Raw genomic sequence first — 144,179 nt, forward strand, 5'->3', positions numbered from 1 at the left:
TCGGATTTTTGTGTTCTTAGTATTTCTGTAAACCTTGACACAATATCTAGCATAGTAGGTAACCCAATAGAGACTTTTGTACATTTTATTTTCGAAGTTAATTTCATTAATTCAAAAGTGGTTACAATACTTGACTTTTTAGGTCATTACATAGAGTCGAAATATCGAGTTGTCACATCATCACCGCGTTAGAGGGAATTTCGTCCTGAAATTTAATGTAAGAAAAACACCTATGGATTATGGAAAAACATGTGGGTACTTGTGTTTCATCTGATCTTCGCGTTCCCATGTGTATTCAGGTCCTCGCTTTGCATTCAAGCGGACCTTCACGATGGGTATGCGACTTTGTTTTGTTCTTTTAATTTCCCTATATATGATTTCAATCGGTTCTTCTATAAAGTGGAGACTCTTTTTGATTTCGTTTCGTCTAAAGGGACGACGAGGGTCTCATCATACAAACATTTATTCAAGTTTGACACATAAAAAGTAGGATGTACGTTATTGAGTTCCTGCGGTAGTCGGAGTTTGTATGCTACCAGACCGATCCTTGCAAGGATATCGAAGGGTCTGATATACCTTGGGTTTAGGTTCCTATGTTTTCCGAAACGTATTAACCCTTTCCAGGGCAAGACCTTTAATAGCACTCGGTCCCCGACCTGAAATTCAAAAAGCTTCCGTCTTTTGTCCGCATAACTTTTTTATCTGTCTCTTGAAGCCTTTAGTCGTTCCCGAATTTGTACAATCTTCTCGGTTGTCTCTCTTATGATTTCCGAGCCAGTGAGAGTGTTTTCGGGTACTTTTCCCTTGGCTAGTGGTGTGTCACCCACTTCAGCCCAGCACAGTGATGATCAGCACTTCCGGCCATAGAGGGCTTCGAATGGAGCAACTTTAATGCTGGAGTGATAGCTATTGTTGTATGAAAATTCGACTAGTGGTAAATGGGTATCCCACGCTTTACCAAAATCGATTACACAAGCTCTTAGCATATCTTCCAAGGTCTGTATGGTCCTCTCACTTTGACCGTCGGTTTGTGGATGGTAAGCAGTACTCATGTCTAGTTTCCTTCTAAGAGATTTTTGTAGCGACTGCCAGAATCGCAAGGTGAATCTACTATCTCTGTCAGAGATAATGGATATTGGTACACCGTGTAGTCGTACAATCTCTAGGATGTATGTTCGAGCTAGCTTCTCCATCTTGTCAGTTTCCTTTTTGGGTAGGAAGTGTGCGGATTTTGTTAATCTATCTACGATTAGCCATATGGTGTCTAGCCCACCTGCTATCTTAGGTAATTTTGTTATGAAATCCATGGTTATCCGCTCCCACTTCCATTCATGTATTTCAGGTTGTTGTAGTAATCTTGAAGGTTTTTGGTACTCTATCTTGACTTTGGCGCAAGTCAGACACTTGCCTACATAAGTAGCGATCTCTGCTTTCATGTTTGGCCACCAATACAGTTTCTTGAGGTCCAGATACATCTTGTCCAAACCTGGATGCACGGAGTATCGAGTCTTATGAGCCTCATTCATGACCACGTCTCTGAATCCACCAAACTTCGGTGTCCAAATACGATCCATGAAGTAACGAACTCCGTCAACCTTGATTTCAATATTCTTATCCATCCCCCTTAAGGTTTCACCCGTCACATTCTCTGATTTCAAGGCTTCCCTCTGAGCTTCCTTGATTTGCATGGATAGGTGTGAATGGATCGTCATGGTTAAGGATTTCACTCGGCGCCCGAGTCTTCCTTTCGACTAAGAGCATCAGCTACCACATTCGCTTTTCCTGGGTGATAACGAATTTCACATTCGTAGTCATTCAATAGTTCAACCCATCGTCTTTGCCTCATGTTGAGTTCCGTTTGATTAAGGATGTGTTGAAGGCTCTTGTGATCGGTAAAGATTGTGCATTTAGTGCCGTAGAGATAGTCTCTCTAGATCTTTAGCGCGAAAACCACTACTCCTAGTTCAAGATCGTGTGTAGTGTAGTTGACCTCGTGCGTCTTGAGTTGTCTTGAGGCGTAGGCGATGACCTTTCCTCATTGCATTAGAACACATCCAAGACCTTGGTTAGATGCATCACAATAGACAATGAAGTCTTTTGTTCCTTCTAGAAAGGACAATATAGGAGCATTGCATAGTGCTTGCTTCAGGGTTTGGAAATCAACGTCTTGTTTTTCTTCCCAATTGAAAGTAACACCCTTTTGGGTCAAGGTGGTAAGTGGTTTCGCAATCTTCGAGAAGTTCTGTATAAACCTTCGATAGTAGCCAGCAAGGCCCAAGAATTTTCGAATTTCCGTTGGGGTTTTGGGAGCTGACCAGTTCTCGATTGCCTTGATTTTGGAGGGGTCCACGTGTATCCCATCTTTGCTAACCACGTGACCTAGGAAATCTACTTTCTGAATCCAAAATTCTCACTTTGAGAATTTTGCATATAGCTTCTCTCTTCTTAGAGTTTCCATGATTTGTCGGAGGTGTTGACCATGTTCTTCTTTATTCTTTGAATAAATGAGTATATCGTCTATGAACGCGATCCCAAATTTGTCCAAGGATGAATGACACACTCGGTTCATTAAGTCCATGAACACCGTCGGTGCGTTTGTTAATCCAAAGGGCATCACTACAAACTCGTAGTGACCATAACGAGTTCGAAAAGTTGTTTTGGGAACATCTCCTTCCAAGACTCATAGTTGGTGATACCCGAATCTTAATTCGATCTTTGAGAAATAACTCGCTCCTTGGAGTTGGTCGAATAAGCCATCGATGCATGGTAGTGGGTATCGGTTCTTGATAGTAAGCTTGTTAAGTTCTCGATAGTCGATGCACATGCGGAAAGATCCATCCTTCTTCTTTACGAACACGACTAGAGCTCCCCAAGGTGAGAAGCTCGGTCTGATGAACCTTTTGTTGAGTAGTTCGTTTAACTGGCTGGATAATTCTTGCATCTCCGCTGGCGCTAAACGGTACGACAACTTAGCTACTGGGGTAGCTCCGTGAATTAAATTGATCCTAAACTCGACTTGTCGTTCCGGTGGGACACCAGGGAGATCTTCAGTGAAAACATCAGGAAAATCGTAGACTTCTGGAATGTATTTGAGGTCTTTCCCTTCTTTTTCCTTATCTACCACGTAGGCTAAGAAGGCATGGTACTCCTTACGCAGGTATTTTTGGGCTTTGGCACAAGAGATGATATGTAAATGGGTACCGGGTTTGTCACCATAAATGACAAGAGTTTCGCCGCTTGGCAGGTTTAGGCGAACGGCCCTTTCGTGACAAAGAATATCGGTGTAATGTAGGCTTAACCAATCCATACCGATGATGACATCAAATTTTTTTATAGTGATCAGCATTAGATCGATTTGAAATGAATGTTCGTTTAGAGATAGTGTGCATCCTATGTACATATCATTTGTGCTTTCTGTTCTACCGTTTTCCATTTCTACTGTGAATATCTTATTGAGTGATTGAGGGATCTGTTTTAGTATGTGCTAGAATTTATGACTCACGAAACTCCTCTCCGCACCACAATCAAAGAGTATGCATGAATAAGCGTTATTGAGGAGAAACGTACACATAACCACCGTGGGATCAACTATTGCTTCGTTCTGCCCTATTGCCAGCACTCTTCCTATACCACCAGCGTTCCTTGCCTTAGGGCAGTCTCTCTTGTAGTGTCCAGCTTCACCGCATCCATAACATGCCTGGACCACACCGACTCCTTGGACTTGGGTGATCAGTTGTGCTGGTGCTCTACAGAAACGGGTTGTATGCCCTTTCTTGTTGGAATTGTTACAGTGCATCTCCCGGCAATTTCCATTGTGGTGGAAATTGCATTTGGCACACTTCGGCAGGTTTCCAGCATATGGCTTTGCTGGTGTAGTGGTAATTGGAGCAGTAATGGGGGCAGTAGCGGCATGGAATGCCACAATATGTTTCTTCTTGGAAGGTTCCTATGAAGGCTGACTCTTCCTTTTGTTCCAGAACTTCTTCTTCTTGTTGTTATTGGTATTGTTGTTGTTGTTGTTGCTTCCTATGGTTTGCTCTGGGACAACAGTTGCAAAGCCTTGACAGATTCTATGGTCTACGAGAGCTTGTGCCAACTGTTTGGCACTATCGAAAGTGATTGGTTTGGAAGCTAGAACACTTCCTCGAATCTGGGGTGATAGTCCCCAGATGCATCTTTTGATATTCTTGCTCTCTAGAGCAACCATCCCTGGGAAAAGGATTGCCAAGTCACTAAACCTATTGGTATAGGTCGTGATGTTCGAGCCTACCATAGTAAGGCCCCAAAGTTCTTATTCGACCTTTTGTAATTCGCCCTGTGAACAGTACTCTTGCAGTAATATTTGTTTTAGATTCTCCCAGCCCATAGAGTTAGCCACTACTAGCGTTAGTGACTTGACATGGCGATTCCACCATGTCAGAGCTCTCTCAGAGAAAATACAGGCATCGAACTTCACTTTGTTCCCTTCCGAACAAGAACAAATCTCAAAAACCGCTTCATTTTCTCTATCCACTGTGATAGAGCCATTATCCCTCCGGCCCCATTAAAAGTAATGGGTTTGTTATTCATGAAATCCTTGTATGTACAATCCACTGAACAACCTGGACATTGGCCATTTGTAGAACTATTTACTCCCCCACCAGAACCATTGTTACTCATTTGGGCCATTGCCGCTGTTATTGCAGCTGTTATAGCAGCTATCAATGCGACATTTTCCGTTGATGGAGGTGGTGGTGGTGGAGGTATCGTTCCCGGCCTGGGTCTTAAGTTTGGACGAGGAGGCATCGCGCTACCAAGAAATAAATATAAAAGATTATAAGTTTTGGTGGTTGAGAGTTGAATGATAACGAGTTAACTATCTTTAATAGTTCAAGGATTTGGTTTGACCAACACAGGACTTTGAGTTTGATTCACCAATGGAGTTTGAATAACAATAAACAAACTCATGAACTCGAATGAAATGCACAGATTTAACACACGAAAGAGGTATGCCCTATATATATTAAACATATGGTTGCGTTACATCTGAAGTTAGAAAATTTTGACCATTCTAAAGGTCTCTGATTACAGAAAGTTAAAGAAGGTAAGACTTTTAGTCGATGGTCCTATTCTATATCAAAATTTGGGAGTTAGGCAAGCACTACTTGCTGCGTGGATTACGCTTGGAGCTTGACTCAACATCCAATTGTTTAGCTCCCATGGGACGCCTGTCAAAGGCAGCTTGTTGCTCCTTCAAATCTCTCATTCCAAAGAGAGATGCAGTCATTTGTTCCTGGAGGTATTTGGTGTGGAGTTGAGAATTCCCTTGTAGCATGTCTAGGCCACGGATAACAGCTGCATTCTCTTCCATCCTCATGTCAACCTCACGAATCCGGTTTGCTTGGACTCCGGATTGATAAGCCTGATTGGCATGTTTGCCTACCACAACTGGGAGTGCTCGATTAGCTGAACTTCCTCCGCTAACATCGTAGAAGTCCCGACACATACCGTAAGGAGGACGCAGTCCCTGCTGCTGGCTCCAATGGTGGATGTGGCTTCCCTAGACAGGAGTTGGTCCTTGAAATCCCATCCTGAAGGGAGGTCGAACCGATGGAGGTTGGACGGCTGGTGGATTGATTACCTCGGGCTCTGAAGCTAAGCTATCTGGATCTTCTTCTTCCTCGTCTTCCATGGGTTCCTCCTCGGGGTCATCTACAATCCATCCTTCATTACTTTGGTTGGGGTAGTAGGGGTCGCCGAGGTGATGAAATCCAGCCATTGAGACTATACGTGAATAGGGTTAAGAATTGACTATAAGCTAAAGCACGTAAAATTTACCCCTGAGTTTGACGGTTGACAATACCCAAATACTCCCATAGTATTTAAATTTGTATGTTTGATACTAGTTTTTATTTTGGTAAGTTTTAACTTGTTGCTCACTACGACCATTCCTCAACATCCGTTAGTCCAATCTCAGATAAATATAGTTGATCAGGCTATATTCATCCCAAATCCGATTACATATTTCGAGGCCTAATCTTAGTGTCCAACTTGTCTTAATACTTCTTGTATAGTTCTAACCATGAAAATATATTGTTGTATGCATGTATTTGTACTTTTACGACCCAAAATAATCTAAATTAAATGAAACGAGGTTTTAGGTGTAAAACATTTTGTCAGAGAGTTTTAGTCCCTTATGCATTTATAGTTTGTGTATCTTATGTGGTTCGATATACTTAGTTCACTATAAACAATGCTCTGCTACCAATCTGTCACACCCCAAAACCAGAACGGCGGAATCGTTTGAGGGCGGATGACTTCATGTAGTATTGAAACAGTTGAATACATAGTAAAGAAAGTAACACAACCATCATATATATAATTTGAAATTTCACATTGTATAAAAGTACTTGTTTCAAAAGAAAGTACAATATGATGTCAACATGAAATTAAACTAACGCCGCAGCGTCCATTCTTCAAAAGTTGTAGTTTACATGTATTACTGAATCCCTGAGAAATACAAGTGGTTTTGAAAGAGTAGGTCAACATTTAAGCTGGTGAGCTCATAAGTATTTAGTGACAATGTTTGTATGAAATAGAATGAAAATGGTTTGTACATGTTTAAATGCTCCTAGAAAATCCCATATTTTCTACTGTAGTAGATGGTAGTTTAATTGTTCCAAAACTGTAATGCAATAGTGCTTTTCATGCCTAAAATAGTAGGTTTATGTATAAATCATTAAGGCATTTGAAAAAACCCCATAAATCAATGTGTTTTTAATACTCCATGTGAGTCTTATAACCATACTATTTGACCAGGATGCCTATAACAACGTTCTTTAGGCGTTGGAAAGTTATGACGTTTGTCACCCCAGGCCTGCCGACCTAGCTGTAGCTAACAGCTTAGGTGCGGGATTGTCAATCCCGTATAGATCTATACACAAGTATCATGCTCCCCCTACAAGGGATTTTGGTATATAATACATGACTTAAAATGCATACTCGAAAGTACGTGAAATGTCTCACAAAACTTAGTATAAAACATATTTACGTATGAAAATGTCCATTTCTTCTTGTGTATGAAAATATCTCTTTGATATAGTGTTTCTAGTATGTAAATGTTCATGATTTTCTCGTAAACTATACCTATTATAGTTTTTCAAAGTGTGTGTTTCGTTCATATAGTAAACCTTAGTGTAATACTCACTTGTTATGTAAAGTATAATATTTATAGTGACATAAATGATCACGTATACTTAAAGTATAAATAAAGTGTTTGATTCGTGTATATGTATATAAACATGTTTTATTCCCAAAAGACAAGATGTTATCAAGAATATATTTTGCATACGAAAGTTCCCATGTAGTAGTTATGAATCACATATGATTTACTTGATAAAAAGAGTATATAGTGAAACTTTATGTTACATATGATAATAACTGTGTGTTTACTTGTATCCCCCCCCCCCTTAAAAGTGCATAAAAAGCATTGATAAACATTTGAAAGTGTAGTTTATATGGGTATGAACTCACTTGATTGATAGGAGAAAGCGAGATGATAATCGAGCAGAACTTCGTCTTGGAAGAGTTGATTTTCTCGGGAATCTCGGGAGTCTCGGGAGTGTAGAACCTTCCTTCGGAACATGAGTGTGAAAACCGGGGCTTCGGGAGGGCTTCGGGAGCTTAACCACATAGTTTCGGAACGAGAGATAGAAGAATGGAGCACCTAAACCCGACACCCCAAGAGTTCTATTTATAGGGGTAGATTTTGGTTGCCACATCATGGAAAAGGATGGCCACGTCGTGGGGAGCAATCTTATCCTCTTCCATTGACAAGACGCCATCAGTCATGTTGCCATGTCGCGGCCAACTGTGCCACGTCGTGGCAAGCCTGACAGCCTCGGATTTCGGGTCTCGAACTTGTAAAATCCGTAACTTTCGCGTACGAGCTCCGTTTTCGACATTCTTTATATGCACCCGTAGGTGAGAATATACTATACAACTCTCGTTTAGACTTCGTTGGCTAATTTTGATTTTATTTTTAATTATTTATTTTTAATAGGTCGGACCTGGAAAAGTCCGTTTAAATTCCATAACTCCTTCATCCGATGACCATATTCATCATACTTTTTACCGTTGCGCTACTTTGGTTGAGACCTTCGATTCTTATTTAGGTTATTTAGGTCAAAAGTCTCTCGATCTCTATTTCGAGTTTTTAGCTGTCTACTGCTATATCCGAATCTTGGAAAAATCATAACTTCCTCATACGAAGTCAGATTTGGACGTTCTTTTTATGTATGCTCACGGTTTAATGATATCTACAACTTTAATTTAGATACTTAAAGCTAAAAACTATTGTATTGAAACTTCATGTTTTTCGTTAATCGGTGTTGCCGGTTTTGTCGGAAATCTTAGAATGGTCATAACTTCTTCGTTATAACTTAGATTTTTGTGTTCTTAGTATTTTTGTAAACCTTGACACAATATCTAGCATAGTAGGTAACCCAATAGAGACCTGCTTACATTTTATTTTCGAAGTTAATTTCATTAATTCAAAAGTGATTACAATACTTGACTTTTTAGGTCATTACATAGAGTCGAAATATCGGGTTGTCACACAGCATATGTCATGATTTGAACTCTGAACCATTTTCTATTTGTATTTGTTTTACCATTTTGTTGAATTGGGTTTTTTTCTCATGTTGTAAGATAATGTGAGATAATAGAATGCTTCATATTTGGTTTTCATTAGATAAACCCATACAACTCTACTATAGTCATCGATAATTGATAAGAAGTAACAAGCTCTATTTAGCATAACATATTTGTAATAACCCCATATATGAACATGATCAATAAGTTAAAAGCACTAAAGTGTTTTATAAAAACTAATAGGAAAAGGCAACCAACTTTGTGTTGCCCTAATACAAGAATCGCAAAATGACTACTATTATCTACATCTATTTGTTGAATTTTCTTTAAAACATATCCCAAAGTGTGTCCTAATATTCTGTTTAATGCAAATTACTTGCTCAAAACAACCATTTCCACTTTATTTCTTTTGAACATCTCTAAGTAATATAAGTTATCACATTCCTTACGCATCGGTGTCCAGAAGGAAAGTTAGTGAACATTGTAAATATCATGTTGATAGACAAATAGACATAAAATTCTTTATGAAGTTGGGAACGTTAAGGACATGTTTTAATTTGAAACCATCTGAAAGTTGAATATCACCAATCCCTTCTACAAGGATGTTTTCACCATACAAAATGGTAACGATGGTGACATCTTTGTTTTTTTTATTTCTTTTAACCAATTTTTATGTGCAATTATATGCTCACTAGCCCTCTGATTCTATCACCCCAAGAGTTTTTAGAGGTATTTATCATTTTTCTATTTGGAGTACGGGAAGTCTTACCATCTATGTGTCCTTTTGGTGTGTATGCTTGGGCTTTCATGGTTCGCAACATTTGCATCAGTTCATTGTATTCATTTTTCTAGATGTTTATCTCTTCAACGGTAGTGGTGTTGGCATCACAAGGTTGTGGTTTTGATATTTGGTGTTTTTTGATTTAATGTTCCACCAATTCGGGTATCCTATCAACTCGAAATAACATCCAGTGGTGTGTTCAACCTTTTGAAAATTATTACACCATTTGTCGTCGTTTCTCTTGCCACAACCGTCTCATTTTTTAATGTTAAATTTTATTAGAGGCTGCCTCTTTTTGTTTCTCCTCGTCCTTTGTGTAACGCCCTGTTTCTGGTACGCTTTTGAGTTGTTAAATGTTCATTTTATAAAAGCTACTCGACGAGTAGAATCCCTAACTCGTCGAGTAGATGCCAGATTTGGATGTGGGCCTTAAGTGATCTACTCGGTGAGTCAAAGCCTTGACTCGATGAGTAGGCCAGTCAGGGACAAACCCAAACCATTAGGGTTTGCACCCTATTTAAGCATCATTATGGGCCTCCACCCCAGCCGCCATCACCTCCTCAACTCACTCTCGAAACCCTACTTAGTCTTGTGTAATATTGAGCAAGTGCTTACCATTTTTGTGATCTAAAGCTTGAAGAAGGAAGCAAAAGCTTGGAGTTTCAAAAGGAAGGTTGGAGATCCAGAGATAAGGGCTCAGTTCTATCTTCTTAAAGATATAAAGCTCATACATTGACTGTTATTCATTTAGATCTCCTTCCAAGCTTGAATGTTGTGATCTTTGGGGCATTTCTAAGCCATTTCTGGGTTTTGGAGTGTAATGTAGAGTAAGGGCTTCATATCTTGAACCTTGGAGTGTTCTCATGGCATAAAGGTGCCAATTTTATTTCCATGAGAGCCCCATGCATCTTGTAGACCTCATTTTTGCGTCTTTTGTGCTTAAAGACCCATGCATGTACGTAAATTTCATGACTTTACGTGTTATATCAACACTAAGAGGTCAGATCTACCCTTTGGATGAGATGAGCTCAACAAAAGTCGAGTTTATGGACATGAACATTAGGGGATTCGGTGAGTCGTTCCTAGGACTTGGTGAGTCGGGTATTGGTTCCTCAACCTTTTCTATTTCTGAGGAATCTGGTTAAGTCTAGAAAGGGAATCAACAAGATGGACGTGATTATGGACCTGAAAATCATGGGACTCGGCGAGTGTATGAACAGACTCGGCGAGTCCAAGGCAAGATCCCAACCCATAAAGACAGACTTGATGAGTTGTTCATATAACTCGGCGATTCATAGACTGGACACATTCATATGATGAAGATGAACTCGAAGAGTCGGTTAAAGATAGTCCCGATGTTATGGTTGAAGGAGAACTCGTCGAGTTCTTGCTAGACTCGACGAGTATAGTCGGGGGTTGTATGCCTTATTTTCCTGTTATTTGTGTCTCAACTCTATGAATTGCATGCTAGTACAGATTAGTTAGTAAGATATCCAGAGTAGTATATGTTAGATTATATGTGCTCAATGCCCGAATGTTGCTTGCTTTGTTCTTTTAGGAGTTCTAGTTGTCTTTCACTAACTAGTAAACGCACATGTTAAGTTTCATATTGTGAGGACTAAATAATTTCAGAATGTTAGGTCTAGCTCTTTTTTGAGTTTAACCTTTGTAGGGTAGGATCTCTCATTCGAAGAATTATCTAGTCTAAGTGATATGTATTAGTATTTGCAAGCTAGTTAAGGGAAGAACACAGAGACTTCTTATGTAGCTGATGGCGGAGAGTAGGATGGTGATTAACCTAGGGAAACCCTAGGATGAGAGTAGCTGAGAGCTATAGTAGCATAAGGGACTTGGTGGAGTCAAGGCAGTCCTTGAGGAAAGTGTGGATAGATGTGGAAGGTAGTATGGGCCTGTACTACTGAAAGCAGAGGATCCGCACTCGAATCAAGGAAGGATGTGATAAGACCAGGGAACTTGTAGCGTAACTGAACCCTTGAGTTATGTTAAGTAATCTGACATTTGTTGTAATGTGTTTTTCAGAATGGTGGTTTTACGCCCTAGACCAGCAGTTAGCAGTTTAGGTGAGGGATCAAGTTCAGGCTCGAGAGCCGAGCACCTAGATGAGCAGACTAGGGATTTTCTCTCCTTAGAGATCACTCGCAGTATACTTGAGAAGAGCCCGGTGATCTTTGGTTCGATCAAGGAGGGTATTCTGGAGCTTATGGATGAGAGATTGAGTGAGTTCCACACAGAGGTGGCGGCCAAGATGGGGTCGCGCATGCTCACTTTCAGGGAGTTCAGAGCATGTGGAGCTCCCGATTACCATGGGGCTCGAGACCCCATTACTAGTACCAGATGGTTGGCAGATGTTGCCAACGCATTTCGCACCAGCAGGTATCCCGAAGGGGACAAGGTTAGGCTTGTGTCCTGTCTTCTAAAGGATAGGGCACGTGACTAGTGGGAGGAGGTTGGGAGAGCCATTGGTTATGACATGGTTTTGGATACGATGACTTAGGGTAATTTCATGACTAGCTTCAGGGTCGAGTTCACACCTATCATTGAGGTACAACAGCTTGCCAGGGAGTTCCAGGATCTCCACCAAACGACTGAGATAGTGGCAGAGATTACCGCCAAGTTTAGAGAGAGGGCCCTTCTCGTTCTGCAGTATGCAACAGACGAGGATATGAAGAAGGCCAAATACCATGAGATGTTGAGGAGTGACATTAGACAGTTTGTGAGCCGCTCCAGCTGCAAGACGCTGGAGGACATGATTGACAGGGCGAGAGAGAGAGAGAGAGTGTATGTGTGTGTGTGAGTAAGAGAGAGAGAGAGAGAGAGAGAGAGAGAGAGAGTTGAATTTAGAGACGGAGAGGAAGAGGAAGCCTTAGTATTGTTCCTAGTGAACGATATATCAGCCTTAGTACTGTTCAATTCGGGAGCTACTCGATCATTTGTGTCGCTTGCACTTAGCAAGTGATTTAGTAGAGCTCCGGGGGAACTGGATTGCCCACTCGACGTCGAGATAGCCGATGACAGGACCGTCAGAGTCGCGAGAGCTCATAGAGGATGTACACTGTGGTTGTTTGATGAGCAGTTCTCAGTGGATTTGGTTCCTACTCCCCTGCGAGGGAATAAGTTCATCGTGGTTATGATTGGTTGAGCCCCAACGGGGCAGTGATTGATTACGAGCTACAGCTAGTGAGGGTTCGCACTCTTAGCAGAGGAGAGCTAGGATCTAGGGTGAGAGGCCACAACGTGAACCGATTATTGGCTCAGCAGCGAGAGTTATGCGCTACTTTCAGCAGGGTTGCGCGGGATATGTCACCTATGTCATGCATACCCGGGATAAGGGTAAGACAACGATTGATGATGTACCGTTATTGCAAGAGTACTAGGATATATTCTCGGAGGATTTTCCTAGGAATCCTCCTGAGAGACAGATTGAGTTCTGGATCGACTTGGTCCCTAGTGCGGCTCCGATAGCCAAGGCACCACATCGGTTGGCTCCTCCAGAGATGCAGGAGTTGTCTACGTAGTTGCAGAAGCTTCTAGGCAAAGGTTTTATCAGGCTAAGTAGTTCACCATGGGGAGCCCCGATCCTGTTTGCAAAGAAGAAGGACAGGTCGCATCGCATGTGTATAGATTACCAGGAGCTGAATAAGGTAACGGTGAAGAACCGTTACCCACTCCCGAGGATAGATGACTTGTTCGACCAGCTACAGGGAGCATCTTGGTTCTCCAAGATTGACCTATGGTCCGGATACCACCAGATGCGGGTCAGAGATGATGATGTGCAAAAGACCGCTTTTAGGAACCGCTATGGTCATTATGAGTTTGTGGTGATGCCATTTGGGCTCACCAATGCTCCATCCGCGTTCATGGACCTCATGAACCGCGTGTGTAGACTGATGTTGGATCGGTCTGTGATAGTATTCATCGATGACATCTTGGTTTACTCCAAGACTCAGGAGCAGCATAAGGAGCACCTGAGGGAGGTGCTAGAGACACTGAGGAGAGAGAGAATTTACGCAAAGTTCTCCAAGTGTAACTTCTGGTTGCGCGAGGTGCGGTTCCTTGGGAACCTTGTCAACCAAAAGGGTATTCTGGTAGATCCCGCTAAGATAGGGGCTATGAAGCAGTGGGAGACTCCGAGGCCTCTATCTAAGATTCAGAGTTTCCTAGGCTTGCCATGGTATTACATGAGATTTATCTAGGACTTCTCCAAGATAGCAGTTCTGTTGACACAACTAACTAAGAAGTCGATGATGTTTCATTGGGGTCTTGAGCAGCAGACAGCCTTTGCGACGCTCAGACATCGATTGTGCGAAGCACCGATTCTCACCCTGCCAGAGGGAGTAGATGACTTCGTAGTCTACTGTGACACCTTGATCACAGGTATGGGAGTAGTGTTGATGTAGCGGGGGCATGTGATAGCTTATGCCTCGCGGCAGTTGAAGTCTCATGAGGCTAACTACCCGATGCATGATTTGGAGCTGGGGGCGGTGGTGTTCGCCCTCAAGATTAGGCGACATTACCTCTACGGGGTCCGGTGTACTATTTACACATATCATAAGAGTTTGAGGTACCTCATAGATCAGCCGAAGTTGAACATGAGGCAATGTCGGTGGTTAGACGTAGTTAAGGATTACAATTGTGAGATCCTTTACCACCCGGGAAAGGCCAACGTAGTGGAAGACACCCTGAACCGCAAGGCGGTAGTGACTCCAATCAGAGATATCTGTTTGAGAATGACAGTGATTACCCCACTGGTGGAGCAAATCCATGAGGCGCATGTTGAGGGCCTGAAGGAGGAGCACCGGAAGTGCGAGAGGATTACAGGCCAGGTGGCCTCCTTCGATTACGCCAGTAAGAGATTGTTGACCATGCACGGGAGAGTGTGGGTGCCATATTGGGGCAGAGTACGACATATGTTGGTGGATGAGGCCCACAAGTTTAGGTTCTTTATCCATCCGGGAGCGACAAAGATGTACAAAGATCTTCGCCCAGACTACTGGTGGCCCTGCATGAAGCGGGACGTTGTGTGTTACGTAGAGAGGTTCCTGACCTACAGGAAGGTCAAGGCGGAGCACAAGAGACCTCATGGCAAGATGCAACCATTGGATATCCCTATCTGGAAGTGGGAGGATATTACTATGGATTTTATCACTAAGCTTCCCAAGACCGCACATGGGGTCGATTCGATATATGGGGCATCGTAGATCGGTTGACCAAGAGCGCCCATTTCATACCGATCCAGGAGAGCATCTCAGCCGAGAAGTTGTCTGAGATTTATCTGCGAGAGGTAGTGACATGTCATGGATTGCTTGTATCGGTGGTGTTAAACCGAGATATCCGTTTTACTTCTAGATTTTGGAAGCGGTTTCATGACGAGATGGGTACTCGTCTCCTCTTCAGCACCGCTTTCCACCCCCAGACGAACGGACAGAGCAAGAGGACGATTCAGACTCTCGAGGACATGCTCCGGGCATGCGTGCTAGATTTCAGGGGCAGTTGGGATACGTATCTTTCGTTAGCCGAATTTTCGTATAACAACAGCTACCACTCCACATTGACCAGACTCCCTTTGAGATGCTTTACGGGAGGAAGTGTAGGACCCCAATCTGTTAGGGCAAAGTCGTTCAGAGGTTCATGGGGAGTACAGCGGTGGTACTCAAGACCACAGAGTGGATCCGGCAAGTTTAGAGCAGGCTCCAGACTACTCAGAACCGACAAAAGAGTTACGCCGACAAGCGGCATTCGGATTTAGAGTTTCGGGTGGGCGATTTGGTCCTCCTAAAAGTTTCCCCCTGGAAGAGTGTTATCAGGTTTTGGAAGCGGGAAAAGTTGGGCCCTAGATTCATTGGTCCGGTCAGAGTTTTGGCCCGGGTGGGTCGGGTTGCTTATCGGTTAGACCTCCCAGCAGAGCTCAGCCAGATCCACAGCACGCTCCACGTCTCCCAGCTGCAGAAGTATTTGGTGGATGATTTAGCCATTGTGCCCTTTGAGGACATCCAGGTTGATGACAGTCTGAACTATATTGAGAGACCAGTGGCGATCCTGGATCGTAAATTGAAGGAGTCGAGGAACAAGAAAGTTGAGTTAGTGAAGGTGTAGTGACAACCATGGAAGGGTTCGGAGTGGACGTGGGATCCCGAAGAGGAAATGAGGGAGCACTACCCATAGTTGTTTTTAGATTCAGCAGACTTCGAGGACGAAGTCTAAGACAAGTGGGAGAGAGTTGTAATTCCCCGTTTCCAGTACGCTTTTGAGTTGCTAAATGTTCATTTTATAAAAACTACTCGATGAGTAGAAGCCCTAACTCGTCGAGTAGATGCCAGATTTGGATGTGGGCCTTAAGTGATCTACTCGGCGAGTCAAATACTTGACTCGACGAGTAGGCCAGTCAGGGGAAAACCCTAACCTTTAGGTTTTGCACCCTATTTAAGCATCATTATGGGCCTCCACCCCAGCCCCTATCACCTCCTCAGCTCATTCTCGAAACCCTACTTAGTCTTGTGTAATATTGAGCAAGTTCTTTCCATTTTTATGATCTAAAGCTTGAAGAAGGAAGCAAAAGCTTGGAGTTTCAGAAGGAAGGTTGGAGATCCAGATATAAGGGCTCAGTTCTATCTTCTTAAAGGTATAAAGCTCATACATTGATTGTTATTCATTTAGATCTCCTTCCTAACTTGAATGTTGTGATATGTGGGGCATTTCTAAGCCATTTCTGGGTTCTGTAGTGTAATGTAGAGTAAAGGCTTCAGATCTTGAACCTTCGAGGGTTCTCACGGCATAAAGGTGCCAATTTTATGGCCATGAGAGCCCCATTCATCTTGTAGACCTCATTTTTGGGTCTTTTGAGCTTAAAGACCCACGCATGGACGTAAAGTTCGTAACTTTACGTGTTATATCAACCCTATGATGTCAGATCTACCCTTTGGATGAAATGAGCTCAACAGAATTCGAGTTTATGGATATGGACGTTAGGGGACTCGACGAGTCGTTCTTGGGACTCGGCGAGTCGGGTATTGATTCCTCAACTGTTTTTGTTTCTGAGGAATCTGGTTGAGTCTAGAAGGGGACTCAACAAGATAGACATGATTATAGACCTGGAAATCATGGGACTCGATGAGTATATGAATAGACTCAGCGAGTCCAAGGCAATCACCCAACCCATGAAGACGGACTCGACGAGTTGTTCATATAACTCGGTGAGTTATAGACTGGACACATTCATATGATGAAGATGAACTCGACGAGTTCAATGATGAACTCGGCTAGTCGGTTGAAGATAGTCCCGATGTTATGGTTGAAGGAGAACTCGTCGAGTTGGTGGACCAACTCTACGAGTCAAGTCAACTGGAGGTTGAATTTGACCAGGATGTTGACTTTGGTCAGGGGTAAAATGGTCACTTTATCCTAAGAATAGTTATCAGTTTTTGACTAAGTGTCCTTATGGAATTTATAGCCGGAGAGTCATCGGGGCAGCAGACAGAGATTCCTCACTCAGAGTTTCAGCAGTCAGTCACACGAGGTGAGTTTTCCTTCAGTAGGAATGGGTTTAAGGCACCAATGTTGGCCCATTTAAGTAGTATAGTATGTCGGGGATAGCCGATGCAGTTTATATGTTTCCAGACCTTGGGCCGATGTCGGGGCGGTTCCGAGAAGTAGTTATGTTAGCTTGATGTCTTTGTGATTCATGAATGTTATTTGCAGTGTGTTATGTGTTCCGGGCTTTAGTTTGATGTCGGGGTAAGTCCGATGTATGCTAGTTTATATGTTGTATGTTATATGTTCCGGGCTTAGGGAGCAAAATAATACTTTGTAAATATGGAAACTAAAAGAAGAAGAAATCGGAAGTATCTCAACAAACATCATCATATTGGAGTAGTAGATGTCTTGGTATGACGCTAACCAAAAATAAAAACTAACAAATTGAGCATATTTCAACTAAAATGATCATCTTTCTCACAATTTTTCAGAAGAGAGGCTACAAAAAAACTTTAAAAAAAAAACATTTTGCAATTTTTATGAAACTAGTATTTAGTCATCTCACGTGTTGTAGTGGGGAAATCTTTTACAAAATAGAAGATGAGGCACACAAAAATAAAGTTTGAAAGTGTATATTGTGTTGTAGTGGGGAAATCTTTTACAAAATAGAAGATGAGGCACACAAAAATAAAGTTTGAAAGTGTATATTGATCGGTACAATACACAAATGACAATTAATCAAAAAAATAATAATAATAAAATTAATATCAATAAAAACAAAAACTTTAAAACAAATTGTGTAAAAGACCTAAAGCACAACTTCAAACTATAGTAAAATCACAACTTATAAAATATTAATAACTGAACTTTAAAATTATGAGAGATAAAAATTGTAAAAACATGGTGCATTGCAACGGAAAACTCATTTGCAATTAATAAAAAGAAAAAGCATAAAAGAATTTATGTAAGTGACTCAAAACGGTAACTTTAATGCATGGGTTACTCATTGTGATTTACAAATGTCATAGCAGAGTAACTATAGCACAAAAATATTAAAATATAGTTTCGATCGAAAAGAGACGGATAAAAATAAAACTAGAAAGTATATGATACAATATAAAAATACATCATATTATATAAAAATACATCATATTATATCACTTCAACAACGTAATTATCTTATATTTTCTATTTATAGCCATATTAAAAATTTATAAACAAGTTTATGCAATGTATTTATTTTTTAACTTGTATCTATTTTTCTATATGAAATCATAAAACAAAAATAAAATATTTTATGCGGATGATTTTAAATTAAAAAGCATTATCTTTGAATAATATTGTATTAATGATGTGATTTATAACCGACCTTTCCATTATGACAAAATATTTCATGGATCCTTTTAAGAATTCTTTTGAACCGAAGTTGAACCTTGATATATAATTAAGGGGTCGTTTCTATAACTTACGAGACATGTTTTCTTTCTAATCCGAAACTACCCTTCATTCTCTCGTTTCTTACATTGAATGCCACTGAAATGAACAGGACAATCGTCTCACATAACCAAACATTGAAAACTAAACCACTACAACTATTATCGATTGCACAGCCTTTCAATTTGAACATGAAACATCTATCTAATTTTAAAGTAAGGAATGAGGAAATAAATTAAAGATAAATTCAATGAATGTCCATCGATTCATAAGCAACTGAAACTCTGAGCGAGGGAGAGAACATACTCTGCGTCGATGGGGTTCTTGGAGAATTTTGCACCGATGCAAAAAAAATAAAATAAATTATGATAAAAAATTAGCTCGATGTTAGCCCAGCTCATATTAGACAACTTGCCAAACATGAATAATGTACAAGTTCATATGAACATACATGAACCAGTTAGCATCAGTTTTTTGTGTCTAATCATGTAAAACACAGATATAGCTCAACTCAAACACACCAAATACTTATCTTTTCACAATTATTTCCAAACTCAGTTAATATCACCAAATAACGAGAAACAGTTCATAGTATATTTTTGGTTATAAACTAGGATGATGATCATGGTAATTGGTATAAACTAAGTATTTATTATAATAATCTTTTAATATTTCCCCTTGTACATTCTAATATCACCAAAAAACGAGAAACAGTTCATGGTATATATTTGGTTATTTCCTAGGGTAATGATCATTGCAATGTATACAAACTAAGTGTTTATTCTAATAATCGTTTAACATTTTCCCCATGTACGTTCTTGATCCAACTTCTATAAGTACTTGCCCTCTTCATTCATCAACCACCCAAATAAACATGGCCACATCATTAACAATTCAAAAACTCATGCTATTGCTCGAAATATGCCTAGTCCTTTTCAGTGTGACAACAATAGCCACAAAGGATGCATCGAGTGAAACCGTGGGACCCATATTCATATTGGGGGATTCAATAGTAGATGTTGGCACAAACAACTACCTCAAAAACTGCAAAGCACAAGTCAATCGCCCATATTACGGAGTCGATTATCCAGGGTCAATAGCAACCGGAAGGTTCAGCAATGGCTTCAACCCTGCCGATACTATCGGTAAGTTATTCATTTACATATACAACACAAAATCTCACATCGACCCCAAAAAGGGAACTAGACATTCCTTATAAGGATGTAGATCATCCCCTATTAAGATGCGTTTTAAATTTGTGAGAGCAACACATTCCATGATATTTCCAATACCATAATGGGTGACCCCTAGGAAGTCCATGTGTACTGTTGTTGGGTTTTCCAAAGCGGACAATATTTTGGTATGTGTATCTGATGTTAAAGATGTGTTAAAGAAGGAAATTCCTAGGGCCCAATTTTTTTTTGTTTGTGCTCCACAATTTAACTCCATGTGATGAGCCTTGGGGTAGGTTCGGCATGGGTTGTCTAGAGAGTTTGGTTAACCCTTATTTTTATAAATTTATAAATAAACAAGATTAAGATAATTATTATGTGTATGTGCAGTGCAACTTTTGGGTGGCTACGAAGAAAGTCCACCGCCATTTCTTGCACTCCTTGCACATAGTTCCAACCTTACGGGCGACTTACTTAAGGGGGTGAACTTCGCTTCCGGGGGTGCGGCTATTATTACAGGAATTGGGACAGATCTTGTGGTAAATGTCTTCTATATAAAATTGGAATACAATACAAGGGTTCTAAAAATATAGCAATTTTTTTCTTATTTACATATGTCCGGTTAAACCCAATTCATGTCAAATATAGTACAAGGTCGTTTTGTTATGACTTATAAGTTATATCCTCTCATGTCATGTCATGCGCTATGCATAACAAAGTACAATGCTAATACAGGGGAATGTGATATTTATGGATGAACAAATTCAACAATTTGCAACGGTTCAAGGAAACATAACCACATTACTAGGCGCGTCAAAAGGTCAACTTCTGATTCAAAATTCAATGTACATCATTTGTGTTGGAAGCAACGACATCATGAACTACGTATTATATCATCCTACAACTCCCGAGGTTTTCATCGCCAACATAACAGCCACCTTCGGCATTCAACTAGAGGTTCACTAATATTTGTCACTACTCACTACCATCTCCAAATAGACTCCAAATTTTCTACTCATATTATACTGTTTTATTTTTTAAATTGGCAGAACTTATATAAGCTAGGAGCAAGAAAGTTTGGAATAATGGGTGTTCCACCAGTTGGATGTTGTCCAGTTTCCCGTGCATATACCGGTAGTGGTGATTGTGGACCGATATCTAACGGTTTGTCTGCAACGTTCTACACAGCATTAAAATCCCTTTTGAAAAATTTGAGCTCTACACTCGAAGGATTCAAGTACTCACTAGCAAACTCATACAATATGACTATGAGTGTCATTGAAAACCCCCCACCTGGTAAATCGAAACCATTAGTTTTTTTTTTTTCCCACATGCATATTTCTGACTCTAAAGTGGCATGTTTTCACAGAGTTTAAAGATGTTAAAACAGCATGTTGTGGGAATCACTCAATAGACGGAATAAAGGATTGCAAGGAAGGAGGGTATCTTTGCGGAAATAGGGATAATCACTTGTTTTGGGATGCATTTCATCCTTCTCAGGCAGCCTCCAAACTGTCAGCTAAAGAGATGGTTTTTGGTGAAGATCCGAATTTTGTGACTCCAATCAATTTTAGCACTTTGAGAAAGGCTTGATCTTTAGAATCTTAACTAAGGAGATGAAAAGATCATTAATTTGTATTGTGTGTCGCATCTTCTACTCTATTTATATCGTTCATGAATAAACTACAGCGGATATGAGCTGTCAACCTTTTAGCATTTATATCTATTTTTGTTTTTACGATGACCTCATATAGATAAACCATTATATGATGTGACATTTAAAAGATTGTCCACCTTTTTTACTAATAACACAAAGACCACCAATTTCACAATTGGTCAAATAGTCAATTGCATTTTACCGACAAAAATACTTACAATTTCACAGTTTTACCCTTCATAAAGTAATTTCGTAATGAACTATTGATCAATTGCGAAATTGGTTAAGTATGTTATATGGTAGTCATTTATGTGTTTACCCGTTTTCAACTGTATCTTTTTTGCAATCGTCTCCTTCTTCTATTGGGTATTGGTGTTGTATCTGTTTTTACTTCATGAGTTCTCAATAGAAAGTTTAAACCCCTCAAGGACACAAGTCAATAACAAATTGTGAACATACAATTGGGGGATTCTATTCATTTCTTGTAAACATAAAAGAGAACAGAAACATGGATGAAAGATTGTGAATTCATAATAGCAGAATGTTGTAGAGTTTACTTTGAGGATACAAATTTTCTGACTGCATCACTAGATTGTTGAGCAAAATACTTTTGTCTAAGAAATACATATGGGTACCCAATCACAGAGAGAGGATGTGCTGGTTTTGAGAAGGAAAGTATTTCATACCAAACTTGTTTCTCTTCATCCATCTCAACTGAAAACCGCTCTTCACCAGACTGGTTTAAACAAAATTTCAATGAGAAACTTGATATAGAGTTTAGAAAAATGCTTCTAAAAAGGTTTCTATGGATTTACACAAATAAATATAAGGTTTTTGATAGGATAAGTACACACACCAGTAAGTGTCCTCTGAGAGTGCCTCCACCAAAACCAAAAGAAGAAACAGCCAATTTAGGGTTTCTAGTTTCATTAACATAAACAACCTGCAATGGCATCCTGAGCCATGGAAAGAACTCCTTCACACAAGCACAAAACTTCACCCCATTTTCAATTGGTGTCTTTGGATCAACAAATGCCCAACTCAATCCGAAATGCCTAAAATTTCCCAAAATAGAACCATCAATTGTGTGTATCTTAATAAAATCACAATCAGATTCTCTTCATTTTCAAATTCATTTGGAAGATAGTAAAGATGTAAACAAACCTCCAAGTTTGCAGAGCAGTCTTGCCCTTTTCGTATGCGTCAGAGCCTGATCCCACTAAAGTTTTTGAATGATTGATTAAAAATCCATCTTTTGAAAGCTCTTTATCTTCTTTAAGAACAGACAATGGTTTTACAGTAGCTCCTCTGTATTTACTGTCATAGTTGAAGGTACCTGACCTGATGGATATCGTCCAACATATTAGACGCAAACATATTAGTGAAATTAGGGTTTTATAAAACGAATCATACTGGTCTACTATTACAGTCCAACAAGGAAAAAGAAGTCCACAATATCTCAAATTCTTAGAACTGATATCGAATCACAAAATAAAGCAAATAATTGCTTAAATCTTACTTGCTAATGCAATCCTTCTGCTCTTTGGGAGAAGGGCGAGTCCAAGACAAGAACACCATAATCTATTTCTCGATAATTTCAAATTTTTATTACGTTAATAAGCATCAAAACACGACTATTTCACGAAAGCTAACGAAGAAAGTGATTTGATGAAATTGGCAAACGGGGGGTTTAATCTTGATGTGGTGTTGCAGGGTTTTTGATTGATGATAGGAAGTTAAATTCTGTTGCCAGGTGCAGCTAAATGGATCATATATATCAAAGGGTAGCAGCGGTCGGGATGGTAGGTGTGATGTTTTTTTTTTTCAATGGTAAAAAGGTTTTATTTAGTTGCGACGTGAGTTTTTGTTATATAAATTTTATAGAAAAATGATTTGTAAGGATAATAAAGTATTATACTTATACAAAAAATACCATTTAATTTTTTTTTTACACATATCACCAATCAGCTATAGCTTTTCTACACATATGACCATTAAACTTCACTTTTCTTCAAAAAATACCATTATATTACCGATAATAATAGGTCATTAGCCACGTAACATGGCTGCTGATATGGATTTTACTATTTATTATGTACACATTATACCATTAAACTATTTTTTGTACACATTATACCATTAAACTTTTTTTTTGTACACATTTTACCATTAAACTTTTTTTTGTACACATTTTACCATTAATATTATATAATTTATTGAAAAAATATCATTTCAAAAAATACATATCATTACATAAAAGTAGGTTTCCCATCATCTGATGTGGATTTTACTGATTTTCTAAATTTTAGTAAACGTATCATTATAAGTTATTTTCCTATCGGTAAACAACGACATAATTTCAATGCACTTTTTTAATCATCAACCATAATCACGAAGAGGGGGATTATAATAAGGTAACATGTACAAAATGTTTCATGAGTTTATAAGTGTGCCTCAAACATAGTTTCCTTATAAAATGACTTATAAGAATATGTTTACTAGACATTAGCTAAAATAATGAACAATTGAGTATTTCTTCGCCGCTCCAGATAAAAGTTTCAAGTTCAAACCTTGTGGGTTTCAATTAATGTATGACCAACATAAATTCACAATGTAGTTGTAAAAGAAAGTCCTTAGTATCATTGTAAAAAACAAACCGTTTCCCCCAAACCTTACAAAATCAGGGAGTCACAATAGGTGATGGAAAACCCATTTTATGTAAAAATATGTATTTTTTGAAATGATATTTTTTGAATAAATTATATAATATTAATGGTAAAATGTGTACAAAAAGTTTAATGGTAAAATGTACACGAAAAAAAGTTTAATGGTATGATGTGTATAAAAAATAGTTTAATGGTATAATGTGTACATAATATACAATAAAATCCACGTCAGCAGCCACATGGCATGTTACGTGACTGGTGACCTATTATTACCGGTAACATAATGGTATTTTTTGAACAAATGTGAAGTTTAATGGTCATACGTGTACAAAAACTATAGTTGATTGGTGATATGTGTACAAAAAAAAGTTCAATGGTATTTTTTGTACAAATTTAATACTTCGTTACCCTTACAAGTCATTTTCCCAATTTTATATACGGGTGTGGTAATTGTTTTCGTATAAACTTTTTTTTTTAATTTTAAATTTTTAATAAAAACCGTACTAAAATTTAAAATAACATAAAATTAAAAATTACATTTTAGAAATCCTAAAATTAAAAAATAATATGAAATTAAAAATTACATTAAAAATCTAAAAAAATAAATAAATAAATAAATAAAAACATAAAGTGAAAATTTAAATAATAATAATAATAATAATAATAAAACTAGAAAAAAAAAACATAATATCCAAATTTCAATTGTGTTTTAGCTTATATTTTTCAGGAATTGATGGTTTCACTAATTTAGTCGTCTCCTGATCTTCGGGGTCGAAGTGTCTCACATCTTGCATCAACAACGAAAATTTTGTGAGTCGAACGATTTCAGTCATATGTTTCTTAAAAGTTGTATTCAATTGTGTCATTTATGTCATCATTTCTTTCGATCTAGTTGACCGTTCTGTTCCGACTAACAAATTTGACGATGTCACGTTTTCTTTTTCTTTTTGGTAAATTACATCAATCATCCTCGTGTATATACTAGAAAGCGTGTTTAGTCCCTATTTTCAAAAATTAACTCGGACCGTCTTTGGGTTTTTTTTTTCTTGCACACTTAGTCCCGATGGACATGAAATGACTATCTTACCCTTAATAATTTCTTTTTTTCATTTTCTTTTATTTCTTTGTAATTAAATTAAAAAAATAAATACATAAAACAAATATCCCCACCCTTCCCCTAGCAGCCACAACCTCCATTAGCCACCACCACTACCTTCAAGATCGACACCATATTTAGCAACAAGCATCACCGGAAACCACCAACGCCCTCTTTCTATCAATCTTAGATCACAGTACACCACTTCTCTTCTCCCCCGTTCTCACCTCCTTCACAGACCTACGTCATTGAACCATAAATAAGATATCTTATGGTGTTGTTATTGGTCAAACTTATAAATTATAAAAATGGAGTTGTTGCATATATTTAAAATACGGGAAAACCCTAGCATTTTCAAATAAATTTAAGATAATAGGACTCTTGCAAAAGAAATGGCTCAAGAATGTAGCTTCAAAAATTGTAAATTTATCTCATATGTATCTAAAAGTTACTTTATGATATAGTAATAGTTGACTTATTATGTGATTTTATCAAACATCATGTATATGAATTATTATATGATCATAAACTTAAAATATTATTTCTTTGGTATTCACATAACGCCTACGTATTCTATTATATTTTTTTCTATCTGTTTAACTGTGTTATATGTAGCAATAAACACATATTTCTAATATATAATTCTGTTAAAAAATAGTTTTATTAGAAAATATAATCATGTTTTCAATGATAGGAAATACAAGTTCTTCTAAATAACAAATATTTAATTTTGTTTATATATGGTTACTAACGGCAAGGCTATTTACACATAAGAGCTTCTGGAGTGCTCGATCCTTCCTCAACAAAAAAGGTTGAGAATCCTCAATGTCATCGTATTGTTTTCATGCCATATTTTTACATCATTGTTTTACTTTTAATAGTAAGTACATATGCGTATATTCTTAAGGTTTCATTCATTTTTGGTTGTGTGAAGAATGAATGTTTTGCATATCCTCAACGCCATTCAGGTAGTTTGGGTCATGTCTTTTTTATTTGAATACATTCTTTTTGATTCGAATACATTTGAAAGAATGCATTTGTGAATATTGTTCGTGTACCATGTGATTTGGACATTCGGTACTAAATAGACTTGAAATGTAGATGTAAAACTATTGGTGCTCCATGTAATTCAACATCAATTATATAGATGTGATTTGGACATTCGGTACTAAATAGACTTGAAATGTAGATGTAAAACTATTGGTGCTCCATGTAATTCAACATCAATTATATAGACAGTAAGATTATATAAACAATGAATGATGATTTATTTATCGGCCTATTCGTTCACTAAACGGGTATTACACTAGTTGTTTTTACCGACAAAAAGCTACAAAAAATAAAGATAAAAATAAAAATAAAAAATTGCGAAAAATATGAATAATTATTTTGGAAGTTTTTGCAGCAGATACCATTCATAAAACAATTTGGCAATTAACTAATCAATTGTAAAATTGGTAGTCAATTTGTTAAATGTCAAGATCATATGGTTATTTTGGCTGTAGATTCGTTAAATGTGTAGTGGAGGAAAGGAGATAGTAGATGTAGATTACATTTTCCATCCTGCTATAGAAATGTGATTAAATTCATATATTTTTTGTTTCTAAACATTGATTGTAGACGAACCTTTTTTTCCCTTGATTACTTGGAATATATGTTTCAAAACATTGTTTGTAGACGAAAACACCATCATTTCGTAATAAATTCTATTATATCTTGTAATAAAAAAGTATACATTGTTCCAAATCTTCAAATTCAGCTGTCAAAATGTGTTTCTAAATCAAGCATGAACAATTTCAAATCAAGACAAAGTGTCATATAAAAGTAATTGAGCACTTTTAATTGCAATTGTCACGTCTAAAATAAATTGTGATGGCAAATTAGCTCGATGTTAGTCGAGCTTAAATTTGATAACATACCAAATATAAGTAATGTACATGTTAGCATCAGTTTTTTGTTTTTAACCATGTAAAACACACACAAATAGCTCAATTTAAACACACCAAAAAACTAGAAACAGTTCATGGTATATTTTTGGTTATAAACTAGGATAATGATCAAGGTAATTGATATAAACAACGTATTTAATCTTCATTGCCAATACTCTTTTAACCTTTTCCCCTTGTACATTCTAGATCCAGAAGGCTCCATCTTCTACAAGTACTTGCCCTCTTCATTCACAAACTAACCAAATAAATATGGCCACGCCATTAACAATTCAAAAACCCATGCTGTTCAAAATATGCCTACTCCTTTTGAGTGTGACAACAATAGCCACAAAGGATGCAGCGAGTGGAACCGTGGGACCCATATTCATATTCGGGGATTCAATAGTAGATGTTGGCACAAACAACTATCTCAAAAACTGCACCGCACAAGTCAATCACCCATATTACGGGGTCGATTATCCACATTCAATAGCAACCGGAAGGTTCAGCAATGGCTTAAACCCTGCTGATTGTGTCGGTAAGATATTCATTTTCACATACATTACAAAACCTTAATGGGTGACCCCTCAGGAAGTCTAGGTGTCCCAATGTTGTGTTTCTTAAAACGGATAATATCTAGGTACGTGCATTTGGGATATTACATATGTGTTGGGAGCAAATTCCTAGGGTTCAAAACCTGGAAAGCCAAAAAATATTTTTGGTACTTCACAATTTACCCCCATGTTATGAATAAACAAGTTTAAGATAATTATTACGTTTATGTGCAGTTGCACTTTTGGGTGGCTACAAAGAAAGTCCGCCACCATTTCTTGCACTCCTTGTACATAGTTCCAACCTTACGGGAGACTTACTTCACGGGGTGAACTTTGCTTCCGGAGGTGCTGCCCTTGTTAAAGGAGTTAGGAAACAAGTTGTGGTAAGTGTCTCCTCCATAAAATTGGAATACAATTTGAGGGTTCTTAAAATATTGAAATTTTTGTCTTATTTACACAAATCTCGGTTAAGTCCAATTGATGCCAAATATAGTTCAAGGCTGTCTAGTTTTGTCGGCTCATGTTATGTTTTGTTATATTATGTCATGTCATGCATCATGAATAACAAAGTACGATACTAATATAGGGGAATGTGGTATCGTACGAAGAGCAAATTCAACAATTTGCAACCGTTCATGGAAACATAACCGCATTACTAGGGAAGTCAAAAGGTCAACTTCTAATTCAAGGTTCAATGTACATCATTTGTGTTGGAAGCAACGACATCGTGAACTATGTATTCTCCCATCCTACAACTCCTGAAGTCTTCATTGCTAATATTACAGCCATCTACGCTATTCATCTAAAGGTTTGCTAAATTTTGTCACTACCATCTCTAAATTTTGATTTTCAACTTTCTACTCATATTATATTGTTTTATTTTTTTTTAAATTGGAAGAACTTATATAACCTAGGAGCAAGAAAGTTTGGAATAATGGGTGTTCCACCACTTGGATGTTGTCCAATTTCTCGTGCAATTTCTGGTGGTGCTTGTACAAAGGAAATTAACGATGTGGCTAGTGCGTTCTACACATCATTAAAATCCCTTTTGAAAAACTTGAGCTCTACACTTGAAGGATTCAAGTACTCACTTGGTAACTCATACAATATGACTATGAGTGTCATCGAAAACCCCCCAACTGGTAAATGGAAACCATAAGTTTTTTATTCACTTGCAAATGCATACATTCTGCTTCTAAAGTTGCACGTTTTCACAGGGTTTAAAGATGTTAAAACACCATGTTGTGGGAATCACCCATTAGCAGGAATAAATGATTGCATGGACGGAGGGTATCTTTGCCCAAAAAGGGATAATCACTTGTTTTGGGATGCGTTTCATCCATCTGAGGCAGCCTCCAAACTGGCGGCTCGAGTGTTAGTTTTTGGTGAAGATCCGAATTTTGTGACTCCAATCAATTTTAGCACTTTGAGAAAAGCTTGATCTTTTGAATCTTAACTAAGGAGATGAAAAGATCATTAATTTGTATCGTGTGTCGCGTCTTCTACTCTATTTATATTGTTCATGAATAAGCTACAGCAAAACGAAGTTGTCACCCTTTTCGTATTTGTATCTAGTTTTACTTCTTTCCGGGGACTTGGTTTGAGGAGGGTGTGAAAGCTTATAATCAAGGTAATTAATATTTATTCTACTTTGAGAGAGAATCACAAAAATAAGCGAGATTTAACATTTTGACCATTTTTTACTAATAAAACAAACGACAACCAATTTCCGAATTGATAATTTCAAAATTACTTTTTAATAACAAAAGGATGCAAAAATAATTATTAAAAATTGGAAAAAAATTTGCAATTTTAATACGAATAGCTTTTATTATTTTTAAAGGTTTTATGTGGTTGATACCCTTCATAAATAATATTGTAACGTACGATCGACCAATTGCGAAATTGGTGGTCATTTTGTGTTATGTGACAAAAGGTGATAAATATGTTAGAACATATGGTGGTCATTTATGTGATTATCCCTTTTGTACTTTATCTATTTATGCCTTTCATACAGTATTTAGCTTCTTACTTTTGATCCCTTTTTTCCATGGGATTTGGTATTGTTGTTGTATTTGTTTTCACTTCATGAGTTCTGAATAGGCTGTTTAAACCCAGTCAAAAGCACAAGTCAGCCACAGATTGTGAACATACAATTCGGGATTCTATTTGTTTCACTTAAACATAAAAGAGAACAGAAACATGGATGAAAGATTGTAAATTCATAATATACAAATTTTATGACTGCATCACTAGATTGGTGAGCAATACGAGTACCCAATAACAGAGAGAGGATGTGCTGGTTTTGAGAAGGAAAGTATTTCATACCAAACTTGTTTCTCTTCATCCATTTCAACTGAAAATCTCTCTTTACTAGACTGCTTTAAACAAAATTTCAACGAAAAACTTGACATAGAGTTTAGAAAATGGATTTACACAAATAAATATAAGGTTTTGAAAGGATAAGTTCAAAACTATCTCAACATATCAAATGAAAACATTACATATACAAAAAGAGGAAATCAAGTACACACACCAGTAAATGTCCTCTGAGAGTGCCTTCACCAAAACCAAAAGAAGCAACAACAAATTTACGGTTTCTAGTTTTATTAACGTAAACAACCTGCAAAGGCATCCTGGGCCATGGAAAGAACTGATGGTTTTAAAGCAATAGAACATCCTATGTGCTCATGCAAAACCCTAAAGCTTGGATCTAGGCTTCTCTATTATACATGTAATTCATCCAAGACTTGTAACCCTAGATCTAGAACGTATAATTCGAAATTAACACTATAAGAACAGATCTAAGTGATTAGCTCTTTCAATTGGCTTGAAATCCTTTGATTCTTCTTGATCTTGAGCTTAAAGTCACAATTGTAACTCCTCATATCCTCTACATTCTTTTACGGTCTCACACTGCTCATCGAGTTAACCTCCCTACTCGACGGGTTACCACTGGGTCACGAATCATGGGGCACCCGATCTGACTCGTCGAGTCATCTCATAGACTCGACGATTTGACTCATCTGGATGTCTCATATGGACGTTTAAGGTTAGATATGCAAATTCAACCTCTAGATCTATCCTCCTAATACCCAAAAGTCACGTAAAGGTAGCGTGCTGGACTAATCTAATAGAAAGTCAAGGGTCTTCTCCTGTTCTACGAATCTACAACTCTCTTTACTGAGCGAGACTCCATCTATATCCCTACTAGTGGTTATTCTTTCCAGGCCATTTGTTTGACAACTTAAACTAGACCCCACTTTCGATTAGATGGTTTCGGTCTTAATCAAGATAGGTCAAGAGCGCGTCGGAACGGTCGGTAGCTACTTAGTCTCATCCGAGAGTCGTTAGCTAGGCTTCAATAAGGATGTTTAGGCTTTACTAATAAGATAGAAAATAAAGGGCTTTTTCATCAGGGTGCGAAGGTTTGGAACCTTATAAAAACTAAGCATTTATGCTCCATAATGTCATCACAAGTTTCTAGAAAGGTCACAAGCATGGGGATCTGCCTCTAACTCGATAAAGCTCAAAACTTTGGACCCTCAAGGTCCTCTCTAGTCCAGATCTGAGGTTCTAACCTCAAACCATGCCCAAAAAGATCAAGAACACAACATGTTTGAGGGAAAACCCTAAAAGCTCCCCAAAAATGATATCTAAGGAACAAGAGGCCAAGATAAGAGCTTTTTACCTGTAAATAGCAGCAAATAACAGAAGAATGCAAGATCCATAGCCTCCTCTTGGATGGATCCACCAAACTCCTCCAATATCTCCTCCAAAATGCTCAAGAGTGCTCAAGATTCTCTCTCTCTCTCTCTCTCTCTCTTTCTCTCTCTTTCTCTCTCTCTCTCTCTCCCTCTCTCTCCAACGAAAAGGGCAGGTTAGGGTTTCTCTATGGGGAAGGTGGCCGCAAAGTGAGGCCATAAGGGCCTTTAAATAGCCCACAAGCCCGAGAAATTAGGGTTTCCTTCAACAGCGCTGACTCGGCGAGTCAGCTCACGGACTCGTCGAGTCCGCTCATTATTCCGCGTCACCAGTCGCGACTCTACTCGACAAGTTGAGGAACCAATTCGTCGAGTCACTCCTTATATCTCAAAAATAAATACTCAAAATATTATACCTGGAAATCCAGATGTTACATATACAAATGTATATATCATTAGAAAGGTATAGACGATGCGGTAGATCCTTAAGAGTGAGGAAGATAATGGGGATGGGTAGTTGGGTTGATTGTTGATGTTTAAACATAATAATTATATTATTGTGGGTTGAAAACTCTATGTACTCACCAGGTTTCCCAATCTAACCCACTCAAGCTTATTTATATCACAGGTGTCGATATGAAGCTACTTTACCCTGAGGGATTTAAAAGAGATGTAGATCACTAGTGTAAATGAATGTAAGATCTGTTTATGCTTAAGTTTCTGTATTGATGATGACATCCCAAATGTTTTAAAATGGATAAAAATACATTTCTTCGAAAATGCTTTGATAACGTATTTATCATGTTTTTTTGGGAACAAATTATGCAGCGTTTTTATTAAAATAGGTACTATGATTTTTATAAAGCATAAACAAAATCGGTTTTTTCTGGTCGTGAAAATTATGTCACAAAAAATTTCTGGCAGGGTAGGTCAGGCACCCCAGAATTGTCTGACAGTATGTATGTTGTATTGTATGTGGTATAATGTGGGAACTCACTAAGCTTCTTGCTTATGGTTTTCAGTTTTAATTTCAGGTACCTCGTTTTCAAAGGAAAGGGTCGGCTCGATCATAGCGCATCACACAATGTTTTCCGCACATGAGATCCTTGGGATTACACTTTGATATTGTTTATGATAATATGTTTTGATTATTGACACTTTGGTTTTAACATGGGATGTTTTTATAGATGTTTTTATACTGTTGATTTTTATGAATTAATTAAAATAAAAATGAAATTTGTGGTCTTAAATTTTGGGATGTATTTTCATCATTTGTATCAATTATATTAAACATCTCATTAGTTGTTGGAATGTTTATTGGAGTCGAATTGTATCCCAAATCCAAAACAGGACGTTTCTCACCGTGATGATGCCATATAGTGTATGATTTTAGAAACCTATGGTCATGTATGTGAGCATAAACCGTACTCAACTACTGTCGATACATATTCACACACTGTATGCACGGACAATGCACTTTGTCTTCAGAGTCAACATGTTTCCTAGAAATCTCTATAAAGTTTTTAAGACCTTCCAAGAATTTTGGGAACATTCGGTTTTCACGAATCCAACTATTATCGATCGTCGTTACTGTTTCATTATTAAAAATTACATTGTATACATAGTTAAATTGTATTTTGGCTATATATGAATGTTTATTGCATGACTTTTTGTTTGAGAAAAAACCGGACGGAATTGATAGAGTATTCACAAGTATATAAAGAAATATATACCTTGGAAGTAAAAATCAGACGAAATTGATAGAGTATTCACAAGGGTAAGCTTCTAAACTCACGTTTTAAATACCTTATCTCATATGTGAATGTCAAGGCCGGCTCAGAGATTTTAAGGGCCCTGTGCTAAGAAGAAAAATGAGACCCTAAATATAATTTTTTAATATATAAGATAAGCAAACTTAAGACGGTGAATTGTCATTATGAAAACTTAAAAGTAAATAAATTAATTAAAAATAAATATATGGAATTTTATAAAAAGCTCAAGGGTTAATTGTGTAACTTTTGAAAACTTATTTGTTAAAGGAAGGGTTGATTATGAATTATATATTATAAAATAAGGGCCAAAACTGTAAATTGAATTAAAAATGGCAAAATGATGAATGTGAATCGAACCTGTACGCCTGTTTGAAATGAAGAGGATGCGGACGTGCTTATGCCAATCGAGCTAAACAGGATTTATGCAAAAACTTGAAAAAACTAATATATATTTAGTTATTAAATATATAATTTAATGAAAAATCGGGCCCTATTTTTTTTGGGGTCCTGTGCGGCTGCACCTATTCCCCCCCCCCCCCCCCCCCCCCCCCTTAAAACCGGGCCTGGTGAATGTGTATTGCATGACTGATTGTTTGAGAAAAAATCGGCAACTTTTCCCCTTGGCTCCCAAGTATATAAAGAAATATATACCCGAGGAGCAAGGAGAAAATGACAATCAAATTTTTCTTAAAATCATGCAATACACATTCACATCCTAAATGAGATAAGGTATTCAAAAGGCAGTCCTAAAATAGGGACAACCCGAAATTAATTTCTAAATCAATTTCAGGCGGGTATTTCTAGGCTCTTGATGATTATAAAGAAGAGGCGTAAACTAAAAATCAATGAGTCAATGTACTTTTATGGCAATGTATTTTTATTAGTTTGTTTAAAGCATTCTATTTTCCTTTCTCTTTTATATTTATAGTATATATAGCATCTTAATTTTTCAATTATAGCATTGTACTTTCAATATAATTTTTTTTGTTTTATTATAGCATCATACTTTTAATAGCAACGTAGTTTTGTTATTTTGTTTTATGTTATAACTATCAAATAGAAATGAAAATAAAATGTTTTAATAAACAAGCTAAAAAAAGTATGTTGCTCTTAATAACCTTTGTAGTTTAAATATTTTTTTCTTAATAAACTTTGTTCTTAATAAACGTACTTTTATTAGTTTAAATATTGTTATATTTTGTTTTATGTTGCTATTAATAACCTTTGTTCTCTATTTATTAGTTTGTTTAAAGCATTATATTTTGACTTCTCTTTCATATTTATAGTTATATAGCATCTTATTTTTTTCAATTATAGCATTTTATTTTTAATATTATTTTGTTTTATTATAACATCATACTTTTAATAGCAACATAGTTTATTATTTTGTTTTCTGTTATAACTATCAAATAGAAATGAAAATAAAATGTTTTGATAAACAACGTAGTTCCAACCAAAAAGAGCTAAGAAATATTGGGTCTCGATCCGAGACGATGCTTCGAGGAATTCAATATAAATGGTAGATGTTTTGGAGGAACAAGGTTGCCAATGAGACTTCACCAAATGTAGAGAAAGTAAAGCTAGAAAATGTGTAAATTTGGAAAAGTGGTCGACAATTAACAATATGGCGGTTTTTCCATTTGAGCTTGGAAGATGTGTGATGAAGTCATCATTCCAGACTGTGTCAGGAATGAGAATGGGTTGAAGTAACCCGAATGGTTTATGGGTCGGATAGTTTACCTGTTGACAGATTGCACATTGTCGGACATAGTTGATAACATCAGTTTTGAGGTGTGGCGAAAGAAATGTTGCTGATAAACATCTTGTTATCGGTAATATCCTGGAATGGCCACCTAGCTAATAGTGTGGAGTGATACTTGTACAAGAGTATTTGTCAGACCAGGGAGCCGGCTGCATGGAATAAACAGTCGATTTTAACCATACAACAGGCCCTCATGAAGTTGAAAGGTTGTGTTGTTGTGTCCACTTGTCAACCTTCACGGGAGTTGTAGAGAATAGTCGTAAGTCTTTGACCCAAGATAGGGTTTAAAGATGTTAAAACAACATGTTTTACAGGGTATAAAGATGAATACTTGTTTTGGGATGCATATCATCCTTCTCGGCAACCACCAAACTAGCTATTCGTACGTTGGTTTTTGGTGAAGATCAGGAATTTGTGACGCCAATCAATTTTAGCATTTTGAGAAGGCTTGATCTTTAGAATTTTGACCAAATTAATTAGATGAAAAGATCATTAATATGTATCATGTGTCACATCTTGTACTCAAAGTATCGTTCATGAATAAAATTCAGCAGATCTGAGTTGTTGCGCTTTTTGCATTTGTATCTAGATTTACTTTTTTTTCCCGATGACGTAATCTCAGAGAAGTATGGAAGCTTTAATATCAGCGCTTGGAGTACTATAGGTCCTAGTTTGAGAGATAATAATAAAAAATAAAAAAAAAACAATTTCAACATATTTTGAACTAAAATGACTGCTTTTTTTCACAATTGGTTAATTGCGGAATTCCAAAAAAATGTGAAATTGCTTTTTACCGACAAAAAGATACCAAAAAAAACTTTAAAAATTGCGAAAAATGTGATTTTTTTTTCTTTTTTGAAAATTTTTGTGGCAGATGCCATGCCATACATAAAATAATTTGGCAATTCACTAATGATCAATTGCAAAATTGGTAGTCAATTTGTTAAATGTCAGATCATATGGTGGTTATTTTGGCTATAGATTCGTTAAATGTGTGGTGGAGGAAAGGAGATAGTAGATGTAGATTACATTTTCCATCCTGCTATAGAAATGTGATTAAATTTATATAGTGTTGTTTCTAAACATTGATTGTAGACGAACCTTTTTTTCCTTGATTACTTGCAATATACGTTTCTAAACATTGTTTGTAGACGAAAACACCATCTTTTCGTAATAATTTCTAATATATCTTGTATATACATTATTCCAAAATCTTCAAATTCAGCTGTCAAAATGTGTTTCTAAATCAAGCATGAACAATTTCAAATCAAAACAAAGTGTCACATAAAAGTAATTGAGCACTTTGACTTGCAATTGTCACATCTAACATAAATTGTGATGGCAAATTAGCTCGATGTTAGTCCAGCTCAAATTAGATAACTTACCAAATGTAAGTAATGTACAAGTTAGCATCAGTTTTTTGCTTTTAACCATGTAAAACACACACATAGCTCAACTCAAACACACCAAATACTTATCTTTTCACAATTTATTCCAAACTCAATTAATATTACCAAAAAACGAGGAACAGTTCATGGTATATTTTTGGTTATAAACTAGGATAATGATCATGGTAATTGATATAAACAATGTATTTACTCTTCATTGCCAATAATCTTTTAACCTTTTCCTCATGTACATTCTAGATCCAAAAGGCTCCATCTTCTACAAGTACTTGCCCTCTTCATTCACAAACTAACCAAATAAATATGGCCACGCCATTAACAATTCAAAAAACCATGCTGCTCAAAATATGCCTACTCCTCTTCAGCGTGACAACAATAGCCACAAAGGATGCAGCGAGTGAAACCGTGGGACCCATATTCATATTTGGGGATTCAATATTAGATGTTGGCACAAACAATTACGTCAAAAACTGCAAAGCACAAGTCAATCGCCCATATTACGGGGTTGATTATCCACATTCAATAGCAACCGGAAGATTTAGCAATGGATTAAACCCTGCCGATACTATCGGTAAGTTGTTCATTTTCATATACAATACAAAACGTTAATGGGTGACCCCCCTAGGAAGTCGAGGTGTCCTAGCATGGGCGGATCCAATGTAGAGCTCGGGGTAACCCGGGATACCCTTCAAATTTTTTTTCGGTAGTGTAATTCTTTTTAGCAAAATTTCGTTTTACATAGTGTATATATATGTTTCCCTTCACTTATAAACCTAAACAAAGATGTGGTCTGCTGGATAAGGCACTAGCATATTGAAGTAGAGGTCTATGGATCAAATCTCCCTCCTTACATTTTCTTTGTTTACCTTTAGGGGTGTAAGTGAGCCGAGCTACTCGTGAGCTACTCGGGATCGACTCGTTAAAAGCTCGACTCGAGATCGAATTAAACGAGCCTGAGCCGAGCTCGAGCCAAAATATGAGGCTCGTTTACTAAACGAGCTTGAGCCGAGCTTCAATTAGTGGGCTCGCGAGCCTAAATGAGCTTAAACGAGCCTAATATATATATATATATATATATATATATATATATATATATATATATATACACATACACACACTAAAACACACACACACACACACACACACACATATATATATATATATATACATGGAGGCTCGTTTAGGCTCGATTAGGCTCGCGAGCCCACTGAATTGTTCACGAGCCGAGCTCGAGCTTCATTTTAAGGCTCGAATCGAGCTCGAGCTTCCTCAAAATTAAATGAGCCGAGCTCGAGCTTGGTCAAGCTCGGGCTCGGTTCGGCTTGTTTACACCCCTATTTACCTTTTATTTTTATTTTCCCAGCTAATCTATCCCACATCGCCAAACACATGTAAATTTAGCCAATTTCGTCTATTATATTAACTTGTTATCTTGATTCTTCATTTGATATCTACTGTTATTCCCACATCGCTTCAAGTATCAAAAGATACTTCGACTTCATGTTTATATAATATGACTTTAGGTTATCTAAGGATTCGATCAAGGTTTAGGTTTAAAACTGAAACCGAAGTACCTCGAAAAAAAATTAGGCCATCCGAAATTTTTTTGGGATACCCCTTTACTTAGAACCTGGCTCCGCCACTATGTCCTAGTGTTGGGTTTCCTAAAATGGACAATATGTTTGTATGTGTGTCTGGGATATTACATGTGTTAGGGAGCAAATCCCTAGGGTTTGGAACGCCAAAAATATTGTTGGTGCTCCACAATTTACCCACACGCGATGAATAAACAAGTTTAAGATAACTATTACGTGTATTTGCAGTCGCACTTTTGGGTGGCTATGAAGAAAGTCCGCCGCCATTTCTTGCACTCCTTGCACACAGTTCCAACCTTACTCGAGACTTACTTCACGGGGTGAACTTTGCTTCCGGAGGTGCTGCCCTTGTTAAAGGAATTGGGAAACAAGTTTTGGTAAGTGTCTCTATAAAATTGGAATACAATTTGAGGGTTCTTAAAATATTGTAATTTTTGTCTTATTTACATAAATCATGATTAAGCCTGATGCATGTCAAATACAGTTCAAGATCGTCTTGTTTTGTTGGCTCGTCTTATGTTATGTTATGTCATGAAATATGAATAACAAAGTATGATGTTGATATAGGGGGATGTGATATCGTTGGAAGAGCAAATTCAGCAATTTGCAACAGTTCAAGGAAACATAACCACATTACTAGGCGAGTCAAAAGGTCAACTTCTAATTCAAGGTTCGATGTACATCATTTGTGTTGGAAGCAACGACATCATGAACTATGTGTTCACCCATCCTACAACTCTCGAGGTTTTCATCGCCAACATTACAGCCATCTATGCTATTCATCTAAAGGTTCACTAACATTTGTCACTATCATCTCTAAATTTTGATTTTCAACTTTCTGCTCATATTATATTGTTTTATTTTTATAAATTGGCAGAACTTATATGACTTAGGAGCAAGAAAGTTTGGATTAATGAGTATTCCACCAATTGGATGTTGTCCGATTGCTCGTGCATTTTCTGGTGGTGAATGTGCAAAGGAACTTAACGATGTGGTTAGTGCATTTTACACACCATTAGAATCCCTTTTGAAAAACTTGAGCTCTACACTTGAAGGATTCAAGTACTCACTTGGGAACTCATACAATATGAGTATGAGTGTCATTGAAAACCCCCCACCTGGTAAATGGAAACCATAAGTTTTTTATTCAGTTGCAAATGCATACATTCGGCTTCTAAAGTGGCACGTTTTCACAGGGTTTAAAGATGTCAAAACAGCATGTTGTGGGAATAACCCGTTAGCAGGAATAGATGACTGCAAGGCACAACGGTATCTTTGCCCAAAAAGGGATGATCACTTGTTTTGGGATGCATTTCATCCATCTGAGGCAGCCTCCAAACTGGCAGCTCGAGTATTGGTTTTTGGTGAAGATCCGGATTTTGTGACTCCAATCAATTTTAGCACTTTGAGAAAGGCTTGATCTTTTAAATCTTGATAAAGGAGAAGAAAAGATCATTCATTTATATCGTGTGTTACGTTTTGTACTCAAAATATCATTCACGAATAAACTTCAGCAAATCGAAGTTGTCATCCTTTTCGTATTTGTATATGTTTTTACTTCTTTCCGGGGACTTTTCAGGAGGGTGTGAAGGCTTATAATCAGGGTAATTAATATATGTTCTAGTTTGAGAGAGAATCACAAAAATAAGTGACATTTAACAAATTGACCATTTTTTTACTAATAACACAAATGACAACCAATTTCACAATTGATAATTTCATAATTACTTTTTGCTAACAAAAGGATGCAAAAATACTTATAAAAAATTGGCGAACAAATTCGTAAATTTACTACGAATTGTTTTTTATTATTTTTAAAAGTTTTATGTGGTTGATACCCTTCATAAATAATTTTGTAATGTATGATTGATCGATTGCAAAATTGGTGGTCATTTTGTGCTATGTGACAAAGGTGATCAATTTGTTAGAACATATATGGTGGTCATTTATGTGATTATCCTTTTTGTACTATATATGTTTATGATTTTCATTTGTATTTTTCTTCTTACTTTTGATCCCTTTTTTCGATGGGACTGGGTATTGTTGTTGTATCTTTTTTTACTTCATGAATTCCAATAGGCACTTTAGAGTTTAAACCCCCTCAAGGGCAAACGTCAACGACAGACTGTGAACATACAACTGGGGGATTCTATTCATTTATTTTGAACATAAGGTCAGATGGTATCGTATGCGGGGAAGGCGCGGGAAGAGTCCCACACGGCGGAAGACCGCACCGTCAGTGCGGGGAAGGTCGCGGGGAGGAGGGTGGGGGTGGAGATATCGCGTTCTCACTCCTCATTCTATTGGCTGATTATTTTTTTTATTCTTTTTTTTATTAATTCAACGGATACATAACAGTTATTGTTGGATTAGTGTCTAAGACTATAACTATATTTGGTAAGTACTTGACCCGGTTGTGCATGGTCCTTTTGGGTTGCCTTCACCATAACAACTTGACAGGATGATTTGTTAAAAGAGAAGAAATATTATTGTTAATATATTATGAGAATAATATATTAAAGGATTGATAATTTTATTTGATTATTATAAGTCATATATTAATTAAGAATTAATTTGGTGACTTAAAGTGGTTAATTGAATAAAGGGGCATAAACTGTCAAATGTGTGATAGTTGTGTTTTGGGCTATGTATCCTTATAGATAATGGGGTGGACGAAATTTAGGGTTAAGGAAACTTAAATTCGTCCAAGCCTAATATCTAGGAGGATCTTGGATTGCTTAGGGCCTAAGTTATTCAATTAGGGTTAAAGGTGAAACCCTAGTATCCCATAGTATAAATAGACTCCTAAGGTGAGGGAAATCGGCACTCATGCAAGGCAAGAAACCCTAGGGCCGATTTCTCACCCTCCTTCCTCTCTCTCAAATCATCTTCTTGCTAGTTGGTGTTTGTAAGCCATTAGAGGAGTGACAATTGTGACTCTAAGCTCCAAGAAAAAGAAGTATCAAACAAGCAATTCAAGGTATTCTTCTAGATCTGTTTTTCATATGCTATGAATTGTTTGTTTACACTATATCTATGAATGAAAGTCATGGATACATGCATGTTCAATTAGAGAAACCTAGATCCAAGCAATTAGGGTTTGCATGTGCACATAGGAAAGTTCTTATGGCTCAAACCCATCAGTTATATATATATATATATATATATATATATATATATATATATATATACATATATATATTCTTTTATCACACTATAAATACAGCAACATCCAACCATTTTTTTAAACTAATACCTTCTTATTCTCTCCAAAAAATATTAATCAAAATGTCATCATCTTCATCATCCGATTCGACGGCTCTATAGGAGGCTAAGTTTATCTGTTCTGTCATGGAAAAAGCGATTGCATACTTTCAAAACCGACTAGGCGAAACATCACATGCACGATCCAAACCAAGAAAGTCACGGTTATGTAGAAATCGTGAAGCCGGATGCGATCGTCTTATAGAAGATTACTTTGCAAATGATGTCATCTACATTGTAAAGTTTCGACGTCGGTTCCGGATGAGGAATGAACTATTCTTACGTATTGTTGGCGATTTAGAATGCCGCTTTCCATATTTCCAATGGAAAATGGAGGTGAGACGAATAAAATGTTTCTCTCCAATTCAAAAATGCACGGTTGCAATTCGTCAGTTAGCATACGGCATGAGCGCAAACAAATGGGACGAGTATTTTAGGATGTCAGACCGTTCCATGAAAGAGTGTGTGTACAAGTTTTGCAAAGCGATCTGTTTGGTTTATGGGTAACGATATTTGCGCAAATGAACTATGAACGATATCCACCAATTGTACACGGTGCATGAAGGCAAGCGTGGATTCCCTGGAATGCTTGGTAGTATCGATTGCATGCATTGGGGTTGATCATTATTCCCCAACGAATGGCGTGGTCGGTACATGATAGGCGACCACAAAGAGCCGACAATTGTTCTAGAGGCTATCGCATCACATGATCTTTGGATATGGCATGCATTCTTTGGTCCAAATGGTGTAAATAATGACATCAATGTGCTAGACCAGTCGTCGGTATTCAACGATATCTACCTTGGAAAGTTGCACGATGTACCTTTTCAAGCAAATGAGGTATCATATAAGCGTGGATACTATCTTACTGACAGTATATATCCTCCCTTGTCTGTTTTTGTGAAATTGTTTACATGTCCTAACGAACTGAAAATGAAAAAGTTTAAAGAGGCGCAAGAGTCAGCTGGGAAGGATGTTGAGCGAACATTTGGTGTACTTAAGAGACGTTGGCAAGTACTAGCAGTCGGGACAAGGTCATATGAAGTGAAAAAGTTACATCACGTAATGTATGCATGTATCATATTGCATAATATGATTCTTGAAGACGAAGGAAGAGTGATATTTCGATACAACGAAAATGAAGTTTTGCCAAATGTTGAAGGAGTAGTCGTTGGTACACAAGAGTATAGGGCAAATAGAAGAGAAGTACACAATCTTGACATTCATCACGCCCTTCGTGCTGATTTGGTGGAGCACATTTATAGGACTCATATTCACCCGCCGATAGAGTTTTCTCACAATAATTTGTTTGATGAATCAGACGAGGATTCTGATATATTCGTCGAGAGCGAAGATTCCGATGATGAGAGTGACGTTCAGGAGAATGATCAAGACGATGAGGTTAATGACGAGGACGATGATTCCGAGTGACGTATTTTGGTTTTTTTTCAAATTAGGATATTAATTATGTTTTCTATGTTGTGGTTTGTTTGATTTTTTGTTTGCGCTTTTTTTTTAAAAATTTTCTACTTACTTAAATATTTGGTTTAATGTAATTTTTATTTTAATTAATGAAATGATTTTTATTTTTAATTAATTTATTTAAAAAAAAAAAACAAAACAAAACAAAATAGTGAGGGAAACTTCCTACCCATTACTTGAGTTTAGGTAAAGGAAAGGGTGATATAGCCCACAAAAAGTGAGGAAAGTTTCTCTCCCACTTCCTCCGGTCTAAAAGAGAACGGAAAATAGCAGAATGTTGTAGAGTTTATTTTGAGGATATAAATTTTCTGACTGCATCACTAGATTGATGAGCAAAATATTTTTGTCTAAGAAATACATACGGGTACCCAATAATAGAGAGAGGATGTGCTAGTTTTGAGAAGGGAAAGTATTTCATATCAAATGAAAATTTTACACATACAAAAAGATGAAAGAAAGTACACACACCAGTAAGTGTCCTCTGAGAGTGCCTCCACCAAAACCAAAAGAAGAAACACCCAATTTAGGGTTTCTAGTTTCATTAACATAAGCAACCTGCAAAAGTATCCCGAGCCATGGAATGAACTCCTTCACACAAGCACAAAACTTCACCCCATTCTCAATTGGTGTCTTTGGATCAACAAATGCCCAACTCAATCCGAAATGCCTAAAACTTCCCAAAATAGAACCCTCGATTGTATGTATTTTAATAAAAATCACAATCAAATTCTCTTCATTTCAATTTCATTTGGAAGATAGTAAAGATGTAATGTAAATAAGCATCCAAGTTTGCAGAGCAGTCTTGCCTTTTTCATATGCATCAGAGCCTGCTCCCACTAAAGTTTTTGAATGATTGATTAAAAATCCATCTTTTGAAAGTTCTTTATCTTCTTTAAGAATAGACAATGGTTTTACAGTAGTTCCTCCGTATTTAATATCATAGTTAAAGGTACCTGAACTCATGCATATCATCCAACATATTAGACGCAAACAACCCAGTGAAATTAGGGTTTTTTCAGAACGAATCATATCGGTCTACTATCACAGTATAACAAGAAAAAAGAAGTTCATAATATCTCAAATTCTTAGAACTAATTTCAAATTACAAAATAAAGCAAATAATTGCTTGAATCTTACTTGCTAATGCAATCTTTCTGCTCTTTGGGAGAAGGGCGAGTCGAAGACAATAACACCATAATCTATATCGATGATTTCAATTTTTGGCTTTAGACGTGAAAGTTGTTGACTTGCAACACGTCTTCAATAACTTTTGACTAAGAAATACACATGAAGTAACAGTCCGATGAAGAGGACAAAATGCTTCTTTATTTGATTTATGGTTTTCCTAATTTATAGGAGTCTATGGTCTTGTTAGAAATTAGTCGTCCTAGTATGTTTTAGATTGAATTGAATTTTGATAACTTCTATGAAATAGAAAAAAAATGTTAGCTTAATTTTTAAAAGGAAAATATATGTTATGAGTATCGACATTGTTTCTAGCTATTTCATGCACTAGTTATTTCCACTTGGCTGTCGTATGGAATGATGCATAATTACTAGGGAATGAAAATAGTCTAACAAATTTATAATGGGGTTTTCTATAAGTATCTCCTTTCTTTCTCAATTCCACCCTTTAATGACTTTTTGTCTTTGGTTTTTTTTTTTTTTAATTCTTTTTTAATTTATTATTATTATTATTATTATTATTATTATTATTATTATTATTATTATATTTTAATATTATTATTATTGTTGTTATAAATTTTGCACAAAATTTTAACATTTGGACGGCATTATAAATTCGAACGGTTATATAAAATCGGTTTTTAAATATTTTTTTATATTTTAATATTAATATTAATATTGTGAATAACATTTTATAAATCGAACATTATAAATTTGAACGACTATATAGTCGTTCGAATTTATATTGTTGTCTGAATGTTAAAATTTTAGGCGAAATTTATAATAATAATAATAATAATTAAAAATAACTAAAATTAACAAAAACAAAACAAAATTGAAAAAAAAAAAAACAATAAAAAACAAAAACAAAAATAATATCAAATGAAATATCAAAATTTTGATTTGATTGGTTGTAGGGGATAAAAATGGTTAAGAGGATACTACAACACTTTATAATTTAAGAGCGGCAACTCTAAAGAACGGAGTATTTGTTAGTTAGAAAACGGAAAGAATTACAAACCTAGTCTCTATCTATAAATGATCTATAAATCGGTCCATGGCTGCCCTTTTTGCAAGGATACGAGAGATAGGGTTTGCCTTTTGAATATTATAATCTTCTCACCATCTCCTAATTGAAACCACCAAGATTACTCAAACTCTAACCTCTTATATGGATAGTAAATGTTTCTAGTCTCTATGCATAATCACAGGTGCTATTAATGCAATTAACTATGAAACAACTTGAAAAAAGCCTCATACATCAAGAATTCATAGCAAATATGAAGCTCAAACTAAAGAATCAAAACCACCCATGGTATTTCATTTTTGCCCTCCAACAGCTCAAAAAAAATCAATTAATTAATTAAGAAACAACTCTTTGTTTGCTCATCAAACCCCTCCGAAGGCTTAACTGATCGATGCACGTCTACCTTTCCGTTTCTTCCTCACTAGACTTCACATAACTGGACAAACAATCCAATATAATTTGCATCCGTATGATTCGCCACTTATGTTAATGCAATAAAAAAATATACTTTTTGTCCCATCTTAAAAAGCCATGGACTCAGTTCTTGATCTTCCATCGTACAATGACTAGACAAATACATTGAATCAGTTGATTGTTTAGTTAGACATGTTTATCACAAATTAATCATGTACATCAATCACATCGAAAACCAAAACCAGATAACATTAGTAAGCGGATATTAAATATCTCGCTCTAATTTTCATTCCTATTATATCAACCCAATTTACAAACAGAACGCTTAGCAAGCAAAAACAAAAAGAAAAACTCGCACTCGCACTCCCAAATTTTACTAAAAACACATTCATTGTATTTTTTTTCTTAATCTTAATACACTATCGTTTTGATTCTATGAAATACACCTCATGGAATACGACGCCACAGAGGAATCAACCGCGGGCGCACCGAAAGCTCTTGGGTGGTCACTCTCTAAACCATAATCCATCATCGGACGGAACTCCAGATCCTCATCGTGATCATACACGAACTCCGGGATCTCGATATCGTTTCTTCTCACATGCTCCCACAGATACCCTAATCTGCTAACGTATTTCAGCTTCGCATACAGCCTGCACCATAACACATGATCAATACAGTTCATATTGTAATTGATGCAAAGAAGCTATTAACCCTAACTCTGGTTCCCAAAATTTGGGGGTTATCAAGTTAAGTCGTTTTTTCCATGCGGAATTTGCCAAAAACAGGATTTGTAACAACTTGTTAGGCGTATCGTACAATTTATTGTTGCATGAGGGTATTGGATTTTGACAATTTTGGTACTGGGAAGAGGACAATTTTGAATTTATCGACGGAGAGAATATGACTTACCCTCCGGTGAAGATGAATCGGCCGAATGTGGCGAGAAAAAGTCTGGATTGTAGATCCGGGTGAACAAAGTAAACCGCCTCCAGATATTGTTTGACGTTGATCGGAATTGCTTCGTAAGCAGATCGGAGAGCAGATATTCCGGGGAAATTCTCGCTCTTATCAACATCGGTGTGGATGTAAACCACGACAAAAGGCCTCTCGAGTTTGGGGAAAACCTTCACTTCCAGATACTTTTTCAACAGGTCAACGTTCAAACTCTTCGCTGTAGAACAAATCAGCAAACTATTATTCAAAAAAACGTTAATCGGCGTTCAATCAACAAACAATAGGCATCAAAAGTAACGAAAAGCTTACCAGGAAAGTTTTTCCCTATAATTCTCAAGATCTTGCGACCGCGCTTGTCTCTGCCTTTGATCTTGAACACGTTAAGTTTGTGGATGAGTTTAATTTGCTCAGGCGCCAGTTCTTCGGACATGGTGATCTGAGATTTGGGGGAAAATCGATTCCGATAAAACAATGATCGATGAAGAAGAAGATGAAGATAGGGTTGATTGATTGATTCTTTATATATTTGGAATAAAGAATGGACGCTATCGAAAGGGATAAGTGCATCGAGAAGATGAGAGGGAATCTGATCTGACGGCGGATATGCGAATGGAATATTCGAAAGTCTGGCCGAAATTGATGGGCAACGGCACGATGCGGCGTCGAGTATCAACCGTTCCCATACGTCCCGAGATGTGTGCCAATCTTGAGAAATCTTGACCGTTGATTTTAGGGTCCGAAATGTATGGTTTAATGGACTTTATGGCCCATGGTTTTATCAATAAGAACATATCACTTTCGTCTCTTAAAATGGACCACTAAATTATTTATTCGTGCATAGTTGAAAATAAATGTGTACGCTAATTATAAAATGTAAGATATGTTAAGCCATTAACTCATGTAACATACTTTTTGACTATTAATATGATAAAGGCATCGCTTTATCTAAATATTACATAAAATAGATAAAGATGGTAACGTTTTTAGATTTAAATAGTCATATCATCCATTAAGTTAAAAAAATTACATCAAATCAACAAATTGAACAATATATTACATTGATATATGGCAAAAGTACATTGCATTAACATAAAGGTTTATATAAATACTAAGAAAGTTATAGAAAATTTATGAAAACTGTACGATGTTTTAACCCAATAACTCATGTAACATACTTTTTGACTATTAGTGTGATAAAGACATCACTTTTATCTAAATATTACATATAAAAAATAAAGATGATAAGCTTTTAGATTAAAATAGTTATATTATCCACTAAGTTTAAAAAAATTATATCAAATCAAATGATTGAGCAATATACAGCGATATACATAAATACGGTAAAAGTATCATTTCGTTGCTAACTTAAAGTGTCATGCAGCTATGACGGAAATTATATGCAAACTTATGACATATCAAATCAAATGATTGAGCAATATAACGCGATATACATAAATATGGCAAAAGTACCTTGCATCATTTCAATGTCATGCAGCTATTAAGGAAATTATATGCAAACTTGTGATCAAAAATCATTATTACAAGTATTTTATAATCACAGTTTAACAAAATAATAAACATAAATGTGATATCGGTCCAAAAAAATGTTAGGTTTTTTTAAACAACCCCAAATTTATCATACAAAAAGGATTTATTTAGAATCTGAAAAATGTATTATAGTCGTTACCAACTGAGTAGGAAAATATATCCTCAAGAACCCTGGATCATCTTTTAGTTTAACTTATATTGTTCCATACCCCATTTCATAATCATTTGGCTTACCATCCAAATTATAGATGACACGAACCACCTTAGCATAAAGAATCTTTTATTTACATATATGGACACCACCATTTGGCAAGAAGAGCAATGTTTAGAGCACAAAGACTACCTTAATCGAGATCTCCTTTTTCCTTAGGAGCAAGGAGCTTTGGCCGAGCAATCCAACTAAATTTTCTTTTATCCACGTTACATCCCCATATAAAACACCTATAGATGCAGCTCTTCTAAAATGCAAATATGAGTCTTAAACATTGAGTAGTAATAAATAAGGAGGGTGTCGAGAACTGTTTTAGCAAGGGGTGAAACGATCCTCAAACGAAAGGTTTTTTCCTGTCCAATAAGATAGTTTAGAGTGAAACCGATCAATAAACAGCTTCCAATTCTTCTTTAGGGACATGTTGGCACCAATAAGACACCCACGTAGTTGAACGGCAGAGAGGCGACTTCAAGGTCCCCTAGGCCAACTATTTAGTGGTAGGTTTTATAGGTTACAAAACAATATGTGGCGGAAAAACTTAACCTAAGTTCACATACAACTTATTGGGTCTAAGTTTTCTATATTGATTGCAACAAACAATTCAACATTAAGAACCCAAAGAATACCCTACTATTTTCGAAATTAATAAAGGGTTTTAGGGTTTATATACAATTTGATTATTGTAGTACATAATCAACAATTCCTTCTTGACTAAGCTTTAGAAAGCAAAAACCAAAAATCGCATGCCTCTAATGGTTGTACCCAAACCCTAGCAATAGAAAAGTTGAGAGGATATATGAGGGATGTAACGCCAGTTTTGAGGTATTTCATTATTGAATTTGCTCTGTATTAACCTTGCATTTTGGTCCCAACTATCAAGCGTTGGAAATGGAACGTCAAGCGTAAGTGTCACAACTAGTATTTTTGCTAGGAAATTCTACTCTCATGTAATCATTCACCTAGTATAATAACTTGTACTCTAAGCAAATATCATACTCCATGCTCATTCAAATACATCTCATATGTTCAACTAAGGGCTGGAAACCTTAGAAATCCCAGTTCAAGTTCATTATGGACTAGGATTTTCTTATTGGGCCTAACGGACCAATAAGCATTCAATTCGACTATTTTTGGCTTCGAAACCCTATTTGGATTCTAAATGGACCCAATTCATAAATCTATAACATTTTGGACCATTTGGGCATATAATGATTCATTCTAACCCTAATGGACCTTGTTGGGTCATAAATGAATTAATTAGCCCTAATGGACCTTGTTGGGTCATAAATTAATTAATTATCCCTAATGGGCCATAAACCCACTCCTTTATACCATATTGTGCCGTGAACCACCTTAAGAGCCCAATGGACCGAAATGATATTATTAAGCTTCATACATTTAAACAATTCAAGTAAAGGCCCAACTTCTCTCTTTTCCCTTTTCATTACTCTACTCTCAGCCTACAAAAAAAAACATTAACCAACTAAATGCATGACACGTCATAAATATTTGTTGGATATCCATGCAAGAGTGCATGTATCCAAGCAACTCTCACATCACTCCCCTTAAAGAGTCAACTTATCTCCCTCCTATCTCTCACTCTATCTCTCTCTCTCTCTCTCTCTCTCTTTCTCTCTCTCTCTCTTTCTCTTTCTCCAACCTCTCTCTTTTCAAACTTAACCATACTTCTCTAAATCATCTAACACCCCTCCACGCATTTTCCTTAAGAAAATCGTGAGTATAAGGAAGATCTTTAAGAGAATCACTTCAAGCTTCACTTTGTGGTAAAATCTTGCAAATCCAAGTGATATACTTCATCTTTAAACTCAACCACTCCTTTTACACCCATGTTTTCGTGAATCATGCTCTTAGAACACCTTAAAGCTCGAAAATCACCTCACTAACACATCTAGGGCCGAGATCTCTTCACTTCTTCATCAAAAACCGAAACATCAAAGCAAAGGTGAGTTCATACCCCCCTTGTTTTTGGTTTTATCTTGTTTTTGGAGGAGAATACAAGCCACTGTGTGTTATATCTATGTATTTGTGCATGCTTATGTGTGTTTTCTTGATTTAAGTTGTGATTATGTGATGAAACACTATAGATCTCGAAAATCTCTAACCAAAAGTAGTGGTTTTTGTAAACTAAAACACTTCATATAACTTACTATAGAGATGAATGTGATATACATGTAAAGATCCTTAAGGAACTTAACAAATCTTGAAAAAGGGGCCATTTTTGGCACATAGACAAAAAGTTTAGGTTTTTAGTTTATTTTTGGTTTTTATAAGGGTCACAAGAGTCATTTTCTTTTAAAAATGAGTCTTTATGATATTTATGACTTCAAAGGAGTTAAAAGTAAAATTTCCGCATAATGGGCCATATTATGGACCATTACGGTTTCATTGGGGCTAGAATGTAAAAATCTTGATTTTTATGGATAAAAATTATCATTTGATACAAATTTGAACAAAAAATGTAAATTTGTGGAATTAGGGGCTAAAAATGACACTTTAATAGAAATTGGGCCAAAAATGTTATTTTTATTAAATTGGGCCGAAACTGTCATTTTTATCAAAAATGGGCTGAAAATGTAATTTTTGTAGAAATTGGTTGAAAACAACAAAATTTATATATTTGGGCCAAAAATATTCATTTAGATGTATTTGGGTTTAAAATGTTAAATTGTATTTAGTCGGGCCGAAATTGTAAATATTTATGAATTTTGGGCCGAAAGTAAATTTTAACCAAAAAGGGCCACAGATGGTCATTATATTTGAATTAAGCCCATAACTTGAAGACCTTTAGTATTATGGAATCTAAAGTGTCAAAATTTTAAAAAATGTGACTAAAATGTATATTTTCGGTCTAGTTGACCAAAAGTGTCACTATTACAAAAATTAGATATTTTTATAACCTCGAGCTAAAACAAACAACGAAATAATAATGAATAGACGAAATACATTGATAACAATTTTTATTGGGCCTAATACTCCTGTTACATGGCCAGTGTGTCTTAAGGGTCCATTTAAGTGTATATTGGGCCTAATATTTTCCATTTACATGCTAATTGGGTTTGGACTAAAAATCACCTGCTTAGTGGATCTTAGTTATACCTTTACATAATTGTTGAACTTCATATATTCATATACATACCTTTGGATTTGAAAACTTACAACATACACGTAAACATTAAACATGGTGAAAAACATAACAATTGTGAAAAAGTTGAGGATCTAGTGAGACTTGTCGGTTGGCACCTTTGAGTGTACGATCGTAGCCTATAGTTATAACCAGAGTTTCCTGGAGAGAGAGCAGGAATTTGTATATAGATCTATATGGGGTGAACCCCCACGCCTTAGCTGTTCGCTACAGCTAGACTAGGCTAGTCTTGGGCGACAAACCTTACCTAAATCAAAACCGGCGTCTGAAAACGCCAAGACATGTGAATTAGTCATTATCAAGCATAGTTGTAACGGCTCACTTAGAGACTAACTTCATCTTAAGGGTCCATTTAAGTGTATATTGGGCCTAATATTTTCCATTTACATGCTAATTGGGTTTGGACTAAAACTCATTTGCTTAGTGGATCTTAGTTATACCTCTACATAATTGTTGAACTTCATATATTCATATACATACCTTTAGATTTGAAAACTTACAACATACACGTAAAACATTAAACATGGTGAAAAACATAACAATTGTGAAAAGTTGAGGATCTAGTGAGACTTGTCGGTTGGCACCTTTGAGTGTACGATTGTAGCTTGTAGTTATAACCAGAGTTTCCTGGAGGGAGAGCAGGAATTTGTATATAGATCTATATTGGGTGAACCCCCACGCCTTAGCTGTTCGCTACAGCTAGACTAGGCTAGTCTAGGGCGATAAACCTTACCTAAATCAAAATCGGCGCCTGAAAACGCCAAGACATGCGAATTAGTCATTATCAAGCATGGTTGTAACGGCTCACTTAGAGACTAACTTCATCAAAGATTTCAGTATATTTATACAAATCTAGACGATACTAAAAACATACATACAACGATACTCAGTCTTGTAAATTTTATGATTACGATACTTTTATAAGCAGAAAATATCGGATTTTCTGGGATAAATACATGTATACATTACCTTTTACTTACAACATAAAATATAGGGTTCTTATCTGGATTACAGTTTTGTTTATTTATACATTCCAAAAGCAACAAACACGCATGCATTAATACTTGATTATGACACATTATTTTCAAACTACTTTACAAAAAATATCGGATCTTCTAGTGTTTGACGAACTATACAAAACTTTTCAATCAAACATGCTTATGAACTCACCAACATTATATATGTTGACGTTTTCAAAATAACTTGTATTCTTAGGGACTCGTTAAGCGGAAGAATCAACAAGAATATGAGATTTTGTTTTGTGTACTGTTAAACATCACACATTGAATGTTTTGGTCATGAAATTTACTCCAAGGCTTCAAAGCACTCACATACACTTAGGGTATGTTGCACATATACTCCAAGACCATAAAATGAGGTTCTGGCCAGCTGCAGTATACGTTGGGCGTACCTTAGGGTACGTTGCACATATGTGTCTGAAGTGGGGATGATGCGAGGGCTATGAGTACGTTGGGCGTACTGGTTGGTACGCTAAGTGTACTCATCAGAGTGAGCTTTGGGCTTATTTGGGGTCATGCATGGAACTTAGGGACTTTGGGCCCTTTTTGGGCCATAAGCTTATATGTGATGGGCATTATCATTTGGGCTTTATGGATACTAGCATTTGGGCCTTGATGGGCTAGGTCCAATAAGGCAAGGAACAAGTAACTTTTCCCTTAAGCCCAAGATTTAGGATCTAGACTCATCAATGTCTACTAAGTCATTATATCGCACTTCGCCTTTAACATATTTCGTGTTTGGAAGCTTGGTAAAATTTCCACCATGTTGTAGCTTTATGGTGAACATTGTTGGTACACGCTCTACAAGATACAAAAAAACATTAAGTAAAAACTTGTCAGATGTTTGTATTTTTTTACTCTGTTCTTCAAATTAGCAAGAAACCAAAGAAAATTGCGTAAACAGAGGATAATTGAAACTAACCATTTTCATTTGTGATGTCATATGTCTCGCCTTTTGGCCTAATCGTCCACATTACGAACACCATTTACAGCTGAAAAAGAAACAACAAGTAAACACCTTGGACCAAATCTCAATTAGGGTTTTTGCGTTCAAATTGAATAACGAAGAAGATGGAAGTGGAAGAGGTAACTAAAATATTTTTTTGTGTAATATGACACTAAGACGATAACAACTGGGTTTAGTTCAAGAATTGCAAAAATGGTCCCTCAAGTAAAAAGACATTTATTCCCTTGTGTGCAACGCATGTGAGGGGTTTAACAGCCACAAGCAAGCAAAAGTTAACTCATGGGACTTGTTCCACACACAAACCTCTCAATAAGGACCAAAAATCCAATTGTTAAAAGGTTAAGACCATATCCACAAAAAAATGACAAACCACATGGACCATTTTTGCATTTTGGTCTTGTAAGTGCTTTGTAGTGTTCTTGGTGCACCTTAGATAAGAAGGAACTCATTGAAGAGGCATTGGTTGCTTAAGAGCTTGTAGATCCAGACCTTGTTCGCCTTGATCTTTCTTCTAGAGATATAACGTTTGAATATTGATGATGAAATTGTTAGATGTAGCTAGTTTTGGGTGTTATGAGCTTTTGGTCACTTTAAGTGCATAAAGTTTAGATCTTGAAAGTTTGTGAACTTGTTATGGATGAAGTTAGAAACTTTATCCATCTAAACATCATTTTGATTCAAATCTGAAGGTTAGAGACTTGGACTTAATGGATTAAGTTGAAAAAGATGCACCTTTGGGTCCCTTTGAGACTTAAAGACTAAATCTTCTTTGTTGGGACCATTCTAATTGATAAAGTTGGAAACTTTATCCACTATGGAGCTATTAGGACCATAAAACTATGATCTTGCTCCTTCTCTCCCTTCATGCAAAAGTTATGATGTCTTAATGGATTAATAAGTTAGAGTTTTAGCTTTTGGACATTCCCTAGCCATGGAAAGTCATACATGTGGAAACTTTATGACTTAAGGCAATGTTTTGAGGCTATATTTGAGCTTAGGTGAAAAACAATCAAGGTATTAAGTGCTTAATGGAAAGGATGGAACCAGATCGAGTACATTGGGCGTAATGTTCATACGTTGGTCATACTAAACAATTTCGGTAAATTGGGTACGTTGGGCATAAGTTGAGTACACAGTACGTACTCAACCAACCTTGGACTTTGACTTTTGTTGACTCTGTTGACCGTTAAATTTTTGACCGGGTCAAACTTGAGGATTTTGGGCTATTTGATTAAGATGTTATATGGTTATGGTGTTAGTGGATTCGTGGGAGCAAGCAGTGCAAAAGGGAGCATATCGTAGTCTTTCAAGGTTCTTCGATTCAGGTGAGTTTTTCTCACTATACTTGTGGGTCGAAGGCACCAATACCGGCCTACTAGGTTATGTATCTTGGTCTATAGGATGTTGCTATGTTGTAGTAATATGTTAGATCTGTATCCTGGTAAGTACAATGTTGTTATGCGGTAGTGGTTTGTAGATCTGCTTGTTATCTGTTTACTGGCTATATGTTTATTTGTTGCACAGGTCGACGTAGTATGGTTGGGTTGAGACTGTACTGCTTTATGTTGCTAGTCAACAAACCCGATAATGTTTATATCGATATGTTGTTATGGTTTATTGGGTTGAGGTGGACCTGTTGGTACTAAAGGCTAAGATACCTAGGTCGGTCTAGATAGACTGAAGGTCTGCGAGGCGGTCCAATCAGGTCGAAGACCCGAAGAGCAGTCCAGATAGGTTGTAGGTCCGGTGCGACAGTCCAGTCATGTTGAAGTCTCTGAGAGCGGTTCAGATAGTCTATAGGCCGGTGCGACAATCCAATCATGCTGAAGGCTTTGTATGCATGTTGTTGTTTGTTATGTTATGTGGCGGTACTTTAAGGGAACTCACTAAGCTTTGTGCTTACAGTTGTTTGTTATGGTTTCAGGTACTTAAGATGATTGGGAAAAACAAAGGCTTGATCGTGCACATCTTCCTGTTTTATGTCATCAGGTCTTAGGAAACTCTGATTTTGAAATAATGTTTATTAAACAATGACTCATTTTGTAAACAATTATGGTTAATGGTTGATTTTGAGAATTTTAAATTTCTTTGATTTTTGGAGTGTTACATATTCCAATTAATCCAAAAATCAATTCCATTTAATTTTTGATTAATTCTTAATTAAATAATATTATTTCTAATTAATATACTATTCTCATAATATACTAATAAATTATTTATTTTGATTTCTAGTTAATTTATTAATCATATAATAAATTAATAAATCAATTTATCTCTTCTAATGACATTTCAGTCTATTACCAGGTTTGAGGGCAACCCAAAAGGACTTTACTATTAATTCAATATTATACTAATTTAGTTATTGGTTTAGACACCTGATCCAACAAATCCTCACCCTCACGATTTATGCATTTATGATTTCTTTTACTTTGATATTTTGTGATAGTATGTACTTGGATGGTTTTGAAATATGTGGTGTTTGGGGTTGATGAACTGAAAAATGAAATTTTTACTTATGGTTTTTGGGATGTTACACATATACTTTCCCACCTATATGTGATATTGTATATCTATCGATCATGCTTTCGGTTCTTAATTACTATCTCTACCGTTGTAATATTTTGATTTTGATTTGTGGATGTAATTTTGAATTCATTGAGCACATGGTAAAGATGAAGAAAAAGGATATGACAAACATACTGTACAGAGTTTTAATTTGTGATTTCATACAAACTTTTTTGAACATTCACAAACATTTTGTATATTAATAGATTTCAAGGTGGAAAAATGGTATTAATGGAGGGCGGAAGCAAGAGGTATGCTCTATCTGAAAATCCTACACCAAGGTCTACAAATAGAGGGATAAGTGATCTAGGTATTATTATATATTTTTAACTGAACTGGCACATCATTTGACTTAAACGAAATTTCCCTTATTATTAAGGGTTCTAAACATTTTTATGTGCGTTTCTCAAATTTCATTATCATGTTCACTAATTCTTACACGTTCTTTTCTCATACCAGGAATCCCAGAAAAAATGAATCATCAGAATTAAGGAATGAGAAGCATAGTTCATATATGAATTCAATAGAAGCATCATTCGTTGACCATGTTTAATATCCAATCCGTTATGCATCTTTTTCAAACATATTTTCATTAATTTATTTCCATCCTTTTGATGCTATTTATTTTTCAGTTTAAGGTTCTTCAAGGTGGCTGTTAGTCACATAAACAATTCACGAAAGAAAATCCACAACTAAAAGATTTAGAAAGATCATATGTTTCTTTAAACAATCCATGGATCCAACATTTCACAAATGGAAGCAAGCATGGAGTTATGACATCAATATCCCTTTCCCTCCATGAAAGACTATCATCATCAACTACAATTTTACGGAAAAATCTTGTACCTAAATATGAGTTATATCAAGAACTTGGTTGTAGTAATAAAGGTACCTCTAATCTACTTGTAGTTTATTTGGCTTAGATGCAAGAAATATCAGTACACTTACATTGAATTGTTTACTAATGACATCCTACTTTGAAAATTCAAACTAACTTAAGGACCAATATTGTTTTTTTTTTCTGATAATATAATGTTGTCATAATGAATAAGAGTTGGTATTTGTTTCATATTTTATGCTAACGCATGATGTGATTGAAACATGATTGAGAATGACATAACTCTAATGGGTGGGTTCCACATTACGGAGTAGTGAACCCATGCAAGTTAACAACTTTCTTGGGTTACAAGGCTGGGATGACTCACATTGTCAGAGACACTGACGAACCTCAATCAGGTAAGGATTTGACCAGTGAACTCTGACTAAATGTGAGGACTTGTTTTGTTCTTTTTTTTTTTTTTTTATTGTGAATCTGATTAAGATACTAAAAACATTATAATTTGGGCGTATTTTTTTGAATATTCTTTTGGATCTATTTTAAAACCAGTATTTGGTGCATTTATGATTGGCATTTTGGATTTTCATGCAACAATACTTCATGATCCATATGAAGCCCTTTGAAGTTGGCCAGACTATTTTAAACTAGGTCTAATTTTCTCTGACCAAATCTATATATTGTAATAACATGCGGATTTGTTGGGTGGTTATCAAAATGGACATGGAATATGAGTCTGAATGTTGGTAATTAACTTCAATTTGTTTTTGATTGCAATATACCTCACTTGCATGGTTCCATATTACAGTCTATATGATTAAGGGTAATTCATATCTTATATAATAAAAATTATGGTAAGGAAAAGTTCAAACCTACATATATGCTTTCAGATGGAAGATCAGAAAGAGTTGGATCCCTACAACTTCAATTGTAGCCGTAGGTGATGAAATTTTGTAAGTTCCTTGATTATTATTTTTATTATTATGATTATTAGATTGCCATTTATTATGTGTTGACTAATGTTGATGATTTGACATATCCCGGGTTTGGAAGGGTGGAGGGTCAATTAAGTCATTTACAAGGAATCTAATGAGGTAACTGGAATACCAGAATTATAATTTTATTAAAAAAAGTATACTACAAAATTTAATTTGAAATGTAATAATGACATCATAATACAATTTGTTTTTGGATTTTATATATTTTGCATATAACCAATCTGTTGATATATGAAAAGCTTTATGATCCATTGGTAATTACTAATTAAGTCTATTTTAATAAAAATTAAAACTTGAAGGTCGAAAAAGTTATAATGTGTGTGTTTTTTACAGATAAAGTGTCGGAATGTAATTGTTCTTTCTACAACAAATGTGATCGTGTTTGACCAGTAATGAGATTCTTTGACATATTCAAAATCATTAGCAACTATGTGATCATTTGTATCTAAACATTTCACAACTTCCCTCTCAGATGTATGAATGTATTTCATTAGTTAACAAAGGTCAAACTTTTGCTCTTATTTTGAAAAATCGCATTCATAACTCCAAATTATGTTTCACTTTGTAGGTAGAAGTTCCTTAATCTTTATCATAGCTTTGTTTTGAATTCCCAAATTTCAAGATAGGTATGAATTCTTTTTAACTATTTCTCAAAAAGCATAATTATATTTGTTTCTTGATTTTTTTTATATATTTAAAAAAAAATTTAAGGATGTTATCGCAAATCAAAAACATGGTCACTGACTATAACTTTGGAAACTTTGGAAGGGAAGGTAGTCACTAATAAGTTTAAACAAATTCCATGTACATAATCTTTCTCTTTGCCTCTTTTTCATTTTCATATTTTTATAAATTTAACATAAAATTAGAATTATGGCTCCGGTTTTCTCGAGCGAAGGTTGGTGATGTGTTTGACATACGATTCAGGTAGAAGTATAAGGTAAATTACACTAGATAAGAACATACTTTACCCTTTTTACCTATATGAAAAAATCTCAGACTTATAACGTTGTACTTTCAGTTTTTCTATTATTAAAGAATTGATAATTTCTTAGGATGTCATAAATTTATTTTTCTTGAATAGGTAGTTTGTTTTGGGGGCAAACTCTTTCATTTTATGATTGTTTATTGATGTTCATCAATGTAATGAAATATGTGTTGTTTAAAAATGTATGTAAATGTATTTCGTATACTAAACATCGATATACGTATATATTGTTTTCAACCGATAAATATAAGTATACATTCTAAAAGAACAAACATCTTAGACAAACTTTATATGCTAGACAAATGTAACATGCATTAAATACAAATCACAATATTTATCCTATGACATAGGCATGAGCAAAAGAACCGAACCGGTCGGAACCGGCCCGAACCGGACCGGAACCGGGAACCGGATTCGGCCAAAATTAAGAACCGAACCGGCCCGGCGGTTCTACCGGTTCCGGTTCCACCGGTTCCCGGTTCCTACCGGTTCTTGTCGTGTCTTCAAATGTTGGAACCGGTTCTTGAAAAATAGCATCATACGGTTCCGGTTTTTGCCGGTTCCGGTTATATCGGTTCCCGGTTCCAAAAATCCACAAAAATAACGTCCCGGTCCCGGCCCGACCGGTTCCATCGGGTTCCGGTTCCGGTGCCGGTTCCGGTTCCGGTACCGGTTCCGGCCGGTTCCCCGGTCCATATGCTCATCCCTACTATGACACATGAAGTGCATTCTTCTATACATCATACTTGCTGAAAAACTGATTAGAATCTACCAACAAATGTTACAAATTATTAAAAACAACGCATGAAGACGTCAAAAAAAAAAAAATGATGCGCCAGTGACACGCACCGTGTCTTCATCTAGTTCCAATTAATAGAGTCAAACACGTATGTGTATTTGATATCTTTGCACCAAAATCAACACAGCTGTTTTTTAATTGTATTATTCTTTGAAAAAATGGTTGGTTAAAAAGACACTCATTTTACCATATAGATACCCTAATTAATTTTTAAAATATTTTTATTAGTTGAAATTGCATTGTTTTACGAAAAAAACTGATTATAAGTAGTTAATTATAGGTTGATTTTTTATAAAAATATCAATAAGATGTCTAAAGGGTTAGCAACACCCTTTGAAAAAAAAGGTAAGATAAGTTTTTTGTTAATGAGATTTCAACACACATGTACCAAAGAAAAAGCTAAACTTTACCCTAAGGGTGCAAACATCATGTGAATACGAAATTGTAGAATACCAACTTGCCAAAAAAGTTTTCATGTGTTTGATTTCACAACCTCCTTTATGACTTCAATAATAGGGCAGCATATGTACTTATCTATAAAAGTGACATTTTGACTCACTACATATGAAGTAGTCAATTCGTGATATATTTCATTTTTAATGGATCAAACGAGCGAAATAACAAAATTAACTACGTTAAAGGGCTCAAATGATTGAAATTGTCCAAAAATGTATTTTTACACCATTTAACCTCCTACAACATTTTAGAGAAAAAACCGGTTATTATTATATAATAATATAAATTGTCTAATTCTATTTAACACATTAATTATTTTTAAGGACGTGCAAAAAACATTTTGAGTCGACATTAATCTGACCTATAACAACACTTATTCAACCCCTGCTATAGCATTGTACTTTCAAAGTACAATGCTTCAAAGCATTTTTTTTTTATACCAAAATCATTTTCAACTTAAAAAAAAAAAATAACAAAAGTAACAGATATGGAATTACGAATATATAAATTTTCAAATATATATATATATATATATATATATATATATATATATATATATATATATATATATATATATATATATATATATATATATATACTTCCATAGAAAATTAGTGAGATTTAAAACTTAATAAAAAAGGTAACTTCTTTTTTATATGTACAAGACAGTAAAACAATACGTTTGGCAGTTGGTTTATGTGCGGATAATTATTTGTAGATTTGCTAATTATATGAATGAGGTAAAATACCTCGAGTTAATTAAATATGACTTTTGGTAGCACAATTCGAGCGAGAACAAGTATTTGTAAGAAAATATTGACTTTTGGTAGCACAACTCTATGCATTTGGTAACTAAATCATCCAGTTCCCACTAACTTGCTACACATAATCATCTTCAACCTCCTTTCACCTTAACTTGCTTCAAACTAGCACATAAATGTAGTTATACTTATACATAATCATGATAGTCTACGGATTCTTTTTATGCATGAATAAGCTATTTACACAAGGGTTTTAATCCTTCTATCAGATTTGCTCCACGTAAATAGGTCAATAAAACACCCTTCACCATCTCATAAAAGGGCATTTTAACCACATTGGATTGATCGCACAAAAGAACAAAATCTAAATTAAAACAATCTTAATAATAGTTGGCAGACAAGAGACTGAATCATAGAGCGACATTGAGAGGTGTAAGTTGCAGTAACAACAGTACAAGGTAAAAACTTACCCTTGTGAGATAGACAGCATCGTGAATCGATCGCCAGTCGTCAAAAACCCTAATTTCCACCCATCATACGTAGCCACAATTTCGAAAATCACCACCATCGGTGATGAATGGATAAGCCGAAACAACACCTTTCGACTACAGTTAGATCCTTGAAAAGGACATTCAGCTGACATTGTTTAGGAACATCCCACATCGGATGGAGCATATGGATGGAAGAGGGGTGGTGTGATATAAAAAGAGGCGAAGGGGTAACGGAAAAAGCATCTTTGCGCTTGGGGCAATGACGCAGCTAATGAGGTAATAACCGAGGCGCGTCAATTGCTGGTTGAAAACTATTTCCAAACCCCCTCCTTGGCCTTGGGTCTCCCTTGGCCATCGAGAATTTCTGGAAGGGCTCCCTACATAGGGTAAGGCCCTACAATTACCAGTAAAAAAATTGATTCTTTTAATTTCTCGAAAAACACCTTAAAAGAGCTAATTAAGTTATAATATTGTGGTAATAGGTTAATTTTTTATAAGATAATAACATGTTATAATAGTATTAATATTGTAATATAAGTTCATTTTTTGATATGTAGGTTGTGTGTGTATTATTATTGATTGGATTCATTCACCAGATAAAACAATAAACATAACTCCTTTGAGCAATGTTTTAAAATCTGGTTCGAATCGGTCGAACCTAAAAATCGGGATGAGAGCGGTTTAACAATGATTGGTTTTATGTCGGTTTTTAGACCGAACTGAACGAGACTGTTTATTTTAAAACCAGGTTGAAGTGGTATATAGTATTTGGATAGTTGGATTTCACTTACCCGTTAAAAAGCAGTTTATTTCCAAAATAAAATAAATAGTTTGATTGATCAGGTTATTATTCGGAGTATACACAACTCGAAGGCCAATGCACACCACCACCATATGTAGAACGGTGTTCAAACCGGAAACGATTATCAAAACCGGTTCAACTAAAAATCGGTTTTTAAAACATTGTCTTTTAGTTGGAGTATCTCATTTTATAATGTTTATGTATCTCGATTAGAACAAAAATCGGAATCAACATTCAAAAACAAATTTCCATTTCTACTGACAACCTGATTAAAAATAGGATGCACGTGTTTGATCTTAATACCTCATTTATAGGCTTTCAATCATCAAACGTTGGATTATCATTCATGTTTCGTATGTTGAAGGCCACCTATTTGAAGTAGTCGTTCTACTACATGAGAGAGGCATGACTTTCAATATATACCTCTTCTTGCCCAATCTAATGGAATTGTAGGGTTTATTGTTGGTATTGAGAGAGAGAGTGGTGCAAACGAAAGAAAGAAAAAAAAAAAAAAGGAAGAGATCGGACGACAAAAATCATGTCATCTGCGACATAATCGTTTTGTGTAATATGTACCCAATAATTTTAAAAATATTATTATAAGTCTCATATTCAATTGTACCTCAAATGTACTAAAATATATATTTGTAGTATTCATTGTACCTTTTTAAGTTATTTTTTTAGACTTGAGCAAGTTTTTATTTTTTCTTGATCCAAACTTTGTTGTTCTTTTCTATCTTGTATTTTTCTAAGATAATGAATCATAGTATCTAAGTTTTGGATCATTTACCAAACTTTTGTTTTTTGTGCTTAAAAAATGCCATTTAACTAAAATAATATGAAGAAAAACACGTAAAACATAAAAGATTTGTAAAATTGATAAGTTTTCTTGAAAATTTTATTTCATGGCAACTTGGAGAATTGATATCACAGATAACAAAGGAAAAAGTAGAAAAATACCTGTAAAGTTCAGAAAACATATTTATGGAAAAATCCGAATTTTTTACAAACTTAAGGGTTTTTGTGTCAAAAGCCCTAAAAACCGTGCTATTATTATAGTGATAAAGAAATTGTAACCAAGTCCATATAATCGACCTATGACAACAACTATTCAACCCATTACATGACTTGAGTCCTCATGTAAGCTTTTCTCCAGCTAAAATGTGAGAAATTGGCTTTGGTAACACAATATTATAGTTGCATCCTTCATTTTACATTGATCCAAAGTAGAGTGCCTTTTTAGGGAGCTAGTTCGATCATGCTCACTCACTTCCCAACCAGCCTGCCAATACATAAAGGTGTGCATCGGGTCTAGGCTAACCGATATGGGCCCGACCCAAAACTATTTATAAAAATCCCAATCCCCATTATAAAATTTTTTACTAGGACAACCGATTATGTGAGTTCATAAAGGAATTGGTTATTCAAAACCAGTTAAAATAATTAAGAAGCTATTTAGTGTTTTAATATTTTACTAAAAGAGTTTTAAAAATCGGACCATATATTCGGTTACGAATACCAACTTATATTGGTTAAGGATAATTGGAATTAGGCTTGGTTAAGGCATGAAACCGGCTACATAAGACTTGGTCAAGGTTTTTCGAATTGGACTTAAGTCCTGTTTTAACCGGTTAAAGGCACGGCTGGGCATACTTTTTGTTCACCTTTAGCAACATATCATGTGGAAGTTATCCATTTTTTGTCTATTGATTTTGACTTTGGTTGGATGTAGGGCTTGTTGCCTATATTTTCAAGATAACATGTCAAGTTTTGTTTTTCAATGATGTAAGCAAACATAAAAAGGACAACTTGTGATGCAATGATATTTTTCATTTTCTTTTAGGTAGTGTTTGCTATATGAGACTGGATTGGACAAGACTAAACAGATAGAAACTAGACTGATTGCTTATGTAGCATTTGGGACCTACAACTTGATATATGGAGAATTTAAAATTACCAGATTGTCTTTTAAATGAAATAATACAAAATAATCAAAATCATTGCAAAATTAACATATTTTTCACACAAATTATTTAAAAATCAAAAGATTCAAACACTTCAATAAAAAGAAAAAATTGCACAAATGGTTCATGTGGTTTGCTCAAAATTGCTACTTTGGTCCAAAAATGTTTGGATTACCATCAGAGGTCTAAAGTTTTCATTTTGTTGATTGTTTGGTCCAATCTGTTTTGATTTTTTTCAAAATATGGATTTTCCCCTGTTAATATGATTTTCTTTTTTTCTTATTTGTTTTTTTTGATTTTATATTTAAAAAAGAGAAATTAAATATCATCCTATCTTTTCTTCCTACTCATATGAAATGATGACATGTGTCATATTTTGATAAAATTAATTATATTATTGAACACCTGTCATCATTTCATTAGGTAGGAAGATAATTAAGAAGAAAAGTAGGAGGCTGTTTAATTTCTCTTTAAAAAAATAAAAACAAATCACACACACACACACTCTCTCTCCTATTTGTTTTTAATTTTCTGATTTAGATTTTAAAAAATAAAAATAAAATCTCTCTCTCTCTCTCTCTCTCTCTCACACACACACACACACACACATCCAACATCATCCATCTTCAACCTTCAACAAACCTTATCACCAAAATCACCTTTAATCTCATTCCACCTCACCATAACTTCAACACCTCCACCAAAAATTTCTTGTTGCCAAGAGCCGATTCGATTCCACACCCACCTATCAACGTTGATTACCTCGAAACAAAATTTAGCGGCCATGACACTTCCTTCACAAACCTCAGAGAAAGTTCACGATAAGCAAAACGAAGGGATTTCATGGTCTCCCACTATCTGGAATCTTTGCAATGTTGGAGGAAGTCCAAACAATTCAAGTGAATACTCAATTCATGATCTTTATTTTCCGTTCCTATGAATGAATTGAAATTGCCCTAATGTTCTTAGGCAGAACTGATTAGTAGCAATATATAAGACAAAATTGAAATTAAACACATTATAACTTTGAAATAAGATGCTATAAGCTTAGAGATTGTGATCGCGAATTTCATATCTTCATCACTCCGCCTAACAGGATTGATTATTGGTCACTTAGTTGTGAGCACAACGGAAGCATTATACGCCATCTGGCTGGAGAGAGCAAATTACTTCGTTAAGCCACAAATTTTCTCAAAATCCATCATTATTCCTCCTGATATCCACAAGAATGATTCGCGTCAATTAGGGTTGAAGCGACTACTATCGGATTGGGGACTCAAGCCCGAATTAGGACTTGAAAGATGAAACAACAAAAAATAGGGAATAAGATGAAGATATTGAAGGTGAAGAATTAGGACTACAAGAATTTAATTGGGAAACTAAGTTTGATCTCTTGTTTAATGATTTAAGTTGTGAAATTCTCGATGAACTTTGGGGTATGAAGAAGAAGGACGCGTTTAATCTCGAAGGAGCATGCTCGATTGGAATTTAAACTCTAATTTTAGTGATTTGGAAAACCTTAGGGTTCTTCAACGATTTCCAGAGAGAGAGAGAGAGAGAGAGAGAGAGAGAGAGAGAGAGAGAGAGAGAGAGAGAGAGAGAGAGAGAGAGAGAGAGAGAGAGAGAGAGAGATTATTTTTTTAAGTCTAAAATCAGAAAAATAAAAACAAATAAGAGAGAGAGTGATTTATTTTAATTTAAGTTTTTAAAATATAAAATCAGAAAAACAAATAACAAAAATATAAAATCATATTAACATGGGCAAATCAATCATTTTGAAAAAAATCAAAACAGATTTGACCAACCAAACAGTAAAATGAAAACTTTAAACATCTAGTGTTAATCCAAACCTTTTTGGACCAAATTGATAATTTTTTAGCAAACCATAAGGATCATTTTTGCAGTTTTGTCTAATAAAAATAAAAAGACCAAATGGCCTAATTCCATTATCACTTTTGAAGAAATAGCCCAAAAATTGGCTAAATATCCAAAATAGTCGTTGATTTCGCTTTTGACACTGTTATTTTTCTTTTACAATTTAGTCATTATGTTTTCTAATTTTTGCAATGTTGACCACTTAACTGGTTAACTGAGAGTTGCTCCGATGATGTGACATGCTAACATGTTAGTTTTTGGTGATGTGGCCTGATAACGACATTGTTTGGTTATGTGATGCTAACATGACATGATGAGGTATCAAAATTAAAAAAGTGACACGAAAGATACTAAGTTTTGTTTTGTTTTGTTTTTTTTCAATTTCGACACTACATTTTTTTATTCCAAATCGAAAATCATTTTTTCCAATTAAATTCAATCGGCTGCCTTCTAATCATATCAAAACGATCACAACATCATAACCCATGAAAACACAATGAGTATCGTAACTCTTGGGATCAATGATATCTTGCATGGTGAAGTGTGAAGATGGTGGCAAAATCCATGTCCGTGAGCCTTCAGGTTGTGTAGGTTTAGTACGAGATCAATATATTCTTGAATCCGAGATAACTTGTGATGATAATTTATGGTTTAATGGAAGTGTTGATAACAAACATACATATGATCATGATGGCCATATCAATCAACAAGATCAAGCCAACGAGACCTTTAATATAGTTATCGAACACCTTGATCATCATATAGTTGATCAAGAACATCAAGAACCAGAAAATGAACAAGTGGCTCAAGAGGTAGATGTTGGATCAGTAGATGAAATTGAGAAGCTAAAGATGAAGATGTTGAAGAAACCAAAATGGAAAAACCATAACACGTTGAAGCCGAACCAGAAGATCAAGGACATGAAGGAACCGAACCAGAAAGCGAAGAAACCAAACCAATAAGAAACGAAACCATATGCACATGAAGAAACCCATACAAAAGAGGCAGAACATGAAGAAACAAAAACAGTTGAACTAGAAATCAAAGAGGATGATGTATAGGTACTGGAAAATGAAGATTCGACATCAAAAGTGGTGATCAAGAACCAAAAAGTTTATTGATATGTGTTTAAATGGAAAATTATCAACACCAAATAAAATTGAAAAAAAATAATAATAATGTTCGATTTGGAACAAAAAAATGAAGTGTCAAAATTGAGAAAAAAAAATGAAAACTTGATGTCTTTTATGCCACCTTTTTTTAATTTTGACTCGTCATCAAGTCATGTCAACGCCACGTAACCAAACATTGTCATGTCAGTATACCACGTCACCAACACTAACAAGTCAGAATGTCACGTCAACGGGTAAGTGGGTTGACCGGTTAAATAGTCAACATTGCAAAAATTAGAAAGCTTAGTAATTACATTGAAACAAAACATAACAGTGTCAAAATTGATTTTTGCGAATACATACTTGACTTGTACAATTTACCTAGTTTAAACCTGGGAATTTATAAAAAAAAATTGTGAACTAATGAAGTTTGCCTAGAATTACAAGGATTGAAAGTACAAGGCTATCATTGGTTAACATTATGTGTGACTTTTATATTTGCTAAAAAGTTTACAAAAATAATAATAATAATAATAATAAATCACAGAGGAAAGTTAAGGAAGCTAGAGGCCTGTATTTCTTTCAGGGTGTGAATCAAAAAGTGGTGATTGTGGATGACAATGGATGGGTCTATGCACTGGTGCTGTTATCACACTATTTCTTGTTTTTTTAAAATTACTTTATTTCAATAAGAAATTCTCAAATTTGGGTCAATTATTCAACAAAGCTGGGAGACAAAATTCTCTGATTTGGGGTCCTTTAAAGACAAAAAAGCATTACGACCTGAAATTTGCAATAATGCTATGATGGCTTATGCTTATGGAAACACAATCAAGGTCTCAAATAGTAAATACAACTTGCAGATTTGTAGAGGGGATTTCTAAACAACTATTGTAAAGCAACCATCTTAACTTAAAAATTCTTTTGTAAAGGTTATAGCTTTCTTATGGATTTTATCGTTTCATTTAATATATGAATTATTTCTTTTTCTGTAATTGAAATGTTATTTGTAATCTCTGCAGGTTATAAATTCCAAGGATCTGTCATTCGTAAGATATGCCATCATATGTACATCAACATTTACATACCTTTCCTTTGGTAAGTAAACAAGGTATGCACTAACTTGCTTCAAATTCTACTTAATCACCAACTAATTTCGAATACAGATGGCTTTTTTTTAATTCTACGCACAATTAGCCTATTTTCAGAAGGGTTTAATCATTACACCCGTTTTTGGCATGTGGATAAAACCTACACACAGCTACACAGACAATTAAAGCAAGAAGATACTTTGCTCCATCTCATAAAAGGGCATTTTTACAACATTTGGATGATTGCACAAAAGAACAATCTTGATAACAGTTGGCACAAAAGAGATTGAGTGACTTTGAGAGGTGTAAGTTGCAGAAACTCGTGATCGTATAACAACAGTACATCATAAAAACTACTCTGTGATAGACAGCATATCATCAATCAACCGATACTTGTCATAAACCCTAATTTCCCACCAAGCGTAGCCACGGATTAGAAGAAACAACACGTTCGGACGATAGTTGGATCCTTGAAAGAATATTCAGTTGCTATTGCTGAATTGTTTATGGTGGTGATTAAAGACGCAGGAAGAAAAAGTGAGATTTAGGAACATCCCACATCGGATGGAGCATATGGATGGAAGAGGGGTGGTGTGATATAAAAAGAGGCGAAGGGGTAACGAAAAAAGCATCTTTGCGCTTGGGGCAATGACGCAGCTAATGAGGTAATAACCGAGGCGCGTCAATTGCTGGTTGAAAACTATTTCCAAACCCCCTCCTTGGCCTTGGGTCTCCCTTGGCCATCGAGAATTTCTGGAAGGGCTCCCTTCATTGGGTGAAGCCCTACAATTCCACAGTATGAAAACTTTGATGATACCTTTGTAGAAAAGAGTGTACGAATTAGTCGGAGTCATTTTACTGTTTTATCATTTTTTAAGGGTTTTCGTATCAAAAATGTTTTTAGCGTGACTTGGTATTAATTTTTGATCGATGTGTTCTATTGAATTGTTTGGAGAGTTTTTTTACAAAAATATAGTAGTTTTCAAAAGTATTTATCAAAAAAGGGTAGTTTAAAACTTATTTACAAAATAATTGTAGTTTATTTCAAAAAAAAAAAAAGCCCTGTTAGCCTAGGAAACAGTCTCCAACATCCCAACGCGTTCTTTGCCTCATCGTTCATCTTCCATGTGCCGCCGGTCATTGGAAACATTGATTACAATCATCTTCTTCCATTTTCCGTACGGTAAACTTTTATTCATATTGGCATTTTTGTTTATGTTTGAGTCAAATTTTCCTATGTTGATTTTGACTGGATAAAAGGACTAATGGACTCCTTCACCAATATACTTCATGTTTGTATATTAATTTTAGGACTCTTAAATTTATTGTTTTTATTCCCTTTCATCAAATACGTGGCATCAATTGAATCAATAAGATTGTTGACTTCACTGTTTATTTTTAATCATGATGGTATGAGTTTCTTTCAAAAATTTCTTTTTTATATTTTGTGGGCTTTGTAGTAAATCTAGTTATATTTTATGGGCTTTGTAGTAAATTTAGTTATGTCAATAACCTTCATGGCAAGTTTCGCAATTCACATTTAAAAGTTTTAGCTTACCGTGCTGGAAGTCAAAATCAAGCTAACGAAGATGTTTTTACTCCTCATGTTGTTGTAAAACAAGCGACATCAATATCAAAAGCTAGTGCACACACCCTGAAATCTTTCAACCAAGAAAAAGGAATAATGAGGTGGTAACTTAAAAAGGAAAACATGTGCAAGTAGTTGATTTGGAGAAAAAAACTTGCACACGTGGTAAGTGGGAGATATGTCTTGAGTGCATGTGCATATCTTTTTTTTAAATACTAGTCAATATATTCAATAATATTACTCAATTTTGAATATTCTACTACGTGGGCATCTTACTTTTCCCAATCTCTCATGAAGCATATTGGCTCGAGATGTTTATTCAAGAAATGCTTCCAAATTCAGAGTTAAAACAAAAGGAAAAAGGCCGCCCTCACTCCACAAGGCTACGAAATTAACATTAATGAAAGAAAGAAAGCTAATCTTTGTGGATTGTGTAGACAAAATGGTCATAATAAAAAAAAACATGTCCTTCTAAGCCTAGGAAACGATCTATGAATACGTGAAGGTGTTTGATTGAGTAGTATTTAGACAAAATTTCACGATTGGTCCCTATGGTTTACACAATATCGCACTTTGATGACTTTCTAGCAAAAAGTCACGTGAATGGTCCTTAAGGTTTCATTTAATTGCACGATTGGTCCTTGACCTTAACCCCGTCACTTTTGAACCGTTAGTGAAGGGGTAAATTTGTCTTTTCACCTTGTTGTGCATCAGAGTATATAATATAAGGCCCGCCACTCACATTCTATTCCAAAATTGAAGAAGATGGTGATATGTCACTGTGGAAGGCCGACGATTTTGGTGACATTGTGGATTGATTTGAACCCAGGTCGTCGATTCTGATCATGCTCAAGGTTAGGAGGAACATACAACTTTTTTGGATGGTTCGACCCTCCCACGTGCCCTAGGTCGACTGTTGTGATTCCAAGGTTGTTGCGTGGAAGAAACAATCTCAAAGCAAGATTGATGATGGTGAAATGGTTACTTTGTTTGAGTTGGTTGTTTTTCATGGTGTGTTACCTTTTCAAGTAAAAAAATCAAGAAGCATTTGGGCGGGGGGGGGGGGGGGGGGGGGGGGAATATCTGTGACTTGGAATCTGTGTTTTGGTCCCATTTTTGTTATAGATTTTGAAGGATTTTCCTTATGTAATGTAAGTTTGATGTTTTGTTTTAATGTGATGGATATTATATTAGCAAGGAGGGAAATTGTCAATTTGATTGCATGTAAGTGTAATGTTGATTATTAATGTGCAGTAACATAGCCAAAAAACTAATTACCAAAGTAGCATTACCATTAACCATAATGCATGTAAGTGCAATATCAAGTTACAAACATAGAATACCCAAAATACCTATCAAAAGTAATTGTTTTGACTGACATACCATAACCAAACTTAGTAAACATGTTCTAACTTTAATTAGACATAATAGCAAAAGATTACTTAGAACTACAAACTAAGCTACAACATGTTTTCCCTTCTTCTGTCCACTCCACTTTCCAGCTTCACTAGGACCTCCCTGCCCCTTGCAAATCCTGGCATTATGACCTTTGTTGTGGCATTTGCTGCAAGTGACTGTCAAGTGTTTCCTACTTAACTTGGTACTTTGAGTTGGCTCATCAACTGCCCTCTTCCTTTTTTTCTTTGGTCTGCCAACCTATAAACAAATTTATATGGTTACATATCAACAAGTTTGGATAAATAGTTTCAAGTCAAATGATACAAAACATGTATGCCAACAAACCTGTTTCTGATGTTTGGGTGGGAGAATGGTTGTTGGACAATCAGATCTAGGCCACATGCTCCTTCCATTTATTGGGTCAATTGTGTGTTGGTACATAGCATTCCATGTACTAAGCCAATAACATTTGCTCACCCAAGCCTCAGGAACTCCACATTCTGACCCATTCTGCATCTTATCATACATTGCAGCAATAACATGCTGGCATGGAATACCTGTAATTTCCCATTTCCTACAAGTGCAACTCCTCTCTTTCAAGTTCACAACATACTGCTCCATTCATAGACCAATCACTTGATATTTATCAGCTCCATTAAATAGAACCCTCATCTTATTTGCCTCTATCTTATTGTTTTCTAAAATGGTTGTTTTAGTTGTACTTAAAGAACCTTTGCATTTGTCTAGCACCTTATGAACATTTACTATTCTCTTTGTGAGGTATTCTCTAATATATTCCAAACAAGTGATTATAGGCTTGTCCCTTGCCTCATCTAACTTGGAGTTAAATACCTCACACAAGTTATTTGTCAAACTATCAGTCAATGCCCTTCCTATATATAAAACCAAACAATTAATTACTGAAATTAGTTATGAAATATGTTAGAGAAAAGAGTATAATACTTACCAGAGAAATGGGATCTTGCCCAGTGTTTTGCAGGAATTTTACTTCAGCACTCATGTGCTTCTAGGTTAAGCTTTTTCGGTTTCTCCATAGCCCTATTAGATTTTGGTATGTTGTATACTTTTCCACAACACCATACTGCTTCCCTCAATTCATCTCCTATGTGTTTCAATTTCATGTTGTCATACACATGTCTTAAACAGAACCTTTGCTCAGCTGATGGAAATAACTTCTCTATTGCAGCCAAGATTCCTTGTGAGTACAATTAAAATAAGTTGGTAAATGAAATAAAAAAAGTAAAAGTTGTTGAAGTTAGAGGGTACCTTTTGTCGGTCTGAAATGAAAGTGAAGTTAGATGAAGAATTCAAATCTAAGTCATCACCCAAGTGTTCCAAAAACCATGTCCAAGAGTTAATATATATATATATATATATATATATATATATATATATATATATATATATATATATATATATATGCAATTGGGTAAATGACATATGCAATGGGTAAATGACATATGCAATTGGGTAAATGCCATTGTTCGAATCAAGCCCAAATGCAGTAATAATCTGTCCTGGAAAGGGACCCTTCAAAAACGTACCATTAAATCCAAGAAAATCCCTCAAACCTTTTTTAAATCCCTCATTCAATGGACCTAAGTATATATATATATATATATATATATATATATATATATATATATATATATATATATATATCCGTTTGAAGATCCTTGTTTTAGAACAAAAATTGGGTTCAGTTTTGACATCTATTTTCACAGTTGTTCCTGGGTTCTTTGACTTCAATTCCATGGCATATTCTCTCAAAATACCATATTGTTTTTCATAATCACCATAAACATATTGTTTTGCCATAGCTTTGGCCCGAAATACTTTCATCTTTGATATTGAAAGTAAATACCTCTGTACTAAGTCCTCCTGTAAAGCACATGTACGGATCTTGGGGTTACTTTCAACTTGATTTGATATGTTGTTAGCTAGAAACTTAGATGAATAAGCCCTCACTATCCTTGTTTGCAAACAAGAATGACAATCTTCGTATGTTTTGACAGTCCATACTTGTTTCTCATCTGCCCTAGATATAAAATAACCCATGGACAAGTTGTTTTCTTGGAAAGTAGTAAATTGCCCCTACCTTTATTACTGTCACTAGTCAATTCAGGAACAATACCCCTACACTTTACCCTAACTCTTGTCTTGTCATTCTTTATATAATGCACATCCCTCATTTCTTTTACACAGTAGTTGGCAATAACTTCTCTTATCTTTTCCTTTTCCTTGAACGTCTGACCAATCTTAAAAACTTTAATGTTAACCTCACCAGATGAACAAACAACTGGTTTTAGAATGGACCTTAACAATTTCTTTCTAGGCTCTTTTTCACTAGCAAATGACTCAAAGACATCATTCTCTAAGACTTCTAAAGGTTCATCTTCAATCGGCAGATGATCCTCGCCTTGTGTTCTGTTGGAGAAGACGAAGATGAATACGAAAGGGTAATGGGTAGCTGGGGAAGATGATCTTTGTACTTAATTGCAGAGTTCATGCGTATATTATGTGCATAATGATCGATTATTAGAGTGACTGCAAGATGAAAAGACAAATTTACCCCTTCACTAACGGTTCAAAAGTGATGAGGTTAGGGTCAAGGACCAATCACACAATTAAATGAAACCTTAAGGACCATTCGCGTGACTTTTTGCTAGAAAGTCCTCAAAGTGCTATATTGTGTAAACCATAGGGACTAATTGTGAAATTTTGTCTAGTATTTATTATAGATTTTTCCTTATATATGTTAAAAATTACTCATTTTATATTAGTTGTGATTGATTATATAAGATTTATCCGAGTTATATTTATATTTATATCATTTGATGTTCATGTTACATTTGTTGATATTTTGTTATATTTCTATTTAAAATGGTTATAAAATAAAAAACCAAACGTTTATAAAAAAATAAACTATGTACAATAAAACAATTAAGAACTACTTCTTACTCTTTGTGATTTAATGTAGTTTATTTTTTTTTAACCGCTCAAGAAAACATATAAACTAAGAGTGAGTCAATCCAATAATTTTGAATATAATGAATTGTGAAAAAAAAATAAGGTTATGTGGTCTTTTGATTATTGTCAAACTATAAAAATAATGCAATATCTAAATTATATTTTATTAAATTTAAACGGTTAGAATCAAACTACTAAAAACCAATATAAACCAATATACTATGTTTTGGTAAATAAGTTTGAAACAACAACCATTCGGTAAATACTTTTTAAAATTACAACTCATGTACAAAACTCAATGTTTTGAAACAAATTTGAAAATTTCAACCTGAACATCCTTGTTGGTTACCATCTCCAGCGAGAATATCATAGACCCAAGATAATCTTGGATGCTAAATCATATGTTTTTACTTTTTGGTTTAATCTTTTTCCTTTTAACTATTGTTTATTTTATTTTTCAAGAATGAAAGTAAAAAAATGTAACTACTGACAATGGGGGGATCTTGACACTCCAAAAAAAAAAGTTCAACTCCACTAAAACGAGTGATATTGAACCCTACAAGGCTGCAATCATCAGGAATCTAGTAAACCAAAGAGACCTAAAGAGAAGCAACAAATCAGGTTAAGTAACTAGATGTGTAATGGCAAGTGTAATATTTGAAATGGCTTCAGCTTAATGAGCCAAAAACATATAGTTTTTATGTATAGAAAGCATATTTGATGTGATTTTAAAAGCGTATTATTAAATTAATAATCATATTTACTTGATAATGTTTCTCTATGGTCACTTCCACCTCCTACCCATTTTGTATGTTATTAATACCAAAGACAAAGAAAAATGTAAAGAAAGCCAACACTTGTAGTAAAAAAGACGTACAAATAATGGTATAAAGGATATAATATTTCTAATTCTGTGTTACAAATTGAACCAACAAAATACATACAATTCATGGCATAACTTTATGACTTGATAAAACATCCGCTACCAAAGTTTGGTATATTAATAACCTAATCCCTTCATATACTAAACAAAACAGAATTTTCTCAATTTCTTCTATAATTCCATCCACAATCAAATACGTCGTTTTATGAAAACCATTGGGCCATTTCATGTATGTATGCATGCATGTTATGTACATTCATCATAATGGTTGAATGTTGTTGGCCTCTTCACTCTTAAGCTTGTTTAGCAAGCTTTGCTAATTCTTCAGTGAATTCACCAAGCTTCAAATCTAGATGCTTTAGCAAAGATCAGGGAACTCTTGATACCCTTTCAAAACCTTCAACATGTGAAAGCTTTATTTTAGGATAAATTACAGGAAAATCAACTTTTGGGCAATTTTACGGTTTAACCACTTATACTTTATTGTTTTTTTGAAACAAACAGTAAAAGTTTCAAATATTTTATTAGTTTAACCATTTTGACCTGATATAACATGTCAAAATGTTTAATTTGGAAAATTACGTTCACCAGGACAAAATGATGCAAAAATGTTTCAAACTTTTATGGTTCGATTGGAAAAAATAGTGTTAGAAGTTAAACAACAAAATTGCTCAAAAGTAAGTATTAAGTTGCACCACATATAGGCATATGAATGTTCTACGCATTTGATAACTAAACATGAATATATCATCCAATTCCCACCACTAAACTTGCTTCAAACTATCACATACATGTAGTTATACATAATCATCATAGTCCACTTGTTCAATTTTACGCATGAATAAGCTATTAGCATTTACAAAAGGGCTTTAATCATTCTAAAAGATTTACACCACGTAAGTAGGTCAATAAAAGGGCATTGAATTGATCGCACAAAAGAACAGGATCTAGCTCAAAACATTCTTAACAATAGTTGGAGGAAGACAAGAGATTGAACGACATTGAGAGGTGTAAGTTGCAGTAACAACAGTACAAGGTAAAAACTTACCCTTGTGAGATAGACAGCATCGTGAATCGATCGCCAGTCGTCAAAAACCCTAATTTCCACCCATCATACGTAGCCACAATTTCGAAAATCACCACCATCGATGATGAATGGATAAAGCCGAAACAACACCTTTCGACTACAGTTAGATCCTTGAAAAGGACATTCAGCTGACATTGTTTAGGAGCATCCCACATCGGATGGAGCATATGGATGGAAGAGGGGTGGTGTGATATAAAAAGAGGCGAAGGGGTAACGGAAAAAGCATCTTTGCGCTTGGGGCAATGACGCAGCTAATGAGGTAATAACCGAGGCGCGTCAATTGCTGGTTGAAAACTATTTCCAAACCCCCTCCTTGGCCTTGGGTCTCCCTTGGCCATCGAGAATTTCTGGAAGGACTCCTTTCATTGGGTAAAGTCCTACAAATTACAAGTATAAAATTATTATTGGAAGGAAATAATTTGTTTGTTGCTTTTAGGTTGAAATGTCGACATGAAAACTAATTCCATATTAAAAACAATTACTTAAAAAGCTTTGAAAAAAAGAGAGTTATTTTTGATGTACAAAGAGGCATCGTTAGTAGTTTTATACTTTTACAATATAATGAAAAGAAATGGACATACGTAGTGGTTGAATAAAATAAAAAATAAGTACAAATAATGGTACGAATAATACAATATTTTGATCGTGTGTTACAAATTGAATCAACAAAATACATAGGCATAACTTTATGACAATAAAACATCCTCTAACAAAGTTTGGTATATTAATAAACCTAATCCCTTCATAAAATGTCCATAACCAGGACCTTTTGTATTAAACAAAGCAGAAATTTCTCAATTTCTTCTACAGTTTCGTCCTTTTAATCAAAACACGTCGTTTTATGAAAACCCTCTGGCCATTTCATGTTCATGTATGCATGCATACATGACATGTTTATTCATCATCATGGTTGAATGTTGTTGGCCTCTTCAGCTTGTTTAGCAAGCTTTGCTAATTCTTCACTGAATTCACCAGCTTCAAATCCAGATGCTTTAGCAAGATCAGGGAACTCTTGATACCCTTTCAAAACCTTCAACATGTGAAAAGTTTGTAAGTGTAATAACTAACTAATAAATAATAATCCAATCCATCCTTTTAAAATATAAATGCAACAATTTTCTTTATATGATTCCAAAAGATGGAAACATTTCCTTTAAGCAACAAAGTTATTATACTCACCTGACCATTGATGATCCACATTGGAAAACCTTCAATTTTAACCTTTGCACATTCTTTCCCTAATTCAGTTCCAATTTTAAACCCTTCTGGATAACATTCAACATAATCCAACACCTTTGCTGCTTCACGTCCAAACATCTGCACATATACATGTTTAATAACGCATTAATTATCACAAATTATGCATAATAAATCACAAATAAATAAATATATGTGATACCTGTTTTTGTTCTAAACAATGTGAACACCAAAAAGCTCCATACATCTTAGCTCCAATGGCACGCAAATGTGTTGCAAGTTTAAGTGCAAGAGGACTTGATGGTGCCTTGATCTCAGTTGGAGTGTATGGAAGAAACTTCTCCCCAAATCTATATACACACAAAAGTTATATTTCATAAATTCTTCACAAGAAAAGAAACATATGATAAATGTAAAAGATTAAGTAAATGTTTTGTTTCACAAATGAAAAAAGTAAGAAGCTTTGTTTATCAAGAATGAAGTTACTTTTCAGGGGGAGGAAGGGTTGCATTATATGAAGTGCTTAAAGCAGCAAAAACAAGACCAGCTATGCATAATTGCAAACCCACTTCTCCTCGAATCTTTTGCCACCCCAAAGTCTGCATAGATAATAACAGAAGAAAGAAATCAATTTGTTCACTTGATAATTAAAATTAGGGTGACATTTTGTACCTTTGTGGTTGTGAAGAACAAGGAGAATGACAAGAGAATTGAGACTAAACAGTAAGAACATGAAGCTCCTGGATATTGTGTGCTTAAAATGTATAAAAGGTATGCACTTGTAGTTGCCATTGAGGTAGTTGTCCCAAGTAAAAGCAATTCACCATTAATTTCATCCATCCCAAAAGGCAAGTCCTTTGTAGCCAACTTTAGTGCAAGAAATGTTGCAGCGCCATAGGCAACCATTCCAATCAAGGGAAGGGGAATACCTAACAAATACATGAGATAGGAGAAGTAAATGTTATAATTTCTGTAGAAACTTACATAAATCATATGATCTTGAAAGGTGAAATGGACTGGATCCTATCATGATTGTAAACTGTATTGAGAATGTCGGAGGATAGAAGAAAGTACCGTAAACGACGGCATAGTTGCTGTTAAGAATATCGCTACATGAACCACCTCCGATGGGGCAAAATGCTTCTGAACCTGTGAGCTTTGAGTACGTTAAGTAAGCTGTTTCAAGAAACCCTAATCCTCCGAGCCCTGCACACCAACTGTATGACGAAATGCCAGTAGAAGTGGAAGAACTGGAAGATAGTGAGGTCGGTCCAGATTCCGAAGCATCTGTACTCGGATCGTTCAAGCACTTCACTTTAAGCAAAACTAGTCTTCCATGACCCCAACCCCGATTACTCTTCAAACCAAATCAGAAACATACATCAGATCAGCTAAAAAAACATATTAAAAAAGGTATGTTTGGGAACGCCACTTCCAAAGTCTGGGATCGAAATTTCAGAAATATGTGCTTGAAATTTAGAAGTCTATGCACGCCAATTTCATTCCAAACATCGAAGTTCATGATCCCAAACACTTAAGACTTTATGTAGAGACAGTAGTACCTTGAGTTGGGTCGAGAAGGAAGAAGAAAAAGGAAGAGGATGATGATGCCGACGAGGTCTTCCATGAGAGTATACCATGGAAGACGGAGGAGATGAGAGGCTGCTGAAGGTCGACATGGCTCCTCTCCCGGTTGAGCGTTGTTGCCTGGTATCGGTGCTCTTTTGGCCGGTATACGTTACCAGTCTATTTGACTTTTACTATTATCTTCCATGATTTTCCGTGCCTCACGTGAGATTAATAAAACAATTAGAGGATAAGAAAACGAGTTATTCCATAAAGATCAAAATCGCATTTAAAAAGTGTCATCCTACCATCTTTAGTCGTATGTCTATTCTATTTTTTGATTTTTGAATTTATATTTTTGTAACTGTTTTTTTATTTATGTCGTAATATTAATAAAAACATATAAATTAACGACACATGCAATTTAATTAAATACTAAGTTAACCATCTGTTTGCGTCTTGCGTTTCTTGTGTGATTGATGGTTGTATGGTTGTTTGTGTGAGTGGTGGTTGTGTGGTTGTTTGTGGAATGGAAACAAAGGTGTTGAAAATGTTTTGTTGAATGTTTGGTTTTTGTTGTATATATGTGATGTGAAATTGAAAAAATTGCATGATAGTTGTGGTGAGTTTTGCGAGTTGAGGAGGTTCACATAGCCTTCGTATTGCACGAAATTGAGTGGAGGGTATGCGTTTGTGTTTGGAGGAATAGTGTTTGGGTTTTGATCCATATTTGTTGAATGAGAAAGTGATTGAGTCGTGTGTAATAAGATGTAGTGAAATAGAGGTTTTGTGTATGTAAATATGAAGTGAATGTGTATTTATATGTGAGTTAAAATGGAAAAATAATATATATATATATATATATACTTTACCGTTTTACAAGATCTCTTTTTTGACCATTCCACATTGCAAACCAATAACCTCACCTATTGCCCACACCGAGCCGTCTAAAATACTATATTTCTATGTTGATAAATCAAATATTCTTATATTTTGGTCGAATCTATTTTTATTGTTACAAATATATTATAATATTATTAATTTTATTAAATATCAATATTTGACATGCATAAAAGGATGAATATGAAAAAAGTTATAGAATAATATTTAATATCTTTTCTATATGATGTAGTTGGTGTCATTGATATACGATTAAACTAACTTAACCATTTCTTCCAACATTTTATTTTTATTGTTCATGTAAGTATAAAAAGAGTATGATTTTGGATGTCTTAGGCGACAGTAATAATCAGGCATGGTTGTCTTATTAAAACCTTGTTAGAAAACTCGTTGGGTTATAAAAAAAACTCTAAACGAATGACAAACAAGTGCATAATAGTTAAAAAGTACTCAACTAGATACTTCCCTCATTTCAACAATCCTTGTTAAGAATGAGATACATTTTGTGTCTTGTTAAAAACAACTTTGTCAAGGAAAGTCCCATAGGACAAAACCCTTGAACTAAATATAAAAAGAATATACAAGCATTCTTCGGGATGCTCTCATCTCACATACACTCAACAAGGTACTAAGCATACATCAAGATGTAATCTTCATTTTCACACAACTAAATATATGATACATATGTAAGAAGTACTGAATATTGATGAAAACTTTACATAGATCATAATGCAACTTTTAAGATTTAATTAAGATCTTATTTGAGTAAGTTAGTTAAAAGTCAAAATTAATTTAAAAAGCTTATTTTAGTTAAATAATTTGGTAAAAAAGAACTATCATAGTTTTTTAGTTGTTTTTAGTATCAACTTAGATATATTGTTAATTAAACAACCATATACGGATTTAGGAGAGTCATCGCATAATTGAAACGTTTTTTATTATTAAATTTTCACAAGTTTATTTTTATGCACTATTATTTTGTAACACCTGATCCTTTTAGGTAAAATTCCTTCTTTATTTAGTAAGTTTTAATTGTGGGTTTTAAGTTTACGCAGGGCGTAGATAGAATCTATGTGCCACATAGAAGGTTAAGTGGGTGGCGGCTTTTAATGATTTACGTCATGCGTAAGTAAGAGGTACGCATGGCGTACTCGGTCTCGGTGCGAACCCTAAAATTCGGGGATGTGACCTCTATTTAAGGACATTATCTTCTCAAGAATATTCTTATGACCAACCTCCATCCCTTTTAGCCCTCACCTCGAAACACTAATTCCTTGGAGAGAGTCTTGAAGCTTTTAAATGACTTTTGGTGGTGACGGAAGATCATTGTGGAAGTTGTGGTGCACTCAAGCTTTTGGATCTAGAACCTACACCCTATTGTTCATCTTCTGAAGTTATAAAGTTCAACATTGAGGCATACTTGGGACATTCCCAATTTTGTGGCCAGAAAAGACCGATTTTATGCTTTATTTGAAAATTAGAGTATACTATTAAAGAAAAATGTTACGGAATTTGTTCCCAAAAAACATGATAAATGTATTATTAAAACATTTTCGAAAAAATGCATTTTATTTGTATAAAAACTTTGGGTTATCATCGTCAATACATAAGCATAAACATAAACATACCTTACATTTATTTACACTAGTGATTTACATCTCCTTTAATCTCTTAGCGTAATGTAACTTCATATCGACACCTGTAATACAAATAGACTGAGTGGGTCAGGTGGGAAACCTGGTGAGTACATAGGGATTTCAATCCCACAAAGCTATATCATGTATATATATATATATATATATATATATATATATATATATATATATATATATATATATATATATACATCTACATTCTTAATAAAAGAATCCCATCTGCCCACGTGTCACTTACAACATCGATTTCCCTTCGATGTTAAATTCCATTTTTGCCCCCCATTCATATCACACACTCGATTACATGTACACGAAATCAATATAACGTTTCCGCTTATCATTCACATTCAACCTATCAGAAGGAGAATCAAAGGAGAAATCACAGAGTACTCACCGAAAATCTTCACTAAATTAACATTATGAAGGTAATCCATTCCAATGTTTATTCGTCAACTCCTATTTATTCCGATTTGTTTAAGGTAATTCCACAATTTTTAACCCTAATTTTTTTTAGATACGCTTATCATCTGAACTCCTTTCACTTCTCCAATCCTCTATCTGGCATCAATGTGGTTCTGTTTTGTCTTTGAGTCCTCCTGGGTTTTCCTTCAATTTACTCGTCATGAAACTACATTTGATTCAAGGTTTGGACATTATTTTGTTTATTTTTCTCGTATTGTAACGATATTTTTATATCATCATCAAATTCGATTCCATTTATTTTGATAGCCACACATCCCATAAACGATATGAGGCTTTAATCTATCTTTGATGCTTTCATAATCTCGATTCTTTGTTGCTACTCTTTAGATTTCTTCTAATAGAGTTTCATCCAAGGATTATTATGATAGTAAAGTATCAATTTTTGTATTCAGGTTGTAATGAATCTATTTGGATTTATAATGAAATTTGATGTTTTTCATAGATCTAGAATACGACTTGGTAAATCAAAGTTGGACATCTAAACTTCAATATTATATGGAATCACACTGTACTTGAAGGGTGTTCATGGAGTTGAATTTTATGGAAACAAGAAAGTGATGATTACTAATAAAAAATGCACGATAGTTGAAGCAAGGAAGTTTTATTTTATAACAGCAAAAATGCTATCTGCTACCAATTGAAGAGCATTTTCACATTGCAGAGATGTCCGTTGGCGATCAGGTTCTTTTTTAAAAGGGATTTTGTTTGTGAAATAAGATTTGCATTATATGTTTGGTGGTAATTGTTTATATTAGTTTGGAATTTCAAACAATAATGTTCATTCTTACACTGAATTATGCTTCCAGATTAGAACCTGGAGATGGCTATACTCCTCTGATGAGCCAATTACTGTAGTTTGCAGAAGTTTTAGAATAGTTAGGAAAGGTAATGTTAAATGCAGAGAATTGGTGGTTATATCTAGCTGGGGGTATATGGGTAAATTCTATCTTTCCATGTTTTGTTGTAGGTTTAGCTGGTGTTATGAAGGAAGAAATGACAGACGGGAAGACAAACATCTAGATTTGTAATCAATGGTTGATTGATTGATTATTGATAAGTAGTTTTATAGTTTGGTTATTGTTTTCTTATGTTTCTACTCACTGTGCTTGGCACACCTAGGCTGCTAGGGGATCATGGTTTCGCAAGCCTTAAATGTTCACTGATAAATGTAGGTAAAAACATACTTGGCTCTCACTCAATGGTCAACTTGGTCTCTCCTTTGATCATATTAATTTTTAAATATGGTAATTTAAGTGTTTTTTATTTAGGTGAAGTTAATTATATGTTTAAAGGCATATTTGGGGACAAAACTTGAATTTTAAGTGTATAATTTCATTGACCGAATGATATTGTGCTCACATAGATTACTTTGTAGCATAATCCCTTAGATTGTGTTTGGTCCACTTGGCTTGATTGGGCTATCTTTAACCGTTTGTATGTTTGTTTTTTAGGTGATAGAAATAAAAGTTCTTTATTACAGGTTTTTAATTTGTTTATAATGCTTTGGTATATGATCGTTTATATTTGTAACTGGTGTTGATTTCAAGATAAAAAAGAGTTTGATCAACTTGAATTTCAATATAAAAGGAAACAAAACTTATATCTTAATAGTTTAATAAAGTTTTATAATTCTTTCACCCGTGGTTTCCACGGGTTGTAACCTAGTATATATATATATATATATATATATATATATATATATATATATATATATATATATATTAGAACTGACAAAATATACAATTTCACCTTATATAGGCATTATTACCCCACCCCGTCGACCCTCACAACGACACGATCTAAACTCGCGGATCTAAAATTAACCTCTTTACCTAATTCATACTCCCAGATCTAAAATTTACCTGTAACATCCCAAAATTTAAGGCAGAAAATTCCGTTCTTAATTAAGTTATTATAAAACCATAAGTAATAAAACATCTATAATAACATCTCATGTCAAAAACTAAAGTAAAAATAATCAAAACATGTTATCATAAAACAATATCAGAGTGTAATCCCCAATATCTCATTTGCGAAAATATGGTGTGATGTGTTGTGATCGAGCTGGCTCCTTTCCTTTGAAAACGAAGTACATGAAATCAAAAGTGAAAACCGTAAGCACAAAGCTTAGTGAGTTCCCCCATCATACCAAAAACCATACATAACACATACTACCAGACATATTTGGGTGGTGGCCTCCCATTCGGTCTATTTCAACCGGATAACTGCCTAGCATATTTGGGTGCTGGCCTCCCCTTCGGTTTGTTTCAATCGGATAACTACCTAGCATATCTGGGTGCTGGTCTCCCCTTCGGTCTGTTTCAACCGAATAACGGGGCCTATTTCACCCCTACCACTACCACATAATAACATAGCATAAACATGATGGGTTTTATACAAACAATCCTAAGTGTGCATGCAACCCTAGTTTGGATCTATGTTTTCACTATTAGATACACAACATTATGAACACAAGAATAAAACCCTAATGTGCATTGCTATTTTCGAAACTAACATACAAAGGTTGGTTTACATACCTCTTGTTGTTATATTGCAATAACAACTTAAATCTTCAAATCCTAAGTCTTGAAAGCAAGCACCACAAGTGTAGTGCCTCTAATGGCTCACAAGCACCACAAGAAATTGGAGAGGCTTAAGATAGAGGAGGGAGGAGTTGGAATTCGTCCTTGGGACCTATTGGGAGCATGTACACAAATTCACAAGGCCTAGGGGTCTTTATATAGGGTTTAGATTAGGGTTTAAGTCCTTATCCTTATCAAGTTACTTGCCCACCAAGCAACCACAAGATAAGCCTTGAAAAACCCGTATCCTCTTATCCTTGGACGATTTTAAGGATATCCTTATCCTTAAATTCGTTCATCCTTTAATAAGGATAAATATTGCCCTATCTTGCAACTATCTTATAATTACAATTCAACCCCTCTAGTTTAATTAATTACACTTGATCACAAAATTAATTCCTAATTAATTATTGACCAATATTAATTAAACAAATATGATTTTCCTTTAATATATTATTCTTATAACATATTAATAAATCACAATTACCTCTCTCTCTCTCTCCATTTAATTTCTCCAGTCAAGTTGCTTTGGTGAAGGCAACCCAAAAGGACCATTCACAACCGGGTCAAGTACTTACCAAATATGGTTACGGGCTTAGACACTAATCCAACAGTCTCCCACTTGGATAAGTCTAGTAACCACAAATGTAACGTGCAACCCGATTAGCAATCATAGCTCTCAAAGACGCTATCAAACTTTGATCTTCTCAGTAACCTGTCCTATAGATAAGGGATCGTACAGTCCTCTGTTAGATATCATGCTGACAATTCTATGGAATGATTAGTCAAGCATTTGGGTTTCTCGATCTCCGATTTATTTGACATAGAACTTAATCGAACACATCAATTTAGTTCTGACCGGGCCCGGCACATAAGTCATATCAAATCATCGAGCGGCCGAGATATCTCTTCTACCCTCTTAGGATAAAATTTACAGATAAACTTCGACTTATATGCATTTACTTATTCAATAATCAACTATACACAACAATGCGTTTTATAACATTGAGTTACCAATGCGTTTTCACATTATCAATGTACAATCAATTAGCAAATAATAAACCATATATCTAGGTTTTAAGACTATATGATATTATCGTCTTACGATCACCTCTTATATATCATATTCCATACGGTGATTCCAGCAAGCGCGGGTTTGTTCAAATGCTCAAATCCAGTTCATAAGCACTCATGAACGTCGCAGCAATCTTTTGCTATGTCTAATACCATTTAGACAATCTACGCACCAATTCACGACAATCTTCATTCATATCTACTTCCAACATATGAACGATTGTGGACAATTTGAATAATTCGATTATTCCTAATAAACTCAATTATTCTGGAAGTCAAAACATGCAAAGTGAAACAATAGTTAAACAATTAACATATGACAGTAACTTTACTTATAAATAAAACTCCTTTATTTAATCATCAAATTTCAATTACATTTATCTATTATACGTTTCTAAAACTATCTAATCTATGCTAATACCATCCTTCAGCCCAATACTCCTAGCATGCTGCAAGTGCTTAACCCTACTCAGTCCCTTCGTAAGCGGATCTGCTGGGTTATCTTCTGATGATATCCTCTTCACTATGAGTTGTCCTTCTTCTACACGATGTCTGATGAAATGATATTTTCTGTCGATATGTCGAGATCTACCATGATCCCTCGGTTCCTTGGTCAAGGCAACTGCTCCTTCATTATCACAGAAAATCTCCATGGGCTCCTTTATGGCGGGTACAACTCCAAGGTCACCAATGAAGTTCTTCAACCATATTGCCTCCTTCGATGCTTCACTAGCTGCTATGTACTCTGATTCACACGTTGAATCAGCTACTGTTTCCTGTTTGGAACTCTTCCAAGTCACTGCTCCTCCATTTAGGGTAAAGACCCAGCCCGATTGCGAACGGTAGTTGTCCCTATCGGTTTGGAAGCTGGTGTCACTGTACCCTCGCACCTTCAAGTCATCACTCCCTCCGAGGACTAAAAACCATTCCTTCGTCCTCCGAAGGTACTTAAGGATATTCTTCACAGCAATCCAATATGCTCTACCAGGGTTCCCTTGATATCTACTAACCATGCTCAAAGCAAAGGCTACATCAGGGCGAGTACAAGTCATAGCGTACATGATTGAGCCAACTGCGGAAGCGTAAGGAACTTGGCTCATTTCAACTATCTCAGCTTCAGTACTCGGACTTTGAGTCTTACTCAATCTGGCATTACTTTGTATCGGTAATTCTCCTTTCTTCGAGTTTTCCATACTAAAATGTTTTAGTACTTTCTCTAAGTAAGTGTTCTAACTAAGTCCAATTAGTCTCTTAATTTTTTCTCTTACTATCCTTATTCCCAAAATGTAAGAAACTTCTCCGAGGTCCTTCATAGCGAAGCACTTCCCGAGCCAGGACTTAAACTCCTGCAAAGTCGGGATGTCGTTTCCTATGAGTAATATGTCATCGACATATAAAACTAGAAAGCTTACTATACTCCCACTGGCTTTGACATATACACTCGACTCATCTTCGCTTCGTACAAATCCAAACTCTTTGACTTTCTCATCAAAGCAGAGATTCCATCTGCGAGATGCTTGCTTAAGTCCATAAATGGACTTCTCAAGCTTACACACTCTATTCGGATGCTTCGGATCCACAAACCCTTCTGGCTGAGCCATGTAAACATCCTCAGCCAACTTTCCATTAAGGAAAGCGGTCTTGACATCCATTTGCCAAATCTCATAATCATGAAATGCGGCAATAGCTAGCATTACCCTAATAGACTTTATCTTCGCAACTGGTGAGAAGGTCTCATCATAGTCAACTCCGGGAGTTTGAGTAAATCCCTTCGCAACCAATCACACTTTAAATGTGTGTACCTTTCCATCCACGTCGGTCTTCTTCTTGAAGATCCATTTACACCCAACGGTCTTACGTCCGGGCACATGATCAACCAAATTCCAAACTTGGTTATCATACATGGATTGGATCTCGCTATCCATCGCCTCTTTCCATTTTGCAGACTCCGGGCCTACCATGGCTTCCTTATAGCTATTAGGTTCATCAAGATTTACTAGTGTACCATCACTAATATACGTGTCCCCTTCGGTAGTAATATGAAAACCATAAAACTGGGGTTGAACTCTAACTCTATCAGAACGTATAAGAGGTAAGGACTCATCAATCGGTTCAACCGGAGTTTCCTCCTCGGGTTGAGTGCCAGCGGTGGAGGTTCCTTCATCTATTGACTCTTGAATCTCTTCAAGCTCGATTTGAATCCCACTGTCCTCTTGGCCAATGAGTTCTCGCTCTCGGAAAACTCCTCTCCTCGCAACAAAGACAACATTGTCCTTCGGTCTATAGAAGAGATATCCAAAGGATTTCTGCGGGTAGCCGATGAAAATACATTGCTCACTTCGAGGTTCGAGTTTGTCGTGAGTATCTCGTCTTACGAAAGCCTCGCAACCCCAAACCTTGATATGTGCCAACGAAGGAGCTTTCCCCGTCCACATCTCGTGAGGTGTTTTGGAAACCTTCTTAGTAGGGACTCGGTTAAGGATATGAGCGGCAGTATCTAAGGCATACCCCCAAAAAGAGATTGATATTGAAGCACGACTCATCATAGAGCGAACCTGTCACACCCCAAAACCAAGAACGGCGGAAACGTTCTGGGGCGGAGGACGTCATGTAAAGTATCACAACACAGTAAATGTAAACAAGCAAACAACATCATCCATTGCATTAAATATATTATTTTAATACAAGCGTGTTCTGTACAGTATAGACACCAAAAATAATCTATATCAAAATAATAAGATGAGTCTTGGATGCGCTCCATCTTCTCAAAAGTTGGCCTCGGTACCTGTCTACTGATGACCTGAGAATACAAGTTATTTTGAAAGAGTTTATCAGCATTAAGCTGGTGAGTTCATAAGTATTTTAGTGTCGGTATTTGTTATCCAAAAATGTTTGAACATGTATCAAGTATAAGTTTGTAAAATGTATGTAAAGGTTTGTAAGTATTTGAAAAGTTTGAATCCCTCAGAAAAACCTATATTTTCTATCAAAGTAACCTTCTACCAAGGCTTAACTGTTTTGTATGCTTGTTTGATGTAAAACTGTATAATTTCCCAAGTGTAACTATCATTTAACAAAATATAGTTTGTACATTAACGTTTAAGTGAGGTTATCACTAAAATATGTAATGGGTAAATCATTGTAGTACTGTAGTTTTATATTCTAAGAACTACTGTTGTACTAACTACCTTAAACCGGATTTATATTAAGGTATAATGTGATAAATTGCACCATGCTATCGATTGGTAACAACGACATAATGAATGGTCGTAATAACAGAATGACGTTTGGCACCCGCAGACCTGCAGGTCCGGCTGTAGCTAGCAGCAAGGTGTAGGATAGTCAATCCAGTATAGATCTATACGCAAACTCATGCTCTCCCTCCAAGAGAATTCTGGCTACAACTCGGGTCATGACATTTAAGGCATGCTCCGACACAGTGGATCACAATTGTTAACGTGTTCATGTATATGTAATGTTTCTCGTTCTAGTATAGTTGAATATGTCTTGTTTCTAGTATAGTTGTATATGTTCTGTTTCTAGTATAGTTGTATATGTTCTGTTTCTAGTATCGTTGTATATGTTATGTTTCTAGTATCGTTGTATATGTTCTGTTTCTAGTATAATTGTATACGTTCTGTGTTACCCCAATGGTAACTAGCTATTGATGTACTGATAAGTATGAATATGGAAGTACTTTTATGTCTATACATGTATATATGATATATAACTAATATTGAAACGACCCTCGGATGGTCACCCGAAATCCCACCAGACCACATCCAAATCGAGGAAAAGGAAATAGGGCGGATGGCTTTCCTAAGCCCTTTAAACATTTCTTATATATCTATACATATATAGGCATGCAATTTATAAGAAGTAAAACAAAGTTTAATAAAAGCATTTGGCAAGTAAAAGAGTTTATAAAACATTTTGAAGTGAAACAGTTTGATAAATAGTTTGAACGGTGATAAAATCATTGGTCTTCTAGTTATTAATCACATGTGATTAATGTAATCACATGTGATTGATGTAATAACTGTAAGTGTTTAACTTGTATCCCCCCATAAAGTATTTAAAACATTTAAAAGCATTTCAAAGGTTGATTAAAGGGGTATGAACTCACTTGTGGTGAGTAGATTGGATTGATGTATCGGGTACCGTGCTAGGTGGCAAACGGAGACTTGTTCACATGTACAAGCCTAGTTATCATATAATGAGCATATATATAACTAATTAGCCAAATAATAACTTAACAAAATAATTTGAGACACTTAGAAACATGTAAACACTTTATATATGTGTTATAGGTCCTAATGGTTGCATCTAAGTTGATACGGGACAAGGCAAAAGGGGTTTAATGCACCAATGACCTTGTATATGAGTTCACCACCCAACAAACCCCACCTTTGGAGTTTATGGTCATAAACTCCTTGAGTTTACGGCTGTGAACTCCACACTTGGTGGTTTTGGGTGTTTTGAAGTGCTATATTGATCCTAGAATAAGCCTAGCCTTGTTGGAATAATCCTTGAAGTAGTTTAAGGCCTTGGAATGCTCCTTTGGGGAGTTTACGGCCAAAGGACCATATCCCCTAGAGTTTACGGCCGTAAACTTCTATGGGGTGTTGGTTTTAATTCATTTAAGGCACTTGCACATGTAGGATAACTTCCATGTTTTTGCTTAAGGCTAAAGGGGACATTAGGCACACCTTTGTGCCTTTACTTGGAGTTTATGGCCCAAGAGATGTTCCTTGGCTGTAAACTCCCTTTAAGGGGTGGTTTTGATGTCATTTTCTCCCCATTCAAGTTACAAGTATCCAAGGTTAATTGTCTTAAAGCTTCAAGGGTGTTTAGGGCACCTTTAACCCTTGAAAAAGGGGTTTACGGCCTAAGAGCTTTTCTTGGCCATAAATTCTTAGAAATTTATGATTTTGGAGTGTTTTGGTGTCCAAATTAGATACAAGCATTAGAGGGTAAATGTCCTTAAGCTTTAGGGGTGATTTAGGGCACTTATAGCCCTTAAAAAGGGGTTTACGGGCCAAGAGATATCCTTGGCCGTAAACTCCTATAACTAGGGGTTCTTGATTGATTTCTAGCCTCAAATGTTTATACATTAAGTCCTTAACTAGTTGTCTAACAAGGAATCGGGACTAGCTAGGAAGCTTTTAGGCCTCGTTTTGGAGTTTACACCCCAAGAACGTTCTTGGGCCGTAAGCTCCCGAATCTTGTATTTTAGACATGTAAACAATGTTATAAAGCATATAACAAGTATTAAAACACATTTAGGAAAGTAGACTCACAATCCGGTATGAAAACCCGAAGATCCATCAGAGAGAAATGGCTTTTCTCTAGTTGGAATTGTGAATAATGAATTAATTAAATTCAGAAATCTATTTATAGTCCTGAAATATTTTGATAGAAAATATTTTTATTATGGAAGTTGGACTATAACATTATGAAACTTGGAATGTTCAAGTTTCACAAATACAGGAGCATCCACTCTCCTGATATCTCCTGAAACGTAAACTCTAATGTACATAAACTTGTTCGGAAAAGTCTGAAAATCACTGAAGCTGGACTGGCTTCTATTGAATAGATATTGTTTCACATCATCCCCCTGTTAGAAGGAATTTCGTCCCGAAATTAGAATTTAAGCAAATAAGAAGTTACAAATAACTAAGCGAAAAGATGAGGGTATTTCAGTTTCATCTGATCCTCGCGTTCCCAAGTGCGGTCCTCGCTTGGCGTTCCAGCGAACCTTCATGATAGGGATACGACTTTGCTTCGTCTGCTTGACCTCACGATCCATGATCTCTACAGGTTCTTCCACGAAATTGAGGCTCTTGTTGATCTCGATTTCGTCGAGTGGGATTACGAGAGTCTCGTCGGACATACACTTTTTCAAGTTAGATACGTGGAATGTAGAATTTACGTTACGAAGTGTGTCGGGTAGATCAAGTTTGTAAGCTACGGGGCTGACTCTTGCGAGAATCTCGAAAGGCCCTATGTACCTAGGATTAAGCTTCCCACGCTTACCGAAGCATATCAAGCCCTTACATGGTGAGACTTTGAGAAGGACTCGGTCTCCCACCTGAAATTGCAAAGGTTTTCTTCGTTTATCAGCGTAGCTCTTCTGTTGGTCTCTAGAGGCTTTCAATCGTTCACGAATCTGAACGATCTTCTCTGTCGTTTCCCGAATGATTTCCGGACTGGTGAGAGTACTATCGAAAGCTTTCCCCCTGGCTAATTGGGTATCACCCACCTCAGCCCAGCACAGAGGGGATCTGCACTTTCGGCCGTAGAGGGCTTCAAATGGTGCTGCCTTTATGCTCGTGTGATAACTGTTGTTGTAGGAAAATTCGACGAGGGGTAAATGGGTATCCCACGCTTTTCCAAAGTCAATTACACAAGCACGCAACATATCTTCTAAAGTCTGGATCGTCCTCTCACTCTGTCCGTCGGTCTGTGGATGGTAGGCTGTGCTCATGTCCAGCCTTGTTCCTAGGGAATGTTGCAGTGATTGCCAGAATCTTGAGGTGAACCTACTATCTCTATCGGAGATAATGGATATAGGCACACCATGTATCCGTACGATTTCCCTAATGTATGTTCTCGTAAGTTTCTCCATCTTGTCAGTTTCTTTGATTGGCAGGAAGTGTGCAGACTTGGTCAATCTATCGACGATGACCCATATGGTATCAAGTCCACCCGTTGTCTTGGGAAACTTGGTTATGAAATCCATAGTGATCCGCTCCCACTTCCATTCTGGAATCTCTGGTTGCTGCAGTAAACCGGAGGGTTTCTGGTACTCGACCTTTACCTTTGCGCAAGTAAGGCATTTACTTACAAAGGTAGCAATCTCTGCTTTCATATTAGCCCACCCGTATAGCTTTTTAAGAACCAGATACCTCTTATCTAAACCTGGATGGACGGAATACCGAGTGTTGTGCGCCTCGGTCATGACCAAGTCTCGGAAACCACCGTGTTTCGGTGTCCAGATCCGGTCCATGAAGTATAAGGCTCCGTCACCCTTGGCTTCTAAATTCTTGTCCATTCCTCTGAGGGATTCACTCGTCACATTTTCAGGCTTCATGGCTTCAAGTTGGGCCGTCTGAATTTGGTTAGACAAGTGTGAATGGATGGTTATTGACAATGACTTGACCCTGCGACCAGAATATTCCTTCCGACTTAGGGCGTCTGCTACTACGTTGGCTTTACCCGGATGATAACGAATATTGCATTCGTAATCACTGAGTAGCTCGACCCACCGTCGTTGTCTCATGTTGAGCTCCTTCTGATCGAATATGTGTTGTAAACTCTTGTGGTCGGTAAAGATAGTGCTCTTCGTTCCATATAAGTAATGTCTCCAGATCTTCAGAGCAAACACCACTACTCCCAGTTCAAGATCGTGGGTCGTGTAGTTAACTTCGTGTGTCTTCAACTTTCTGGAGGCGTAGGCGATGACCTTACCTCGTTGCATCAGAACACACCCGAGCCCTTGGTTCGATGCATCGCAATAGACTACGAAGTCTTCTATCCCTTCAGGGAGAGATAGTATTGGCGCGGTGCACAAGGCTCGCTTGAGCGTTTGGAACGCTCTCTTTTGTTTCTCTTCCCAGTCAAAGGCCACGCCTTTCTGTGTCAGGGGTGTAAGAGGTTTCGCTATTCGGGAGAAGTTCTGAATGAATCTGCGGTAGTAGCCAGCAAGACCTAGAAATTGACGAATTTCTGTCGGCATCTTGGGTGCTGACCAGTTCTCGATGTCTTTAATTTTGGATGGGTCCACGTGGATTCCCTCTTCGCTTACCACGTGTCCTAAGAATTCGACTCTTCGGATCCAAAATTCACATTTCGAGAACTTCGCATAAAGTTTCTCCTTTCGTAGAGTTCCTAGAACTTGTCGCAAGTGATCGCCATGCTCTTCCTTACTTCAGGAGTAGATCAGGATGTCGTCAATGAAAACAATGACGAACTGATCCAAGTAAGGTCGGCATACTCTGTTCATCAGGTCCATGAAAACTGCTGGCGCATTGGTCAATCCGAATGGCATCACCACGAACTCGTAGTGTCCGTAACGAGTTCGGAAGGCTGTCTTTGGAACATCCTCCTCTAGTACCCGCAACTGGTGATATCCGGATCTTAGATCAATTTTGGAAAAATAGTTCGCCCCTTGCAGTTGGTCAAATAGATCGTCTATGCGAGGCAGAGGGTAACGATTTTTTACCGTCAGTTTGTTGAGTTCTCTGTAGTCGATACACATACGGAATGATCCTACTTTCTTCTTAACGAACAAGACCGGTGCTCCCCAAGGTGAGAAGCTTGGTCTTATGAAGCCCTTGCTGAGCAGTTCGTTAAGTTGACCAGATAATTCCTGCATCTCTGCTGGTGCTAAGTGGTAGGGTGACTTGGCTACTGGGGTAGCTCCTGGGACTAAGTCGATTCTGAACTCGACCTGTCGTTGCGGAGGTAATCCAGGTAGTTCTTCTGGGAAAATGTCAAGGAAGTCGCTCACTACTGGAATGTTCTTTAGTTCTTTCGTTTCGAGGCTCGTGTCGACGACGTGAGCAAGGAATGCATCGTATTCTTTGCGCAGATATTTCTGTGCTTGAATACTTGATATAATGCGAAGACTCGCACCAGGTTTGTCACCGTAGACGATAAGAGTTTCGTTAGACGGGAGGTTTAAACGGACTGCTTTCTCGAAGCACATGATGTCGGCGCGATGAAGACTCAACCAATCCATGCCGATGATAACGTCAAAACTTTTTATTGAGACCGGCATGAGGTTGATTGGGAATGAATGGTTATCTAGAGTTAGGGTACATCCTAAGTATATGCTACTGGTGTATTCTGTTTTTCCATTAGCCATTTCTACTGTGAATTGTTCTTTAAGTGCGTGTGGTTGTTGTTTAAGCATGCGAGCAAATTTATGGTTCACGAAGCTTCGCTCCGCTCCACTATCGAACATAATGCATGCATAGGAGTTATCGAGGAGGAACGTATCAGTCACCACTGTCGGGTCAGCAACTGCTTCCCCGTGGCCTATAACTAGTACCCTCCCTGCTCCTCCAACATTTCTCGCTTTGGGGCAATCCCTCTTATAGTGGCCTGTTTCGCCACATCCATAGCAAGTTGGGCTCGCGCCGGAGCTAGGGACTTGGGAGATTGGTTGTGCCGGGAACTTACAGAAACGGACGGTGTGTCCTTTCCTGTTGCAGTTAGAGCACTGCATTTCACGGCAGGGGTCGTTGTGGTGGAAGTTGCATTTGTTGCACTTCGGAAAACTTCTAGCATACTGCTTCATCGGAGCAGTAGCAATGGCAGGGGTTACCGCGACATGTACTGCCACAATTTGCTGCTTCTTGGCAGCTCGCTGCTTCTTCTTGTCATCCCAGAACTTCCGCTTGGTGTCAGTGGGTTTGGAGGGTTCCGAGATGGCTAGGGTTGTTGTGGTTGCATGGGTTTTGACACCATGGTCAATGAGTCGCTGTGCCAGTCGCTTGGCACTGTCGAAGGTAGTAGGGTTTGATGCTAGGACATTCCCCTGATACAGAGACACTAGCCCCCATATGTACCGTTCGATCTTTTTCCCTTCAGTGGGAACCATATTAGGGCAGAGGGCCACCAGTTCGCTAAATCGGGCAGTGTAAGCAACAATGTTGGTGCCCTTCATGGTCAGGCTCCAATGCTCCTGCTCTAGTTTCTGGATCTCGCCCCTTGGGCAGTATTCCTCAATCATGAGGTCTTTCATCGTTTCCCAGCCTATGTCGTTGGCTACGACGAGAGTTAGAGATTTAATGTGGCCGTTCCACCACGTTAGTGCCTTCCCTTCGAAGGTGCATGCGGCATATTTGACTTTGCTCGCAGCAGGGCAAGAACAAATTTCGAAGACTGATTCAGTCTTCTCGAACCATTGCGAGAGAGCAATGACTCCGCCGGTCCCATAAAAGGACTTTGGCTTGCAGTTGGTGAAATCCTTGTAAGAGCACTCTCTCGAGCGCACAGGAGTTTCAACCGGAATAGAGTTAATCGTGGTTCCACCTCTACTGGCATCAGTAGAGTGATACTGTGCCATGGCAGTTGCCACTGCTGCAGCTACGGCAGCATTTAGGGCTGCTGTATCGATGACCGGAGGTGGAGCAGGCGGTGTAGGTGTAGGGTTATTCCGGGGAGATTTGCGAGGAGGCATCTTTCAGCTATAAGTTTATAAAGATGAGAAAAGTGGTAAGAATCAATTTGTAAGTAAGGTGAGAGTGACACATGGACTAACTAACCATAGCCCAACAATTGAATGAGTGTTTAAAATCATAACAAGAAAGATGTGTAGGAAAACCCAAGTGTAAAGATTCTTCCCACTGAGTAGGTAGTTGTCAATAATACTGGTATTACTGATGTAACGAGTTCAATGAAAATTGACCTAACAGTAGGTCTTACATCATACCATACGAAAAGTTTGACAGTTCTTAAATTCCTAATTAGAGTACTGAAAGTTAGGAATATTTTACAGATAAGTGCTAGAGCACAGATGTTAAAGGCTAATCCTTAACCCAAAAGATAATGATGTACTAGACATCATCTAACGGCGATGAGTATTCCTCGGGAGAACCCTGAGGTCTCTCATTTGACGGACAACCTCTTGAAGGTGTCGCTCATGAGCCCTTTGACGAGCTCGAAGTTCCATGACTTCTGCTTGAGAGGCAACCAGATGTTGCTGTAGGGTTTCATTGGTTCTCCGGGTCCGTTCCATGTCTTCTTCGAGACAGCGAATGCGGACTGTGTTGACACCAGAGTTGGCATCAATCTCCACGACCCGGTCGATGGCTGCTCGACCTTGCTCGACATTACGAGCTATTCTGCGGATAATGATAGGTGGATCTCGGTCAGCAGAGCCACCATCGCTGACGTTGTAAAAGGTTCGGTCCCCAAAGTGTGGTAAGGGTTGACCCTGTTCGTCACTCCAGCGATTCAAGTTATCTACCCACAAGGGAGTGGGACCTGGAAAAGATGGTCGAGGGTTGTTGTTCAGGGCTTGACCTACTGGAGGTAGGTTGTTGACTTCGGGCTCAGAGTCTGATCCATCTGAGAAGCCTTCAGCTTGATGATCATCCAACGGAATTTGGTGTTCATCGTCAGACTCTGCTTCGAGCCATCCTGCGTTTCCTTCATTTGGAAATTACGGGTCGCCGTGATGGAATCCAGCCATTTAAATCTACGCGAGAAGAGAGGTATAAAGATATAGTATATATGTAGTTAGTAGTACAAAATACACCTATAGTATTTTAAGTTTAGGTTCTACTGATCTTCTTGTGGTATTCTTGGTAAGTTTTTAGACTTGTTAACACATCACAACTATTCTAGGGCATATGCTAATCACTCCTTGGACCAACATAGTTGATCAGGCTATGCCATTCCTAGGACTGACCATATATCCCCGAGCTTACCTGTGATATTTAACAATCGTAATACTTTTGTTCTTTTCATTTGTGACACTGATTTTAGTATGAATGCAGACTAGTATAGTTAATTAAATATTTTAATATTTAAAGTATAGACTCTTGGTCAGAGTGTTTTAATCCCAACTGGGTTTATAGTTTAGTATATCTTTTATGGGTTGATATACTTGATTCACTATAAACAATGCTCTGATACCAATCTGTCACACCCCAAAACCAAGAACGACGAAAACGTTATGGGGCGGAGGACGTCATGTAAAGTATCACAACACAGTAAATGTAAATAAGCAAACAACATCATCCATTGCATTAAATATATAATTTTAATACAAGCGTGTTCTGTACAGTATAGACACCAAAAATAATGTATATCAAAATAATAAGATGAGTCTTGGATGCGCTCCATCTTCTCAAAAGTTGGCCTCGGTACCTGTCTACTGATGACCTGAGAATACAAGTTATTTTGAAAGAGTTTATCAGCATTAAGCTGGTGAGTTCATAAGTATTTTAGTGTCGGTATTTGTTATCCAAATATGTTTGAACATGTATCAAGTATATGTTTGTAAAATGTATGTAAAGGTTTGTAAGTATTTGAAAAGTTTGAATCCCTCAGAAAAACCTATATTTTCTATCAAAGTAACCTTCTACCAAGGCTTAACTGTTTTGTATGCTTGTTTGATGTAAAACTGTATAATTTCCCAAGTGTAACTATCATTTAACAAAATATAGTTTGTACATTAACGTTTAAGTGAGGTTATCACTAAAATATGTAATGGGTAAATCATTGTAGTACTGTAGTTTTATATTCTAAGAACTACTGTTGTACTAACTACCTTAAACTGGATTTATATTAAGGTATAATGTGATAAATTGCACCATGCTATGGACTGGTAACAACGACATAATGAATGGTCGTAATAACGGAATGACGTTTGGCACCCGCAGACCTGCAGGTCCGGCTGTAGCTAGCAGCAAGGTGTAGGATAGTCAATCCAGTATAGATCTATACGCAAACTCACGCTCTCCCTCCAAGCAAATTCTGGCTACAACTCGGGTCATGACATTTAAGGCATGCTCCGACACAGTGGATCACAATTGTTAACGTGTTCATGTATATGTAATGTTTCTCGTTCTAGTATAGTTGAATATGCCCTGTTTCTAGTATAGTTGTATATGTTCTGTTTCTAGTATAGTTGTATATGTTCTGTTTCTAGTATCGTTGTATATGTTCTGTTTCTAGTATCGTATATGTTCTGTTTCTAGTATAATTGTATATGTTTTGTGTTACCCCGATGGTAACTAGCTATTGATGTACTGATAAGTATGAATATGGAAGTACTTTTATGTCTATACATGTATATATGATATATAACTAATATTGAAACGACCCTCGGATGGTCACCCGAAATCCCACCAGACCACATCCAAATCGAGGAAAAGGAAATAGGGCGGATGGCTTTCTTAAGCCCTTTAAACATTTCTTATATATCTATACATATATGGGCATGCAATTTATAAGAAGTAAAACAAAGTTTAATAAAAGCATTTGGTAAGTAAAAGAGTTTATAAAACATTTTGAAGTGAAACAGTTTGATAAATAGTTTGAACGGTGATAAAATCATTGGTCTTCTAGTTATTAATCACATGTGATTAATGTAATCACATGTGATTGATGTAATAACTGTAAGTGTTTAACTTGTATCCCCCCCCCCCCCATAAAGTATTTAAAACATTTAAAAGCATTTCAAAGGTTGATTAAAGGGGTATGAACTTACTTGTGGTGAGTAGATTGGATTGATGTATCGGGTACCGTGCTAGGTGGCAAACGGAGACTTGTTCACACGTACAAGCCTAGTTATCATATAATGAGCATATATATAACTAATTAGCCAAATAATAACTTAACAAAATAAGTTGAGACACTTAGAAACATGTAAACACTTTATATAAGTGTTATAGGTCCTAATGGTTGCATCTAAGTTGATACGGGACAAGGCAAAAGGGGTTTAATGCACCAATGACCTTGTATATGAGTTCACCACCCAACAAACCCCACCTTTGGAGTTTATGGTCATAAACTCCTTGAGTTTACGGCCGTGAACTCCACACTTGGTGGTTTTGGGTGTTTTGAAGTGCTATATTGATCCTAGAATAAGCCTAGCCTTGTTGGAATAATCCTTGAAGTAGTTTAAGGCCTTGGAATGCTCCTTTGGGGAGTTTACGGCCAAAGGACCATATCCCCTAGAGTTTACGGCCGTAAACTACTATGGGGTGTTGGTTTTAATTCATTTAAGGTACTTGCACATGTAGGATAACTTCCATGTTTTTGCTTAAGGCTAAAGGGGACATTAGGCACACCTTTGTGCCTTTACTTGGAGTTTACGGCCCAAGAGATGTTCCTTGGCTGTAAACTCCCTTTAAGGGGTGGTTTTGATGTCATTTTCTCCCCATTCAAGTTACAAGTATCCAAGGTTAATTTTCTTAAAGCTTCAAGGGTGTTTAGGGCACCTTTAACCCTTGAAAAAGGGGTTTACGGCCCAAGAGATTTTCTTGGCTGTAAACTCTTAGAAATTTATGATTTTGGAGTGTTTTGGTGTCCCAATTAGATACAAGCATTAGAGGTTAAATGTCCTTAAGCTTTAGGGGTGATTTAGGGCACTTATAGCCCTTAAAAAGGGGTTTATGACCCAAGAGATATCCTTGGCCGTAAACTCCTATAACTAGGGGTTCTTGATTGATTTCTAGCCTCAAATATTTATACATTAAGTCCTTAACTAGTTGTCTAACAAGGAATCGGGACTAGGAAGCTTTTAGGTCTCGTTTTGGAGTTTACACCCCAAGAACGTTCTTGGGCCGTAAGCTCCCGGATCTTGTATTTTAGACATGTAAACAATGTTATAAAGCATATAACAAGTATTAAAACACATTTAGGAAAGTAGACTCACAATCCGGGATGAAAACCTGAAGATCCGTCAGAGAGAAATGGCTTTTCTCTAGTTGGAATTGTGAATAATGAATTAATTAAATTCAGAAATCTATTTATAGTCCTGAAATATTTTGAAAGAAAATATTTTTATTCCGGAAGTTGGACTATAACATTATGAAACTTGGAATGTTCAAGTTTCACAAATACAGGAGCATCCACTCTCCTGATATCTCCTTAAACGTAAACTTTAATGTACACAAACTTGTTCGGAAAAGTCTGAAAATCACTGAAGCTGGACTGGATTCTATTGAATAGATATTGTTCGTACAGAATGGAAATTTTGGGTTGTCATAGAACCATATCCAATAAGGTTCGATTACGCCTTTCTGCCACACCATTCAATTGTGGTGTCCTAGGTGGCGTCAATTGTGAAACTATTCCACACTCCTTGAGATATTCGTGGAATTCAAGACATAGATACTCTCCTCCTCGATCGGATCGAAGCATCTTTATCTTCCTGCCCAATTGATTCTCCACTTCATTCTTAAACTCTTTGAACTTTTCAAAAGTTTCTGAATTTTGCTTGATTAAATAGATATACCCATATCTACTATAGTCATCGGTAAAAGTCACGTAGAAGCGGTTTCCATCCTTCGTGGTTGATCTAAACGGTCCACATACATCGGTATGTATTAGGTCCAATAAACCTTCACTCCTTTCGCACGTACCAACGAAGGGTGACTTAGTCATTTTTCTAAGCAAACAAGATTCGCATGTGTCATCTTCCCTAAGGTCGAATGACTCCAACACTCCATCCTTTTGGAGTTGGGCTATGCGTTTCTTATTGACATGTCCAAGACGATTATGCCACAAGGATTCTTTATCCAAACTATTGGAAGAATCTATATTCAAAACATCATTTCCTAAATTATCAACAATCATCACAGTTTCATAAATTCCATTACATGGTATAGCTTCAAAGTAAAAGACACCATTTAGATAAGCTAAAATAGAACCATTCTCATTATTAAAAGAAAATCTAAAACCTTGTCTAAACAAACCATGAAATAAAATGATGTTTCTAGCCATTTCTGGCGAATAGCAACAATTTTCTAAATCTAAACATAAACTATTCTTAAGCACTAAAGAATATACTCCAATCTTGGTCATAAGCGACGATCTTTTGTTCCCCATGATTAGATTTACCCTTCCTTGCTTCACATCCCTACTTCCTTTTAGTCCCTGTACATTAGAACAAATGTGGTAACCACAACCGGTATCAAGAACCCAAGAAGTAGCATGATTAGAATTGTTAGATTTAATTGTGTATATACCTGCGAAAGATGGATTGATCTTTCCTTCCTTGACGACTTGCAGGTACTCTGGGCAGCTTCTCTTCCAATGTCCTATCTTGTGGCAGTGGTGACATTCAGCCTCCTTAGGGTTAGAGCAGGGCTTAGCGGGATCAACTTTGGTCCCACTAGAAGAGGCACCATCTCGGGCTTTCACCTTGCGTTGGTTTTTTGGACGAAGCCTTCCTCTTCTTTCCCTTCCCTTGACCAATAGCCAAGATAGGAGCAACGGTTGGATTGGGAGTTGGTGCAACAGACTTGTCTTTGAAGTTGCTCTCAGTGACCCTCAAGAGACCTTGGAGTTTGCTTAGGGTGACCTCTTCTTTGTTCATGTAGTAGGTCATCCTAAATTGATTATAGCTTGGAGGCAAAGAGTGAAGCACCATGTCGATTGCCAAGTCTTCCCCAAAGTCAACATTCAACTTGCGAAGACGATCGACATACCTTTGCATCTTTTGCAGGTGCACGGTAAGAGACTCTCCATGACCCATCTTAGCGGAAATCATGTTAGTGAAGATCTCATAACGCTCTTGTCTCGCGTTTTGGTGGTATCGCTCCTATAAGTCTTGATGCATCTCGTACGGGTACATGTCCTCATAGGACTTTTGGAATTCGGAGTTCATTGTGGCTATTATGATGCAGTGAACCTTCGTTGCATCACGCTCATGAGTCTCAAAAGCACTCATTTCAGCCGGAGTAGCAATTTCAGCGTTGATCTTTTCAAGCTTTTCATCGAGGACATACTCCTTGTCTTCGTAGCGAGCAATTGTGCGAATGTATCTTATCCATTCGCTAAAGTTCGTTCCATCGAAAGTAACTTTTTGGCAAAGGCTCGACAATGTGAAGGAACTATCGGCAGCGTTGTTTGATTTCGACATCTCTAAAAGAAAAAGGACAAAGATAGATTAGAATATGAATCCCTAATAATCACCCAATAAGAAAATTAGGGCTAGGATCCAACAACAATATTTACATCTTAGAAAAGGGATGCCGTAATCTAAATGCAAATAATTTGAAGGTAAGTGAATGACGATTCACTAATTCTCCATCATGAAAAACCTAACTCTAAGTTCTAAATGTATTGAGAATTCCTAGGTTCGGATGAGATTCATTGAAACTTTTCAATGGCATGTTTAAATCTCGATATGCCCCTCTCGTTTGTGACTGGGATACCGAGGATCACAAAGTGGGTGTGAATTACCATGCAAATTCACATGGTGCCTTCGTTGTAACGATCACCTATTCGATGTGCCGGTAAACCACACACGCTCCATCGAACTATGATAAACAACGAATCACCCTTTGCCACCTTCACTTAGAACCAATTAGTGTGCTGGTAAACCACACACGCTCCACTAACTTCTTAGCAAGTTGCAAAGTGTAATTTTATGGGATTGCATCAATTCACTTTTCCTAAAGTAACTAAGATTGGGAAATTTTTAGAAAACATGTAGTTACTTTGTATTTCTTATTATACTTTTAATGAGAGGATGAGGTTGCCCTATCCTACCCGTTCGGCTAACGACCCTCCACCGATCAAGCAAGCGGTGGGTGTGAGTGTACACCCATTAAGCACCATTTTATAGGCTGCAACCTTATACCCACCTTTTAGACCGGCTTCGTGAATGAGACCTACTAACGGTAAGACTAGCATTTTAATTATACATATATATATTTATTAAGCTTGTAATAATATAATAGTATATGGTGTATTTTAAACATTTCAAAAATACTAGGGTTTTAATCTTTAATTAAAATTTTCGAAATTTAATGTCACTTAAATTAAAATTTTAATTATTAAAACTCTTGATTTCATAATTATCTTAAATTAAACTATTAATTTGTATTATCAAATCATAAGGGATTATCTAGATCTAAAAGATAATTATCATTTAAACATTTAAATTATCCTAATCCCTTAAATCCCTCCATAAATTTCGAAAATAGGGATGGGAGAATTCATGATCTTTAATTACCATATTTAACTATTAAAGGATAATTACAAGATATGAGATTATCCAAATCCCTAAAATTTAGGATCTTATCTTGGGGAAGGAGGCAAATCTCGAAATCTAAGGGTTTGCAAACCCTAGATTTCGAAATCTTGGATTGAAAGGAAAGGATTCAAAAACCCTTTCAAGATTTTCGCAAATAGGGTTAGGAAACCCTAATCTCGAAATCTATGGCCTCCTAGGGTTTATTGGCTATAAACCCTAATTGTTCAAGTTCATACAATTGAATAAAACTAATTGAAAAAATGTTAACCAAAGGCTCTGATACCACTGATGGGTTTTATACAAACAATCCTAAGTGTGCATGCAACCCTAGTTTGGATCTATGTTTTCACTATTAGATACACAACATTATGAACACAAGAACAAAACCCTAATGTGCATTGCTATTTTCGAAATTAACATACAAAGGTTGGTTTACATACCTCTTGTTGTTATATTGCAATAACAACTTAAATCTTCAAATCCTAAGTCTTGAAAGCAAGCACCACAAGTGTAGTGCCTCTAATGGCTCACAAACACCACAAGCAATTGGAGAGGCTTAAGATAGAGGAGGGAGGAGTTGGAATTCATCCTTGGGACCTCTTAGGAGCATGTACACGAATTCACAAGGCCTAGGGGTCTTTATATAGGGTTTAGATTAGGGTTTAAGTCCTTATCCTTATCAAGTTACTTGCCCACCAAGTAACCACAAGATAAGCCTTGAAAAACCCTTATCCTCTTATCCTTGGATGATTTTAAGGATATCCTTATCCTTAAATTCGTTCATCCTTTAATAAGGATAAATATTGCCTTATTTTGCAACTATCTTATAATTACAATTCAGCCCCTCTAGTTTAATTAATTACACTTGATCACAAAATTAATTCCTAATTAATTATTGACCAATATTAATTAAACAAATATGATTTTCCTTTAATATATTATTCTTATAACATATTAATAAATCACAATAACCTCTCTCTCTATTTAATTTCTCCAGTCAAGTTGCTTTGGTGAAGGCAACCCAAAAGGACCATGCACAACCGGGTCAAGTACTTACCAAATATGGTTACGGGCTTAGACACTAATCCAACAAAACATACTTCTAAGCATGCATGGGTTCAGATGACCCCTTCGATATCTTTCAACTGGTATCTGGGGACTATTTGACCCCTACTACTACTAACATGTATCACATAACATCCTATCACACACACATAACAAATAAGAGCATACCAGATAATTATCACAAATACAATTATCTAACAAACAACTCCTACTAGTGGGTCAACATTGTGGCCTTATACCCACTCCTACTGGAAGGTAACTCACCTTGCCCTACTGAAACCTGCTCATATTCCTCTGGCTGCTGACTGACAATTCCCGAATTGCTGACCCTTCGGCTTCCCCAACTACCGATACTAAACATCACTTAGTCCAATAAAATAATCCTCCTTAGGGTAAAATGACCATTCTACCCCTAGTGCAACTTGGTCCATATCTAAGGCCCGAAACTAGGTAAGCTTCCCAAGCCCACTAGTGGCTCACTAATGGACAAATTTTCTAAATCGGGTCCAATCCCTCTAATGGGCCTTACCCAAAGGCCAAACATCTACTTGACCCATATCATTTGACTTATGTTGGCCTACTAAGGCCCAAAGTCCAAAGTATGGCCCAATAATACGAAGCCCAAACTGACAGAGTAAGCGGGGCGTACATTCACGTACGCTAAGCGTACTAGCCAATGGTGTGTACGCTGGGCATACCTGCATGTACGCTCAACGTACTCCCCCTGTTAAGTCACTTTCCCATTAAGTGCTTAATGCTCTACTCCAGAAGCTACAAACAAAGATCCAAGTCCTTTTCCATGTCTTAATCCATAAAGTCACTGACTTGGTGACTTAACTTGGCCCAAACAAGCCCAAACACCCAAAAATGGTATTCCTCTTCCATAAATAGGGCTAGATCTCATGCTAACCCATTAAGTCATTCAAGATGTAAACTTTACTGCTTATGGGACCCTTTTAGCTCTGAGGGTGGCAACCCTAAGCTCACAAACGATATTTCATCATAAAGGTCCATTCGTGGGACCAAAATAACTCCAAAACCACACTACACTAGATCTAAGCATTCTTAAGTAAAGTTATGAACTTTATACCTCCAAAGAGTTCCAAATAATGAAGCTATTACAGATCTATAAGCTCCAACTTCCCAAGTTCTTCCTTGCCAACTTCCTCTTCTCTTCTTCCAAGCTTACACCACCAAAATGAGCTTCTTGAAGTCAAAAATCACCCAAGGATGAAGAGATGAGGTGTTCTAGGGTTATTCTGAGGTCGGGGGACAGATAAGGAGGCTAGGGTTTGAGCCATTCTATTCTTTATATATCAGTTGGGCCTAAAGTTAGGGTACTGGACGTACGTTGGGCGTACGCCTAAGGCACCTGCGACCGTTTCCCTTTATACGTTGGGCGTACCCACGCGCCTTCCACTTTGCATGCACGGTCCTTCCTTGTCATCTTTTCCCATTAGGGACCATTAATGCCAATAACTTCCAGGTGTCATATCTTCCTTATTCGAGGTCCGTTTCCAACAAACTTTATATCCACAAAAAGGTGGCGAGAAGCCCTACGCTTCTAACAACACACCCCGACCCAAAAATCTTCCGAATAAAACTTCAAGACCCATAAAAGACCAAAACGCCCCTAGCTTGGCCTCTGAAATCCACAACCAAAGTACTTTCCAAAACGGGGTGTTGCATTACCTCTTTACCTAATCCATACTCCCAAATCTAAAATTTACCTCTTTACCTAATCCATACTCCAGGATCGGGTATGTCTGATCCATACACTTGGATCTAAAATTTACATCTTTACCTAACCCATACTCCCAGATCTAAATTTACCTCTTCACCTAATCCATACTCCTGGATTGGGTATGTCTGATCCATACTCCCGAATCTAAAACTATGCCCATTCCATACTCTCGGACTAGGGACAATTGACTATATCTTAATCCATACTCCCAGACTAATAACAAATAACTATGTTCTATCCATACCCTCAAAACAAGGACAAATGACTAAGTCTAATCCATACTCTTAGATCAATGACAAGTTAAAGTTATTCCCTCCGTGTAAATCTCACTCGTACTCATAAGGAGTAGGGGTGGCAAATCATGCTATCATTTCGTGTTTCTGTCTGACACGACATGACACAATAAAGTTTTATGTAACACGAACATGACACAACACGATGTCGTGTTTTTTTTTAACCAACACAAAAATGAACGAATTAAAAAATGACAAACACGACAAGACACGACAAATATAACATATACTAGATACTAGTCTATTTTAATGAATACTTTATCAATATAACATGACAAACACGACAAACACGTTAAAGAATTGCTAAATCGTGTCAATTTTGTGTCAAATTTTGAACACGAACACGACATCGTGTTTTTTACAGTTAACACAGACACGAATTCAAATTTCAATTTCGTCCCAATTTCGTTTCGTGTCGTGTATTTTTATCGCGTCATGTCGTGTATCCTAAATCATCATATATTTATCAGATATGCTCTTAACACGTATTTCAGGCAGTATCAAATATTTCACTCGTAAACCTGTAATTAAATTTTTGTATTAAAATCATGTTCATGAAAGGGACTATGCACTCAGCTGATTAGTGGTAGGGGTGTGCAAAAAAACCGCAAAACCGAGCCGAACCGGCCACTCCGAAACCGAAAAAACCGTAACCGAAAAAAACCGTAACCGAAAAAAACCGAAACCGAAAAAACCGGATATCAACGGGTCGGTTTTTGGTTTTCATATCTAGGTATCCGCGGTTACCCGAACCGAACCGTTTGATTATATATATATATATATATATATATATATATATATATATATATATATATATATATATATATAAAGCAAAAAAAGTATTACTTCATTAGTATTGTTTTGATTGATCTACGAGTCCAATAACCTAAACAAAAATCCATATCGACAACTCCAATTTTGTTATTCTATGTTCATTTGATTTTCTTGTTATTTTTATTATTGTATTTATTATACAAATTATAATATATGATATTTGAACTCATTACGTTTTTTAAACTTCATTATGTTTTTTGTAAACTCTTTGACTTACTAATTTTAATAAAGAGATAACTAAAATGGAGTTTGTAGTTTCAATTGAATTTAATTTTTTATATTTTAGCGGGTACCCGTGAACCAAACCGTGGTTACCCGCTTTCATACAGTTCGGTTCGGTTCGGTTTTTTTGTCAATACGGTTCGGTTTCGGTTAGTGCGCATGAGGTACCCACCCCGTGGTCATGGTTCATAATTTTATTACTATCCGAACCGAACCGCCCCGTGAACACCCCTAATTAGTGGTGATTCCATGTTGGACAACACTCCGCTTCTTAAAAATATGATTCCCTTTGACGAACCGGGAGGTTTGCTAGAAACCGGGCTCTGCGGGGGCGGAGCTTTTCGAGACGAAAAACTCTTTTTCTCGGATCCTTCGGGTGCTTCGGGGCCTTCTCCTAAAGCTATGACGATTCTATGGGTTGGGGAGTGTTTAGAGAGAGAGAGAGTAGAGAGAAGAAGAATGGGTGAGGAGTGAAGAATAAGGGTTGGTGTCGTACCTCCTTTTTATAGATGACCGAAGTCTCGGTACACATGCGTTGTTGCAAATGCATCGCGTAGGAGCGGGTTCATACAAATACGTGTCATTCTTCGGTTGGAGCGATGTGGCTGAACCGAGACCTAGCATCCGAACGCGAGGCGTTCCTTCCTTCTACGCAGGGAGTTCCCTTCGGACAACATTCACAATTTTCATTCCCAACTTCTAAAATTTATAATTTTTGCATACGAGCTCGTTTTTGACGCTCTTTATATACACACGAAGGTAGAGACGTACTCTATAACTTTTGTATAGACTCCATCGGCTAATTTTGACTTTATTTTTAAAGTTGTATTTTTAACAGGCCGGAACAGGAAAAGTTCGTTAAAATATCATAACTTTATCATCCGACGTCCATTTTCGTTTGTTTTTTTACCGTTGAGCTCCTATAGAAGAGACCTTCGATTCTCGTTTAGGTTGTGTCAGCTAAAAATCGTTCAACCTAAAACTCGAACTCCGGGCTGCATACTGCTATGTCAAATCTTAAAATTTTCATAACTTCCTCACACGAAGTCAGATTTGGATGTTTTTTTTATGCACACTCTCGGTTTACTATATACTATGACTTTCTTTTAGATTACTAAGGCTAAAAAACACTTTATCGTAAACTCACTTTTTACGTCAAACAACGTTGTGTCGGTTTTGTCGTGAAATTTCGACGGTTCATAACTTCTTCCTTATAACTCATACTTCGGCGTTTTTTATATCTTCGGAATCCTTGTCACGAACACTATAACTTTCTTCATAGATATCGAGTTTATCTATATTTTTTATTTTTGGCTCTTATTTTCATTCTTAATTTAATATATCCTATAAATAAGTATAATAAACATAAAATCATATAATTCTAGTAATTCCTCTTCATTACTTCAAAATAAGTTACATTTGTTGACCATAAATATTACATTATCGTATCAATGCTTAGCCTCGAGACACGACTGTTACAATACTTTACTAGATTGTGTTAGGTTACAAGTTTATGTTCTTTTTGCCCCATAATCTTGTTCTAACTAGGTATAGAATACTCCATACCATTTGAGTTGTCCTTTCAGATGTTTTAGTGCATGTTGCCATATAAATGCAGGCTTGGTCCCTACCTTCTATCCATGCAAGAGTTATGGGGCTTCAGATGGTGTTATAAGTTAGGGTTTTGGATTTGAGCTCTCTTTAGCCATGCAAAGGCATAAAGTTGGAGTCTATATGGAGTAAAATACCTTTTAGGGTCAGATATGAGGTTGGGGTGAAAGGTCTTAACGAGTTAAGAGCTTATAGTTGGATTTTGGAGTTGACATGTTACGTCGTGCATAACTTAGGTTACACCCTGTGTAGCCTGTTAGGAGCCTGTAAGTAGCATGGTGCTCTACGCCATTCGTAGAGTTGTAATACGCGGTACGTAGGTCAACAATGGATTAACCTTGATTTTTTGGTCAACTATGAGGATGTTGTACTTAGAAGGGGCAAAATGGTCTTTTGTCTATTTGAGGATTAGATTTGGTATTTGGACTAGTTTAGTTTGAGTAATTACCTTAGTTGTTAATAAGGGTTATTTTGGATGATACGACCAATTTAGACGTAAGATTATTAGTCTTTTATGAGAGGTGAGTCTCCTCACTATATTGTCTATGTCATAGTATATATGCATGCCGACCAATTAAGTATTACTTGATATTGTTGCTATGTGCTACCGGGTGTGTTGTTAGCCTACAGGGACTGTTGATAGTCTCTAGGGTTGCTGATAACCCATCGAGTGTGCTGTTAGCCTACTGAGATTGCTGATTGTCTTCAGGGTTGCTGAAAACCCATCGGGCGTGCTGTTAGCCCATTGGGATTGTTGATAATCCTCATGGTTGTTGATAACTTATAATTGTTTATGTTGTGTTGTGTTGTGTTGTATGTGGTATTTTAGAGAACTTACTAAGCTTTGTACTTACAGTTGTTGATTAATTCTTTTAAGGTACATTAGATGTCACAGAAAGGTGAATGCTTGATTGTACACATTCGCTTGCAGACTGTGTTTTCGGATGTTTTGATACTCTGATATTATGTGATGACTGTATTTGAGACTTATGTTTGCTTAATATGGGTTTATGAATTTATCTAAATTAAAATGAAAAAATTGGTTTGAAAATTTGGGACGTTACATATTCCTTGCATTTTTATTAATAAATTTAAACAAAAGCCCTCTTTTCATTTTATTGTTTTGACTAGTATGTGTCTTACATAAAAAAAATATTGACTTTTAGATTGTATCCATGTGGATTTGACCATACATCCACGCACTACCATTTAGTGTAACCAAACAATCATTTTATTACCCCATCATTATTTGTTTAGGTTTTAACGCACCGAACAAATTAGCGTTGTTGTCCGATACATGTTATTTCTAAAAAATTATGCCAGGATCTTTACATACATGTACCCCGCTAGATTTCAATCCAAAAATCTAAAAAAACACAAGGAAGCTAACAAAAAAAACGAAGATTCAGAAGCAGAAAACAATAATTTCAACTTCATCACCCTCTTTACCGCCATAAATCACCAATCCACAAGGCAATTTATTATTAAGCGATCCCGAACCCAGCTTTACATCTTTCACAAAAAAAGAACTTCCATCGTCACCCACTCATAGTGCACACAAATTATACCCGTCATCTTCCATAAGATCCGAAACCACATGATTTTTCGATTTCGAATCTTCCACTTTAGAAGCAACCATGGTTGTTACAAAAACAACATTATGGTAGTGGGCAACTTAGGTGGTGGCGCGAGGCAACCTATATGCATCAATTTTCTAGCTGCCCAAAATTTCAAACTAAAATATGCGATAATCCACCTTCTTTCGAGTTACCGAGGGCTGGAAAACGAAGATCCCCACAAACTTATGAACAAGTTTCATGTCGTTTGTTCCTAAATGAAACAAAATGCCATAATAGAAGTTTAGACAAAGTTAAGAGCATTGTCCTTTTGACCGAAAGATTCAACGAAATAATGGTTATACGATCTTTCATTTGGCTTCATTTCTACATCGAACACGATCACAAAGTTAATTTTAGAGAATTATTTTCCGGAGCAATGAGTTTCTAGCCTGCATAGAGATATTTGTGGTATCAAACAAGGAAAACGAAAAATTTTACACATTTACGGGGAACGTTTTAAAAAGTTGTGTGTACGGTCCCACAACATGGAACCAACGATTACCTGTTCTATAGTGGTTTTGCGAATGACTGACCCATGGAGCGAAGTCTGGTAAATACTTCAAGTGTCAGATATATGAGAGATATGATAAAATCTGGACGTTGATCGAAAAGTTGATTATAGAATCCACACATTTTGATAACGAAGACAATCGATATTCTGATTACAAGTTTTAAATTTTGACGTATATATCAATATTTTTAAACATGATAAATATTCACCATAAATAATTCGACAATCAGGGCCTAGTTCGAAAATGTTAGAAAAAAGGTCTTGTCGAATTTGATTTTTTTTTGAAAAACATAGTTTGAAAAATAATAATGAAGTTAAAAAAAAAATACTCCAATCGAACTCGAGTATTATTCTTGTAATTTGAAAATGATGGTTATTCTTATGATATAAAAAGTGTTGTAAATATCAGTCTAGGCGGCTGCCTAGGCGCTAGGCGATCTACAACTGATTACGATTAAGGTGTTTGGCGGAAATTGATCAAACTCAGGCTAGGCGGTCCTTGACGAGAAGATTTAAAAAAATTCACAATTTCAAATATTACACCAAAATTTTCAAAACTTCAAAATTTTAAATTTTTAAATATTTAAAATTTCAAATATAATACCAAATATTTCAAATTTTAAAAATTTTAAATTTTCAAATACTATTTTTTCTTAGGATATATTAAGTTTTAAAATAGTTTTATTAGTAATTTATGGTCCTCGATTAATCTCCGCCAAACCGATTAATTGCTTGATCTCAGTCGACCGCCCAACAACCACCGAACAATTTTTACAACCTTAGATATAAGATCGATCTACTTTTATCATTTTGGTCATTTAAAATATCATTGAAAGGGCCTCCATGTCAATTAACGTAAAGCTAGATGTCTTTTTGTCAATTGAGTAAAGTCACTAGACATTATTGTAAAATGAGCGAGCGCCTGCCCCTTTTCACGTTTCAGTAAACATTTTTTTTTAAATAGCGTCGAAAGGAGGTCTGCTGCAAAAACCCTCGAAGAAGATAAAAAAATCAAATTTCCGATCTAGGGTTCTTGGCTGCAAGAAATGGTGAGCTCTTTCTCCGTCTGTGTTTTTATCACCTGTTATTTCCGTAAACATGTAAATTCATCCGTTTTTTCTCACACATTTTTAATGCGTTTACTCTATCATTTACAGGCTGACTCTCCTCGACGAAGGTAAACCCTAAATTCCTAAACTTCGTTTTGTTCTTATTATTTCTCGATTCTTGCTTATTGGCGTGCTTTTCGTTACCTAAAGCTTCTCGATTTGTTTAAACCTAACTATATTATAGTTTTTATCATGTTGAAACCCTTTACGAGGTTAGACTGTGTTATTCGTTAAATAAAAAGATACTATTAAGCCTATGAAGTGGAGATTCGTGTTGTCCGATTGGAATAGGGTCTGATACTGAATACTGAGCTGCGAGTAGAATGTTATTGTATATCGACATGTCCTTAAACGGAGTTATTGTATTTTCCTTGAGTTTTGATGCAAAATGTTTCAGAATACACACCATATGTTTGTCTTTTTGAGCGTGAATATTTTGAATAGCTTCCTGAGAGTTGGAATTTAATAAACTGCAAAGTAAAATCTTTTGTCACAGTATGTTAGCATTTTCTCCAATTTGTATGCCTTGAATCAGAGTTTTATGTTTACACTCATCATGTAAGCTTAGCAAATCTACAACTCATCACATAATGCTTCTTGATATAATGCACAGCTTGACAAATGACAACAATGAACATGATTATGTGAAACAATTCTAGTCCCTCTTACAAAATAACAAATATTCAAACATCTATGCCACATACTATGAAATGTCATATTTTGAATGTTCAACTGCTTGATGTATACATATGAATATGATTTCCAGGTATTCACGATCTCCCCCCTATGAAGCACCATCCAGGTCAAGATCCAGGTCAAGGTCTCGATCCAGGTCAAGATCCTGGTCAAGGCCAAGAGCTAGGCCCGCATCAAGGTCAAGATCCAGAAGTCGTGGAAGGGAAGAAGTTGTAAATCCCGGAAATACCCTTTACGTAACCGGCCTTTCCACACGTGTCACACAAGAACAGCTAGAAGAACACTTTTCAAAAGAAGGAAAGGTTAGTTACTCTCCAAGGGCATAAATGTCTTTTTTGGAATGACTAAAAACCAATACTTTTTCTTTCTTTAGGTGGCTAACTGTTTTCTGGTTGTGGAGCCTCGTTCGCGTATATCACGTGGGTTTGCTTTTATAACAATGGATACTCTTGAAGATGCGAATCGCTGCATAAAGCATCTTAACCAGTCTGTTCTTGAACATCGCCAGATAACTGTAGAGAGGGTAAGTTAAGTCAAGTTAAGTTAAGTTAACTTAACCATGGTTAAGTGATATGTTTTCAAAGTATTGAGGTTTACTTTACTCTACTGGGTATATTATCAGTTATGTTGGCAGCAATCAAAGTTGATGAGTTGAGTTGATCATCCATCAATCAATCAATCAATCAATCAATCAATGAATCAATCACAATGCAACTTTTAATCAGCTTGATCAAATGGCCAGCTTCCTTAAACAACAGCATCATTTCAACAACTAAACATAGCAAAAGCTTATTACAACATGGGCATACTTTCAACTAATCAAGGGTCATTATCAACTGCAAATATATTCAACTATCAACTAATCGCGGTTAATGGTATCGTTTACCCGAATCTGATATGGGGGTACTGCTAGCCACACATGCTTTTTTTTCCTTCTATTTTTTTTTTCTTGACCCGTTTTTCCTCATCCAAAGATTCATAGACTTTTTTTTTTTTCAAAATGTTTTTTAATAGAAGTTTGCATGTTGATAATGTGTATATGTAGTTGTATGATATTTGAGGTATATGTTTGCTGAGAGAAGTTTTACTTGAGGTTGTTTGTTTTTATTTATTTCAGTCGAGAAGGAAACGTCCAAGGACACCCACACCTGGACATTACTTGGGCCTGAAAAACACTAGGGACACTGGTAAATTTTATTTTATTTTATTATTATTATTTTTTAATCTTTTAGGTATATATACTTCTATGAAAATCGATACTATTACTACATGTTTTGTTTAGGGTATCGTGGTGACAGAGGAGGAGGAGGTGGAGGGGGGAGGTATCGTGGCGGCTCTGGGCGGGATGACTATGGATACAGGAGGTCTCCAAGGCGGTCGCCACCACCGTATAGAGGTGGTCGTGATTACTCTCCAAGGAGGTCACCGCCACCATACAGAGGTGGCGGTGGTGGTGGGCGGGATTACTCTCCTAGGCGGTCACCTTACTATGGTGGGAGGTCAAGGAGGGAGCGAACAAGGTCTCCTCCGTATTCCCCTACTTCCAGGAGTCCTGAAAGGCACTATGGTCGTCGCTAAATGCTACTTTAACTTTTCAATCCAAATATATGTTGTGCTTTTTTTTTTTCTTCTATTGTTGGTTTAAAACGGTGAGTATGGGTCTATCTTGTGAACTCTAATATTATATGTTGAAGACATCTATGTAGCCTATGGTTATGGTTTTCGATGTGTGCTTTTAGTTTTTTAATGTTGGAAAATCATATATAACCCTAAGAAGAGTACACATTTTTACATTTTTGGTTATGAATCCGAATATAAAGTATAAGAGAAAACCAGTGATGATTTAAAATGTTATTAAAGTAGGGCGGGAGACCAGCTGCAAAACATGCGTAAAAGTTAAAACAAGGAATGTTCAAACTTAACCATGTATCTAGGATTTTGGATTTTTGCCATTTTGCTATTGAAAATTTGTTTTTAAACTTGATTTTTTGTTATTGTATTGATAAAATATAGGTGATGTTATATTTGTTGGTAGAAAGTATACAAAGGTCGGTACAATCGACTAACTCCAGTATACAAATGAAAATGTATTATATACAAGGTTCTAAAACGCTTGCTATGATGCCAAAGTTTGCATATTTCGTCAAACTTTACTAAAATGTCGCCTTAACTTATATAAGTATATAAAAATGAATAATAGTCGAAAATACATATAAATACATTAATTATATAGAAAATTATTGCTTTAAGTCACGTCTTACAAACGTCGTGACTTGCAAAAGTTTGGAAAAACTTGAGGCTTGACATTGTCGTCAAATCATGATTTTAGAACCTTGATTATATGTGACCAAATTGATATGAAAGAAACGTATATAAAAATAAGTATGGAAATGAAAAAAAGCTGAAATTTATACCAATACATATATAAAAACAAGCATGTAAAAGTTAAAAATTTACATGGAAATATAAACAACCTTGAATTTATATCCATATGTATATTAAAAAGATCAAATAAAAACCAAATTTTAGAAAATAGAGGGGTGAAAGTGATGTACTCTGAGAGTTAAACATGAAATGAAAATTCAAAAGGATGAAATTGATATTTTTACGATATATTCTGAAAATCAAAACAAGACAAAGATGGAAAATGTTATTTCTGAAAGTTGAAGAGAGATAAATGTCGGTGGAAACATTAACCTGACATTACCTTTTAATATATAGTATAATATGCAAAATTACCTTTTAATATATAGTATAATATGCAAAGTTGCGGCATCTAGTATCTAATGATACGTGGGTTATGTTCAATGAAATTATTAATTTTAGCAACCCAATCAACATTTGTCCGAAATATAATTTTTACATCATATAACCTATTAACTGTTATATTCTATGCAGTTATCGTGGTCCAAAATCTAATCACGGTCACTTGCCGTGATTTAAAATAGCGGTTCTCGCGGTAATATAACGGTGTGATAGCGGTTTTTGAAATATCATGTAAGATATATATGGGTAAAGTGAATATACTTAACAACCTTATATAAGCTTGGTACGTAACTCCATAATACTACATCAATTTGTATCATATTTACATTGTAATTGCCTAAGGTTTTTAAACTTCAACCCCATAACTTGATTACTTCCAAAATCTTTGGACTTTCACCAATATCTTTCTTTTACAACACGTATTTCTATCGAATACCACCTGATGGGCTTCATATCATACGACTACAAATGAAATGATGTAGGAGAAATATAATGATGAATTTCCAAATTTTTTTTGAAGTAAATCAAGTTTAGCGATGAAGTTTAAGAACTTTGGATGATTGCAATAAAAATTTAATGCAAAATGACGTAGTTTGATGAGGTTAGGTACTTAAGCTTATATAAGGTTGTTAGGTATATTAATTTTACCCTACATATATATATATATATATATATATATATATATATATATATATATATATATATATATATATATATATAATAAAAGAGAAATACGCAACTCCTCTATTCCAAAATCTAAATCGAATTAATTCATTGAATTAAGTAAAATCAATCAATTAAATATTCCTTATAAATAAGTTAATTGTTTCCTTATATAAAATTAATCCATAAAAGAAGGAAAAAGCGATAGAAACAGAAAGAAAAAGCAATCATAATAGCTAAAATAAATTTTGTGAAATAGCGGTCAAAAATCGAGATCTCGAAGTCGAAATAGCGGAAAATAGCGGCCAATCTCGGCTAATCCCGACGATATTAGCGACTACGCTATTCTGAGTGCTATTTGAAACCACTATTTTACCAACACCCGCGAAACGTTATCCCACCGAGATCTTGGTGCTATTAACTGCCCAGGTTATAACAATAAGCGTGCATGACCCTAATAACAATAAGCTTGCATGTGACTACATGTGAGATTTTTGCAGGTGACGATCTAGGAAAATTTTATTTTTTGTCAAACTTTTAACCTTTACAACTTAAGCTGATTATTTTTATCGTGTTCTTTGTAATAATGGCTATTCATGAACATATTACATTTCGAATTTAGATAACGGAAATTTATATTTTTTTAGCTCAAATATAGGTTATCTATACACATATTACACTTAAAATAAGGATATGTTTAACAATAATAGTTGACAAGCTAAAAACTTTAACTATCATTATTAACAGAGAAATATTTGACAAAAATAACGTTAAACTTTTGAAAAATATACGATTATATAATCATAAAAGTTAAAAGTTAAATGTTATAAAAGTTATTTAAAATATCTTTTAAGATTGTAAAGTTTTTGTTTTAAAATAAAAGTTCAAAAATCTTATTTCATGCAAAGTTTTTATCTTTATTTGAGTTTTTTATTTACGAAAAAGTACTCAAAAGTTACTGGAAATATCTTTTATATTAGTTTACGTAATAAAAAATAACATCTTTTATTATTTGAACAATTTTTAAATAAAGTTTACTTTTAAATTTCATGTGTAATTGTTTTGTTAAAATGAGTTATCTGATAGGAAGTGGTTGTAAGTGCATGTAGGATTTATATTTTTAGAAAAGATTTAAAAAATACAAAAGTATAAAAAGTTTTTTTTTTATACAATATGTAAATTTTGGAAAAAATATTGAAATACATGTTTTTTGAACTTCAATTTTTTTTTCTTCTAAAAAATTAGAAAACTTTTACAACCAAATCAGAAAACTTTGTACAAAACTGACACGGTAAAATATTCTAGAAAATATATATGTGAGTTACCATTCTAAAATAAAAAAGTTATTTATGTCAAATGACGAACTAACAAACTTAGTACTCCATCCGTCTCAAAATTATTTTGATAAAATGTTATTTATTTTTATAAATGAATTATTATTTTGGAACAAACCAAAAAGAAAGATGTACTGAAATTTTGGAACGTAAGGAGTATAACTTTATTTATCTCATGACAAAATCTTAAATTTGTTATGAAATATTAAAACCATACAAATATCATGATATTAAATAGTGACATTACATTAGTTTTAAAAAAGATGAAAAATGTGCTGAGCTCACAGTTGGGATACAAATTCTCGTAATGACTACCAATACAACATGAACTCGATATGAAAATAAATTTGTTTGAGTTAGTTTTTCTAACTTGGCAACCCATTTATTAAACGGGTTATGTTCGGGTTTGCAAATAATTTACGGGACGACTTGTAAATCTGTTATGTTATTAGATTAAAAAAATAACAAATATATTTATTAAATGAAAAAAAAAGAATAATAAGTAAGGGTAAATTACACCATTCGTCCCTCGTGCAGGTGCCAAAAGGCACGTTTAGTCCCTATTTTCAAAAATTAACTTGGACCGTCCCTATGTTTGTTTTTTCTTGCATGTTTAGTTCCTATTGACATAAAATAACTATTTTACCCTTAATAATTTCTTTTTTCATTTTTTTTATTTCTTTATCAGTTTTTAGATTTTTTTAATAATTAGACTTAATATCAAAGCTTCTACCGTCGCTCCACCTCTTCCCTTCTCTCAACTTCTGTTGCTCCACTGGAACAAACCTAAATCGTATGGAATAAACCCACAGCAAACCTTAAATTACAGCGACATCACCTGGATTAAACCCTAACAAAACTGATTTCAGGTTAAATCCCCTTGAACAAACCATCCACATCAATGCTCAATTTGTGTATGCTGGTGCGGAAGAAATAGAGTTGTCGATGGCGACAATCACCCCCACAAAGGCGACAAATAGTTAGTGTCGATCCCCTTAGGTCTATTTGTGGTTTGGAACTCAGTTTCTCTGATCTCTCCTCTTCTTAGTTCGATTTGTGGTTTGGAAATTTACAATGCTTCTATCATTGTCACTGTGAATAACAAAGCTTAAGGATATGGTCTTGGAGATTTGGTTCAAAATAGAGAAGGATAGATAAAAGGGGTGAGACAAGAGATGATAACGTCGGTGGTGATGAAGATGTTGTCTCCGGAAAGTGAGAGAGGAGATTGTTTTCGACAGAGATGGAGTTTGTTTCCAACGACTTCTACAACCACCCAAACCCACCGATATGGTGGTGGGGTTTGTGTGTAGCTTTAAGTTATGGGGTTTGATTTTGGGAGATAGGATGGTGGATCAAAGAGAGTTTAGGAGGTGATGACCATGTGAGTTGTTCAGTGAAGTTGAGAGAGATTGAGAGTCTGTGTGTATGTGATGGCATCGATGTTTCAAAGAAGACAGAAGAGTTTCTTGATGCACATTGGAGGAAGATGAGGTCAGTGAGGTGATGTTCGCCGGAGGAAGATGAAATCTAAGAGGTGTTGGTGGCGTTTTGGTGTTCCGATTTGAATCTTTTTTCTTCTATGGTATATGTGGGTTCTCGATCTTCTTATTCGGCAACGTTTAGAGCGGTGGTGGTTGGAGGTGAATAGAGCGGTGATGGTGGGAACCTCGGAGGTGAAAATAGTGGTGGTGGTCCGGTGAATTGTGATTTAAAGGGAATGTAGAAGGAAAAGGGGAAATGGAAAGGGAAGGGGTGGGGTATTTTATTTTATTTTCTTTTTATTTTAATACAAAATTAATTATAATTTAATTAAAAATAAAATAGTGAGGGGAAAATAGTCTTTTTATGTCTTCCAAAGGATACAACATGCAAATTCAAACTATTAAGGGATGAAAAGTTTTAGATATATGAGGGACACTCCGAGTTAATTTTTGAAAATAATGATTAAATGTGCTTTTTGACACGTGCACCCAATAAGTAAATAGTGTTACCCACGAATCCAAATCTAACGTACCAATGCAAACCCCTATAACTAAACGGGTTCATCGGATAGTGTCCAGGTTTAGCTCATCTGAAGTATGAGTTGTGTTTGAGTTAAGCTTGCTGACCCATCAAGCCGCCACCAACCCAACACATTGCTCGTCGCTGTCCCTAGCCGGCAGTTTTCCCTTTATTTAGTCTCGGAATCGTTTGGTTACCGGAGGCTCCGCCATAACCATGCCCACACCTCAGTGGACTATACCCTTCTTCTCCACACTGCTCGATTACTGTTCTTCCACAAGAAATTTACGTATACTAAAAAAACTACATGCCCGAATGATAATTACAGGAAACTCCCACCACGATTTCATTCGTGCAAAACTCGTCTCATCGTATTCAGTTTGCACTCAATTACTCGAAGCATCCATTATCTTCTCACTCACTAATCGCCGATCCACTTTCCTCTACAACACCCTTATCCGAGCCTTCTCTTCTCTAAATCACTTCTCCGATTCTCTCATCCTTTTCCGCGAAATGCTCCGTGCTCATAAACCCTTAGACCGCCACACTCTACCCCCGGTCCTCAAATCCTGCGCCGGTGTTCCAGCTCTACGACTCGGACGCAACGTCCATTCCCTTGTTTTCTCAAACGGGTTTGATACCGATGTTGCTAACTTAAATTCTTTAGTAACAATGTATAGTAAGGGAGGCGATTTAATGAGTGCCCAGAAGGTGTTCGATGAAATGTCCGAAAGAAACGTGGTTACATGGTCTGCTATGATGAGTGGGTATGGATTGTACGGGAGATGTGAAGAAGTGTTTGAACTGTTTGAGAGAATGATTAGTGATGGGGTAGTGCCAGATGGACTGACATTTACAGCGATTCTTACTGCGTGTAGTCATGGTGGATTGACTGAGAAAGGGAAAGAGTACTTTAAGATGATGAAAGATAGATGTGGATTGAAGCCATGTTTGGAACATTACACTTGTATGGTTGATATGTTGGGGAGGTCAGGGAAGGTGGAGGAGGCAGTGGCTATGGTTAAAGAGATGGATGTTGTTCCAGATGAGGCTCTAATGGGTGCATTGGTGGCTGCGTGTAAGACTCATGGAAAGGTGGAATTAGCTCGGAGATTATTAACTGAAATGACCTTATGCAAGAAGGTCAATCTCAACATAATGGATACATAATACATTAGTTTCAACAGTGAAATCAGTGTTACAAGTTACAATATCCTTTAATTCACAAATTCCTTAAATGTCCAACATATTTACTATCTTAACAAATTCAGAAATCATGTAGTTAAAATATCGGGCAGTGCGGGCGAGTGGGACCCCATGACTTTACCTCCAACATCAGGGAAATTCTCAAATCCGGGCAGCGAGCTCACCTTCCCATCACCATTAACTTGTAATGGATACCTTAAAAGATGACCTTCCAATGCTGTATACTTGTCTTCTGTATATCGTTTCCAGTTATCTTCAGCTATTTTATTAACACTACTTACACACTCCAAACTTTCTGGCTCCATGTAGCATGTCTTTAATGCCCCCAAATGTTCAGCCCATAACGACATTCTATAACCATAAACCTGAAATTTGAATTATATTCATCAAATTAGGTTGTTTTTATTGATGAATTATATTATATATGAGCAAGATATTGTAAGGTGTGGTGATATGACACCTGTCCATATGGGTGTTGGTTTTTTGCTGCCCACGTGTGATGGGGTTGATACGAACCCATGGCTATTTCAGTGTCTTTTGAACCAGCTAACGATCTTTGATTAATGTTGGCAGATCCGAGGATTACATACTCATCATCGACTATCATTCCTTTAGCATGTACATAAATCATGAATCTCATGAACTTTTGTGAATCTGAGACCTATAACACAATCATTTTGTAAACCAAATGGACAAACTGTTGTATGTATAAAATGGTATTTAGAAAACATTTTGATAAAAATGGCTCTACAATTGGATAAACAGAAGGTAATGAATGATATACCTTGTCATCTGTAAATAATTGATTCATTTTAAAAGGTAATTCTTCTCGTTTCCCAAGGCAATAGAAATTTAAGTAGTCTCGAGGGTGTGCTTTTAGTTGCATGGATTTGATTGCTTGTGTAACAACGTTGTACATCATTTGCATTGTCTGCCTCTGCAGATTCCAACGTTTTGGAAGTTAGATAATCCATTGAAATATGTATCTTTATATTTTATACTCTATTTTTGTGATTATATTTTATTAAGAAAAATAAATAATACCTGCCAATAAAGAATTTCTTGCACTGTAGCAGAAGTTGGGACACCCTCAGGCCACATTGGTATCACAACATATACCGAAAATCTCTCATTCTGTTTTATCTTACTTGCTATTTTTAGAGCCAACTCCATAGGGATTAAGTTATCAGCTCCTAAAAATTATCAAAACATAAACACGTTATCTAACACAGATTACAAGATATTGAAATTAAAATGAAAATTGGAACCTGCGTTTTCGTATGACCATGCGTATGATGATCCAATGAAATATTGATTTTCAATGTAAATGAAATGCTGAGCTGATCGGATTGCTTGGATATATGCTGTTTGAATACTCTTGTCTATAACCATATTTTTTGCAGTAATAAGATTCTGCAAATAAACATCAAAACATATTAATATTTAATACTAAGTAAGTATCATATAGTTCATATTCAGAATTATTTACATATAAAAGAGAAAAAGAAAGCTTCAATTGTTAACCTGTGCCTCAGCAACATCCACAGTTTTGGGAAATCCTTTCAAAGATCCGGAATCAATAGACCGAAAAATCTAAAAAGATAAGAAAAACCATGAGTTTATTATGTAAGAAATAGACTATTTTTTCGAGGAAGTTGATGAAATTTGTCACCTGAACGTGCCAGTTTTCAGGGTCTTCTTCACTGGACACGTGTAACATTGGATCATCTTCAGGAACAATGGTGTGGTCTCCATGTTCTGGAACAGGATACTTAGGGCTAGCAATCCATGAAATTCGGTCAATTTTTAACAATGCGTCATCTTTCCAATGAGCCATTCTTTTAGCAACTAATGCAAATTCACGCCATTTTGTAGCTTTTCTCCATCGTTGCTCGAAGTTTAGAAGAACATCATATGCAGCAGGACCATCGATTTTGCAGTGTAAGTCATGCCATGGCTGCCTTGGGGCCTTTGTTCCTGCCTAATTTGGATAATAAGAAAATGGAAATTGGAAATCAATCATTGCAGAATAATGGAAGGTGGGAATGGCAAACTTACAGGGAAGGTAGGTTGGTGAAAATCGTCTCTGAATACAGTGTCGAGATCTTTAAATAATCTATGTTCAGGTGTGTCATATCGTCCATCGCAGAGATCAAGACCACCTAAAAAGGCTGTAATCTTTCTGTTATTGTGGTATGATAATGATTGTGTATCCACGAGAACACATTTCTGATGGTGTGTAAAAGCACCTCCAACAACCTGTTGTTTGAAAAGCCCTAGTTTACCACTTCCATAGCGAGGTGAAAGCACACAGTGCACAGATGAATGCCTGAAAAACTTCCTGGTTTCTTCATCGTGAGTTTGCATTACTCCAGTCTGAATCGATCACCATTAAGACAATTAGCTCAAATCGATCAAACCACATTGAACAATTAGAATGCTGAATTGTAGATTGATTTTGAAATCTTACCGTGTTAATGAACAGCTTACTGTGAGAAGTTTTATCATCCCAAACCAACAACAAAACCCTAACCCCTTCTTCGGATTTGTATTTGAGCAATTCACCAAGTGTCAAGTCACCACCTCTGGGCAATGGACGAGTGTGTTCTCTGATTAGTTTAACTTTGTCAAAAATGGACCAACCGACGATGTATATCATATGATGAGCTGATGATATAGCCTCACATATATCTTCCCAACACGAATTGTGCTCATAAACCTTACCTCCGTCCAATTCAATCTTAGGCATCATAGATACAGGCATGATGTGAGCATCCTGGTATAATCTCACCTCAGAACCTTTCCTCACCGGAAAATATGTGTTCCGGACGCCTTTCAGCTCCGGATCTCCAGCAATCCCGTGCCGGTAAAGCGGATTGGTTTCACAGGGTACGAACTTCATCTCTAACCTCAGCGACGCGTCATCCTTGCGTGAATTTTTCAGAGGGAAACAACCGGTGATCACTTTTCCGGTAGCGATCTCCTCCGCAGGGATGTGAACGAACCCCAACAAATCAGCTCCGAAAATATCGTCGTCTTTCACTTCGAACTCCAAGTGAACAAGATCGTGAGCTAACGGAATGATAAATCGCTCGTTCCACCTTGGGTTTTTGGAGTTTTTCAACACACGCGTACGTGCGACGGCTGCTTGAGGCACCGATACTTTGACGTAAGGATCGCTTGCAATGATCTTCCGACCGCTGGAACGCAGTTTCTTGTCTGGGGATCCAGCGGTAGAGGCGTCTTCCGGGCAAGAATCAAAGGACACGCAACGGAAGATGTGACCGGTGACAACATCCATATTCGGTAAGTTTTGAGCTTCGATAACTTGGAGAAATAAATCACCATGTAAGAGTACAACCTTCGCTGAAGCATTATCCGCCATTTTGCAATTTGAAAAACGGATTAAACAAATCGAACAACCTCAATGTTTGAAAACAATCAATGAACTACAAAACGCACTTAATCTACACAGGTTATGAAGTGTTTTCTGTGAATATTTGGCACGGTGGCTAATTGAACGGAGGTGAGCTGATAACAATGGCGTCGCCACCATCCGTTCGCGCCATAACCAGCTAGAAACTGTTGTATTGGAAAATCTCTGGGCGCGGTTTGTATTTATAGTACATTTTGATTTAATTACATAAAACACCCTTAAGGTTTGTGGTTGCTTCCAAAACTAGTTTAGACACACAAGAATTTTAACAAAGAATCACAGATATAATAATAATAATAATAATAATAATTACTATCTATCTTATTCTAGTTAACCAGAAGCGACATAGATCTTTACCATTTACGCCATCCTATGAAGCAAAATAATAATAATAATAATAATAATAATAATAATAATAATAATAATAATAAAATTTTGAGATAATTATCCGATTATTATGATGACTAATCCTGATTGATAAAGTCCCAATAATCACATTTTGACAAACAAATTTGGTTATAGGTATTGAAATCGCTAATTTCTTTAAACTAACACATTTGCCATGAAAATGTTAACATTTTTTTTATAACTTTTTGTAAAACTGATTTTGTACGTATCTAATATTTGGTAAATTAAATTTTATAAAATCTAAGCCAATCATTCTATGCAATTGTTTTTTTTAAAGGTTATGTAGTTTACTTTTTAGAAGTTATAAGGTAAGTGTTTTGATATGGCCCAAGTGTGTGCTTTTGTCAAAGGATAACTTTGATTCTCCATTTGCTAACACATCACATAAAAAATTGGCATATTCAATGGTTTCTTTCATTACGATTATTCTTCCTTCCTTGTATTTTGTTTGCATTTATATTAACCACTTGGATACCTTAAACTTTTAAAGTTAATGATTAAATATCTAAGTTTTATCATCAAGTTTATTATATTTGTTAAGTTTGCTGAGATGAGATTACGTTTAACTAAACTTTCACTATTTGATTTATTTGTTACTATTTTTTTTTGTCAAAATATACGATATACTTTAATTTTTGATCCTTAAATAGCAATGTATTTTTGTTGGAAAAAATGGGTTTTGCCCGATGCCCGTTTTCGAACACAAATTCCGTTTTGTGCATGAAACCAAAATGTGTAATATCCCAAAAATACGAATAAAAATTTATTTTTAAGTTCATTCAAACCATACGATACTAATATCAAAATAGCCAAAAGTATGTCATCGCATCATTTTATCAGAGTACAAATTCCCAAAATCTCAAAATGTGGAAAAGGTAGGGTGATGCGGTGCGATCAGGCCGGACCCTTCCCCTTCGAACTAGAAGTACCTGAAACATAAACTGAAAGCCATAAGTACAAAACTTAGTGAATTCCCCTAAAATACCACATACCATACAAACATACAGCCAAACATATATGAGTGTTTGCAATCCCCTTCGGTCTATTTCAACCGGATACTATTAAACATATCTGGGTGCTTGCAATCCCCTTCGATCTATTTCAATTGGATACCGGGTCTATTTCAGCCCCTCCCACTACCATATAACATCATAAAAAGAATCACATAGTCAACAAGCAAACATAGACATAATTGCTAATTGTCACGAAGTCAATCATCATACTACATCATAAACTAATGGTCCGACATTGGTGCCATCGATCCACGAATACAGTGAAAGAAACTTACCTCAGACTGAAGGTATCAAATGACATTCAGTAGATAACTCACGAAATCCTCTCCCTAATGCACAAGTACAAAACCCTAATTAGAAATCGGGCAAATATTTCAACCCGAAAGTCCACACCCTCATTCTTGACTTAAGGCAAAAAGGGATTCTTCATCCTTGCCTCATTGGGCCTCCCTCTCACCAAGGCCTGAATCCATACAGGTCCAAAAAGGCATCCAAGCCCAACTACAATGCCTTTAAGGCCCAATATGGCCCAGGAGCAGCCAACATGGCCTTAAGCCCATAAATGTATGGCTACAACAAGTGGGCCTGAGGCCCAATCCTAAACAAGTCAAAAGTCCAACAAGACTCGAGCCCAAAAATCTCCTAAGTCCATAGACTGCGTACGCGCGACGTACATGGCTCGTATGCCCAACATATGTTTATGCTTCGGAATCGGGGCACTGGTCAAGTACGCGCATCGTACTCTAGAGTGCGCCCGACATACTGGTCAGTCAACCTAGAAACGCTTCCGCTCTTAATCCATTAAGCTCTAACGTTCAAAACTTAGATCCAAGCTCAGAAAAGTGTCTTAAGCCATAAGTTGCAAGCTTTATGCTCTTGCATGCCTTATTAGGGTTCAAAATATCAATGAATCCCTCTAACTCACTTAGGTGGTCACCAACTCATACATGGTTGAGTCTTAACCTTCAAGATATGATTTTTATGACTTCATGCACTCCCAAGAGTCCAAAAGGAAAGCTCAAATCAAGAAGCTTTATTAGCGCGAGGGGTGGGTGGGGGGCTGTGTTCCTCCTGATTTTTTAGTTAGATGTAGTACCTATACTTTAATTTTATACATATTAGGCTCAAAAATATAAAAATTTGCCTATGCCCCCTGTTCACCGACTTTTATACATATTATATTTTTGGCCCACCCAAACCAAATGTTAAAGCTCCGCCCATGACTCAAATGGCCTAGAGTAGCCCATACTCCAAAAGACCAAGTTATGGGACCAAAAGATGCTAAAATCTTCCCTAAACCTAGATCTAAGCTTAGAATGAACAAGTTTCAGACTTTATACCTTCAATAGCTACAAATGATGCACAAGCTCTGGATCTACAAGCTCCTTCTTCTTCTTTGCTTCTCCTCAAACTTCCTTGTTCTTCAAAACCACAAAAGAGCACCCAAACACTCTATGTAAGCTCAAAATGCACTCAAGATGGCTAGGGTTTCGAGATTAGCATTAAAAGGCAATGGAGGCTAAAAGGGTGATATACTTGAAGAACTTGAGGACCTTAAACATGGTGTAAACCCTTAAAATTAGGGTTTGCCTTGGCTTGAGTACGCCCAGTGTACGCTGGGATCACCACAATGCCGTACATGCAAGGAGTACGTCGTGCATACTTAATGTACGCCCAATGTACTGACAAATCCTTCACCACTTTTAAAATTGAATTAAATTAAATAACAGATTAATTTCATACCTAGCGACTTGGGCATTACAAAATGACTTCTTCTATGTGATACATTCATTTCGTATAACCTTCAAAACTAAAAATTAGGGGGAAATAATTCAAAAGTTTGGTATAATTTTATTAATATATGTTATGAAACAAAGTTTCCAAAACCTCATGTTGTCTAAAACTCACAAGTCAGAGTCACTCATTTCTTAGTAAACTATGAAAGGATGATGTTTAAATGTAGAATACACATGAAATAATATAATGCCATGTTAGATGTATAAAGGCCTCATTCAACACTTCAACCAACCAGGTTACATGTGAACCAACACAAATGAACCGCATGAGGGTTTGTAAAGACTAACACGTGTATAAAGGAATTTTAGAATGCCATTTATAATTTTTGTACGTCAAAACTTCAAAGTGTAGATATCTAAGTTGTCAAGTGTTGTTAGGTGCAATTCGTGCACCTTTTTGCACACATTTTAGTCTCATTTCATGCATCTATTTAGCGTAATTGTCATTCATTTCATCATATTTCATGCTAGTCTCTAGAACATCCTTATTTGCACATTTTCATGTCTTTTTCAGGTAAACCAGAGGTTGGAACCCGCTTTGGGAGGTTCCGGGAAGCATTGGTGAGGATTTCCAGATGATCGGGCGAAGAACGAAAAGGTTGGAAAAATCAAGTTTGGAATTGGAGTTAGAGAGGTACACGGGCCGTGTTGGATTTACACTGCAAAATCAACACGGGCCGTGTTGACAAAAAAAAAAGGAGCTGTTGACCATGCTGAACACGGGCCGTGTCAGTTTTACTCTATGTCCAACAAGGGCCGTGTTTGACCCAGAAACCAACTTTTGGCAGTTTTTCCTATCTTTCATATTACGGGTTAAGGGTCATTTTTACACAGACAGAGGATATCAGAGCACATTTCGTGAAGGGATTTCAAAGGTTTTTGCAAGGATTTGATTAGCAATAATTTGGAAACATTATTTCTAGTATTTGTAAGTTGTAATTGCATACATTTCCATCTTTTAAACTTGTGATCTTGTTTTAGCCATGTGTGGCTAGAACCCTAGTTTCTCCAATTTCATGTTTTGACTTCTTGGTAGTGACTTCAATCATATGACATAATGTTTGTTTTCAATTTCTATCTAATGAATTTGATTTTACTACAATCGAATGTTTGATTCTAATTGTGGTTCTTATTGGCCATTCGAATTAAGGTTAGGTCATTCAAGTTATCTCTTTTACAAAATCCGTAATTGTTTTGTGAAATTGAACAAGTAACAAGCATTAAATTGATCTCTATTGAATTTAGTGTAAATCTTATTCATACACTTTTACACTATCGAGCTTATGAGGAGTATTAGGTGTTTTTGGGAACATTCACATAAAGCTTCATGCAATCTTTTAATCTAATTTTAAGAGCTTTTTTAGATTAGGTTAGTAAGGTTAGAGTTAATCAAAGAGCTTGTTTTGGTTAATTAATGTGGTGAATGGAAAGTGTTAGAGCTTATTAACACTTTCAAGTACCAACTTAGATAGAATGGAATGAATATTGTGTCATATTTGAGTCACATTGCTAAGTTGTCATACATGAAGTTGGAGTCCTTACAAAATATGAATTTAATTCACTCATTTAGCTTACTACGTGTGTTTTTAATTTGTCTGTTTAGTCATTGCACTCTAAAACCCTCATTTTTAATGTTGGTGACCATAGTACCTTACGCAAAGAGGTATAGACTAATTATCTTGTGTCTCTATGGATCGACCCTACTTGCCTTGTGCTACCTTTTAGTGCAATATAGTGAGATTCTTTTGGAGTATATCGTACCCCTATCATTTGTTGGGTTTGACACGCCTAATAAGTGTCTAGACCATACTAGTCTCAATCCCACCTACTATATGGATACACGTGCATGATCATGATTTTAGAAACTTGAAATGTCTTGAAAACATATGAAATACATCCCCACTTCAAACATCTTTTCTTTAAAACATTTACATGGAATAAATGCATAAAGTAATACATATGGAAATCTAGGTAATATAGACGTATAGTATTGCAAGTAATATATAAATATATTATATCATGCAAATGAAAACTCAAAGTACATTGTTATATTTTGGGGACATATGCTTGTATGGTATGCCTGAGGAACCAACATAATTACCCCTCAAATTATTGAAGATAACATCAGTTAGAACCCTATTTCATCTATATAGTACCCTTATCGCCTAAGAGTCGACCAAAACAAGTATTACATTTCTCATATGTAAGCTTTACCCATAAGCCTTTTCACTTGGAGCCCTTGTATAGTCTACATAACGACTTTGTAAGTTCGTACAGAATTATATAAGAGCTGTAATATGAATTATAAGGCTTTATAACACCCAACGGTAAGCCCTTCCATTAGTTTGGTTTGTACGGTCTATAAAATGGATCTGTAAAGTCGTACCAAATGTGTTGAAACTGAATTTTCGTCAAAACTCAAGGTTGTACCAAATTGTTTTTTAGATATCCTTTCTAATAAATTAAGTTTTTTTTTCCACATGTCAACTTCTCCTTCATTTTGACACTTGTCATTTTGTGAGAGTTTTAGAATTTTTATTTTCCACTTGTTATTTTTTAAAGATATCCATTTTCTTAAAATAAAATACCATAATATTGTAATGAGTTCTATATGGAAATAAAATTATCCTATTAATTTGATAATAAATACTTATAAATACTCCAAACGATTTAATTTGTTTTCCAAATGTTCGAAAAGATTACATTCTGTTATGTAAAGTATTATTTTATAAAATGTTTCATATTTATATATTGATATTAAATTTTTATTTTTAATAAACTCATGTAACATACGGGTCTTACACTTAATGACATTATTAATAAATAATTAACATTCTAGATATTTACAATTTTTATTCTTTTGAAAAGTATAAAATATCAACATTCTAGTTACAATGTTCATTCTTTTGAAAATATTAACATTCTAGAAATAAAAATTTGGATCCAACTCCGCGTTCCAAATCAAAAGTCAAACACGACACATTCTTCCCAACCCCCTTCAAAATACCATCAACTCGCCAATCATTCTCCCACCTTCAATTTCATCAATGGCGTCGATCTACACCTGCAACGAATGCGGCACCAATCTCAGCCTTCATTCCGCTAATCTCTTCCCTCCCGACTTCTACTTTGAGGCTGGCAACAAAGGCACTCTCTCTTTCGCAGCCATAGACTCCTCCAAATTCAGATTCGTCAAAGAAGATAAGATCAGACCCTTTTTCGAGACAATTAATTACTGGGGGATTCAGAGAAAACGAACTAAACTTCTTTGCAATAGTTGCGGTCGTCTCGTCGGGTATCTTTACGATGATGGCCCGCCGATGATGACTGGAACGGGGCAGTTTGGATTTGGACCCAGTCAGGTTATTCCTAGGGCTCCCAGGTATCGATTTAAGACCAAGGCTCTAAGAATTACTTCGGAAACTTGAAATTATTTTGGGGATTTTATTGATTTTGTGCAGTATACGTGTAGTATGTTGATATTTATATATGTACATGTAGAAATTGTGATGTTTTATGGAAATTGATTGATATTTTATACTCATGTTTCATTATCAGAGTGCATATATACTAGCTACCAGTCAGATGATACCATGTTCAAAAGTGTTAAAATTTGGCTTCAATCTATTGAAATAATTAAACACAATACAACTCTTGTAATCAAGATGCACCTCACCGAATAAGTGATGTTCATTTGGGACATTGATAAGAATATGTACTTGTTCAAGTTAGTAAATACCCAAATTAGTGTGTTGGCATGATCAACCATTATCCAGTTTTCGGGTTTACATCCATCAAAAAGATTTAGATAAAATAATAAAAGAGTATGGTACGTTAAAGGTTTACAAAGTAATCAAATATTACCATGTCGCCAAACAAATTCTCTAGCACTCCACGGATGCTCCAAAAAACAAGAAGGTTTGAGAACGATGGATGATACTAAGATCCGCCTAGCACGATCCGCAAGCATGGAACGTGTCGTGAGATTCCTCTCGATGAGTGGTTGGCATTGTTCATGGTGGTCATCTACAAGGGCTTATTTAACTCCCTTAAGCACCATGAAATCAATACAATATAAATGAGTTGTTTAAGTAAATGTTAATAAAAATACAATACAAGTCACTTAGATAAATTGTACTTGGGACGAACCATGTCTCGATGCTACTATTAGCAAAAAATTGGATCTCACAAATTGGTACATTGTATTCTTATAGTGTCGAGATCTATACTATAAGATCATCCCAAGTATACAATATTTACCTCTTGTTGTATACGGTGGCACAAAGAGATAAACGAACATGGCAACCCCGTTTATCCAATTGGCGAAGAATCACTCCAATTTATCTAATCGGCAAAGAACTTCCCTCTAAAGTCTGGATCGGATCCATAGGTGCTTGTCGTGATAGACTAGAGAATGCTGATAATCCCGAACCTAAGTGTAGAAATTGTGATATACTCGAGCATGATAATTAAGGTCTTGATGATGATGGTTATATGCTTTTATTTTTCTTCCATGTTGGGGAAGGCACTGCATCATCACCTGTAAAGCGATTTGAGTCTATATAACTTTGTATTTATCGATGTCATCACTGTTAGTGTATCCCACATCGGTGCAACACGATCTTTTAAGTGGCTATATATGTTGGAGTGTTAATGTATCCGACATCAGTGTGATACGGTCTTATAAATGACTATATGTTGGAGTCTCCCTTCTCTCCACAAAGGCTCTTTTGGAGAGGCAATCTTGGGCTCCACATATATTTATATGGTATCAGAATCGGCATCCCGCACCCTCGTGGCTTAGCACATCCCTGACTGTCCTCATCGAGCCTCCGACTCTGAGGGGAGTGTTAATGTATCTCACATCGGTGCGACACGGTTTTATAAGTTACTATTTTTGTTGGAGTCTTCATTCTCTCCACAATGGCTCTTTTGTATAGATAATATTGGGCTCCACATATATTTACAATAACGATGTGTGGTTGAGCAATCAATCTAAATTTAATGTAACAGTTAAAGGTATTTCATTTTATACAAATTATAATTACAGTTAAAGGCATAGCGTCATGTTTGCAACGAGAGACTAGTCGGTACGTGAAAGCTTGCCCGAAACCCTTGTTAGGAAAGTTCCATTTCCAAAAAAATAAAATATTATGATGTTTGCAAACATACTAGCGTCACGTTAATAATTTAAAGACACTTTTGACCAAAGCAACTTTTTAAACTTCCTCAATGCCTAGATCCTAGGCAATGAAGTTCAGTTGCTTCTTTCTAGGAACATCTTTAGGCAAAAAGGGAACGAATCTCATATCTTGAGGTGACAATCGTGCCGTGTTGTGTTAGGTTCGTATTATGTCGAAACACTAAACAGGTTGAAAGTTGATGTACCATCGGGCCCGTCTTCCATCTTTCACCCTTGGATTAGTTTTACTCGAGAAAATAGATTGACCTGAAGAATACAAACAAACCATAAGCTAGTCGGCCGGGATGAGATCCCGGACAACACTCCGATGGTTAAGTTAGCGAAAGGCTATATCATCGATTGATTATAGTAGTGGAGAGTTAAACAAGTGAGATAAGTATGAATCCTATGTGCGTACCTCTTTGACGAGTCAGATTATCTATTTATAACGAAGGAGGAAGAGGTAACGAGTTCTTCCCGTATCGACCCTGTCATGCCATCTTATGGCATTTATGGCATTATGCTCGAAGGTACGAGTAGTTGTACTTTGTATATCGTTACCAGCTATCATATGGCTGTGCCAGGATCCATCAGCCATACATCCTCATACATACTGTATTCTCATGGTTTCGATGTACTATTGCTACTGTTTTGACGTCACTTTGTACTTTCTCATTGGTATTCCTTTTCCTTTCGAGTCTTCGAGCTAGTTTGGTATATAGGTGGGCAACTTCGAGACCTATGGGGCAGGTGACCTTGCAATATGCTAGTTCGGTATACTTGTGGAAGGATATAGGTATTTCCGAACTATATCTTATTAAAAGTGTTTGACTCTAACCCGACCCCTTTAATTAATGTGTCGTGTCATGTCAATCCGTTTATTTTCGTGCCGAGTTCATGTCGAATTTTATGTTAGGGGTATACCTTGAAATATGTTATGTCATTTGAGGTTAAAAGATTGAGCATTTTGAAAGAGTAAGAGTTTAGTAGACGAAAAGAAAAAAACTAATAGTTTGGAGGCAGAATAAATGAAGTCATAGCAAGTTTAGATGACCAAATTGAACGAGTAGGATTTCGGGAGGTGGAAGACAAGATCATGAGGATGAGAGAGTGGTCAAAGGGACTGTATAGTTTGGGAGAGAATTGAAAAAATGAAAGTGAAGTCTTGATCTAGACGGCTAAGTCATTTCAACATTACAAAACAACTTAATTCAAATGTTTTCTTTTACTTATTTTTTTTTTTCGTTTTGTATCTTTCTAGTTTATTCAAAGAATTCAAAAAACTTGCATATAAATAAACGAATAATTTTCGAGTTGAAATTCGCAACCCTAACCTTACCCGTTTAGTTTTTGTGTAGTGTTGAGTCAACCTGTTTATTTGAACGAGATGAAATTTCTTACCTAAACTCGTTTATTTCGTGTTGAGTTCGTATCGATTTCGTGTCGTGTCAATTTTTCCACCTCTACTTATATCTATACCTATTAGTTTAATCAATCAAAATGTAGGTACTAAATATAATTAAATTTTGAACATATAATATGATTTTATACATACATTGAAAGGTAACAGATATCCCAAGACAACGTACTTAATTCATTCCTAAGATTATTTTTCTCTTTGAACTCTTTGATCTTGCCAAATACCTTACAAATCTTGCTTTAAGTGTATGTCAATAAATAATTACCCAAAGGGTATCAACTGTATAAGAAAACTAATAACATAATTGATTGAATAAGATATGTGTGACAACCCCAAATCTATTCCCGTTACAAATCCCATTTTCACTAACGGAGTGCGTTAACATACGTTATTTTATGTTATATTTGGAATCATCAATATCCGAATATCTAATTACATACATGTCCTAAGATCATTGTAAGCAATATAACTCATACGTGTTAACCTAGTTTAACCTAATAGAGTGGTATCACTATTTCAACCACTTCACCCGGGTAAAAAGTTTTAACCCCGTTAAACTTTAGCATCGGGTAGCCGTGTATCGGGTACAATACCCGAGACATATAAAAACACTTGAACACTACAATTGGACTCTTTTACCACAATTACACCTCTCTCTCACTACTTTCTCTCTCTAGACCCGAAATCGACTCCAAATCCGTGAATTTCCGACTTCCAAACGTAAGGATTCATCCCCTAACTTAATCTAAACATACTTTACTACTTTTAGATTCCAAAATCATGAGAATCAAGGACCAAAAAGGAGTTTACGGCCTAAGAAGCTTCATAGGCCGTAAACCCCCAAAATCATGCCAAAAGCTTTGTTTTTCCTTCCTTTAAGCTTATGGACTAGTTAAGGCATAAACCTAGGGGACTTTGGACACTAAAACACAAGGATTTGACATGTAAAAAGGAGTTTACGGCCCAAGAATATGCTTAGGCCGTAAACACCTCAAACACCCCAAAAACACTTGTTTAAGGTCCCAAAAACTCATCTAGGGTGTTTGGAAATTTAGACTTGACAACAAGGAAGGCTTAAATGCATCAAACAACATCATTTGAGGGCAAAAAGAGGAGTTTACGGCCAAGGCTAAGCTTGGGCCGTAAACACCCATATTTTTGTGTCAAACAAGTCCCAAAACCCCTCAAATGCATGTAAGGATTTTAGCTAAGGCGTTTGGAAGTGTGTTGTACAATTAAACTTCACATTTGAGCACAAAATGAAGAGTTTACGGCCAAGGATGTTCTTGGGCCGTAAACTCCCCAAAAATATATGCCAAATTGTCCCAAACTCACTATAGGGCCTTCTAGGATTTATCTAAGGTGTATGAGACTTTGTTGTACCATTAAAACATACATCTTGAAGGGTTTACAAGAGTTTACGGCCCAAGAACAAGTCTTGGCCGTAAACTCCCCAAAAATGTCACAAATTATGATGTTTAATCCCTTAAAATAGTCCAAGACACATACCACTAAATCAAGGAAGTGAAATAAGACCTTAAACAGACACTTTGGAGTGCCACAAGAGTTTACGGCCAAACCTAGGGGGTTTACGGCCGTAAACTCCCAAAGGATGGCTTTTGGGCCATAAACTCCAAAAGAGTGAGCTCGTGAACCCTCCCGTAAATCATTCATGACTTTGTACCACTCCCGGGAACCCCTTCTAGGCCTTAAAACCCCGAAAACGATGCTAGAATGTCCAAATACTATAATTAAAAGCATAAGATGATTAACTTCTTGTAAAATACATATTTCATATGACATTAGGGTCCTAGGAGGTGCTCAAGTGGTTATTGGGTACCAAACTCTCAATCGACACTTATACCCGATTTACCCGATTCACCCGATTTCCGCGATTTCAGGTGAGTTCATACCCCTTAAATGAACCTTTCAAATGTTTTATATGTTTTAGGGGGGAGATACAAGTTGGATATACATGTTTATGAAAAGTTATACAAGACTATTTTTCAGAATACAGGATTAATCACATGTGATTCACAACCTGTAGTTCAAATCACATGTGATTTATCACTATGCTTTATAAATAAGTCAATTGTTTTCAAAACTATCTTGGATTAACAAACAAGTTTTAAATGTTCCTTACGTACAATACTTTTGTTAAATAAAACTCTTTATGAGAATGTAATCATACTAATATATTTATATAAGTAAGACTTGAAAGACTTAGGACCGATAGCTCGCCTTATATCCTGTTTCTTGTTTGATTGTGGACTTAGAGTAGTGGTTATCCATCCGACTGTCATTGATTTCTTAATTATATATCTCATATATTAGTACAGATTATGAGTACTTCTTAATTCATTAATTACCTGAATCACTACTTGACTAGAACCACATACACTAAATTAACTATAATGGGTATAGTTAAGGACTCTATCCCTAGTTTCCACTATTACTCTACACTACTATAATTCTCTATATTATGAAGCAATACACTAATAAGAGAATACAATACAAATTATACGAAAGATTACTACACTATAATACGAGAGAATGCACTAATCATGAGATAACTCACTAATCCACTACGGGATACTCTATACGCTATTCACTATGCCCGAAGTTTTCCGACAGGAAGACGACACTATATGTATAGATCTATACGGGGCAGACGCTATTACATCCCGACTGATAACTTCAGTCCGAGCCGCTCAGGCCCAGGGATGCTTTTACTCTACTACACTATGCATGACTGGGAAGGTCATGGGGATCCGCTATTACTCACACTATTGGGAACATACAAGAAAGACACTATAACCGCACTAAAATACTAAATGAAAGATGAAGTAATATCCCGAAGTAAATAAGTATCTAATACTAAAGGATGCTGCACCACTATTATATACTCTAAGAATAACTCACTATATTCCATTATTTAATGTTCTAGAGAATATGGGATTTTCTAGGTTTCACCACTATTTATGATTTCAAACTTCAGTTTTCATAATAATGACTCTAATTCTTTTTATACAAGTACTCACACTAAAACTCTTATGAACTCACCAGCTTTATGCTGATATTCTTTTCAAAATAACTTGTATCTTCAGGTCAAAGATAGACAGGTACAACCGCAAATTTTTGGAGAAGATGGAGGATACAAGACCCATCTCTTATTTGTTTTTGTTTACTTTTGGTGTTTGTCAAACATTACAAAACACACTTGTAAATACACTTACTATGTAAATGAAATGGTTGTATGATCCTTGTTTTTACTACTATACAATTGTGATGATACTGTACACTACGTCATCCACCTCGAAACGTATTCCACCGTTATCGGTTTTGGGGTGTGACAATATGTAATTAATTTGGACCATTTTCATACATGTTTCACTCATTGAATTCATTATTGAGTGAAATACATACAAGTTATACAAGAGATTCCTACCCCTAAGGATGTTACATAACATATAAAGTAACATACACGTACTACATCCTCCTATAATGTAACACCCGGGTCTTGGAGGTACTTTTTTTATTGACTTATAACTTTTGGATGAGGGTCACGATGTGTGACATGGTGGTCACGTCGTGAGTGACCGTTGACCAGTTGACCCGTGTTTTTAAGTCTCACGATGTGAGACTTTGGGTGCTCACGACGTGAAAACGGCATGATAACCAAAACCATAATATTTCAGGTATTTAATGGAACCAGAGGGTTAAGGTTGCCCATCCTTAGCCGCCCTCACTTTCTTGCCTCCTGAAAACCTTAATCTCGACCTACTTGAAGTCATGTGACATCCCCAAAATCACGGCCAGAAAAGACCGATTTTCATTTATGCCTTTTAAAATAATTTCAGAGTAAATCCTTTTGATTTGAAAGAGTTGTGGAATTTGTTCCCAAAAACAAAACATGATAAAACAATGTTTACCAAAGCATTTCATAAAAGAAATGTATTTTCATTATATAATCAAAACTCGGGGTGTCATGTTCCGATACAGACCAATAAGCATAAACGATAACATTACAAGTCATTCAACAAATATATACATATGCAAACTTGTAAACAAAACAACTTGATGGTTCATCCATCTTACGCCCTTGCGCCACTTCCTGTAATACAAATAAAACTGAGTGGGTCAGGCTTGGGAGCCTGGTGAGCATATAGGGTTTTCAACCCACAATAAATAAATTATATTTAATTTCACCAACCAATCACTATCCCGATTACCCATTCCCGTTATCCTCACTTTATGTCCCTAAAACAACATCTATCTCAAGGGACCTAATCTAGGATTTTCATCGGGACAGACATTACTGCTAAGGGGTTTCCTCAACAATAGATATCCTAAAGGCAACCATGAGGGGGATAGAGTACACCGGTGAACACATTGTTCACAACACCTACAGGTTATGAACTTGCTAGCGTTCCACGAGACTGTCTAGAAGGAGTCTGTGGTCGTTATCCATACTCCGCTGAATAACTAGGTCAACAACAACAACATCGAGGCCTCTCATCTGTTTATTACACACCAACTATCTACCCATGTTCTAACCAACATATTAGTAGATAAAAATATATATTTTTATACATACTTTGAAACCTGTATAGCATTTTCATCCAATAGATATTTCACATAACAGATGAGGCATACCCACATAACACGTATTTCATAGAAAACAATTCAGATCTATGAGATTGAAGAGAGTGAATATACATTCACGCACATAACAACAAGATTATACACATAACACGTATTTCGTATAAAATACTTCATAATTATGCGTTAGAAGAAATTAACTACACACTCACTTGATCAGAAGATGATCGGACAGCACTACGACTTGCAAAAGTAGAAATTCTCAGCAGATCTGGAAGATCTCTACAAAAATCGAACTTTTCGCAGGCAGAGCTTCGGCTCGGAAACCGCACTTCTCGGGATCTTCGGGATCTCGGGACTTGCTTCGGGACTCGGGAATATTACCGGGGCTTCGGGGTACTTCTGGCACGCAAATCGAGGTAAAACAGGAAAGAGAAGAGAGAAAAATAGCAAAGAAACTCGGCAGCCTCGCATCCTATTTATAGGAGGCTGGAGCCTCGGAGTACGCGGGGCGTACTGCCTCCGAAACGTAAGCGCATGCGTCATCCGAAGTCCTCGCGTGCGAGTGTCGACATTCTTCGCTGTACGCGGGGCGTACTCCGGATGAGTCCGGTGATTCGCCTCCGGATAATACCGAGATTTAATAATTAAATTTAATTATTAATTATTTAATAAACTTCGAAAATTCATATCTTCCTCATACGAACTCCGATTTCAACGTTCTTTATATCCACGCGAAGGTGAGACTACGCTCTACAACTTTCATTTTGACTCCGTCGGCTAATTTTGACTTTATTTTTATTATTTATTTTTAATAGGCCGGGACAGAAAATTTCGTTATAAATTCATAACTTCTTCGTTTGACGTCCGTTCTCGCATAACTTTTTATCGCTTTGATACTAACAACAAGATATTCGAATCTCATTTAGATCACTAAGGCTAAATATCGCTCTAACGTAAATTGCACTTTTTACGTCATTCAGCGTTGCCGGTTCTGTCGCGAAACTTCGACATGTCATAACTTCTTTGTTATAACTCGGATTTCGGCATTCTTTATATCCTCGGAAACCTTGTTTCAACTACTACAACATTATCTAAAGATATCAAGTTTATTTTATACTTAAATTTTGATGCTTATTTTTATTCTTAATTAATCAAACCACGTAATTAAGCAATTAAGCACAAAACACATAATACTCAAATAATAGACTTCTATTATTTCAAAACGGGTTACAAATGTTAACCTAGACTATTATATCATCATTAATGACAGGCCCAGAAACACAGGCGTTACAATTATCTCCACCTTAGAATGATTCCGTCCCCGGAATCACACATCAACTAACAAATGCGGATAGCGACCCATCATGTCACTCTCCGTCTCCCAAGTGAGATTCGGCCCATTCGTATGTTTCCATCGGACAAGCACTAACTCGACCATCTTGCGTCGCAACTTCTTAGTCTTTCGGTCAACAATTGCCTCTGGTTCTTCAATCAACCTTTTGTTCTCATCGATTCTCAACTCCGAAAGTGGAATAATGTCGGGAACTTCCCCCGTGAACTTCCGTAAATAACACACATGAAAAGTGTTATTAATTCCATTCAGTTCTTCTGGTAGTTCGAGCTTGTAAGCTTGGTTCCCAATTCTTTGAAGAACTTTAAACGGTCTAATAAACCTTGGACTCAACTTTCCCCTTTTTCCAAATCTTATAAGTCCCTTCCACGGCGAGACTTTAAGCAAAACCGAATCCCCAACTTCAAAAGTCATCGGTCTTCGCTTTTTGTCAGTATAGCTCATTTGACGATCCTGAGCCGCTAACATTTTTTCCCTAATTATTTTCAACTTTTCAACAGTTTGATGAACCATCTTCGGTCCCATAAACTGCTTTTCCCCAGCCTCAAGCCAACAATATGGCGTACGACACTTTTGTCCATACAAAGCTTGGTAAGGTGTCATCTTAATGCTCGAGTGAAAACTATTATTATAGGAAAATTCTACCAATGGTAAATGTTCATCCCAATTACCTAGGAATTCCAAGGTACATGCTCTCAACATATCTTCAAGTGTTTGTATCGTTATTTCACTCTGACCATCAGGCTGCGGATGGTAAGCTGTACTTAAACACAATTTGGTACCCATTTCCTCTTGTAGACTTTTTCAAAACCTTGAGGTGAAACGGCTATCACGATCTGATACAATCGTTAACGGAACACCGTGAAGCCTCACAATTTCCTTCACATAAGAATTCGCAAGCTTTTCCATAGACCATTTCTCCCTGGCTGCTATGAAATGCGCACTCTTAGTGAATCGATCGACGACCACCCAAATCATGTCGTGACCATTCATTGTTCTGGGCAGTTTAGTGACAAAATCCATAGCAATGTCTTCCCACTTACCCATAGGCACAAGCAATGGTTCTAAATTCCCGTACGGTTTCTGATGTTGTGTCTTGACTCTTGCACAAGTCACACACTCAGCCACATACTTTGCAACATCAAGCTTCATCGTCGGCCACCAGTAGTAGGGTTTTAGGTCCCTATACATTTTAGTGCTACCGGGATGAATCGAGTACATTGTCTTGTGAGCTTCTTCCATCAGAAGATCTCTGACTCCTCCTGTCTTAGGTATCCAAATCCGATCCTGGAATACCTTCAGTCCATGACTGTTTACACCGAACACCAATGTTTTGCCCAAACGTTCCTCCTTTCGGTCATTCTTCTCAAAAGCTTCACTTTGAGCTTTCTTTATACTTTCCAAAATAGTCGAGACAACTTCAATTCTCAACGCTCTTGGACTTTTTCTCTCAACATTGACTTTCCGACTGAGAGCATCAGCACCAACATTAGCTTTACCGGGATGGTAAAGTATCTCACAGTCGTAGTCCTTGAGTAACTCTAGCCAGCGTCGTTGCCTCATATTTAACTCTTTCTGATTGAAGAGATATTGGAGACTCTTATGATCAGTGAAAAGTTTGAACTTTGTGCCATAGAGGTAATGCCTCCATATCTTCAGAACGAAAACTACCGCTGCCAACTCCAAATCATGAGTCGGGTAGTTCTTTTCATGCTCTTTCAGCTGTCGAGACGCATATGCTATCACCTTTTCTCTTCGGGTCAAAACACAACCCAATCCAACCCCAGACGCATCGCTATAAACAGTGAAGTCTTCAACTCCATCAGGTAGAGAAAGTATCGGTGCCTCGCATAGTTTCTTCTTTAGCTTCTCGAATGCTTCTTTATGATTCTCACTCCAAGCATAAGTAGCTCCTTTGTGGGTAAAAGCTGTCAACGGAGTAGCGATCGAAGAAAAACCTTGGATAAACCTTCGGTAATATGCGGCTAATCCCAAAAAGCTTCGGATCTCTGTGGGACTTTTCGGTTGTTCCCACTTCATCACAGCTTCGATCTTCGCTGGATCAACCATTATCCCTTCTTAGTTGACCACGTGAACCAAGAATTGGACTTCACGAATCCAAAAATCACATTCGGAGAACTTAGCATACAACTTCTCCTTCTTCAAGACTTCTAACACTTCTCGCAAGTGTCTGCCATGCTCCTCCTGGCTTTTCGAGTAAATCAGAATGTCATCTATGACCACTATCACAGATTTATCAAGGAACGGATTACAAACTCTGTTCATTAAATCCATGAATGCTGCTGGAGCATTGGTTAGTCCAAACGACATAACCAAAAACTCGTAGTGTCCATATCTAGTTCTGAATGCAGTCTTCTCGATATCTTGCTCTCTTACTTTTATCTGATGATATCTTGACCTTAGATCGATCTTCGAGAAATAGCTCGAACCTTGCAATTGATCAAATAGGTCATCAATCCTCGGCAACGAATATCTATTCTTTATTTTTGCCTTATTCAGCTCTCGGTAATCGATGCACATCCTCATGCTTCCATCTTTCTTCTTCACGAATAACACCGGAGCTCCCCAGGGTGATGAACTAGGTCTAATGAAACCTTTGTCCAATAACTCCTGAAGTTGCATCATCAACTCCTTCATCTAAGTCGGTGCTAATCGATAAGGTGCTTTTGCGATTGGCGTTGTTCCTGGTAACAAGTCAATACGGAATTCCATTAGTCGATCGGGCGGTAATCCAGGAAGATCTTCGGGAAATACTTCCGGATAATCACACACCACTGGAATACTCTGCATCACCTTCCTTTCCTTCTTAGTATCAATCATGAATGCTAAATATGATGTATATCCCTTGGTCAAACACTTTCTGGCTTTCATTAGGGAAATGATTCCAGAATTCACTCGGCGTTTGTCCCCATACACCATAAACGATTCCTTCCCAGGCGGGTTCACTTTAACTATCTTCTTCTTGCACAATATCTTGGCATCATTGGCACTAAGCCAATCCATTCCCAACACGATGTCGAAACCATTAAGTTCGATAGGTAATAATTCTTCGTGAAACTTATTCCCATTAAGGTCGATTAAGATGTTTTTCATACGATGACTAACAGGTACAAACTTGCCACTAGCAACTTTGACTAATAAAGCATTATCTAGTCTATCAACAGGCAAGGCTAGTTTTCTACCAAATTCATGCGATATAAAGGAGTAGTTGGCTCCAAAATCAAATAAAATTTAGGTAGGCAAATTGTTAACGAGAAAGGTACCTGAAGCGACATCAGCTTCATCTTTAGCAGCTTCCAGTGTCATCTGGAATGCTCTCGCCTTTGGCTTTGGCGGAATGTTGGGTCTAGCTGCCTCCCTCTTCTTTGGGCAGTCCCTCGATATGTGTCCCTCCTCACCACAACCATAACAAACTTTCTTAGTGAGGGTACATTCATTGGCATAGTGACCTGGCTTTCCACACTTGTAGCATGTGGCCACTACCTCACATTTTCCATGATGCTTCTTCTTACATTTGTCGCACCATTTCGCTTCGCCTCCACTTCCCCTCGAACCAGACTTCGAGAACTTGTTTTTCTTATTGGACCCTGAAGTTCCATCGAACTTCCTCTTTTCACCAACTTCTATCCTTTCCAGACCCTTTTCCTTCTGCTGGGCCTCCACATTCTTAGCTGCACGAACAACCGTTTTCAGAGTAGTTGCCATCTTGACTGTCGGACCAAAGTCGGCAGGCAGTCCATTAGCAAACCTCTCAATCTTGGAGAGTTCCGTTGGCACTAGGTACGGAAATAATTTCATTTTCTCAGTGAATACCGTAGCATAGTCGTCTACGCTCATCCTCCCCTTCTTTAAGTTTTGGAACTCATTGTTCAGATCAATCAGATCTATTTCTGAACAATATTGCACCCTTAACTATTCCAAGAACTCCTCCCATGACATTTTCAAAGCTTCTCCTCGTGGCATAGTATCTACCAACAACTTCCACCAACTTAATACTCCAATCTTCAGTTGTCTGACTGCAAAGACAGTCTTCTGTTTGTTGCTACAGCCGCAACTTTCAAATACCAGCACCATTTCGAAGATCCATTCCATTATTTCAACAGGCTTTGGGCTCCCAGAAAGACTTGGCGGTTTGGCGCCCAAGAAATTCTTGTACATTCGCCCATCGTTGTTGTTTCTCCTTTCCGGATTGTTCCTTCGTTCTTCTTGAGTCCCAACTTGACTCATAATGCGACTATTGTTCCCTTCCTCCGATTGCTCGGGAATCAATTTAGGTTCCTCAATAGGTATGATAGATTCGTCCCTATTATTATGCAACATTTGTCGCATCTCCTCCCTTTGTTCGGCTAACATATCCCGAATCATGGCTTGCACTCCAGCCATGGTGATCTGTTCTGGCGCTGCTGCTACAACAGGTGCTTGCTCAATCACTGGCGGTTGATTCCTGTTTTCATCCGCGTTTCCAACGCCACTCCTTGTTCTCACCATTTTTGATCTACACACCGAATAAGGTGA

At 36.3% G+C, this 144,179-nt stretch overlaps 12 protein-coding genes, 2 long non-coding RNA genes, 3 other non-coding genes and 1 pseudogene across 18 annotated transcripts; 11 read left to right on the forward strand and 7 right to left on the reverse strand.

The window, feature by feature from the left end:
• Positions 1–19,211: 19,211 nt before the first annotated feature.
• On the forward strand, positions 19,212–21,102 carry LOC145030162 (GDSL esterase/lipase At5g37690-like). The gene is made up of 5 exons (XM_078978572.1): positions 19,212–19,482; positions 19,900–20,048; positions 20,245–20,466; positions 20,559–20,805; positions 20,879–21,102. Exons 1-5 carry the CDS (start codon positions 19,212–19,214, stop codon positions 21,100–21,102), a joined length of 1,113 nt encoding a protein of 370 aa, XP_078834698.1.
• A 573-nt stretch (positions 21,103–21,675) lies between these two features.
• Positions 21,676–22,975, reverse strand: LOC145031804 (UPF0548 protein At2g17695-like). Its single transcript, XM_078980436.1, has 4 exons — positions 22,686–22,975; positions 22,331–22,507; positions 22,023–22,221; positions 21,676–21,902 (listed from the first exon to the last, which is right to left on the reverse strand). Exons 1-4 carry the CDS (start codon positions 22,742–22,744, stop codon positions 21,720–21,722), a joined length of 618 nt encoding a protein of 205 aa, XP_078836562.1. The 5' UTR covers positions 22,745–22,975; the 3' UTR covers positions 21,676–21,719.
• A 4,151-nt stretch (positions 22,976–27,126) lies between these two features.
• On the forward strand, positions 27,127–28,851 carry LOC145030163 (GDSL esterase/lipase At4g16230-like). The gene is made up of 5 exons (XM_078978573.1): positions 27,127–27,394; positions 27,645–27,793; positions 27,997–28,218; positions 28,309–28,552; positions 28,628–28,851. The coding sequence occupies exons 1-5, from the start codon at positions 27,127–27,129 to the stop codon at positions 28,849–28,851; spliced, it is 1,107 nt and encodes a 368-aa protein (XP_078834699.1).
• Positions 28,852–29,662: 811 nt separating this feature from the next.
• On the reverse strand, positions 29,663–43,591 carry LOC145030164 (UPF0548 protein At2g17695-like). Its single transcript, XM_078978574.1, has 4 exons — positions 43,533–43,591; positions 43,177–43,353; positions 42,864–43,062; positions 29,663–29,788 (listed from the first exon to the last, which is right to left on the reverse strand). Exons 1-4 carry the CDS (start codon positions 43,589–43,591, stop codon positions 29,663–29,665), a joined length of 561 nt encoding a protein of 186 aa, XP_078834700.1.
• Positions 36,358–39,069, forward strand: LOC145028705 (GDSL esterase/lipase At5g33370-like). The gene is made up of 5 exons (XM_078977466.1): positions 36,358–36,625; positions 37,878–38,026; positions 38,217–38,438; positions 38,527–38,770; positions 38,846–39,069. The coding sequence occupies exons 1-5, from the start codon at positions 36,358–36,360 to the stop codon at positions 39,067–39,069; spliced, it is 1,107 nt and encodes a 368-aa protein (XP_078833592.1).
• A 1,676-nt stretch (positions 43,592–45,267) lies between the features above and the next one.
• On the reverse strand, positions 45,268–46,514 carry LOC145031805 (SEC14 cytosolic factor family protein / phosphoglyceride transfer family protein). Its single transcript, XM_078980437.1, has 3 exons — positions 46,288–46,514; positions 45,934–46,195; positions 45,268–45,674 (listed from the first exon to the last, which is right to left on the reverse strand). The coding sequence occupies exons 1-3, from the start codon at positions 46,406–46,408 to the stop codon at positions 45,455–45,457; spliced, it is 603 nt and encodes a 200-aa protein (XP_078836563.1). The 5' UTR covers positions 46,409–46,514; the 3' UTR covers positions 45,268–45,454.
• A 14,506-nt stretch (positions 46,515–61,020) lies between these two features.
• Positions 61,021–61,173, forward strand: LOC145033074 (U4 spliceosomal RNA). The gene has a single exon (XR_013677317.1). It is a non-coding gene; the product is annotated as a U4 spliceosomal RNA (small nuclear RNA).
• Positions 61,174–64,329: 3,156 nt separating this feature from the next.
• On the forward strand, positions 64,330–64,954 carry LOC145030165 (uncharacterized; annotated as a pseudogene).
• Positions 64,955–67,252: 2,298 nt separating this feature from the next.
• Positions 67,253–70,251, forward strand: LOC145031806 (uncharacterized). 2 transcript variants are annotated; one of them, XR_013677031.1, is made up of 3 exons: positions 67,253–67,464; positions 67,555–69,376; positions 70,041–70,251. It is a non-coding gene; the product is annotated as an uncharacterized LOC145031806 (long non-coding RNA). The 2 variants fall into 2 exon arrangements; XR_013677030.1 differs by having other exon boundaries at positions 67,260–67,464; positions 67,555–68,806; positions 69,926–70,251.
• On the forward strand, positions 68,254–68,406 carry LOC145033072 (U4 spliceosomal RNA). The gene has a single exon (XR_013677316.1). It is a non-coding gene; the product is annotated as a U4 spliceosomal RNA (small nuclear RNA).
• Positions 70,252–70,666: 415 nt separating the features above from the next.
• LOC145030166 (uncharacterized) lies at positions 70,667–71,230 on the reverse strand. The gene is made up of 2 exons (XM_078978576.1): positions 70,955–71,230; positions 70,667–70,867 (listed from the first exon to the last, which is right to left on the reverse strand). The coding sequence occupies exons 1-2, from the start codon at positions 71,228–71,230 to the stop codon at positions 70,667–70,669; spliced, it is 477 nt and encodes a 158-aa protein (XP_078834702.1).
• Positions 71,231–74,480: 3,250 nt separating this feature from the next.
• Positions 74,481–75,697, reverse strand: LOC145031809 (uncharacterized). Its single transcript, XR_013677032.1, has 2 exons — positions 75,532–75,697; positions 74,481–74,880 (listed from the first exon to the last, which is right to left on the reverse strand). It is a non-coding gene; the product is annotated as an uncharacterized LOC145031809 (long non-coding RNA).
• Positions 75,698–75,794: 97 nt separating this feature from the next.
• On the forward strand, positions 75,795–75,947 carry LOC145033071 (U4 spliceosomal RNA). Its single transcript, XR_013677315.1, has one exon. It is a non-coding gene; the product is annotated as a U4 spliceosomal RNA (small nuclear RNA).
• A 211-nt stretch (positions 75,948–76,158) lies between these two features.
• On the reverse strand, positions 76,159–78,554 carry LTO1 (NAD(P)H dehydrogenase (quinone)s). Its single transcript, XM_078980438.1, has 7 exons — positions 78,330–78,554; positions 77,842–78,124; positions 77,440–77,696; positions 77,254–77,366; positions 76,970–77,117; positions 76,750–76,887; positions 76,159–76,600 (listed from the first exon to the last, which is right to left on the reverse strand). Exons 1-7 carry the CDS (start codon positions 78,444–78,446, stop codon positions 76,475–76,477), a joined length of 1,182 nt encoding a protein of 393 aa, XP_078836564.1. The 5' UTR covers positions 78,447–78,554; the 3' UTR covers positions 76,159–76,474.
• A 33,038-nt stretch (positions 78,555–111,592) lies between these two features.
• LOC145031810 (RNA-binding (RRM/RBD/RNP motifs) family protein) lies at positions 111,593–114,182 on the forward strand. Its single transcript, XM_078980439.1, has 6 exons — positions 111,593–111,703; positions 111,812–111,831; positions 112,530–112,761; positions 112,833–112,982; positions 113,577–113,646; positions 113,742–114,182. Exons 1-6 carry the CDS (start codon positions 111,701–111,703, stop codon positions 114,035–114,037), a joined length of 771 nt encoding a protein of 256 aa, XP_078836565.1. The 5' UTR covers positions 111,593–111,700; the 3' UTR covers positions 114,038–114,182.
• A 5,109-nt stretch (positions 114,183–119,291) lies between these two features.
• On the forward strand, positions 119,292–120,957 carry LOC145031812 (pentatricopeptide repeat-containing protein At1g06140, mitochondrial-like). The gene has a single exon (XM_078980442.1). It carries the CDS (start codon positions 119,443–119,445, stop codon positions 120,394–120,396), a length of 954 nt encoding a protein of 317 aa, XP_078836568.1. The 5' UTR covers positions 119,292–119,442; the 3' UTR covers positions 120,397–120,957.
• Positions 120,340–124,009, reverse strand: PLDDELTA (phospholipase D delta). The gene is made up of 9 exons (XM_078980440.1): positions 122,903–124,009; positions 122,491–122,808; positions 122,105–122,413; positions 121,957–122,025; positions 121,701–121,845; positions 121,477–121,625; positions 121,217–121,369; positions 120,893–121,093; positions 120,340–120,797 (listed from the first exon to the last, which is right to left on the reverse strand). Exons 1-9 carry the CDS (start codon positions 123,815–123,817, stop codon positions 120,501–120,503), a joined length of 2,556 nt encoding a protein of 851 aa, XP_078836566.1. The 5' UTR covers positions 123,818–124,009; the 3' UTR covers positions 120,340–120,500.
• Positions 124,010–130,009: 6,000 nt separating this feature from the next.
• Positions 130,010–130,639, forward strand: LOC145031813 (methionine-S-oxide reductase). The gene has a single exon (XM_078980443.1). It carries the CDS (start codon positions 130,133–130,135, stop codon positions 130,511–130,513), a length of 381 nt encoding a protein of 126 aa, XP_078836569.1. The 5' UTR covers positions 130,010–130,132; the 3' UTR covers positions 130,514–130,639.
• The last annotated feature ends 13,540 nt before the right edge of the window (positions 130,640–144,179 follow it).

The sequence above is a fragment of the Lactuca saligna genome, chromosome 2, assembly GCF_052625555.1.
Source record: "Lactuca saligna cultivar CGN05327 chromosome 2, ASM5262555v1, whole genome shotgun sequence".
Classification (NCBI taxonomy): domain Eukaryota; kingdom Viridiplantae; phylum Streptophyta; class Magnoliopsida; order Asterales; family Asteraceae; genus Lactuca; species Lactuca saligna.

Bases quoted from the DNA above. Each gene is read 5' to 3' on its own strand.
- LOC145028705 (XM_078977466.1), top strand. From the start codon at position 36,358: ATGGCCACGCCATTAACAATTCAAAAAACCATGCTGCTCAAAATATGC. The intron at 38,027-38,216 runs GTAAGTGTCTCT...ATGTTGATATAG, and splicing joins GAATTGGGAAACAAGTTTTG to GGGGATGTGATATCGTTGGA. The intron at 38,771-38,845 runs GTAAATGGAAAC...ACGTTTTCACAG, and splicing joins CATTGAAAACCCCCCACCTG to GGTTTAAAGATGTCAAAACA.
- LOC145031810 (XM_078980439.1), top strand. The intron at 112,983-113,576 runs GTAAGTTAAGTC...TATTTATTTCAG, and splicing joins GCCAGATAACTGTAGAGAGG to TCGAGAAGGAAACGTCCAAG. The intron at 113,647-113,741 runs GTAAATTTTATT...TGTTTTGTTTAG, and splicing joins GAAAAACACTAGGGACACTG to GGTATCGTGGTGACAGAGGA.
- LOC145031812 (XM_078980442.1), top strand. From the start codon at position 119,443: ATGCCCACACCTCAGTGGACTATACCCTTCTTCTCCACACTGCTCGAT.
- LOC145031805 (XM_078980437.1), bottom strand. From the start codon at position 46,408: ATGTCCGAAGAACTGGCGCCTGAGCAAATTAAACTCATCCACAAACTT. The intron at 46,196-46,287 runs GTAAGCTTTTCG...TTTGTTCTACAG, and splicing joins TATAGGGAAAAACTTTCCTG to CGAAGAGTTTGAACGTTGAC. The intron at 45,675-45,933 runs GTAAGTCATATT...GTTATGGTGCAG, and splicing joins CGATTCATCTTCACCGGAGG to GCTGTATGCGAAGCTGAAAT.
- LOC145031804 (XM_078980436.1), bottom strand. From the start codon at position 22,744: ATGGTGTTCTTGTCTTGGACTCGCCCTTCTCCCAAAGAGCAGAAGGAT. The intron at 22,222-22,330 runs GTTTGTTTACAT...GGGAAATTTTAG, and splicing joins ACTGCTCTGCAAACTTGGAG to GCATTTCGGATTGAGTTGGG. The intron at 21,903-22,022 runs GTGTGTGTACTT...TGTTTAAACCAG, and splicing joins CTCTCAGAGGACACTTACTG to TCTGGTGAAGAGCGGTTTTC.
- LOC145030163 (XM_078978573.1), top strand. From the start codon at position 27,127: ATGGCCACGCCATTAACAATTCAAAAACCCATGCTGTTCAAAATATGC. The intron at 28,219-28,308 runs GTTTGCTAAATT...TTAAATTGGAAG, and splicing joins TCTACGCTATTCATCTAAAG to AACTTATATAACCTAGGAGC. The intron at 28,553-28,627 runs GTAAATGGAAAC...ACGTTTTCACAG, and splicing joins CATCGAAAACCCCCCAACTG to GGTTTAAAGATGTTAAAACA.
- PLDDELTA (XM_078980440.1), bottom strand. From the start codon at position 123,817: ATGGCGGATAATGCTTCAGCGAAGGTTGTACTCTTACATGGTGATTTA. The intron at 122,026-122,104 runs GTGACAAATTTC...TTATCTTTTTAG, and splicing joins CTGAAAACTGGCACGTTCAG to ATTTTTCGGTCTATTGATTC. The intron at 121,626-121,700 runs GTTCCAATTTTC...GATAATTTTTAG, and splicing joins ATGGTCATACGAAAACGCAG to GAGCTGATAACTTAATCCCT.
- LOC145030162 (XM_078978572.1), top strand. From the start codon at position 19,212: ATGGCCACATCATTAACAATTCAAAAACTCATGCTATTGCTCGAAATA. The intron at 19,483-19,899 runs GTAAGTTATTCA...GTGTATGTGCAG, and splicing joins CAACCCTGCCGATACTATCG to TGCAACTTTTGGGTGGCTAC. The intron at 20,467-20,558 runs GTTCACTAATAT...TTAAATTGGCAG, and splicing joins CCTTCGGCATTCAACTAGAG to AACTTATATAAGCTAGGAGC.
- LOC145030164 (XM_078978574.1), bottom strand. From the start codon at position 43,591: ATGGTGTTATTGTCTTCGACTCGCCCTTCTCCCAAAGAGCAGAAAGAT. The intron at 43,354-43,532 runs GTAAGATTCAAG...GATATGCATGAG, and splicing joins CAGAAAGATTGCATTAGCAA to TTCAGGTACCTTTAACTATG. The intron at 29,789-42,863 runs GTGTGTGTACTT...TGTTTAAAGCAG, and splicing joins CTCTCAGAGGACACTTACTG to TCTAGTAAAGAGAGATTTTC.
- LTO1 (XM_078980438.1), bottom strand. From the start codon at position 78,446: ATGTCGACCTTCAGCAGCCTCTCATCTCCTCCGTCTTCCATGGTATAC. The intron at 77,118-77,253 runs GTAACTTCATTC...GTGTGTATATAG, and splicing joins ACCCTTCCTCCCCCTGAAAA to ATTTGGGGAGAAGTTTCTTC. The intron at 76,601-76,749 runs GTGAGTATAATA...CACATGTTGAAG, and splicing joins TGTGGATCATCAATGGTCAG to GTTTTGAAAGGGTATCAAGA.
- LOC145031813 (XM_078980443.1), top strand. From the start codon at position 130,133: ATGGCGTCGATCTACACCTGCAACGAATGCGGCACCAATCTCAGCCTT.
- LOC145030166 (XM_078978576.1), bottom strand. From the start codon at position 71,230: ATGGAGCAGTATGTTGTGAACTTGAAAGAGAGGAGTTGCACTTGTAGG. The intron at 70,868-70,954 runs GTTTGTTGGCAT...ATTTGTTTATAG, and splicing joins CACCCAAACATCAGAAACAG to GTTGGCAGACCAAAGAAAAA.